Source organism: Puma concolor, chromosome B1 (assembly GCF_028749965.1).
Source record: "Puma concolor isolate L17-30 chromosome B1, mPumCon1.1.hap2, whole genome shotgun sequence".
Taxonomy (NCBI): Eukaryota; Metazoa; Chordata; class Mammalia; order Carnivora; family Felidae; genus Puma; species Puma concolor.
The window spans coordinates 177,128,503-177,255,390 of NC_141670.1; the positions used below are offsets into that span (position 1 = coordinate 177,128,503).

The 126,888-nt window shown below is 37.5% G+C and overlaps 1 protein-coding gene and 1 long non-coding RNA gene across 2 annotated transcripts; both read right to left on the reverse strand.

Moving 5' to 3' along the window:
- Positions 1-12,850: 12,850 nt before the first annotated feature.
- On the reverse strand, positions 12,851-26,232 carry LOC147582052 (uncharacterized). The gene is made up of 3 exons (XR_015249831.1): positions 26,166-26,232; positions 20,288-20,466; positions 12,851-13,061 (listed from the first exon to the last, which is right to left on the reverse strand). It is a non-coding gene; the product is annotated as an uncharacterized LOC147582052 (long non-coding RNA).
- Positions 26,233-56,770: 30,538 nt separating this feature from the next.
- Positions 56,771-120,787, reverse strand: DTHD1 (death domain containing 1). Its single transcript, XM_025922044.2, is given in 11 exon segments — positions 56,771-57,348; positions 57,351-57,623; positions 61,242-61,299; positions 87,118-87,362; positions 94,129-94,418; positions 96,381-96,545; positions 107,408-107,652; positions 110,217-110,396; positions 113,193-113,520; positions 117,307-117,922; positions 120,395-120,787. Coding segments are annotated over 11 exon segments (2,712 nt in total). The 5' UTR covers positions 120,666-120,787; the 3' UTR covers positions 56,771-57,307.
- Between the last annotated feature and the right edge of the window lie 6,101 nt (positions 120,788-126,888).

Consider the following 126,888-nt stretch of genomic DNA (forward strand, 5'->3'; position numbering starts at 1 on the left):
GGTAAGAGGGAAAAATCAGTGGTTCAGTTTGGATATAGAAAAGATAGAACAAAACTCTACTCTGAGGCTGAACAGATAGTAAAAGGTCAGTCAGGTCACACTTTTATAAGATTTAGGTTGAAAATAAAAATAGCTTTAACCAGACTGATTTATAATAACCAAAGTTTTTACAAAATAGCTTGATTGTTACAACTTTAAATAGTGCTACAAATTATGTGAATCTAGAGAGATATCCTACTCAAATCATTACATGAATTCTAATAAGTACTTTATTTTTGAGGGACTTTTTTAATATCAACAGTGACTATTGTTTTTTAAAGAATGACTCTAAAATATTCTCTAAAACTTCCAACTGACTTTTAGTATTTGAAATCATTACTGAACATTTTTCTATTACAAAAAAACAATTCTCATGTTCCCTAAAACAGAACAAATATACAGAGATGTCGTGAAGTTTTTACTTATATTTACATATGTATAATATTTGTGCATATATATATATACATACATTTGTATAAAGATTAAATCAAAACGATAAAATCAATTCTATATATACACTATCTTATATATAAATAAGTTGAATCATGAATTAAGGCAAAAAATTAAAACTTGAAATAATATTGTCACTTAACATTGTGCAATGTAGCTATATACTGTGTGAAAATGTATTATACATATTAAAAAGCAAAAGAAAAAAGTCTTATAATAAGAAGAGAACTGATAGGTTAATGAAAACTGTGACCTTAAAATATACAGTCACCTTTTCAAACTGGGAAGAGAATTATTGTTGAGCATCTAGTCACTTGTCCCAGAAAATCAAAGCTTATTTCTTCCTTACTTATGTTGTCTTTCAATTCTCATGAATCTAATTTTGTGTTTCCATGCTGTCTTTTATTTGCTCCTAGTTTGTTTTAAAATAGAGTAATAAGAATTCTTCACTCTAAGGATAACTAGAATTTTCAATGTATCTTATGTTAAACTTTGCAGATTTATCTTAAATATATGTTGTTATGACTAATGGAGGAGCCAACACATCAAAGATTGTTTATGTTTTTTTTTATTTTTTTATTTTTTAAATTTTTTTTTTCAACGTTTTTTTATTTTATTATTTTTGGGACAGAGAGAGACAGAGCATGAACGGGGGAGGGGCAGAGAGAGAGGGAGACACAGAATCGGAAACAGGCTCCAGGCTCTGAGCCATCAGCCCAGAGCCCGACGCGGGGCTTGAACTCACGGAGCGCCAGATCGTGACCTGGCTGAAGTCGGACGCTTAACCGACTGCGCCACCCAGGCGCCCCGAAGATTGTTTATGTTTTTGACCAAAATGTTCTGGCAATGCTTTTGAACAATGCCTTTCCTAGTTCTGACCCTAGATTCAGAAAAAAATGAAAGTGTTATGAGATCTTTTAAATTGGTGTTTCTCAAGTAATTAGATTAGTTCCTAAGAGGTAGAAAAAAAGGAGTTCCTAAGTGAGACATTCTTCAGATTTTATTGATTACTGATTTGTTAACTCAAAACAGTTTGGAATCTCTGTTGGTTACCAAATACAGGATTTCAAAAAAAAAGTACTTTAATCAAACAAGACATCAGCCTTCCTGACTTAATATAGGGTTGGTTTAAAAACTGGCCCCCATACACACAGGGCAAAGAGAGACTAAAGAAAGGGGCACCTGGGTGGCTTAGTCAGCTGAGCAACCGACTTCGGCTCAGGTCATGATCTCTCAGTCCATGAGTTCAAGCCCCACGTGAGGCTCTGTGTTGACAGCTCAGAGTCTGGAGCCTGCTTCGGATTCTGTGTCTCCCTCTCTCTGCCCCCTTCTTGCTCTCACTCTGTCTCTATCTCTCTCTCAAAAGTAAATAATAAACATTAAAAGAGAGAGAGAGAGAGAGACCAAAGAAAGAGGCAGACCACTCCAGATTGGTAGGTGTCAGGTTTAATTGGCAAGGGAATTTACATAAGAAGATTGTCTTGGGTAGCCATAAGATGAGTAGATCTCTGCCCCACCTGCCAGAATTTTAAAAGTTTATATAGATATCATGGGGCATTTGGGTGGTTCAGTCAGTAAGCATCCCACTCTTGATTTTGGCTCAGGTCATGATCTCACAGTCATGAGATCGAGCCCCACGTCAGGCTCTGCACTGACCTTGAAGCCTGCTTGGGATCCTCATTTCCCTTCTCTCTGCCCCTCCCTCACTCACTCTCTCTCAAAATAAAAACATAAACATTAAAAAAATGTTTATATAGAAGTCTTAATGGGTTCAGTCACGTATTTAGTTCAGATGGTCTCAATGACACATTGCTCTCTTCAGTCTGTGCTCTTTTTTTTCATTTATTATTGAGAGACAAAGTGAGACAGAGCATGAGCAGGGGAGGGGCAGAGAGAGGGGGAGACACAGAATCCCAAGCAGGTTCCAGGCTCTGAGCTGTCAGCATGGATCCCGATGCAGGGATTGAACTCTCAAACCGTGAGATCATGACCTGAGCCGAAGGCAGACGCTTAACCAACTGAGCCACCCAGGTGCCCCTCTTAAGTCTGTGTTCTTGAAATGGTTCCCACTGTGGGAATGGTCATCAGAATGTACATCCCAAGCCAAGGGTTTGGGGAGAGGACCCTCTGATTGCCTGGGTCTAGCTTACAGGTCAACTGCTGGTCACATTTTCTCTGTGACCTCCTCCAATAGATATATGTGTTACCAATGTATACACATTTAATCATAATATGCTTTTAAGACTTGAAAAGAGGCATACTCATGCTCACATGCAAAGACTGATACTCTGTCTGTAATTTGATTATAAAAATGGTTTTGTTTCTGTACTTAATTGACTTATAATAATAATGTAATTTATACAAGGAAAGAAAAGAGAGCGCTAGCACTTAGAATGCTAGGGAATGGTGCCAGATTAGAGACTTAGACAATAAAACACTCTAACATTCCAATATCTTTAAGCCTTTGGATACCTTACTCTAAACTATACAAGACCATCTGGCATTTCAGTCTCCTCGTGTGCAAGCCATTCTTGTGTCCATGTTTCAGTGAACCAGCCAAATTGTCAGAGCCTTTTCCAATCCCTCACACTAAAATTTGTAATCCAGAATCTCTTGTAATTGGCTCTGTGTCAGTAAATTTAGCCTGATTCAACTATATATTCTTCCCTCATGATCTCAGAGCCATGTAGTCAATTCTAACATTCTCAAGATTTCTGTTTGTATAAATTGGGGAAAAAATCCTACAGTTCTTTTGGTGTATACTGAACCTTCTCTTGGGTCAAAATCTCTATCTCAGCCTTTGGGAGGCATCTGTGAATTGAGTTTAATGATAGATTTATAATCAAAGAGGGCAGTAGGTGGTACATACTGAGGAGAATCAGTAGTGCCTTGTCAGGTAACTGCCTCAGGGAGGCCATTATTTTTTATTTTTATTTTTTGGCAAAGATAAAAGAACTGCTCTTCCGGGAAGAGAAGATTTGGCAGATTTTGAGGTTTGATGTACCCAGCGCTATAAGGAACTACTTATATGACCCCATTCCAATTTTTAGGATCTTATCCTTCCTAACCAATGCCCTCACTTTAGCAGAAGATGCCCTGCGTGTTTGGGAATTCAATTTGCATTGTAATTCATTCAGCTACAGGATGAAATTTTGAGCTTGATTTTCAGAAATCTCAGCTGTGCAACTGCAGTAGACAAGAGTTTCTTTCAGGGGAGATGCAAATGCTTTCAAGTGGCTTATGCAGATCTTGTGCTGAGAATTTGAAGCCCTGAGCTCATCCTTTTCTTTTTCTGCTGTTTCCAGCACAGTTAGGGGCAACCAATCAATCCCATGATACTTCTTAGTTTGACTAAAATGTCCTAAGGTAGCAAATACGTCATCACCCAGAAGCTTGTTTTCCACTGACATCTGATTGGAAGTATTCACTGGCAATATTTTACATATCTCTGTTACCACATCAAGTCCTGGACTGTCACTGCTCTCTTTACTACTGGAAATAGAGTCATTAGTGCCTTCAAATCTGTCACCTAGAGAACCATTTTCAGAAAACCCAGACCAATTCAGAAAACTCATCCTTTAGTTTCTTTTCCCCTAAACCCAACAACATTTGTATCAGTCAGGATTCAACCAACGAAAGAGAACCATTAAGAGGTACATAATATTAGATTTATTATAGGGGTTGATTTAGGCAGTTGTCAAGGCTGATAAAGTAAGTCAAAAATCTGTTGGTCACTATGTCTGGAAGGACAACCTGGAAGTCTTTGGCACATGCTGAAGTCACAGTCCATAGGTGGAATTTCTTCTTCTTCAGGGACACCTCAGCTTTGCTTTTACAGCTTTTAAAAGCTTTTGCTTTTTCAACAGATTGAATCCACCCCCGTCATTTTATCTAGAATAACTTCCCTTTCTTAGAGTCAACCAATATCAACTTTAATCATATCTACAAAATACCTTCAGACCAATACCTGCATTAGTGTTTGACAACTGGGGACTATAGCCTAGCCAAGTTGACACATCAAAAGACCATCTTTCGCTTCTTTATTTTTTAAAAAATATACAGCAGGTACTACTTTTCTAACTAAAATAATAAGTATATGACTGAAATATTTTCTATTTAAATGACAGTAGATATATTTAGACTGAAGGCTGTTTTCTTCTTTTTACTTACTTAAGCAGTAACATAATTGGATCCCTTTTCCTTCTCTCATTGACCTATTTGACCCATTGTCCCTACATTTGAACTATCAAACACTGGTGATGAAGCACACATAGCAGTTCTTGGATGGGCTTTTTGAATTAATACAGATTTCAAAGAATTTTCTTTCCCTAGAATGATAGGTTACACCCTGAGGGAATTTTACTTTTATGTCCCAGGAATGCCATGATCTTCTGTTACATCAAAGCCACTAGTCATTCCTTAATGTATTTTGATTCCTAAACTTTAAGTGAAAAGGAAGTTCATAATGTATATTGGTTAATGGACTAAATGACACATTAACTGTAAAAATAAAGGGGAGACACCTTGCCCTAGTTTCTGTAACAGCACAGGGATAGCCCAATTCTACACAGTTTGGTATTCAGTCCCTTCGTTGGCATGGGTCATTCCCATGACAGATTCAATTATGTTAAAGGCATAATGTGAGGTCCTTTTAACACATTTTATATCAGTTTTGCTCAGTAATCTTGTTTTGTCTCTGTCATGTTCTAAATAGTTCAGGAGAAAGACTTTAAACCACTATTCCCATTCACATTGTTTCATTTTCCAGGAAATCTCTAGGCTGTCTCTTTTCATTAGAAAAGAATTGACAAACCAGTCAACTAGCAATTTTAGTGTCCTTGGCAACAAACCAGGGTGGCTTCTTTTTAATAAAGACCCTAGAGAAAGTCATCTGTGTCCTGAAAACATTTATCTCAATTAATTTTTTTGAAAAAAAAAATGCCAGTCTCATAATTGAATCACACTGGACAGAAATCTGATAAAAGCATAATGAGAACCAAATCACATTTAAAAGAATACATAATTTTAAAATATGGGGAAGACATTGCATAGGAATTAACAGAGAGGACCAACTTATTTATTAGTGATTTATTAAATAGATAACAGATCTTTTTTTTTCCTTAACCCGATAACTAGCTTTTTAGGTAGTTCATATGTTTTTTCTTTTATCATCTTCATCGAAAACTAAGAATAAGTTCTGAGGATCTATAGTTAATAACATATTAATTATTATTAAATAATTAGTACTTATTAATCATTATTAACTCATACTTAATAATATGGTGTAATATACTTGAAATCTACTGATAGTAGATCTTAAGAACTCTCACCACAAAAGAAACAAATTAACTATGTGAAGTGTTGGGTATGTTAATTATCTTGATCTTCGTAATCATTCTATAATATGTATGTATATAGAATCAACACGGTATAGACTTTAAATATGTACAATTATATTTGTCAATTACTGCTCAATAAAGTTCAAAAAACTGAATGAGAAAGTTGTTGTTCTGTATAGAATTACTTCCTTAGAATTATTGGATTAAAAACAAAATCTTGCATACACTTGACTTCAAAGTAATTATGGAAGGGAATTGTTTATATGCAGTTGTAGTATTTGTCCTCTCAGTCTGAAGCACTTGGATGGAGCTTCCTGCCTATGAATGGTCTGAAGAGATCTGAGCTAGTGTCTGTAAGGAGATATTATTCTTGTCTCTCTGAAACAGAAGATTCCCAGGCTGGGTGGAGTAAACCAGTATATTTATATAATTTTTTACAGTTTACAAACCATTTCCTTAAATTATTTTATTCATTTAAATCTCACAAAAATCCAATAAATTAGGTTTTATTACCTCTATTTTTAAAAAGAAGAATTTGAAACATTGAGTGAATAATTGAGTCCCTTGCCCAACTTCACACAGCATTTAGCTACATTTCCGACTCTGAGTCTTATATATTTTTCTATTAAAATGGCCTTAAACTCCCTGATGCTGTATCATGTGCAGTGCTTCTATGTTAGGTGACTAGGGTTGCCATAACAAAATACTATACATTGGAAGGTTTAAATATCAGAAATTTACTTCTTACACAGTTCTGGAGGCTGAAAGTCCAAGATCAAGAAGTCATCATGGTTAGTTTCTGGTGATACCTCTCCTCCTGACTTGGAATAGGCCAACTTCTCACTGTGTGTGTTCACACAGCCTTATTCTCTGAGCACTTGCAGAGAGAAAATGAGTTTCTTCTTATAAAAGCACCAGTCCTTTAGGATTAAGGCCATATTCATATTATCTCACTTAACCTGTATTGCCTCCCTCTAGGCCCAGTCTCCAAAAATAGTCACACTGGAGGCAGGGCGGCAGGGAGGGGGTAGGATTTCAACATATGAACTGTGGGAAGGAGCCCGATTCAGTCCCTAACAGAATCCTTCCAGAGAGATAAGAATCTATGTGTTTCATTTTATAGAAATTCATTTTATAGAAAAATAAAGGGAGGTCCAAAGAGATAATTAACCCATTGATGTAAACAATCAAGTGCTGGTAGATTTGGGAATAAAGCTCTGTCTTCTATTTTCAAAACAGTGCTCTTCCCATTAAATAACCCATGTCTTATAATAGTGTCATTCATACACAGTTCTACGGTACACACAAGGCAGAAGACGGTAGATTCACAATCATCACTTTGGAAGGGAATTCCAAGGAAACCAGCAAATTGGTCTAAGTTGTAAATTGATCTAAGCCAGTACGGGCCCTCATAACTTCCAGCTGCATTTTGGTATCATAGCATCGAATTTTTGTAGGTGGGAGCTAAGCGCCTTCTTTCAGACACACGCCAGGTATCAACGCAATCATTAGAATGAATTTTGTACACGTACAAATGTTTATTAGCAAATGGGAACTAAGACAGTTACACAACCTGTTCCCTTAAGCTCAATAAAATCCCAACTGTTTGTCCTTTTAAATGCTTAGCATGAGAGCTCCTCTGGAAGAAAATGTACCAATATGCTAGAAACAGGGGTCTGTTTCTCTGCTTGTAAGCAACAGACAACAAGAATCTTTTAAATTACTGACTGAATACCAGACTCTTTGGAAATAAAAAATCAGGAGCCATTGGAGCCACACAGACTGCTGACTTGCTATCCATGTGACAGCCAGTCCTTCTGTAGTGTTCCTAATTCACAAGCCTCGGCCCGTACTCACTTTATTAGTGAAGTCATTTTTGAAACAACTGTTAAGCTAACTAAATATCCTCTAATGTTGATTAGAGATAAATAAAGTTCAAGTCCCCTGACTATATGCAATCTTGAAAATCTCTTTCTTCATCACTCTGTTTTTAGCCCCACTAGCTTACTTACTCTTCCTTGAATATACCAATGGCATTTGAATGTATATAATTGGTAATGTTTTTCAGGAGAACCCTAACACATCCATATGTGTCCCAAGACTTTAGAAAACTGTAAAATGAAACAAATTTATATTACTCTTATACATCTACGATTGCACTAGGGCTCTTAAGGGAATCACTTTGTGACAACCCCCAGGTATATTATGTTATGAAGGGCTAGACACAAGAGAAACCCAAAAGCCAGTCACTTGGTTTAAGAAAAAGGCTATAATGATGATTTTTGGTCACCAGAGGGCACCACTCGCTCAGCAACTAGTTCTTTGATGCTAAGGCATTTTATTATTTGATACGTTAAGATTCCTTCACTTATTCAAAAAACTTTCACTGAGCACTTATTATGGACAGAGCAAATTTCTAGGCTCTAGGGGATACCATAATGAATAAGAGAAATAAGGTCTCTACCACTGATCTTGTTTAGATGTCACTCAAAAACGATGAGTTGAAACAGCCTAAATCTGGTTAGAATTAAGACACAGATGGAAAGAAATCCCATGTTCATGGATTAGAAAACTTAATATTGTTAAAATGTCCATACTACCCAAAGCCATTGGATTGATTTCATGCGATCCCTATCAAAATTCTGATGACATGTTTTACAGAAATAGAAAAAATATTTCTAAAGTCCATATAGAACCACAAGGGACCAGGACAGGTAGATCAATCTTGAGAAAGAAGAACAAGTCCACAACTGCTCTTCAAAGGTGACGTCAAGAATACACAATGGAAAAAAAAAATAGTATCCTCAAGAAATGCTGCCAGGAAAACTGAATATCCAAAGTCAAAAGAATAAAATTGGACCTGTATTGTACACCACACACACAAAAATAAACTCAAGATGGATTAAAGACTTAAACATAAGACCTGAAAATTTAAAATTTCCAGAAGAAAATATAAGGGGAATCTTCATGGTGTTGGTCTTGACAGTGATTTCACTGATGCGACCCTAAAAACACAGGCAGCGGGGCACCTGGGTGGCTCAGTAGGTCAAGTGTATAACTTTGGCTCAGGTCATGATCTCACGGTTCGTGGGTTCAACCCCCATGTCAGGCTCTGTGCTGACAGCCTGGAACCTGGAGCCTGCTTGGTATTCAGTGTCTCCCTCTCTCTCTCTGCCCCTCTCCTGCTCACTCTCTGTCTCTCAAAAATGAATAAACGTTAAAAACAATTAAAAAAAAAAAAAACCTTAAAAACAGAAGTACCATGTGATTGATCCAGCAATCTCACTTCTGGGTATATATCCAAAGCAACTGAAATCAGAATCTCAAGTAGATATTAGCACTCCTATGTTCATTGCAGCTCTGTTCATAGTCAAGATGTAGAAACAACCTAAATGTCCATCATTAGATTGATTAATGGGTAAAGAAAATGTGGCATATACATATAATGGAATACTGTGCAGCCTTAAAAAGGAAGAAAATTCTGCAGTATGTAACAGCATGGGCATACCTTGAGGACAGTATGCTAAGTGAATTAAGCCAGTCACAGAAACACAAATACTGCATGATTCCACATATATGAAGTATCTAAAGTAGTCAAATTCAAAGAATCAAAAAGTGAAATGTTTGTTGCCAGAGGTTTGAAAGAGGGAGAAATGGGAAATTACTATAAAACAGGCATAAGTTTCGGACAAGCAAGATGAATTAGCTCAGAGATCTGCTATACAACATTGTACCAATAGTCAATAATCACATATTGTCCACTTAAAATTTATTAAATGGGCAAATCTCTTATTAAATGTTCTTACCGCAAGAAAATAAAATTAAACAGAAATAATTAAATCCTGGGGAGTAAGAAGTCTACCGTGTGCCATATATGGGTTGGGGAGTCAGTAGTAGCCAAGACAAGGTGAGAAGGTGGTCTTATGTTTCATTAAATTTGCACTATAGTAGGGAACAAAAAAATATAATTTTTAAATGTCTGATTATGATCAGTGATAAAATGGTAAATAAAATACAAAGTGATGTCACAGTACACAGTAGGGTAAAAATTATTTTTTAGAGTCTAGGAAAAAGTTTTCTGAGGAAGGAGAATGTAAGGATGAATAGACATCACTTGGGGAAAAAAAATCTCTAGAAGACATTCTAGAGAAAAGTAACTGGGAAAAAAACAAAATCAAAACAAAGAAACAAACAAAAACTCACTTGAAGATGGCATGATATAGGAATGAAAAACTGTTTAATCACAAAGATGAACTGGTATAGGAAAGTGACTGCATAAGAAGCTATACTAATTTTCTTTTCTTTGTGGTGTTCTGGAATGTATCTGCTAACCTGATGCCTGATCCAGAGCAACCTCAAACTTACAACAGCCCCAGGACCAGGCTAGAGCCATAAAACTTTGGGATAAGACTTGAAATGTCGCTTGCTAAAACATAGTAAACATCACTGGGTTTAATTAGAGTGAGACTAGCTTAGGACCTGTAATAAGTAAATAACAATACATGTGACTCATAAACTGCCAATAAATTAGAAAATATGCTAAAATTCCAGAACAAAAGATGCATCATAACACTACAAAATCAAAATTACTTCCATTTTAAGTAAGAATGACAATTTGTAACCTCAGAGTACTGGAGATTAGGGGGGAAAGCCAATAGGAAACCAAGGTATTCTCATGAACTTCAGAAAATGAGAGATCAGAGACGTTAGGTATATTTGAGAGTGCTTCATGAACAAAACAATTAAATTTGCTATATTTTTACTTCTTTTTATTGCCCTGAGAAATCACCCCCTCTCAAACATGAAAGTGTTTATTATAAATAAAATATATTATTAAACTTATGTATATATTTTCACCTGGCTTCCTAGAAAAATGATTTGAGAACTAGATGAAATGAAAAGAAAAAATTAAAGAAAATACAACAAAAAAGGACTTATGAGGGCTCACTAAGAAGATAAAAGAATGCCAAAACAGAGACAGGGAAAATAGAATAGTAGTACATGTAATTGTTTACTGTAATTAGTAACCATCTATTGAAGAGCTACGAAGTACCAAACATTGGATTAGACTCCAAAAATGAAATAATGAAAATATATACTTTGTAAAGTAATAATATTGGCATCTTATGTTTAGGATGTCCTGGGCTTGATTGGGGCAAGAAATATAAAAATAACTGCAATGCAACATGGTAAATTCTATAATCTAGGAGAACACAATCTAAAGTCAAGTGTGAGAAAAGACTAAAACAGAATAATAAGCAGTTTGATAGCTGCCATTGTTTTTATTTTTTCAGTATTTCTTCTCCCTCCTTTTTCTGGTGACAAACCCCCCCCCCCCCCAGCTCCTGCCCTTTTTTCTGGGAAAAACTATTACATGTGATTCTGTGGAGCCATAGGGACATTCCTGTGACCTAGTTCTGGCTCTGTGGAGCCTGGACCAGAGTAGTTTGTTCTAAATATCACATGATCCAAGTCAAACAAATATGCCTTTTGTGGACTTTTCTTTAAGGAGTATTTGGAAAGATTATCCCTCCACTGTGGTTAGTAAGTTTGAAAGATATGAATGCAGGCTTTCTGGTAGCCAGTTTACAAACCACCAGAACAGAAGAGATAACAAAAGATATAGAATCTGAAGGAGACCCAGGATCTAGCCACCCCTCCCACTTGCAAGTAAAGATAATTCTGAATTATACAGAGGATGTAAAAAATGTTACAATTGGTATATACATTAGAGATACACATTTTATACATTAGAAAAAGAAAAATCATCTTGAATTACAATCTTGAATATTTATAAAGGAATAATAAGGTCATAATTTCTTCATGCAAAAGCAGACTTGTCTAACAAATGTTGATTATTTTTGCCTTCTTGATTATCTTAGATGTAAAATAGCTCAGAAACATGGAAGAGAAAAGCAAGTTTATGAGATATTAGATTACAGGACTTCGGAGATGATTCAAACAACATAATGGCTTGTGTTGGATTCTGAGCTCATGAATTGGTCAGGAAGACAAAAATACACACAGGAAATGAGGTGGATTAGTGAGTAAGGAAAGAGAATCTAATTTAAAACTGATTGTAAAATTTACTTATTAACAATTTAAGACACTACACATTCACTTATAAGTATCTTAATAGACTACAAAATGAAAGAGAATTTATGAAGTGTTTAGCTCACAGCATAAAGCTGCTGGAGTTGACAAGTTCATTTTTAATATTTGATTTGAAAATCATGGGCACAGCAGTAGCAAGTTAAAATGCAAATTAAATTTTTCAGGAAACAGGAGAGATGCACATTTTAATTGAATTTCCCATGAATAAAAGGTTATAAAGTCCCCACTGGAGGGAAAGCATCATTGTTTCACAGCCTGAATTTTACTTTGGTTTGGGAGGAAGTCAATGTTCTTCTCTCTCTCTCTTTTTTTTTATTTTGTTCTCCAGTTTGCATTAAGAATGCCCCCTGCTGTCTCAGGGTATTGTCAGAAGAACTAGCAGGACATAAGTTTTATTTTAAAAGCAGTCAGTTAGTGACAAAGGAGGCTAAGTAAATGAGTTCCAAGTGATGGGATAGAAAGTGAATACCTTTGTAAAAGCAGTTCGCTCAAGGACACCGGCCCAGGTAACACTGGGCTTGGGTTTGCATAGAAATGCAGTGTGCATATGTTTTTTTTTTTTTTTTTTTTTCCTGAGAGATCTCAGGGAGCCTAAACTAAAATTTAAATCCCTTGTTTCTTGACCAGCCAAAAGTAACTAGCCTTTTCTCCTGACATACATGCAGCTCTTCACAGCTTCATATTCAACCTTAAGATAAATAAAGAAGGTAAAAAAAAAAAAAATGCTATTCCCAGTTCTAGTAATGTTTTAATGAACTACCATAGTCTCTCCATAAGAGACCTAGAGGCTCTTGTGTTACAGGCTCTCATGTGATTTCTGATGCTGTGTCTATTATCACAGTAAACATACAGATGCAGAAGTTTGTTAAGAAAAGAGTAGTAGAAGGGGAAAAAAAAGGCATCAGGGATTAAATTTTGAAAAGGAACAGATTGCCATGCTCTTTTATTGATGACAGTGATGAGATTTCAGAGTTAATGTCCCAAAGCAATGTCAACAGAGCAGCCCACAGGATAGGAGACAGGGGGGTGGTGTGGCTTCGGTCCAGGGTGCAGGGCTGTCATGTTGCATCTGTGTGAAGTCAGTCCAGGTCCTTGCAAAGCTGGTCACTACAGTGGCAGCTGGAACAAGAAATAAGTGAGGCTGAGAGACTCTGAAGCAATGCAGAAGAGATGTCTGATACACAGTGACTGATGGAAAATTCAGATCCAAATTCGTAGGTAACCAGTGCGGAGAAATATGCCACGCATTTTGTATATTAACTCCATCTGTTTTTAATTTATTTTTTTGTACCTTTGCACAAACTTGCTCAATTTTTTGTTTGTCCTTGAGGCAAGCAGTGGTCTGCAACTAAAACTAGACGTATAACACCAAGAAAGGAAAGGAAAGAAAAACACTACTGATAAATACTATACTGTATTATAGTATGTAAAGGGCAGGCAAAATTCAGTGTTGTATATGGTAAACAAAGAGAAAATTTTACATTTTGATATATTTGAGATATTTGGAATTCTCCCCACACAAACTTCTGTCATCAGGAGCTTCCTTCCCCTCTTATAGTCAAGGATATTTAATATACTGAAAATACCTTTCAGCTTTTACCTTTATATTTCTATTTTAGAAACTGAATCATTTTACTACTTGTGAAATATTATTGAAGTTTTTATTATATGTGTATATGAGGATATGAGTATAAAACTTATGGATACAAATAACATATCCACAGGGAAGGAGATTACATAAACTTTATTCCTTACTACTCTGATAAAACATGAAGTTGATGTTTGTATCATTTATTCTAATTGGCCTAATGCATATCTTAATGTATTACATTAAATAGAAAACCAGTTGCACTTAAATAATGGAACTGTCCTCATTAACAATGATCCAGAGAAGAAATTACATTTCATCAATTAGTTCTGCAGTTATTCCTAGGAAATGTAAGCTATTGCTGTGTGGGATTTTTTGCATATTTAAATATTTATGATTGGTTTATAAATATTTATACTACAATAATTTTGTGGATTAAAAGCAAATGAAAACCTACTATAAATGGATACTAGGATTGACAATTAAGTGAACGGATGGTGGGTGGTAGGTGCCAGGTTTCTTGCTGTTGTAATAGAAGGTAACAGATAAGCAAGGAGAAAGGGCTAGAATGATCCATGTAGTACTGTATTAGAGTTGGACACAGTAGAATGAACCTATTTAGCTGAACATAGATTCAAATGGTTACATATGGAAATATGTATAGATATATGTATATACATAGGATAGTATATACACACGTTGTGTCCTTTCTCCCTCAGCTAGAAGCAACTCAATAGCACTGAGCACAACTGGTGACCTATCCTGGTTGCTAAAAGCATTCTCAAGGAAAGGATCCAGGGCTCCTGGAGTTCTTGGAGAAAGGGTTGATAATCACACTGGGGCAGGAATTATACAAGACGAGACTGGAGCATTTTGTGGTGTCAGAGAGTGTAAGGAAATGCTAATTTCTTTAAAGTTTTTTTAATGTTTATTTATTTTTTTTATTTTGAGAGAGGGAAAGAGAGAGAGAGGGAGAGAGCACGAGTGGGGGAGGGGCAGAGAGAGAGAGAAAGAAAATCCCAAGCAGGCTCCATGCTGCCAGTGTGGAGCCCAATGCAGGGCTTGAACCTGGGAACTGTGAGATCATAATCTGAGCTGAAATCAAGAGTCAGATGCTTAACCGACCTAGCCACCCAGGCACCCAAGGAAATGCTAATTTTTTTTAATAAAAAGCAAAACCTTTGATGGGAGTATGTTAAAGGGACATAGGAGTCAAATGAAAAAGCTTCAAATGGCAAAAGCTGAGCAACAAAACACAGTCGTATTCGATTATAACCCTAAGTACAAAGTAGGTATCCATGAGTTCCATACTAATATAAATAAATAAGACTATAGTTCCACACTTTAAGTGTTATGGGTTGAATTGTGTCCCCAAAACTTCGTATGGTAAGGTGCTAGCTCCCAATACCTCAGAATTTGACTTTATTTGGGAGTAGAGTCGTTGTAAATGTAATTAAGATGAGATTCTACTGGAGTAGGGTGGGCTTCTAATCTAACATGACTAGTGTCCTTTCAAAATCAGGAAAATTGGACAAGATACAAACACAGGAGAAAACTGAACATGAAGGAAGACATGTGGACAATAATCATAGAGCAAATTCTCCTTCATCGCCCTCAAAGGAGGACACCTTGCTTAATCTTGGACTTTCTTGCCTCCAGAACTTTGAAACATTATATTTCTGATATTTAAGCCAACCAGTTAGTGGTAGTTTGTTATAACAGCCCTAGCAACCTAATACAGTGACTTCCATTCAAAGTGTAAGAGTATGGAAAGAGAAAAAAGAGTAACTTTACAGTGGAGAACCCTGAGAAACACTGTCTCAGCCAGGTGATGAGGGTTGCCATCAACAGTTTTAAGTCACACTGATCATATTTACCCTTAATATGATGTGATGAAAAGTACACTTAGTCATCCTCACAAAATCCTATAACCCCACTCTACTCCTAAGAAAAATGTCAGACAAGTCCCAATTAGGGACATTCTACAAAATACCTACGGGCGCCTGGATGGCTAAGTCTGTTGGCGACCAATTTCGGCTCAGGTTATGATCTCACAGCTCCTGAATTCGAGCCTTGCATCGGGCTCTGTGCTGACAGCTCAGAGCCTGGAACCTTCTTCAGATTCTGTGTCCCTCTCTCTGCCCTCCCCTGCTCACATTCTGTCTCTCTCTCTCTATCTCAAAAGCAAATAAACATTAAAGAAAAAAAAAAAAAAAAACCTAACCAGTATTTTCCCAGATTATCAAAGTCATCAAAATCAGGGAAAGTTGGAGGGACTGTCAAAGCCAAGAGGAGCCTGAGCAGACATGATGACTAAATATAATGTGGTGTTCTGAATGGAATCCAAGAACAAAAAAAGGGCATCAGGTTGAAAGTAAGGAAGTTTGAATAACTTATGCACTTTAGTTAATAATATATCAATATGAATTATAACAAGTCTATCATATAAGATGTTGATAATAGGGAAAAACTGGGTATGGGTTATATAAGAAATCTCTGTATTCTCAACTTTTATATAAATCCAAAACTGTTCAAAAATAAAATGTTTATTTAAAAAATAAATGAAAGAAATGGATCAGTCTCAGTCTCACATCTGGTAACATCCTTAAAATGCATAAAACAAAGTAATGTGAAATACAGGTATATTTTACATGAAATTCAGTTCGCAATAATTCCCAACATGGTTATAAAAGCTAAAATGCACATTAAATAAAAAATAGTGTGATCATAAATTATTGACATAAATTGTTCAGTTCAGTGATGCAGAATGTATATTTCAAGCACAATCTCCAACAGTTTTTAATCCTTTCAAAACTATACCTAATAAATTGTTTTCCCTGTCAGTTTATGAGGAATCATAATATTCTTTGATGTATTATTCTCAGACAGTCACATAAACAACTTGTGGTTCATTTCAGTTGAACAATTTTTTTTATGTTCTGCAGTAATGACTTAAAGGAGCAGAGTCAAGATTTATCAGTAATCTTTTTATCTTTTGTATTATAAGCAAAATCAAACGTGTCTAGGGATTTGGGGCAGACTTGCTCTGTCATTCCTTTCCTTGTCAATTTCAAGTTATCACTTCTTAAAATGAACAGAAGTCAAGTAGACCATTTGGAAAAACATCTGAGGCAATGAAATACTGAGTCGTGTGTGGCATATTAATTTTCCCAATAGGACAGCACTTCTTTTTTTCTTTCATTTTTAGCTTCTCCTCTATGTGTGGAGACATTAAGATCTACTCTTGGGGCACTTGGATGGCTCAGTCGGTTAAGCATCTCCAACTGTTGATTTCAACTCAGGTCGTGATCTCATGGTTCATGAGATCAAGCCCTGCATCAGGCTGCAGGCTGATGGTGTGGAGTCTGCTTGGGGTTTTCTCCCTCCTTCTCTCTTTGTCCCTCCCCCCGCTTGTGCTTTCTCTCAAAATAAATAAACATTAAAAAAAAAAAAAAAGATCTACTCTCTCTTAGCAACTTTCAAGTATATAATATAATCACTATGTTGTACATTACATCCCCAAACCTTATTTATCTTATAAGTGAAAGTTCATATCCTCTCACCAACATTCTCTCCATTTCCTCCACTGCCAATCCTTGGCAACCACCATTCAACTCTCCATTTCTAAGTTCAGCTTTTATCCCCTGCTTTTTGTAAGTTCATGTTATGTCACTTCAGATTTACAAAAGACCTACATTAGTACCTGTTTTCACTAACTGCAAGAAATATGAAGAGGATTTTTGTTTTTACCAAAAAAAGTGAAAAGCAAAACCTGGGTTCAGTATTTGTTTTGCAAGGAGCCACATTGGGGGCTTGGCTGAGCAGTGAGAGGGATCCACCAAGCTCCTTCCTGGGAACCTCACTCAACATCTCAGCATCAAGCCACCATAGCTTTGAACTGTGTCTGTGAGCATCTGTGCTTTATCTCAGTTTATTTTGTGCATCTATTTGCAGGATTTATCTGAAGGTATCAGGAAAGCCTAAGAGAGATTAGTTTTTAGGTCTGGGAATGCTCAAAATTTTTCCATATGAAATAATGATAATCACTTCTTCACTTTATGCTGCTTTAGTTTATGAATGTATCATAAGAATACATTCAGATTGGGGCGCCTGGGTGGCGCAGTCGGTTAAGCGTCCGACTTCAGCCAGGTCACGATCTCGCGTTCCGTGAGTTCGAGCCCCGCGTCGGGCTATGGGCTGATGGCTCAGAGCCTGGAGCCTGTTTCCGATTCTGTGTCTCCCTCTCTCTCTGCCCCTCGCCCGTTCATGCTCTGTCTCTCTCTGTCCCAAAAATAAATAAACATTGAAAAAAAAAATTAAAAAAAAAAAAAAAAGAATACATTCAGATGGCAGGGGAAACCTATATAAGTTAGATCATGTAATATTTGTCTTTTGCTGTCTGCCTCATTTCACTTAGCATGATGCCCTCAAGACCCATCTGTTTTGTCACAAATGGCAGGATTTCCTTCTTTTTTAATGCTGAATCGTATTCCATTATACACAAATGAACACACATACAAAATACACATACACGCTACATTTTCTTTATCCATTCAGGTTGCTTTCATGTCTTGGCTATTGTGAACAAGGCTGTAGTGAATGGGGACGGTACAGATATCTCTTCAAGATAGGGACAATAATTCTTAAAAAGAGATTATAAATACTTTTACTGAAAATTCTGTGGGAATAAATAATTGCCGTCTTCTTCCCACTTTATTCATAATCAGCGTTCTTTTTTTTAAGTTTATTTATTTTGAGAGAGAGCCCCTCGCCCGTTCATGCTCTGTCTCTCTCTGTCCCAAAAATAAATAAACATTGAAAAAAAAAATTAAAAAAAAAAAAAAAAAGAATACATTCAGATGGCAGGGGAAACCTATATAAGTTAGATCATGTAATATTTGTCTTTTGCTGTCTGCCTCATTTCACTTAGCATGATGCCCTCAAGACCCATCTGTTTTGTCACAAATGGCAGGATTTCCTTCTTTTTTAATGCTGAATCGTATTCCATTATACACAAATGAACACACATACAAAATACACATACACGCTACATTTTCTTTATCCATTCAGGTTGCTTTCATGTCTTGGCTATTGTGAACAAGGCTGTAGTGAATGGGGACGGTACAGATATCTCTTCAAGATAGGGACAATAATTCTTAAAAAGAGATTATAAATACTTTTACTGAAAATTCTGTGGGAATAAATAATTGCCGTCTTCTTCCCACTTTATTCATAATCAGCGTTCTTTTTTTTAAGTTTATTTATTTTGAGAGAGAGAGCGGTGTGAGCAGGGGAGGGGCAGAGAGAGAGAGGAGAGATTGAATCCCAAGTGGGTTCTATGCTGTCAGCACAGAACCCAAAGTGGGGCTGGATCTCACAAACCCTGAGATCATGGCCACCCAGGCGCCCCAGCATTCATTTCTTGTTGATGAATCAACCCAAGTTAAACCAGTGGAAAATGTGTCAATTTGAATGTTTTGGAATAAGAGAGTTATTATAGGAAGTAGACCTTAGACAATTGTTGGAAAATATAGATCCAGAAAAGGTGTTGGATCAGAGGTTGAGTCACCAACCAGTAAATCAGAGAAACTACGTACTACCAGTGATAGATTAGAACCATAAAAGGTGAGCTTGTGGAGAAGCCTATGAGAAGCCATTGCTTCTAAATAGCTATTGAATCAATGAGTCCACAGCCAAGTGCCTGGGGAGAGCCAAGGTCACTGTTGGCCCTGGCCAGGAGTCTGGAGACCTCATTGGATAAAGAGCAAGCACCTAAGTGAATGCCTGTCACCATATATGATTGGGAACAGACCTTCAGAGAATAATAGATGCTGCTTTATTTCTGCATTCCAAGTGCACGTATGTCATTTTGATGAACTCTAATTTGAAAGAATATAAGGAAATATAGCTCCTAGTCTAATGAAGTTCACTACAGTAAATGTCATATGTATACTCTGTCCTTGTAAAAAATTAGATAAAGCTATGAAGTGTGTCTGTGCTTAAAATCTTAGTTTATGTATGTTCAGGATATTAGAACACATCTTTGGCTTTTTTAAAAGGTTTTGGATTCTAGTTAGTTAACATACAGTGTTATATTAGTTTCAGGTGTATCATATAGTAATTCAACAATTCCATACATTACCCTGTGCTCATTATGACAAGTGCAGTCCTTAATCTTCATCATCTATTTAACTCTTCCCCCCACCCCCTTTCCCTGTGGTAACCATCAGTTTGTTCTTTATAATTAAGAGTCTGGTTTTTTTTGTCTCTTTGTCTCTTATTTTTTTCCTTTTGCTTATTTGTTTTGTTTCTTAAATTCCATATATGAGTGGAATCATATGGTATTTGTCTTACTCTGACTGACTTATTTTGCTGAGTATTGTATTCTCTAGCTCCATCCATGTTGTTTCAAATAGCAAGATTTTATTCTTTTTATGGCTTAATAATATTCCATTATGTATATAAATATATAAAACTTCTTATCCATTCATCTATCAATGGATACTTGAGCTTTTCCATATCTTGGACATTGAAAATAATGCTGCTATAAACATAAAGGTGCATGTATCCCTTTTAATTAGTGTTCTTGTATTCTCTGGGTAAACACTCAGTAGTGTGATTGATTGTTGGATCATAAGGTAGTTCTATTTTCAATTTTTTGAGGAATCTCCCTACTGTTTTCCAAAGTGGCTGCACCAATTTGCATTCCCAACAACAGTGTAAGAGGTTTCCCCTTTCTCCACATCTTTGTCAGTACCTCTTGTTTCTTGTGTTGTTGATTTTAGCTATTCTGACAGGTGCGAGGTAATATATCATTGTAGTTTCGATTTGCATTTTCCTGATGATAAGTGATGATGAGCATCTTTTCATGTGTCTGTTGGCCATCCAGATATCTTCTTTGGACAAAGATGGCACAAAGAAATCAGATGTTCCATGCTCATGGATTGGAAGGACAAATATAGTTAAAATGTCTATATTACCTGAAGCAATCTACACATTTAATGCAATCTCTATCAAAACACCAATAGCATTTTTCACAGAAGTAGAACAAACAATCCTAAAATTTGTGTGGAACTACAAAAGACCCCAAATTGCCAAAGAAAACTTGAAAAAGAAATGCAAAGCATCATATTCTGGACTTCAAGTCATATTACAAAGCTATAGTAATCAAAACAATATGGTCCTGGCAAAAAAATAGACACATAGATCAATGAAACAGAATAGAAAATCCAGAAATAAACCCATAATTATATGGTCAATTCGTTTTTGACAAAGCAGGAAAGAATATCCTGTGGAAAAAAGAGAGTTCCTTCAACAAATGGTGTTGGGAAAACCAGACAGCAACATGCAGAAGAATGAAACTAGACCATTTTCTTACACCATACACAAAAATAAGCTCAAAATGGACTAAAGGCCAAAATGTGAGGCAATAAAAATCCTAGAAAAGAACACAGGTAGTAATTTTCCTGACATTGGCTATAGCCAACTTCTTTCTAGGTACATCTCCTGGGGCAAGGAAGAAAATAAAAAATAAATTATTAGGACTACATCAAAATAAAAAGCTTCTTGTTGGAATGAGCACTGGGTTTTATACATAAGTGATGAATCACTAAATTCTATTCCTGAAACCATTACTACAGTATATGTTAACTAACTTGGATTTAAATTTAAATAAATACATAAAGTTAGTAAATAAAAAAAATAAAAATAAATAAAAAGCTTCTGTAAAGTGAAGGAAACAATCAACAAAACTAAAAGGCAAACTATGGAATGGGAGAAGATATTTGAAAATGACATATCTGATTAAATATACATCTAAAATATATGCAAACTATATACACAAAATATGCAGTATATAAATATATAAAAATATCAACACTCAAAAACAAATAATCCAATTTTAAAATGGGCAGAACACATAAACAGACATCTTTGGCCTTTTAAGTACCAGAATACATCCTCTTTTAGACAACTGAATGGACCTAGATAATGTTATGTTTAGTGAGGATCATACACGTTGAGATCTCACAATACTGCCGTTTCATGAATGTTCTCATCAAAAAGGTAAGAAAGAAAATAAGAAACACTACTGGAACTTCTATGACCATGTGAATGAGTGAAATCAGCAGATATACCTGTGGACAAAATACTATTATGTAGTGGAAATGTCTATGGATAGATCAGAGGACACGAAGGCAAATTAGTAGCCTGCAGTTAGCAGTGGAGGGCTGAGGAAGTCCCAGAACACAAACTGGTATCGTCGGAGACAACATCAACAGTGTGTAAATGCTATGACTATGTTGATCATCATAGACTTCAGATAGGCTGTGACTGCAGCTTAGCTCCTTTACTTCCTGGTTACGGGACCCTGATCAGTCCCGCTAATCCTTACTTTTTTCATTCTAGAATTGTATAAAACTTGCCAAAAGAGAAACTATCTCAAAAGTTGTTATTAAGAAGAATAATAAATGTTTGTAAAACCCCAGCACACGATGTCCAGCACAGAGTAAGTCCTCCGTAAACATAAGCTCAGTGCAGGCAGGAATTTTTATCTGCTTTGTTCATTAGTAAATCCTCAGCATCAGGCACTTAGTCAGCCTTTAAGATCCTTAATTAATTAATGGCATCTGCTTGTATTGCTGTTTTGTATTTGTTGTGAATGTGAGGTGATGAGGTGGACAATATTCCTAAGGACAGATATCACATGTTTTTAAATCTTCAACCCACCTAGGTGTTTAAAGGAGTTTAGAGGAAATAGATTTGCTGTTGGATTTTCGATATAATGGGGTCTCTACATTCTGAGTGGAGTCAGTCTTTCTTTTAACATTCTTATTCCTCAAGAGCACTCCCCACCAAAAACCCTTCACATGAATGCTCTCTTAAAGGCTTGTGGTGGTCACTTTAGATTTTTACTTCTGACCTCGGGCACTGTAGCATCTCTTTGCTGAACAAAATGCTGTTATTTCCCAGCTCTCAGAAGCTATTTTATAACACTTGCAGTCATGTGTCATGCTGCCTTCTTTTTTTTTCCTGTTAGCTCCTAGGAATAGCAAATGCCATCGTTGTTTCATGTTACCCTTGCAATATCTTGCATATAAAGTGGGGACAGAGTGTGCCATTCTAAAGGCTACAGCCATTTCTACAGTCTGGGGTGAATGTCAACATCCTCCCTTTGCCCTTATAGGGAGTGGCGAACTGAAAATGCACATGATTCTGATAGAGCTGTTGCTGTGTATGTAATCACGCAAAAGGCTCTGCTTAGTTTGAATTGAGTTAGTCTTTGCAGACATTTTTCTGCTTTTAAGATACATGGATTCTCTCTGGTAAGGACAAGTAGTGAGGGTGAAATTAAAAGCTGAGAGAAAAATGAATTCACCCCAAAGAGAGAGTCAAGCCCCAAGTTGTTCCAAGTAATATGGAAATAAGCCAGCACCTGAGAAAGATGTGACTCATAGAAGAACTTGAATCAAAGAGAACAGCCAATACATTAGAGAAAGAACATTATCAGAAAGCCAATTTTTAACCTTTTCTTTTCTACATTACAGTTTCCTTCCATTTAAGACAAACTCCCTGGTCAAACTGCCTGTTACTAAAGCCTGAATTAATCACTTATTAATTACATGTCTTTGGGGAGTTCATATATCCTCTCAATGCTTCAGTGTTTTATCTAGAAAATGGGGATAATAACGGCTATGTCATAGGATTGGTGGGATAATTAAGTGACTACACACACACACACACACACACACACACACACACACACACACACTAGTGTCTTGTCCTAGCAAGTGCTGGCTATGAGGTTGTTATTATTACCAGCAATGTGATTATCCCCAAGAGCTAATAAATTCTTAAACATGAGAGCATTGCTCTAGCTGTGTTTAGGCACCTTCGTCCATGTTTTGGGGTGAAGCATGCTCAGGAATAAGAAAGTAGTGAGAGACAGCTGGAGGTATTCTGTAAGGGAGAAAAAGCAGTGACAAGCAAGACAGGGTGGCTTTTGAGGACACATAAGGAGTGATCTCAAAAAAACTTGGGAAGAGAATTAGACTTTCTAGAATTAGACTCCTATATTCAGTATGGGAGTTCACATATTGTTGTATGTATATTTAAAGTAACAAATACACTAGAGGCCTAGAGAACTTGGGACACTAAGGTTTTATTATTTTAATTAAGATTTATTTATGTCACAAACATTATTTATTGACCACCTGTGTGAGCCTGACACTTTAGTAAGTGTTGCACATACAGCTAGAACTTAGATTTGTTGGGGAGAAACATAATGAGCAAGTAAACAGATGTATACAAGATATTTACAAATCATGATAAGGTCAGTGAAAGTGCATAATGATAGAGAGTAATTTCTGAGTACATATTAAGGTTATCAGGAAAGGATTTTCCTTTTTTTTTAAACTTTTGTTCATTTTTGAGAGGGGGAGGGGCAGACCGAGGGGGACAGAGGATCCAAAGTAGGCTCCACTTTGACAGCAGAGAGCCCAATGCAGGGCTCAAACTCAGGAACCATGAGATCATGACCTGAGCCAAAGTCAGATCCACCAGGTGCCCCTATCAGGAAAGGATTTTCTGGAAGGAAAAAAAAAAGACTTTAGCTGAAATGTAAAATATGTAAAAGAGAAAGTCAATAAAAAGCCAAGAAAATAGTTAACCAGGCAGAAGGAATAGCAGTGCAAGTTCCTGAAGCACAAGAAAAGCTCGATTTCAGGATGCAGAAAGGAAGCCAGTCTGGTTGGAGTTCGGTGTGGCAGGAAGGGTGGTAGGAGATGATGCAGCCAAGAAAGACAGAATCCAAGTCAGATTCAACCTGGAATATACGGGTAAGGATTGTGGATTGTGTTCTAAAATAAAGAGAAATCATTCATAGGTTTTAAGTGGGGAAATGAAATAATAGGCTTTATGATGTAAAAATACTGTAGATGAATTTTACATATTTCTAAAGCAAATCTCTCCACCTTTGCCTTCGATCAAGATGTCAAGTTTTCCTCTCTAGTGGATTTTTCCAAGCAACACACAGATACACTGATTTTTTCCCCTTCCATCTTTAAAAAACAAACAAAAAAACTATCAACCCTTCTTCCTACTTCAGTTATCATCTTATTTCCCTCATTTACTTTACATTATAAAGAAGGAAAATGACTGAATGGGAGAATATATTTGCAAATAATATATCTGCTAAAGGGTTAGTATCCAAAATATATTTTAAAAAACTTATGTAACTCAACACCAAGAAAAACAAAATCCCACTAAATTATGGGCAGAAGACATGAACAGACGTTTCTCCAAAGAGAGATGGCCAACAGACACATGAAAAGATGTTCAACATCACTTATCATTAGGGAAACACAAATGCAAACTATAATGAGATATATCACCTCACAACAGTCAAATGGCTAAAATAAAAAAAAATACAAGAAATACATGTTGGTGATGATGTGGAGAAAAAGGAACAATCTGTCATTGTTGGTGGGAATGCAAACTGGTGCAGCCACTGTGGAAAATATTAGGGAGGTTCCTCATAAAGTTAAAAATATAAATACCATATGATCTAATAATTCCACTACTGGATATTTAGCCAAAGAATATGAAAACACTAATTTGAGAAGATACATGCACCCCTATGTTTATAGCAGCATTATTTACAATAGCCAAATTATGGAAGCAGCCCAAGGGTCCATTGACAGATCAATGATAAAGAAGATGTGGTATATATACATATATATGTGTGTGTACACACACACACACACAATGGAATATTACTCAGCCAAAAAAGAATGAAATCTTGCCATTTGTAATATCATTGATGGATCTAGAGGATATAATGCTAAATGAAATAAGTCAGAGAAAGAAAAATACCATATGGTTTCACTTATATGTAGAATTTAAGAAACAAAACAAAGAAAGAAGAGACAAACCAAAAAACACTCTTAATTATAGAGAACAAACTGATGGTTACCAGAGGGAAGGTGGGTGGGGATGAAATAGGTGATGGGAATTAAGATTGCCCTTTTCATGATAAGCACTGAGTAATGAATTGCTGAATCAGTATATTGTATGCATGAAACTAATGTAACACTGTATGTTAACATGATAACTATACTACAATTAAAAATAAAAAGAAAATGACTTGAAAGTTGTCTGTACTCTCTGCAGTTTAGCTACTTCCATTCTCTCTCTCTTTTTTAACTGAATCATGCATCACTGACACACAATGTTATATTGGTTTCAGGTATATAACATAATGATCCAACAATTCTAGGAGTGCCTGGGTGGCTCAGTAAGTTAAGCATTTGACCTTTGATTTCAGTTCAGGTCATGATCTCATGGTTCCGGAGATTTTGCCCCATCGGGCCCTGTGCTCTGTCAGTATAGAGCCCGCTTGGATTCTCTCTCTCTTCCTCTCTCTCTGCCCCTACCCTATTCTTTCTCTCTCAAAATAAATAAGCTTAAGAAAATAATGACACAACAATTCTATACGTTACTCAGTGCTCACTATGTTAAGTATAGTCACCATACAACATTATTGCAATATTATTGACTATATTCTTTATGCTGTACTTTCCATTCCTGTGACTTATTTTATAACTGATAGTTTATATCTCTTAGTCCCCTTCACTCACCTTCTCTCAATCTCAATCTGAGTAGATTTTCAACTGCACCACTCTGCTCTTTGTCATGGTCGTCAATGACATCACTGAAGCTACTTTGTCTGTTCTCAGGCTTTGTCTCAGTTGACCTATTAGCATCCTTTGCCATTGTTTATGCCATCTCCTTCTAGAAACCTCTTCATCATTGGCTCCCAGGATACCACACTCTCCTGGTATCCGTCCCACTTTTCTGGATCTTCAGCCACTTTTGATGGTTCCTTCTCATTCTCTAAATGTTGGCATCTCCTGTACCGTTTCTGTATTCTATGTAGAGAATATATTCTCTATTCTGTTCTATATATTCTACCTTTTCTATTCAACACTCGTTTCATTATTTGATCCATTCTCATGGTTTTTAACTATCATCTGTATTCTGAGGTCTCTCACATTTATATCTCCATCTTGGACCTCTAACCCTGAACTTTAGACCCTCATATATAACGTCTACTTCACAACTGTGATGTCTAATAGGCATCTGAAACTTAATATGTTACAAACATTGCTCCTACTGCCCATCCCCCTCAAAAGAAACAGCCTCATTATTTCAGTTGTGTGAGCCAAAAACTCGAGGTCATTTTTGATACCTTTTCTCTTTCTTCATCCAATTTATTGGCAAAATATATTCACGGTTTCACTAGTTATTACCTACACTGCTACTACCCTAAAAAAATCACCATCATCTATTTCTTGCCTGCTTACAACTAGCTCCTAACAGATATCTCTAGTTTTGTTTGTGTCCTCCTAAATATATTCCAAATACAGCAGCCACAGTGGTACTTTTTATACAAAATTCATGTCATATCAATCCTCTCGTGACTTTAGTGGCTTCAGTGGCTTCCCTTAGCACTAAAAAGCCAAAGTTCTTTGTTTTCCTGTAAGTTAGAATGCCATGCGTGATCTGACCTTTTTGGAAATCTCTAAATACTTGTTCCTCATTTACTTTTCTCCAACCATTATGAGTCCCTTGCAGTTTTTCAAATATTCCAGGCAATGTTTATACTTTAAGGGCTTTGTACCCACTCTTTGCACTGAGTGGACAGTTCTTCAAGACATTCACATGGATAGTTCACTAGCTTGATACAGACAGTTATCAGTCAGAAAACATTAAGAATATTAAATGAAATGTCTTGATGAAAGACATTAAGCCTTTTAACAGAGAATATTCAATGTAGAATTGGTGATGCAGGTGTTGAAGGACAGGAACAGCCAAAGGCAACAGTTAGGTTAACACTAGATATAAAGGCAGGAGGCAGCTAATACCTCTACAACTAGAAGAAACAAATGCAAGGGTGCAGAGTTCTCAGAATCTAATAGCTCAGGGGAGTGGACATGGAGTCAAGGCTCAGACATCTGAAGAGGGGACACAGATCAGTTGGCTTGGGGACCTTGGGAGTTCAGAGGAGTCCTATAAGGCTTGGTCTCGTATCTCAGAGGAAGAACTGTTGCCTATCTGCATTGATGCCTCAGAGGATCGATCCAATGAAGTACCTGGAGAACTGAGACCTGGTTCTCTGAGATGGGAACTCTCAGGAATCAGAATGAGACTGATTCTAAAAGTGCCAATAAAAGTTAAGGACTGGAATCAACTATTTCTTCCAGGGTGAAAGGGCCATTTCTAGAGTGATGCTGACAGGAACAGAAAGCAACTAGGAAAAAAAGAAATCCCCCTTTCCTACTGCCACATTTCAGTCTCTTCCTAGTGAACTCTACTGGAAGAAATGGTAAGAAACCAGCTGACAATGGAAAAAAATATAGCTTGCAGAGTCCCAAACATCATATGCAGCATATAGAATCAGAATCACTTATTTCTGGACTCTGTGGAATGTCTGATTCAGTGGACCTCAAATAAACACCAAAAATCTATGTTTTTAAGGCATCCAATTGAAGTTCAGCTAGATTTGGAAAACACCGATCAGGAACAAACATTTCGTTTTGTAATGAGGAAACTGAGCAGGAGAAACGGGTCTTATGGTCTATGATGTTTATTTTATGTGTCAGTCTCACCGGGCTATGGGGTTCCCAGATATTTCTGGATGTTTCTGTGAGGATGTTTTGGGATGAGTTTAATATTGAAATTGGTAGCCTGAGTGAAGCAGATGGCCTCAGCAATGTGGACATGCCACGTCCAATCAGTTGTTCTATTCAGGCCCAGATATAACAGAAAGGCTGACCTCTCCTCAAATAAGAGGAAAATCCTCCTTCCTGAGTGCCTTTGAGTGGGGACATTGGCTTTTTCCTGCCTTTAAACCATAACTGAAACAACAGCTCTTCCTGAGTCTCAAGCCTGAAGGGTTTGGGACTAAGTCTATACCATTGGCTCTCCTAGCTGTCGGTTCTTTATACTTGGACTAGAACTACACAATGAGCTCTCTTGCAGCTCCAGCTAGCTAAATGCAGATATTGGAACATGAATTGGATCTTGAAGAGAAAGGTAATAGTAAACTGCTAAACTATGGGAATGATGTAAAGCTTATAAATAATGTAGCTGACAGCAAAGGGGAAAAATGGATTAAACATAATCTGCAGGGAGGTGGGGTGGGAATTTATTCAGAACGAACAATGTAGGATTCAATATGAAAAAAAGTCCCATATGAATGTAGTATTAAATGAAGAAAAAAAATTCAGTAAGATATGAGCAACCTTAGACCAGGAAGTGACTGTCCTTTTCCATGTGTCTGTGGAAAAGCTTCTCTTTCTGAAGTTTTGTTGGGGAATAATAGCATTTCTTCTGTATAAACCACATGTCATAAATCTATATGATTTATTTTTTTAAATACCCAGACCATTAATCAAAGAAACAAAATCGATGCCAATGAAAGCCATCCTAAATTTATCCTGTCCTCCATACATAGCATACTTACTAAACTATAAAGGCTAGCATACCAATGGAGAATAATTAGAACAACTATATTTTAAGGTTAAGATACAAATCTAGGAATATCTGTTTACTTCTCTTCCTGATTGCTTCTCTTCTCCCAAAGGTATTGTATATCTGATCCCTTCTCTTTCCCTTGAGTATATTAAAATATTAACTATTTTTATTAAACTTGTTATTTCTTAAAAAAAAATGGAGATGCTTCTTAGTGTTATAAGCCTTTGGGAATTTTTCTTTGAGTTTCATACACTATTGTTATTCTACTGACAACAATAAGCAGAAAAACACATGCACAGGACTTTGCATGACATCTGCTGGTTAAGAGTGTACATGATACAAATGTTCATTTTTTTTTTTTTTCCAAATACATCAGTGAATAACTTCCCCAAGGCTACCCATGTAAGGACAATTCTCACAGGACTGGGAGGCTCCCTTTCACCCAAGTGTCCCATAGACACATTCTTTATTTTTTTTAAGTTTCTTTCTTTTTTTTTTTTTTTTTTTAGAGGGAGAGAGCACAAGCAGGGAGGGCAAGAAGGTCTGTACTGGCAGAGCCCAAAGAGGCTCAATCTCAAGAACTGTGAGATCATGACCTGAGCTGAAATCAAGAGTTGAACGCTTAACTGACTAAGCCACCTAGGCACCCCCACGTAGATCCAGTCTTTATACCACAGTTTCATTTTACACAAATAAATATTAATAAGGAAAGAGAGTTTGATTGGGACATCCTAATGGCACTTCTTATCTCATTATTTTCTGAACACTATGGCATTTCTTCTGAAATATTAACCTATCTAACTGGCAAATGAAGCTGGCTTAAAAGTTAGTGAAGGACCTGGGTACCTGGGTGGCTCAGTTGGTCAACTGTCTGATTTTGGCTCAGGTCATGATTTCATGGCTGGTGGATTCGAGCCCCATATCAGGCTCTGTGCTGACAGCTTAGAGCCTGGAGGCTGCTCCAGATTCTGTATCTGCACCCCCCCCCCCCCCCCCGCCACCCCTTCCCCGCTCGCACTCTGTCTCTCTGTATCTTAAAAATAAACATTAAAAAAATTTTAAATAAAAAAAGTTACTGAATGACTGAATGCAGGCAGTGAGTTCTAGTAACACAGGAATGTGGGAGGGTTGACAACTTGTAAGAGATCAACAGTGATCTGTAGCCCTCATCAGCCCAATGTGTTTAACATTACCTTTCATTTTACTACTAGAAGATTATATCTTCCCTCTATTAATATGTAAATAATATAATGGATACATTTGCAACATAATTTGAATTATTTTTATGCTGGTAACTCTCCATTTGCCTCAGATCCAGTCCCTGAACTCTGCAGTCCCAGGTATTGATCACAGCAGTCTGTATCAGTCAGGCTCCCTTGCTGGCTGGCTTCTTAGTCTGGCCAATGGGAGGCACCAGCATGAGAACGTGACAGGAGGAGGTAGATTACCATGGTCTTTTTCCTTACTGCCTCCCTGCTTGGGTTCTGGGTCTTTGGCAGGAGCTGCGTCTCTCCATGAGCATAGTTCCTTATCCAAAGCCTCTTCCTTTAGGATTCAGGAACTTGTCATTGTTAGTTCTGAATTCCCCCACCATCCTTGGTTATGCCCGTAGCTTTAATCATGCCTCTTTAAGTAGTGGCTTCAATAACGGCTGTTTATTTAAACCCTATCTTTATTTGCCTGGACCTTGAATAATCTCTTTTTAAAAGAGACCCACTTTACATAAAGGGGAAGAAGCATAAGAACGATAAGAGGAATATAAGAAGGAAGAAGGGCAATAAAAGGTCAAGAGGCTACAAAGGTGGACACAATACTGATTTTATTTGGCCGTGGGCTTTCCCAAAATGGCGACATTTGGTTATGTGAAAGTCTCTACCCTTCAAATTAATGTTTTGTGCCTGGAATAATTTTTCTGTATTGCTCTATTAGCACTTAAGCTCTAGGAGAGCCTGGTAGTTTTAGGGTTTTTTTGTTGTTGCTTTTTGATTGTTTTGTCCACTAATAACCAACTGTCTAGAGCTGAGCTCATAGTAGCTCATCAGTATGTATTTATTAAATTGAAGAAGTAACTATTATTTTTTGAATGCATAAATTAATAAATGGATGGATGGATGAATAATCACTGACTGACTCTCTATTTTCTTCAAATGGCCTGCATATCCTTGGATACTATCCTACTTCTTGAGGACACAGTGGTATACGCTAAGGTCGTGCTGAAGAAAAACAGGGGACTCTGAAGAAATGAGCTGTAATAAGCAAGGGTTCTACATAAATACATTTAACCTAGTAAATACATTACACAGCAATAAAGCAATAAATTAAACTTCCTGGTTACTGCAAAGATTAAAAACATGCTTATTTATTAATTACAATGGAAAGTTTTATGAAGATAATTGAATCTCCTGTCTTTTGGTTAAGTTACTTCTCTATGTTTCTATTCATGTATTTAACAGGATACAGCAGAATATAATGGTTATGAACAGTGATGTGCTAATAACTGTTTAACACAGTCTCTCCAAGAGCAAAACATGAAAGCCAATTTATTCCATTTACTGATTTCTGTAGTGTGAATACTGCCACTAACCTCTTACTTTTACATTGCTGCCATAGCAATTTCTTTCCCATACTGCATCTCATTGGCCCTACTTTTGTTTTTACTTCTCTTTCTTTGACTAGAGGTGGGAAAGATTCTTCACTTTTAAAGATTCACACAATTAGATAATTTGCCTGGATAAACTAGGATAATCTCCCCAGTGTCCTTAACTTTAATGACATCTACAAATTCTACTTTGCCATGTAAAGTAATGCATTTACAAATTTCAGGGATTAGGATATGGACAACTTTGGGAGACCATTATTCTGTCTAAAACACCCATCATAGCCAGATTCAAGTTACCAATTGGCTCACAAAATTCCTGGTAATCTAACAATGAGCTTGTAAGCCAAAAAGAACTAGTTTTTGCTATCAGAACTTTATTATCAGAGCATGAGTTCTAGAGTCAAATGCCTGGATTTGAATCTTGATCCTGCAGTATACCAACTATGTAACTGAGCAAGTTACTTCTACATATCTCAATCCCTATTTGCATAATTACAATAAAAAGGTAGTATTTCATTGCATATTTGTGAGAATTTATAACAACAAAGATAATACATGTAAAGTATGTAATTAGAAAATTTAAGTACAGTACTTGATATATGTTAACTACTATTGTTGTATTTGTCTAATTTTTTTTCATTTCATCATTGAGATTAAGAGAATAAATATTCCTTATTGCAGTATACTAAAATAGTAAAGCCCCATATATATAGTGATCAAAAAATTGGAGACTCAAAGCACTTGTTTTCTTCCCAAAGAACATGTAATTTATGTCCATAATAATTATTCTAAAATTTATCAAGAGGTTCATGGACCTTCTGAAATTTCAAAGAAAGATGCAATCAATTTGGCAGTGTTGAGTTCCTTCCACTTTATGCTAGACAAGTTCTTGGATACACCGTTATTAAAATTTTCTAGTAACTACACTATCAAGACTCAAGAAGAAAAAAGGACCTTAAAGTAGATAGTAAAATTAGAGTAAAATGGTAGTTTAGCTAGTTTCTTCCTTGGAAGAAAGAACTAGTTCAAAATACTAGAGTTTATTCCTCTCAGTTTAGACATGGTGAAATAGGAGGGAGAGGCTGAAGGAGGCAGGGAAGAATACTCTTCCAGGCTCTACAAAATTCTGACAAAACATTATCTTGAGCAAAAGCTAAATTACAACATTTTGCATATTTGACAAGAGGTGAGGGAAATCACCCTCTGTTTCTTGCAAGACTTCTGACCAAATAAAGTTTCCTTAAGGATTTTCCTCAAATATCCAAAATATTTTGTGTCTTTGGAGCCATCACAAGACTTCCAGATGGGGTAAAATTCATTTATTTAATTGTTTAACAAGTACATATTATGAAGATGCAGAAATTAGTCATTAAAAAAGCCAGAATAGGACAAGGGATGTATGAGGCTCAGATGGAATATGCAAGTGTGCTTATATTCCAGCTGGATCCTAAATCTATTTGACCTAAATGTGGAGAGTAGTTTCTCAGTTACCCAAGGTCATGGAGCGGCATTTATTCTCTGTTCATTCCATGTGACAGATATAGAAATATGTGGAAGAGCTCCCTCTCTCTCTACCCCTCCCCCACCCATGCTCTGTCTCTCTCTCTCTCTCTCTCTCTCTCTCTCTCTCTCTCTCTCTCTCTGTCTGTCAAAAATAAATAAACATTAAAAAAGGGGGGGGGCGCCTGGGTGATTCAGTCAGTTGAGCATCTAACTTTAGCTCAGGTCATGATCTTGCAGTCCATGAGTTTGAGCCCCGCATCGGGCTCTGTGTTGATAGCTCAGAGCCTGGAGCCTGCTTCGGATTCTGTGTCTCACTCTCTCTCTCCCCATCCACTACTTGTGCTCTGTCTCTCTCTCCCAAAAATAAATAAACATAATAAATAAATAAATAAATACGTGGGAGAGGCATCCCTGATGCCTTAAAGTTTATGATTGACGTGGGAAACATATGAAAAATGTACTCTTGGGAGATCTAAGTCATGTTAAAGGAAAAGTCCAACAATCATAAAATTTGAAAGATCTGGTAAACTTCATTCAGTGATTCATGAATTGAGAAGCATCCAGTCTAGAAAATTAAAAAGAGCTTCCGAGGGTTGTATAAAGTGAGAGAATGTTATAGTGCAATGTGAGAAGGAACCAGGAAGTTATAGTGGTCACTTGCTGATTGGTTAAAGGAAGGTCACTTTCCTCATATGGCACTCACATGGAGGTCTTGGAGCAGGTCAGGTAACCTGTGCTGAGCAGGCAAGCCTAGGCCTTCCTTTTTTGGGGAGAGCAGAACATAGAAATTTAACTAATTTTATCTGGTCTGTGATGTAGGGCTTAGCATAAGTGACTCTATCTTGAGTCCAGTCTGGACACCAATAGTGATAACAAATAAGTGGTCCAAAAAGTCACAAAGTGGCATAGGATTAAATGGAGAAACGGGTGATAGAAACAAGTATGAGTTCAGAGGAGATCACTGTGGTTGGAAAAGCCATAAAGGAGGGAAGATTTGAAAAATAGGTCGGAAGGGAAGAGTTTATTTTAGGTAGAGATGATTAGCATGTGCAACAGACCAATGCTGTATGTGACATGTTTGCAGGACAGTGAGGAGAACAATTGGATGACCTCTCCTTTTATTAAGAATTTTCCCCTTTCAACCCAGTTTAATAGATTTTCATTTCAATTGTCTCAACCATACTTTCCAACTTTTCTTCTGGAAAAAAAAATCAGAAATAGTTATAAAAAACAGCCATAGTTTTTATTTTTCTCATGTCACTTTCTTGATATGGCCTCTACTAAAATATGTTATTTTTATTTTTAAATTTCTATCTTCTATGAACAGTGTAAGATAAAGAAACCCTAATTCTAACTTCCTGCTCAGATTTTTAGGAATGCCAAATGTCACAGAACAATCCAGTCTGCTGGCGGGAGGTTTCCATGTAAAAAACCTAGCTGTATCACTGTTCTACTTCCTTTTAGTCCCTTTGTCCTGTTTAATGTCATTTCAGTGTAAAAAACAAGTATCTTAAAAACAATATTTATTAAAGAGACTGTTTTCCATTGGATATTCTTTCCTGCTTTGTCAAAGATTAGTTGGCCATACTTTTGTGGGTCTAATTCTGGGGTTTCTATTCTATTCCATTGGTCTGTGTGTCTGTTTTTGTGCTAATACCATGCTGTCTTGATGATTACAGCTTTGTAGTAGAGGCTAAAGTCTGGGATTGTGATGCCTCCCGCTTTGGTCTTCTTCAAAATTACTTTAGCTATTCAGGGTCTTTTGTAGTTCCAAAATCTGTCCCTGGGCAGACACGAATTGCCCTCCCCTATCTGCAAAAAGCTAAAGTAGAGGTATTATAATTCTCCCATACTAGAATGTGATCTTCTTGAAGACGAAAACTGATGTATTCATCTCTTTGTGCCTGAAAATAATAGATGCTCAATAAATGATTGATTAGTGTGATGGATAGGGAGATGGACAGATGGACAGATGAGAGGGAACCTGCAAAGACCAGAGCTAAGGAGCCCTCCGTATGGAGACAGTGTGAGAATAAATCTCATTTATTTGCCTTAGGTCCCAGAGATGTAGAGATAAATAAAACATCTCTCCAATTCTCAAAGAACTCACAATCTAGCCGATAAGTGACACAATGGAGAGTTTGCTCACTCATTCACCTTCTGCAAATACTTCCTATAAATGGAAATTCTAAAAGTCTTTTGGAGAGTTGCACCTGGTTGGTGATCACAGCAAAATCCTTCTCAGTCAGGAATAAGCAGGGTGGTAGGTGAAGTGAGATAGGGAAGTAATTGACTGCTGTTGGCCTCGGTTAAGATGAACCATACTTAAATTGTGATGCATGCTAAGTCATAGGTGATTCAGAGCTTTCCCAGAAATCAGGCCTGGGATCATTGCCAGGCTAACCAGAAAATGTTGTTTTTGTTTGTTTGTTTGTTTGTTTGTTTTAATTTGGATGATTCACATTTGATCTCTTTTTTCCAATAAAAAACGTCCTATACTATATAATAGAAATTTTTTCTCTTTGTTCATCTAAATTTTTTGTCTTTTTCCATCAGTAATGATAATGGCAATATGTTTTCACTCATAATTTTTATCTAATTGAGTTTTATATATGTATCATAAAAGATTTTGGTGAAAATATATGAAAAACCACCAAAACGGGTAGCCCTACCATCTGCCACCTGCCAAAGTGTCTGAATTTGCCCATAGAAATCTATATATTTTAATATTATTAAGTTTTTCAAGCTTTCAGAGGCTCCTTTTGAGAGTGGTAACATTTGTTAGTGTCAGTCTTCAAAATGAATTTGCTAAGTATGTGACACATGAGCCATCATGGCATTATCATTCTTTCTCCTTCACCCTTAAGCCCATCACAGCTCACATGGCCTCAGACTCCTCAGGACAGATTCCTGGGCAGCCATCACGAAAGGACTGGGATTGGTCTGCAAAATGATACCAGCTCTAAGCAGATTTAGTAAGAGCTGACAGAGATCAAGAGATTGACCTGCCTTAGTCTTGAAATAAGACAATGACAATTTTGTGATTGTTAATGTTCAAAATCTTAAAGTCACTCTAAAAAAATAAGCTGTAATATGAGTTTCTTAACACTTGAGAGAAATCAGTAGTGTAAAATTAAAGAAAAGCACAAAGAAGCATTTATCTTCATATGAATCGATTTTGTGAATAAATGTTTCGTTTCCATTTTGAACATTGTCATACAAAATCCCAAGGGAATTGAAGACAGGCATAGGCTCTGCCCTAATGAAGCTTCGAATCATAGAGAAAGTTCTGCTATTGAGCTACAGGACCATAAAGCACCACTAAGGAACTCTGTACTAATATAGACTCAGAGAAATTCAATTTTTTTCTCATATAAATTGGCAAATAGCATGGCATGGTATGAACACTTAATTGTTTTAATGAAGTGTTTCCCAAACCTGAGTTATTCTCATACTCCCTTCACAATGTTTTTATCATTTATGCATATATTACATATTATTTGAGGTTTAAAACAAAATTGTTTAAGGTACTTCATTTTAGAATAGTTTTAGATTTAGAAGAAAATTGTGAAGATAGTACAGAGTTCCCATATACCTCATACTCAATGTCCCTCTTATTAACATCTTTCATTAGTATGATACAATTCATGAACTGTTACTCATATATTATTAACTAAAGATCATAGTTTATTTTAAAATTATTAGTTTTTATTTAACATTGTTTTTATGCTGCAGTGCCCCATCCACAACCCCACCTTATGTTTAATCATATATCCCCCCAGGCTGCTCCTCTTGGCTACTACAATTTCTCAGAATACCTTATTTTTGAGGACATTGACATTTTGGGAAAGTATGATCCAGGTATTTTGTAGAGTGTCAATTTGTCTGATGTTTTTCTTATGATTATAGGCTTTTGTGAGGAAATAGGATTATTATAGGCTTTTGTGAGGAAAACCACCGAGGCAAAGTGCCCATTCTCATCACTTAATATAATCATATTAAGATTATGTAATTTCAATATGACGTCTCTGTTAATATTAACTTACTTACTTTTCACTGCAACCTTATCTAACTAGTAGACTTAAGATAACACATTTAGCTAGCTGTTTATGTTTTTCTAATCCATTTTGCACTCTACTTTTGGTGTTTCAATTTGGGCGATTTCTGTTGACGTATTCTCAAGTTTATGGATTTTTTTTTCCTCAGCTGTGTCAGCTCTATCGATGAGCCCATGGAAGGCATTCTTGTCCCTGCTACTGTAATTTTATTTCTAGCATTTCCATTTGACTTTTTCCTCTACTTTTCATCTCTCTGCTGAAATTCTCCATTTATTCATCCATATTGCCTGACCTTTCCACTAGAGCCTTTGATATATTATTTAACATTATTTTTTGATATATTATTTAAAATTGCTGTCTGATAGTTCCAAGTTCAGGGTTATATGTGAATATGATTTTATTTATTGCCTTGTCCATTAACAATGTGTTATTTGTTGTTTACATCTTTGTGTGTCTTGTAATTTTGGTTGAAAATTTAACATTGTTATAGGACAGTAGAAACTGAAGTAGATAGTATTTATTCCCGGAATAATACTATAATAAGAAGGGCACACCTCTTCTTCTGCTAGTCTTTTAGTGAGTAGAACCAGGAAAAGGATTTTATTATTGCAGTGGTACACTTTCAGTACATTGCTGGCTTCAATTTCCTCTCCTGTCACCTTGTGCTTATAGTGTGGGTTAGCTTGCTGGAGGACTTCACACAATTCTCCTGTTCCACCTTCAACTTTAGGTCTTCCCTATGCACCTATATTTCAGAGAGGCTCTTTCTCCAAACTTTTGTACTTCCTCCAACAGAATATTGCAATAGCATGTTACTAAGTGCTTGCTAGTCTAATGGGCAAGGGAAGCAGAGTCCACTCTTCACTTGATTCAGCCTCAGTCTGAGACAGACTATGTATCACTGCACCTCAGGTCTTTCTCAATGATCCTTTCCCTCCCTCGGGGGGGAAGAGATTTCTTATGGTCTCGGCCTATGAGATTTCCTGCCCCTGCCAAGATATAGAGAGTGTTTTTCTTTTCTGCTTTCTAAGCCGTGAAGAGCCTTGGCCTGTGTGATAGGATTTACTGCCCTCCCTCAATAACATAGGGATTCCCCCCACACACACACACACACAGGGAATAGCATCTAGGTGGAGTTTCTGCCTTTCTTATGGTTGTCACTCCTCCACTTTTCCATACTGGACCATGAGGAATGATTTTTCTCTTTTCCCAATTGCCCTTAATCTTTTCATCTTTCTTGTGAGTGCCCAGTGGAGAGCTGTGGAGAAGAACATCTGAGCGGGTGCCAATTCCCCTTGCATCTTTGTTTCTAGGGGTTCTATACTCTCACACTTGCCCACACTCCATCTTTAGCAACTTTTCATTAAAATTTATTTTATTTGTGGCTGAATTCTTCCTGAAAACTTGCATTGAAGTCCCATCTTCCACCCATGATATTTGACTTGGGTCAGTGCATATGGCATATATCTCTTTGAAGCTACCTGTTGTTCCTCAACTTCAGACTAGTTGATGTACCTGTAAACTCATCTCTGTTATGGATGTAAGAATATTTATGAGTTTGTAGATTATTGTGCATTTTCTGATTTTGGGGTTATAAGCAGTGCCTTTCCCAGATTTTTATATCCTAAGCAGAATCCAGAAGTCCCTAATCATTTGAAAGTGAATGCATAGTAATTTTTTAATGTTTATCCATATCCACCTGGAATCATCTACTTTGCCACCAGCATTATAAGAATCAGACTTTGAAAAAGGCTACTATACTGTCAGATAAATGAACTGGATATCAAGAAACCTGGGTTCTACCCCCTGCCTGGTCAATAATTAGGTTGTACAGGTTGTGAAAAGTTATTTAAATACTTGGAACTGTAGTAATCTCATATGCAAAATAAAGATATCATATTACATTGATCTCTAAGATTCTTTCCAGTTCCAACTTCTGTTGTATTTCATATTTTTGGTAGCAAAACATGTATTTTTATTTGCTTATAATTGAACGTACATTGTTTACTGAATAGGGAGTTAAAGTTAGACCTCAGAAAGACAAATCTTTCCTATAAGCAAACTACTCCTGGAAGCAAGTTAGGTACTTGATAAATTGCACTGAATCCTAAGTGTTACTTTAAGAACTAAAGATATTAAGCAGACCATAAAAAGTGCCTGTGCTTTACTGGCTGAGGAGTCCATTGATTTCAACAATTGACTATATTTTTGGCAAAATGTAGGCAACAGTAATTCCACAAATGAAAAATTTAGTAAAAAGTAAGTTTTCCCTGGACATTATCCATAGAATTGTACCTCAGATTTCCAAGAAGAAGGTGAGTTTATATTTCACATGAAAGATCAAATTATCCAGAATCTGAATACTTTCATGAAATATACGTATTTATGTGTTCCCTTTATTACCATTTTTCATACTAAAGGGAGTATTCAAATAAATACTACATTTAGTTAAGTGTTAATATTAATCTTCAAGATTTCAATTTAAGTCTTGATTTCAAGCATAAGTAAAAATGATTTGTTGAAGCTCTCCTAAAATAGGAAAACAGAAGATTTAATATAATTTATCATAGTAGAAAGTATGTGCTAGCATATTTTTTCCTTAGCTTGCTGTTTCACTGGTTATCTCCAGAAGCAATATCACATTTTAAATCTACATCGAGTCTCTTCTGATTCTCTAACTTTATTTGATAAATGCTAACATAGAATTTATGTGAATGCCATATAATATATGTGAGAAAATATTTTCATTTATGCAGGTAAAATACAGGTTTTTAACTGACCATATCGCTGTCTTGTCGTAGTGAGCATTCCTTAATTATCTGAAAGAGCAGTGATCCTGATTAATCTACAGAGTGGGTTCTAGGTAAAATGTGAAGCAAGATCGCTTTATTGCTGAAAGCAGATGAATCTTCCAGATGTGCTGGTCTTAACCCCCTTTGTGGTGTTACGTCAAACTCAATCAAATTTGTTGAGTGCACACTATTCACAAAATGTCAAGCATGATGATACGTGAGGCACACACAAACAGAAGTGAAACAGCTTTTGCTTTTGACACGCTAACAATTTTAGGAAAAGCAAAGAGAAACATGTACCCAGTATTGTAAGGATGACTATCTGACCCAATACAAACATGCTCTGTGGTTTCAAATATTTTACCATACTTTTTTTTTTTTTGCTGTGCTTTTTAAGCAATGATTCTGAAACCTACCTGATTGTCAGAATTAACTGAGGAACCACCTAGATCATAATCGCCAGCTCTGGGCCTAGGAATCTGGATTTTTAGAAAACTCAGCAATGATTCTGACGATTGGCTGGGTTTGGCAGCCAGAATTTAACCAACTGGAAAGGACTGTGTTTAACCTATTCTTTTCTTCTGGTAACATAACTATAACAGTGTGGAGGGAAATTCCATTCATAATGCTTAAGTGGAGGAGAAAGGTGAATCTCTTACCCAAGGCTGGGCTGGATGTTACCAGAACTCTAAGGGAGAAGAGGTGATGGTCAGCATTAGAGTGGGTGATGTGTTGATTGCTTTGTTCCTTGTCACAAAGTGCCGCAGAACCTGGCACTCTCCTGGTCATGAGAATATGTTCAGGATGGTTCAAATACTGTGAGATGAAGGTTTTTTTATCATTGCTTTGGAGTGAGATTCCTTCCCTTCAGATACATGTGAAAGAAGCTAGTATGCTACAACCATGGGTAAAGACAGCCTGTGGACAAAGATAACTCATTAGTAAAAGTAGGTTTGAGAGAATCACCGAGAATCAGTATAAGAACTCTAAAGCTCTCCTTTATAGGAGAGGATGCTCTAAATCTCTCCCAATCTATGCACTTATCAGTATGAGAACTAATAAATTCACTCTACTGTCTAATCTCGCTTGAGTTAAATTTTGTGTTATTTGCAATCTAAACTGACTTAATCAATTATTCATTCATTAAATATTGAACAGTTATCAGTTATGTACTGCTTTCAGCACTTAGGAAATATGAATGAACAAAAAGAAAGAACTCTCTGGGTTTTGGTAAACAGTTGTCCACAGCTATACCACAAGTTATTAATAACAGGAAATAATTATCTAGTTGCTTCTCTGAGGGTGAAGCTGCTATAGTGTTTGTACCTGGCTAATAAGTTTAGTCATTGGATTAATAGGATAATTCATTCAATAATGATTTATGGGAGTCTAATGAACCAATCGTATTAATTAATCCATTTTAATGTACTTTTTAGGTAATGTGCTCCTTTTCCCAAATTAATAGATTATTGTAACACAGTTCAAATACCTCTGCTTCCAGGAGGAACTTTGAGAATAAAGAGTTTTACGTATTTCAACTTCCTACAGAAGATTTCCTCGTATATTATAAAAGGACAGACATTATTTTAACTCTTCGTCATGATTTTAGATATGCCAGTGTTTGCAGAAAACATTTTGAAGCAGATACAGGTTGTGTTGGACTCTGCTCTTTCCCACTGGCTGGCTTTCCCCTAATGGGAATTACATCATCTTCTACTCAATTCTATCAGAACTTCCTCAAGAGGAAGGATCCTTAAGATGCATTGCTCCCTGGGAAGACTATAGCCAGGACCCTTTGTGCTTGGGCAGCATCTGAACGAGGTCCAATCTGCTCACACTCCTGTATGGTCCATCACCACGAGGACTTGCCCTTCCATATTCCCTGCTGGCTCCTCAGGTGTGTGGCTTTCCACTGCCCAAAGATAATGACTTAATGACAATTATTCATACGTTAGTGAGAAATTTTTTCAATGTATTTCATGTCTGGAATGTTTATACTCTGTCTTATTTCATCTCCAATAATAATAGCAAGCAGGTAAAAGAGACTCGCAGGGCAGGAAAGCATCCTGGCATGCTGGTTCACACCCCAGGTGTGGCCACCAACTCACCCTGTATGTTCCAACCCTGCTTCCATTTAACCCTCATATCTCCTACAGGTTTTCTAAAACTTCTTTCAATCATTAATGTTCACTGTTTGATCTTTTTCTTTGTTTTTCATATTAGTTCTTGTCAGTGTAGATGGTCTTAGTACATTCCAAAGGACCTGGAAACACAGTCACTAAAAGGCTCTTTGATATTTTAATAATTATATTCTTTGGGCTCCAAATTGTCTAAGGAAAAATGTTTTGGTTCAAGACCTCTTTCCAGTCTTTTTTTAAATTTTTTTTTAAAGTTTATTTATTTATTTTGAGAGAGCAAGTGAGCACAAGCAGGAGAGGAACAGAGAGAGAGGGAGAGACAGAGAATCCCAAGCAGGCTCTTCAGAACCTGATGCAGGGCTCAAACTCACAACCGTGAGATCACGAGCTGAGCTGAAATCAAGAGCCAGATGCTTAACCGAGTGGGTCACCCAGGTGCTCCGACCCCTTCCACTCTTAAGCATGAATGACCTCAAAGTGCTTTTTTCAATGTCAGTTTTATCTAGCTGTATTGACCATATTATAAATTAAAACAAATTTTTGATACATTTACTGATTAATTCATCTCAAAAAAGGCAATTATAAATCCATTCTATGTTAACCTAAATAACATTTTCATTAAAAATAACTATACCCCCCTCCCCAAATATAGAAAGCTGGCATTGTTTAAATTATAGCAAATCTTTTAAATATCTGGCATGATTTGAAAAAATATAGCTGGAGTCTCCTATGTACTTTTGCATTCAATCATCACACATCATGTACCCTCTGGAAAACTGCACTGCATACTAATTAGAGAAAGGACAAATAAAATATTAGTTACATTGTAATGAATTTTCACTTCTTCTTCTCAGATCCCCTGAGAGAGTTTCAGGGACCCCACCCCCACTACCACATTTTGAGAACCATTATTCTAAGTGATAATTAAACAGAAAGAAATATCAGTGGCATTTCACTGTAGAGCCATCTACAATAGCAAGAATGGCACGGAAAAGGTAAAATTTAAGGTGTGGTGTCATTTGCTCAGTGATGTAGCTTGACATTTTTCTGCTCAGGTGCAAAGATGATTAGAGACAGACTTCACCCAGCACCTCCAGTTCTGTTGCTACCAGATCCTTCAATGGTGTTTGCACCACCAGAAGGTTCTGGTAGGTGGACTATGACTTGATCCTCTTAAAGTCTTTATTATATCCATCCTTTAGGAAGGGAGTTCATGTCTTCTGCCAAGGACGCTTCAGGCAGATAAAGTCTATAAATTCCATTCAAGGTGATATTTTCCACATTTAAAATAAAATACATAAAATTACAAAGGAGAAAATATATTGAAATATAGGCATCAATATATTTTACGTTGGGATATAATAGTCCTTTAGTAGCCCATAAAGTAACAAAATCTAAGGAGAGGAAAATAACAATATCACATCAAAGTCATCATGTGCACAAACCATATTTCAAGAGATCTGAAACAATGGTAAGGTGGTATGAAAATATCTCTGATTTCTACTGGGACAAAGTCTGGTGCTACTACTGTTTTCGTGGTGTGCTGGCTTCATTCAGAGTGGCTTAGTAAAAATGTGAATGCTGTTCTTTAATCCATATTTTATAAATTTTTAATTAATTTTTTTAAGTTTATTTATTTTGAGAAAGAGAGTACGTGTGCTAGTAGGGTAGGGGCAGAGAGAGGGAAAGAGAGAGAATCCCAAGCAGGCCCCGCTCTGTCAGCACAGAGCCAGGGCTAGGGTTCCATCTCCTGAACCACAAGATCATGACTTGAGCTGAAACCAAGAGTCTGAGACTTAACCGACTGAGCCACTAAGGTGCCCTTTTTAACCCATCTTTAATAAACTCTCTGAATTCTATCTATAGATGCCATTGTGTCTATGAGCACTAGGTTAAGGAATGTTCTTCTAGAGAACAATGTTTCTCAAAACGTGATGCTAAGACCAGAAGCATCACGGTCACCTGGAACCTTGTTAGAAATGCAAAATTCTTGGGTCCTACCTCAGACCTACTGAATCAGAACTGGGGGTCAGGTCCAGTAATCTGTGTTTCAACAGATACTGATGCACACTAATGTCCTAGCAGTTCGTTTTCCTCAGGAGCAAAGTATATCAAGGAAAGTGGAGGCAAGCAAGGTACATAGTCAAGACCTGGAGAAAAATGGAACCTTTGTTAAGGTCAAGTAAAATCCCTTGCACAGAAAGATGCATGCAAGACTCATGGAACACTAGAAAAATACAAGAGGACTGAGAGCATCCATTCCAGGAGTGGTATATTGTCTCATGCTAAATGGTAATTTCGCTGGGTTAATAAGTACTTTGAAAACTGCTGAGTTTGAACATGAGGATTTTGGTTGAATTTTGAACAAATGAATGAATGAACCATGTTGCCATCAACTATCTGTTATGGCTATACATAGGGATGGGAGAAAAATAACAACCCTCAAGTAATATATATGTTATCCCTAATATATCCAATCTTTTCATCTTTAAAGTGAAAAAAAAATACGACACAGATATTAAGGGACTTGCCAAAAGTCCACGGCGAATTCATCTCAGAGCCTGAATAGGGACTCAGGACATCTGATCTGTTGTCTAATATGGATGCTCTCATATGTCAGAAGTTAGTAGCTTCACAGCCTGTACTAGGCAACTTTTATATACTCTAATCCAGAGTAATTAGCAAATGTCAGTTTGCAATCTCTGGAGCTTGCCAGGTAAAATCTGAAACCAGAATTCCCCCCTGTGGACCTAGGGCAAGGAGAGACTGCAGAGAGAGGCAGGCCACTCCATATTGGTAGGTGGCAGGTTTAAAAAGCAAGGGAACTTACATAGGAGGCTTGTCTTGGGAGGTGCAATGGGAGTAGATCTCTGCACATGCCCACCAAGTCTGAAAAGTTTACACAGAGGCCTTAACTGGGTGCAGTCATGTATACCATCCAGACGGCCTCAACCACACATTTCAATCTCAAGGCTGCATCCTTGGGCAGCTTCAAGCAGGGAGAAGGTAAACAGAACATAAGTTCTAAAAACCAGGGAAGGGATGAGGAACCTCCAGATGTTGGGTCCAGATCACAGATCTACTTGCTGTCACATCCTCTCAATGACCTCCTCCAGCAGCAAGATTTTATACACTCGGTGAATAACTTTAGAGCTGCTTGCGCTATTCTATTCACTGACTTAGGACTGGCAATTGAAATTCTTCATATGCTAGTCTAAAGAGAGAAAACCCCAAACAGACAAGACATGAACAATTCTCTTCTAGAAAGACATCATGGGACATTAATTGAAACAATGTTACTGAATCCAAAGATAATTACATTCTCAAACATAGAAGAAGAAGCAAGAAGGAGATTGTTTTCTTGAACTGAGACACATAACTCAATGGGACAAGTTAAAATGGAAGAAAGGAAAGTGAACCTGGAGGGAGGGCAGTAAATACTAATGAATAATGGAGTGCTCTTCAGGGAAGACACTAGAAGATCCATTACTTAGGAAACAGAATATTTTCTGATGGCAAGATTTTATTTCATAAAATTGTAGGTCAGATGACCCATTTGCAGGTTTTGTATCTTATTTGTGAACTTGGTAAACTTTTTTTTTTAATTTTTAAATGTTTATTTATTTTTAAGACAGAGAGAGACAGAGTACAAGTGGGGGAGGGGCAGAGACACAGCATCTGAAACAGGCTCCAGGGTCTGAGCTGTCAGCACAGAGCCCCATGCAGAGCTCTAATGCATGAACCACGACGAGATCATGACCTGAGCCGAAGTTGGATGCTCAACCGACTGAGCCACCCAGGTGCCCCAAACTTGGTAAACTTGTAAGATCATGTTATTTAAACCCTTTAAGATGGCATATTGTTCAAACCCCTCTAGTAATACCAAGTAACATTTAACATAGGTCTTCAAATAGGGAAAGAATTGTTTTAAAGGTCATTGATTTCCATAGATTTTATTTAAATGATATTTTCTTACAGATACATATTATGAGTAGGGAAAATTAAAATTATTCATGAAGACTTTGCCACAGAAGAATACTAAGGTTAAATTAAAAAGGATCCTGTACGAGAATTAAGGGGACTTGTCAAAAATATCTCAAATGGTCAAAGAATATTTAACCTTTGCTACATAAATAAGAACAGAGGAAAAGCACAGTGGGGAGAGGTAAGGTTAGTGTAGGAAATATGTGCATTGAAATAAAAGACTATAACAATGAAAGTGCCCTTATATTTGTTCATATTATTCTCATGAGAAAGGCTTTTGAATAGATTTTTGAATCTCATATAAAAGAAAGAATGAAGAAGTTTCATCCAACTGCAGTCATAACAATTTTTTTAAATGGAAAAGTCTAAATTAAATGAATCATGACCCTGAAAAATATCTCAAGTTCATAGTCATTATATTTTGAATGGACCACAACTGCCACAAACCTTCCCCTAGAGTCAACAAATAACTCAATTAGAATCTCTGGCAAAATTAGTCAAACCCATAACATAACTTTGAAAAGAAAGGACTTGAGTCGTCATGAAATCATAGAAAATATAATCATAATCTCTGGATTTAGAAGGGAGCTTAGTGATCCTGTATTATAATAATTTCTTATCACTTTTTTCTTTTTTTGCCTTGCTTTCTATTGTCTAAGGGTATTTCTAAACTCTACCATCATACCTGCCTACCTTCTAAACTAGATAAATCTGAACATAAATTGTATTTTTATTAATGACTCAAACTTGTCAACCTAAAGATGAGTACATTGGTTGTCTATTGCTGTGTAACAAATTATCACATACTTAGTGACCTGTAAAGCACTGATTTATATGCTTATAGTTTCCATGGGTCAGGAGTTATCACATTTTAGTTAGTCCTTGGTGCAAACTTGGTTTCAGAAGGCTGAATTCAAAGTGTTGGCTGACTGTATTCTCATCTGGAGCTATGATTAGGAATATTCTGTCAACTAACTAGCTGCTGGTAGAATTCACTTTCTTGTGATTATAGGACTGATGTCCCCAATGTCTTGCTGGCTGTCTTCACAGACTGCTTTCTTCTCCAGAGACTACACTTGGGTCGTTGGCATGTGGTCCCCTCTATTTCAGGATTGAGAACGGTTTGCATCTCAAATCTCTTTCATGCTTTAATTCTTTCTAACTTCCCTCCAAAACCAGCTCAGGAGATTAGGTCAACCCACTTGAATAATCTTATTTTAAAGCCAACTGTGTTTTATAGCATAGCCTATTCCTGAGAATTAAATCCACTATATTCATCACATTCATAGAGTGTTTATGACAGGAGCGTGGGAAATCTTTATTTATTTATTTATTTATTTATTTATTTATTTATTTATTTACATTTTTATTTATTTTTGAGAGACAGAGACAGAGTGTGAGTCAGGGAGGGCCAGAAAGAGAGGGAGACACAGAACCCGAAGCAAGCCCCAGGCTCTGAGCTGTCAGCACAGAGCCCGACGCGGGGCTTGAACCCACGAACTGTGAGATCATGACCTGAGCCGAAGTTGGCCGCTTAACCGACTGAGCCACTCAGACGCCCCAGGAGAGTGGGAAATCTTGAGGGTCATCTTAGAATTCTGCCTACCACAGAGTTGTAGGGAACAGTAAGAACATAGACTTTGAAGTCAGATAGGAAAGGGTTTGAAAAACCTAACTTCATGATCTGGTACGTAATAGGTGTTTAATAAATGCTTGTTGATTGAATTATGACTATGTGAATAAATGCACAAATAAACAAGGAAATGTGCAAATAAATGAACTTAACTTTTCAAAACCTGTTTCGCCCTCTAGGAAAGGAAAATAATGGCATCTAATTGAAGAACACTTACAAAAATGAAATGAAATTATACATAAAAAGCTCTTGGTACATAGTTGGCACTCAATAAATCAGTATCTATTCTTAATCTTTCTACAGCGGCATAATATCTGGGCTTACCATTTCTGTAATGACTTCTAATTTCCCCTATTTGCTGTGGCAGTCTGCTGTTAAGATCAATAGGGATGCCAAGTTTTGAATTTTTGCTGACCTTCTAATCACTTTTTCTTCTTTTGCTTTGATTATAGACCCTATGGTTCAATGACTTTTATTAAAGTCTCATAGCATTAACAGCCAATCATACTGTTTTCTTCTTTATGCTTGGGAAATTAATTATATCAATCAGATGATGGGAAGTTACAGCAAAAATATATATTTTTCATATCTAGTTTTCATGCAATGTGTTGCAAGTAGGCTGTGGGTCTCATCCATGAATCAGGATCCAGGCTGATGGAAGAGATTTCACTGGGACAATGCTGATCTCAAGGTAGAGAAAGGAGGAACATGGTACAACAACTCAATGGCTCTTAAGCTTCTGCTCAAACATGGCACTCAGATTTCCTTGGGGACTCTAAATCACACCATCAAGGGTAACGTCAATGGGATAGGAATATGTAGTCCTTCCACAATGAGGAGAAGCAAACGTTTAATATACTCATCACATTTCAGTGTCATTTTTGTGTATTTGACTATTTTCAGTTGTGCTGTTCATTTTTGCTATATATTCAGGGGCTCTTCTGTTGCCATCACAATATCATTGGTGCATGTGTGTTTGTGATGCTTTGTGGAAGTAGTAATATTGAGCTTATTTTAGAATTTACCTCAGGAAATATATTTTTTAATAAAATCACAGCTAACACAAATATTCTGAAAAATATCACTTGATTATTTTTAAATAATAATCAATTTAGAGATTTATTTTTAAAGCATGCTAGCCACTTTTGTTTTGCTGACAAACCAAAGCAACACTCTATTCAAAACCTTTCAAAAATGAGAAGACAATTCTTCAGAAATCACATTCGTCAATAACATATATTGGAAAGTAAAGTGAGTCAAAAGTACATTTGTTCCATGGTACTATCAATAGTTTATACTCTCAATTTCTATTTCCTGATAATTTCAACAATATTACACACATCAGTTCCAATGATCAATAATAGATTGCATTGTTATTTCTATTGCATTGATTGAAGAAACAGAAGGTATGATAAAACAAAGAGACCTGGATAAATGCAGAAATTTCTATATACTTCCTTTCTTCATATCAAAAGGGAATCAGATGGGGGTGCCTGGGTGGCTCAGTCAGTTAAGCGTCAGATTTCAGCTCAGGTCTTGATCTCATGGTCAGTGAGTTTGAGCCACACGTAGGTCTCTATGCTGATGATGTGGAGCCTGCTTGGGATTCTTCCTCTCCCTCTCTCTCTGCCCCTCCCCTACTCTCTCTCTCTCTCTCTCTTTCTCTCTCTCTCTCTCTCTCTCTCAAAATAAATAAACTTAAAAAAAAAAAGAATCAGATGTTTCTGAATATTAGAGAAATTAGCCACAAAATGATGTATTATTACGTTAACAATATATTGACCATAGATCAAATTACACCCTCTACCCTAAAATAACTTTAGTTTTTTAAATCATGCAAAACACTTGTTTGGCAACATAAAGGATTTTTCTCCATAAAGTTTTAAATGATTCCTTAATTTTATCTGAAACACAGAGGCCCTCTTGTGGCCATCTCTAGGCATTTGCACTAACAATTTCTAAAGAACAGTTTGACTTTGCAGGAAGCACAGGGCCATTCAGGTGGAGCATAGCCTGGGGCACGTTGAATTTCTGAGGTCCTCAGTGTCTGTAAAAAATTACCAAAAAAGAAATCTAAAAATAGATATATATGATATGATATAATACAATACAGTGCATTTTAAATTCTTTAGCACACACAAACAAAAATACAATGGAATATAGTTTCACTCTTTAAAATGAGAGAAGAGATTAAAAAGAACTATTAATTCACAGTGTATGATTGGTGTGCAGTCTGTTAATAGGATCAAATTTAAAGGTGTATGAGAATCAGCTTCCAGAGAAGTCAGTCCATCTTTGTGATTGCGGCACAGCTCTTTTCATTGAGACTTTTAAAACTTCTATATTTGGGGGCGTCTGGGTGGTTCAGTTGGTTAAGTGTCCAACTTGTGGTTTTAGCTCAGGTCATGGTCTCATGGTTCGTGGGTTTGAGCCCGGTTTGAACCCTGTGTCAGATTCCATACTGCAGAGCCTGCTTGGGTTTCTCTCTCTCTCCCTCTCTCTTTGCCTCTCTCTCTCTCTTCTTTTCTTTCTCTCACTGTAAAAATAAATAAATAAACTTAAAATAAATAAAGCTCCCATATTTATGTTCCTCTGTTCTTATGAAGCCTGGGTCAAGTGCTCCTCCCTCCTAACTATCCCAATTCCTTGCCTCAGCTCCCAACCCCACCCTGCTTAGTCTTGTGAACAGATAAATTGTCTCAAAATGCAACCATAAACGGAGAGAAAAAGTCTTGTATATTCAACACAGAACAGAGCCTTCTCTGTTCCTTTCCCTTTCCCTCTCCCCCCCTATGTTACTCTTGATTCTGTGCTAATCCTGAAAAATAAAAATAGAAATGGATAGTGCTCTGGACAGGAAATAAATAGTAGGCGTTGTCCTTAAACTTCCATGTCCACTAAGAATACGGATTCCTCCGTTCTGCAGCCAAAGACACTGATTTACGGGGCTGACTTGTGGTTCTGTGAAACTGGATTTTAACATCCCTTCCAAGTTCTTCTGGGGCCAGTTAGCTAGACAAAATGATTCTTTGCCCCGGCTGCAGAATCCACTGGAGAGCTTTGAAATTCTCATGCCCAGGACCCACCCCAGACCACTTCAATCAGAATTTCTCAGGATGGGTCCAGGCACCCCCCCACACTGACTCTAATGTGCAGCCAATTTGAGAACTACTGGGCCACAGCACAGAAGGATGGATGTCAGACTTCAATCTGCCTCAAACTACCAGAGACGCACCTGAAGTTCCACACAGTCAGGTTTACGGACTCATTGCAGTGAGGGGGATGGCATGCCAAAGGAACAGTGGTGTCCCACAGAACAAACGCAAATTGAGTTATTTTAAGACACAGAAGTAGGGCTGGGTTGAGTGTCTGAATGGGCTCGAAGCAAAGCAGAGCGTGTGTAAAGGAACCAACATGGGCCTGCACTGCAAAGTGGACCCCAAGTCCTGCTCCCTTGAAGACAATAATGTCAAGATAGATGTGCAGTGCTGTATCCAGACACCCTTCCTCTGAAGCTCTGCACCCTGACTGTCAGTGAGGACTGCTTTTCTGTGTCAAAGTGTGTTAGATCCTCCAGGCAAAAGAGGAATATCTCTTTCTCACTGATAGGATTCCAAACGGCAAAGTTTGTGATAGACCATGATTTTGAAGAACAAAGTTTTTTCAGTGTGTAAAAAAGCAGCTGTCACTCAAAGAGAGGGAAGAGACACTTTATAGATGCAGTATGTCCTTGGGAGAAATATTGAATCCTGTTAATTTTGTAGCCGGCTTCCTCTCTATTATTCTAGCCTCATAAATGGCAGGGCAGTGTTTACATTCCAAGCTAATTTTTAGTTTTTTAGAAATGGCATCTGCCCCACGGGGTTGCTTCCAGAAGGAAAATGGAACAGGAAAAGAGGGTCATAGCATGTCAGCATGTAGATGTCACCCATGCATTAATTCAGCAAGACTTATTGAGTGCCTACTTTGTGTTGGGACCTTGGCAGCATCGGGAAACTTAACAATGAACAATACTCAGTACTTGCCCTTGAGATACTTACATGCTGGTTGGAGAAAAACACATATAAGCAATTGCAACAGAGTATGGAAGAGCTGTAACTAGACTTTAGAATATCCATGAACAATTAACCCAGTCTTGGGTATTTAGGGAACTGGAAAAAAAATGTTACCTGAGATTATAGAAGATGGACGATTATGGGGGTGGGGCTGGGGGGTGGAACCAGGACCAGAAAGTGGTAGTAGATGGAACAAGACTTTGAAAACAGAATTATCTGGCCTCTAATCCACTGACTGGGTATCACTCTAGCTCTGAGTTGCAGCTTCTCATCTGGGAAGTAAGGGTAACAAAACAGAGGAACGTTCACTGAGTGCCAGACAGAGTTCTAAGTAATAGGATTCCATCAACGAACAAGAGACAAGCTCTCTGCCCCTTACAGAGCATGCACTAAGGTGCAGGGTTACCAAAAATAAATAATAACCATCATTGAGATGTAAATTATTTGGTATGTTAGGTCATAAATGCAGAGTGAAGGAAGTTGGACATACCAGTAGAGAAAACCTAGGAGAAGAGGCAGGTTGAGGATTCAATGATATGACGTCCGTCCAAATGCCTAGACATTACACAGGGACATTCTCATGATATTAAATCACACAAGTTATGTTTGCCTCAGTGAAAGGGGAAACCCTACACCTGCACATCACTTAGCCACGACTTTGACCTCACCCCAGTATTTCCCTTTTCTTGTGAACTACCACTATTCTAACTTTAGGGAGCCTGAATTTGTACCTTAGCAAAACTCTCATTTTATAGCATAACCCTGGGGTACAACTCAGAGGAGATTCCTCTCTGAGAATATTTCTGGGCAAGCTACCAGACAACAGTTGACAATTCTCGTAAACACTGGTACCAGTTGGAGGATTTCAAGTTGGGCCTTTTTTTTTTTTTTTTTTTTTTTTTTTTTTTTTTTTTTTTTTTTTGCTTATAATGCTCTAAATTGTCCTTGGCTTATTCTGCCCCCTTTCTTTGATTCTCTGCTTCAAGCCAAAATTTGACTGAAACAGTGGTTCTCAACATGCTCCCTTAAGGTCTATAGCACTCTATTCTTGAGTTCAGTAATGGCATTTCTGTACCCTCCCAATACCCGCCCCATGACTCAAACTGTGTGGAAGGAATTTTACTTCTCACATTTACTAAGGTGAGGGAGTGCTCTGTGCATTTGGTGGACAGAGGTCAGGGATGCCAAATGGACATGAGCCAGTTCAAGTCACTTAAAAAAATATATATTCCATTCAAAATGTCAATAACACCTCCTTAACAAATACTGGGTTAGGAAAATAGAACTTTCTCCACAAAATTTAGATATTTCGAAAATTGGATTATGATACCCTCAAAGTCTACTTAACTTAGTTGTTATGATGTTTCTATTTTACCTTCAAAATAGGGGCACCTGGGTGGCTGAGTTGGTTGAGCAACCAACTCTTGATTTCAGATCGGGTCATGATGCCAGGGTCATGGGATTGAGCCCTGTGACAGGCTCTGCACTGAGCGTGGGACCTTCTTAGGATTCTCTCTTTCTCTCCCTCTGCCCCTCTACACCATTCTCACTCTCCCTCTCTCTAAAAAATAAAAATAAAAATAAATAAATTTAAATAAAATACTTTAGAATATACAATGTGATATTGCCTATGTGTTCATTTAAGCTACATTTTTTTAGAAATAATCAATTGCTATAATCATGAATGAATAAGCATTTGATTAAGATAACTATGGTTAACATTGTACATTTTGTTAAATAGAATAATAAATGTTAGAATTTTTTATTTGAAATATTTAGTGCTTAATAGTTAGCAAATTGATGGATATAATGGGCTTTCCTTAATGAAATTGATGTTATTCAAGATAAGGTAAGATTGGTCTGAATTATATAATTTTATAATTTCATAAAATTATGAAAATAATTTTATATCACAGAGGGGTAAGAATGTTAATAATAATTAATAATTATTATTGACATTAATATTATTTATTATTAATTGCTAAATAAATGGTCATGTTTTGCAGCCACTACTCTGAAGGGTTCTTGATGTTCCTGGGTAGCTAAATTGTGGCACAGTAGCTCTAATTATAACTCAATATTTATGCATCACCAATTTGTGTTTGATCAATTTGCAGTATTATCCTAAACTGTCAGTCTCTTAAACAAGAATAAGAGAACATTTAACTAATTGAGCTGGGACAAATATCAATGAAGTCAACATCACACTTCCCTCCCACCTCCTGCTCTTTTCCCCATCCCTGTTCTTAAAACTCATGTCTATTTGTATTAGATATGAATTAGAAATTTTGTTTCGCAAAAAAAGAAATAAGATAATGGAGAAATAGATACGTCCATTCCCTTCCTTTCTTCTCCGTAGGTTGGTAGCAACATGGTATGGTGGGAGCCAAGCCAACATTCTACATTTGAATCCTGGCTATGTCACTCACTTGTGACATTAAGCAAGGTACTCACTCTTTCAAGACTCCGGTTTCCTCTCATAAATTGGGGGCAATGTGCCTACCCCACAGAGCAGTGAGAGGATTCAATAATTCAGAGCTTATAAAGGGCTAAGCATAAAAAGCCTGGTTCATTCTAGGCGATAAACTAGATGTTGATCTCATTCATTTACTCTTTTTGTATGCAGAAAACATAACCCTAGAGAACTGGCTCCTACTCTCTTTTGTGCTTGTACCATTTAACAGACTGCTAGACTCAGAGTTCATGTTCAATGTATACCTATTGAATTTAACATTATTTTCATTGGAATTTGGCTATAGTTTGACACTAGAAACTGACATTTTGGAATCTGTCCAGATGTCTGCTGTATTATTTCTCTTTCTGATGCTTTTTAAAAGAGCAATGTCAATGGAATATACTCTCTTAATTAGTAAAGGAATTACTGTAAAGATTTAAGCCAATGTCTTTTTTTTTTTTTTCAATAGAGCAATTGAAGACAGTCCAGGCTTACCCAGGATGTAGAGTTTCATGTTATGTGCCTCAAGTTAATTCATTTTTATGTATTCTTAAAAGTTCCATTTTCCTAAGAATCTTCATGACCTAGTGATTATAAGATGGCAATTTGGCAATGTGTATCAAGAGCCTTAAAAATGTTTTCAGTAAGTAATCTCTTTTTTTTATTTAAATTTTTAAAGTTTATGTGTTTATTTTGCGAGAGAGAGAGAGAGAGAGAGAGAGAGAGCGCACACGAGGCACGTGCTACACCCAGACTGATTCCTTTGATAACCTAGGTGAGAGGCCACACCCAAGACGTGACCCATTTTTTCTGTATATACTTTTATATTGTTTGACTATTGCAATAATGTATGCTATTTTTTTTTTTTTTTTTAATTCTGGAAAGGTCAGAGAGTGTGTGGGGGTGAAGGGATGGGTGCCTGTGAGGGTAGGCACATGAAGCATGTGAATGAATTCATGCGTGAGAAGAAAGTGTGTGCGTGATGGTGTATGCATGCATGTGAGGATGTACACGCGGAGGTAAGACTGTGTGGGGATTTGCGAGATGTGCGTGGGAGGGTGTGCGTATGCGTGGGGGTGCCTGGGGGGCAGGGTACGAGGACACGGTGGGGTGAGAAGATGTGTGTAAGTAAGGAGATGGGTGAGTGTGCAGCATGTGTGGGGATTTATAGTGTGTGGGTGCCTGTGAGCACATAGGTGAGTGTGTTTATAGATATCTATACACGGAGAAATAGAAATATTTCCTTCCAGGAGCAAAAGAAAAACTGGGAGAAAATACTCCAAAATGTTCAGAATAGTATTCTCTAGTGTTGGAACAAGAATCCTGGCTATGTCACTCACTTACGACATGAGGCAAGGAACTCAATCTTCTGAATCTCCTTTCCTTTCTTGTAAATTGCGGGGAGGTACCTACCTCACAGAGCAGTTGGGAGGACTAAACAAGTCAGTGCTTGTAAAGGACTAAGCATAAAGCATTACAGGCGAATAAACTTCACTTTTCTGTTACTTTGTAGTTCGAAAAACTGGATATTCCAATCTGTTTTCTTCATTCCAAGGACACCTGGAAAATATTGTACCTTTCCGGAAACATGTAAAAATAGTAGAACATTGACTAAATGTTTCTTAACAGGAATGTATTTGAAAATTGGAATCCTCTTTTTCAATGTGTAACCAAATGGGAATCTAACTCCTTGGTTAATTTGTAGAAGGAAATCTGGTCTTTGAAATTCAGAGCCCTATAAGTGTTTAACTTTTCGTGTGATTTCATTAATTCTTCTGGTTTTTAATAATCAAAGCTAATCACTACTGATGCTGACAAGCCCAGGCCGTGATGCTTTTGTATGAATGAAATGGTAATACTCATGTCATACCCCATTCATATCACGTTGTTTTTGCTAAAGCTAAAGCCTCAGGTTTCCCAAAGTCTCAAAGCTTATGCACTAGACATCAACAGGGTTCATCAATGATGGAGGGGCTTTGGTAATTGTTATTTTTTTTTTCTTTTAGTTTTGTGGTTTTTTACAGCCTTTTTTTAAACGATGAGTCTTACTTAAGGGCTTACTTAATAAGATTTCCATGAAAACTGGGGCGCCTGGGTGGCTCAGTCAGTTGAGTGTCCAGCTTCGGCTCAGGTCATGATCTCACAGTTTGTGAGTTCAAGCCCCGTGACGGGCTCTGTGCCGACAGTTCAGAACCTGGAGCTTGTTTCGGAGTCTGTGTCTCCCTCTCTCTCTGCTCCTTCCCCCGCTCGTGCTCTCTCTGTCTCTCTCTCACAAAAAAAAAATAAACATTAAAAAAAATTAAAAAAAAAAAGATTTCCGTGAAAACTGATATAAGAGTAGGTTGTTTTCCAAAGGTAAAAAGGCCCTGAATTCTTCCAGTGATACTTCATGTTCTCTGCACTGCCTCATTTCACTACTAATAAAACACGAGATTTTCCCTATTTCAAGATACCTTTTTAAGAAAAGAAAAGTTGGTGGCAGCGGATGGTGGATGTTATTCTATTTTTAATTTATTCCAAGCTTCTCTGTTTTCTTACTGATTTGCTATCATCAGCATCAGGTCGCTGCAACCCAGTTTATTTTGTACTGTTAGCTGCAGGCTCTGCAGCATGTGCATAATGTGAATTTGTTGCTTGGAGTCTGGCACAACTAGTTTACTTTTATGTAGATAATGATAAAAAGGGGGGTTCTGTATAGCCTATCTTTCCTTTCCACTTAGAAAACGACCTCAACTGTTAACATGTAAACAGAGCAAACTCTACCACAAATGCTATTAAATTTGGCTGAACTCAAGACAATAATTCTTGCAGAATGTATATCTCTGAACCACAGAGGAGTCCTCAAACCCAAGAACGCCCTTTATGATCTGCTTCATGCTTTTCCACCTGTCTCAAATAGCACATCTATCAAAAAGACGCCCTTCAAACAACTTTACTTGGAAACCGCCAGCAAAATGTTGGCAGAAAAAGCCTTAAAACCTACCATGACCCCTCTCTAGGGCAAAAGAAAGAGTGACCCGGCTTTACTAGGTTGTATCAAACCAGTGCTGTGGCTCAGGGAACACCTATTATCCCACTTGAATCTGAGCTCTTCGGAAAGATCATTCCTGCCGATCTTGCGGAGATGACGAGCCAGCAGGCGAAGTTTATCGGTGGAATTTGGGAGTGATTTTTTCCAGAAGCAAAGGAGTTCATGGATCTGTTCTGTGAGGTCACCAGGGGTCTTCAGTTTGATGAGCTGGACGGTGCTGTGGCGAAGAGGGAGGGAGGAGGAGAGGCGGGTGGCATTTTCTTCGGAGAGTTCCTCTGCCAGCCAGTACAGCAAGTTATCCCATAGGGCTTCTGTCAGGCACACAGGGACACGCAGGGTTAGGACACTTTCTCGGGCCATGCGCTTATCTAACCGTCCACACCTGCGCACGGGAAGTCTAAGGGCTCTCTGCTTTGGCCTCTGAACAGTGGAAAGATTTGGAAACTCCCCGGCCCACTGTTGAAAGCCTTTGGATCCCTGCCATTTCGGGGGTCTTCTCCCCGAGGGAATCACCTATTGCAGGGGGACTAGAAATGCTCCTCAGGTTTTAGAAATCTCCTCCTGAGATCCAGGAGGGCTTGTTGAAATGGATTTTAGGCACTGCCCCAGAGACTCTTATGAAGTAAAACTAGGGTAGGGGTAAAATTTGGCATTTTTAGCAAGTTCCCGGGTGATGCTGGCACTGGGGTCCCCAACCATACTTTGAGTAAGTAGCACCATGGTAAAGGATACTTCTAGGTTAAACTATTTTTCTTAATTAGTACCGATCTGATACATAACTTATACCAGCAGAGGAGCGCTTGGGAGGTTCAGACAGTTAAGTGTCTGACTCTTGATTTGGGCTCAGGTCATGATCTCACAGTTTGGGAGATCGAGCCCGGTATTGGGCACTGCTCTGACAAAGTCTGCTTGGGATTCTCTCTCCCCCTCTCTTTCTCTGCCCCTCCTCTACTCACACTCTAAATAAATAAGCAAACAAACTTAAAAAAAAAATTATACCCGCTACACAGTCCCCTCATCACCACCCAACTATACACACACACAAACTCCCCAAGATTCAACCCAAAAAGCAGTTCTGTGGAAGGTCCTTTATGCCAACATTTCCCCTGACCTTTGAACTATTTGGAACCACAAACATCTCCTCTGAAGACATCCTGGAAGATGGTTAGGTCTACCACCTAAACTCATGATTCCATTTTTCTATTGTTTGGTTGTGATCTTTTTTTTTCCCATTGTGTTACTCCCAGTTATCGCTCCCAGTGAAACCCCTAAGTCCTCCTATCCTCCTGCCTCTGTGCCCCAGCCCAAGCCCGTACCACTATCCCAACTCTTGTCTGGTCTGATGTCAGTAAGCATCCTGTATGTGTACCTTTCACTCAACGATTCCTTTGTGAGTAGATACCTACTCACATACACTGCACTTAACACACTGTGAATCATGCCACTTTGGTGTGAAAACTACTCAGGAAACAGAGCCAACACATCCTCGCTCTCCATTGTCACTTTCGAGCCAACATTCTGCTTCCCTCATGCAATATACTCAGGCTACATGGGTAGGCCTTCCTCTCCCTGTCTGCTAAAACTCTGCGGAATCCTTTCTTTCTGGTCTTCCTAGTGCTCTCCTAATTACATCTCACAGCAAATGATTCTCAGTCTGCACCTTCTCTGATTTCCAGAAAGCATTTCACTCCTTCCCCCGGGTTCCGTGGCCTGCCCTCGTTCTCCGCACCTCTCTTTCCCTTTCGTTGACTCTCTTCCTCCTGATTCTGCTGAATTACTACTTCCTCTATCTGGCCTTTTCTTTTTCTGTCCTCTCCCCTGAATGAATACATCAACATTCACTTTCATAACCACTTCCTCTAATGTGAAATATCCCAGCCCTGGTATATCTTCATCCTTGGCTTTGTTTCCCTAAACCCTGGGACGATTCATCTCCTAATTATCTTTACCAGTATACATCACAGCCAACCCGAGCTCCGTATTTCTAAAGTCACAATCAGCTTTGGGCTTTTTCTGTCTGCACCTGATCCTTCTTCACTCTGTGCACTTGTTAGTGAATATGACCCCTCAGCTGAGTAAGCTGAAACATGTAACATTATTCACATTTCTCAATGCCTATTTCTTAACCCCCACACCCATGTCCTAACTCTAAATATAGCTCAGATATTTCCCCTCCTGACCAGCCTTACTGACAATCTCAGTCATGTCCCACCTCTCTTTTTTTGGAGTATCGCAGGCACCAGGAGTCTAAATCCCTGCTACCAGTGCTGACCCACCTTACTCCTCCATCAACTCCTAGACGGTTGCAAAGTCTAATCTGATTTTACCCATTTCTTGTTAATACGTGTCACGTAGCTTCCTCCTATCGCTTGAACTTCTTAACTTGGCATTTAAAACTTCTAGTTTTAGCCTGCTATAACCTCATCTACCACCATCCTTCCCGCAGCAGCTTGGTTTTGAGAGATGGCGCACTGTCACAACCTAGGACTTCCTAGTACACATAGGAAAGATAATAGCCTTGTGGTCTCTGGCGGTTGTTGACAGTAGAGGGAACGCTTTTCTGTGGGCATCAAACTCTTCAAACATTAACAACACTACTAAACTTGCCAGGCTTTCATCTACCACTGTTGCTTTTTTAGATTTGTTGCTGGGTTTTCTTGGTTTTGGCTTTGGTACGTTTACTTTTGTTTTTGCCACATCATCTGCTCTTTCTTTGAAAATGGTTTTTATTGCCTCTGAGATGGTGCATAACACTAAGGTGTATGCCCATCCTCGCTTTTAAAGTAATTCAGCAAAGCCTGCACATTTTCTGTACAAATTCACAAAGGTGATCCCTGAATGGAATGCTATGCCATCAGCCATGGGCCTGACACACAGTAGTTGAAAGATACTCAAGTTTTGAAGGCCAATAAAGTATTGCCTTAGTGACCATTAACATTATAAAATGAATTGTTTCGGGGCGCCTGGGTGGCGCAGTTGGTTAAGCGTCCGACTTCAGCCAGGTCACGATCTCGCGGTCCGGGAGTTTGAGCCCCGCGTCAGGCTCTGGGCTGATGGCTCAGAGCCTGGAGCCTGTTTCCGATTCTGTGTCTCCCTCTCTCTCTGCCCCTCCCCCGTTCATGCTCTGTCTCTCTCTGTCCCAAAAATAAATAAACGTTGAAAAAAAAAATTAAAAAAAAAAATGAATTGTTTCAAAGCCTAAAGCAGAATAAAAATGTTAAATTCTACCCTGAAGCCTTTATCACTGTTATGTAACTGAATGATGCATAACCATGATCAACTCCTAGATGTTTCTTTCCTTTTTGTGGTTTCATACCAATATACCTCTCTTTAAAATCTACTGGCCTTGGGGCTCCTGGGTGGCTCAGTTGGTTAAGTGTCCAACTTCGGCTCAGGTCATGATCTCACGGTTGGTGAGTTCGAGCCCCATGTCGGGCTCTGTGCTGACAGCTCGGGGCCTGGAGCCTGCTTCGGATTGTGTCTCCTCTCTATGCCCCTCCCCAACTTGTGCTCTGTCTCTCTATGTCTCTCAAAAATAAATAAATGTAAAAAAAAAAAATTAAAATCTACTGGCCTCAAATGTAGAATTGAAGTGACCACATCTTAACTCACAATTTAATAGAAAACATTTCAGAACTGTAGTTATTTACCGAACTAAGCAATTACTAGGTATCTTTGTAAAATAATACTTAGCAGGTTCATATTTCTTGTAGATTTTAACCATTTTAATTACATTCACATTTGAGAATGTTTTGTGCACATGGTTTATGTGCACATGACTTCCAAAGGAAAACTCATTTATTTGTTGTTTATGATTGTTTGTGCAAAGTCACCCCTTCTATCCTTTTGTATGCAATGATTCATATACATATAAAATATAAGAGGAAAAATAGCACCACTGTAATGAGGACAAAGCAAATATTTCTTACCTACAGGATCTGTAGAAATTCTTTTGGTACTCTGTGGACGGCTGATTAATTTTTTATGCTATTGGAGGAAAGGAACACAGAATAAGCAGAAGAAATCATTAATTTGTGAACAAGCTACAAGTAAAAATCCATCTGACCCTCACCTCTATTTGAAAGGAGTACTGAACTGCACACTTTGCAAAAATAGATTCTGTATTTAGGCATGCATGCTCAGAATTGCTTTCCAATGATAAAGCAAAATATATTAACCCAGATCTTTCAGCAAATTTAAAACTACATATTTAAATATTATTATAGCAGTCACATTAACTCTGAATAAATATTTTCCAGTTTCAAATTTGAAGCTGTTAAAAAATAAAATTATAATATAATATAATATAATATAATATAATATAATATAATATGATATAATGAAATAAAATTTGAAACTCTTAAAAGCAGCAAACATAAAGCAAGCTACCTCTGTGCAACAAATGCAGTATTTTGTAAAAGCCCTCATGGGGAAGGCACCTTGCCCTAGCACTCAGCACAGGGCCTGAGTACTCAAACAGTAATTTTTGTAAATGAATGAGTGAATCAATGTGCATACACGATGCTAAAAATAATCATGTTTTTGAGCAGATATTATTCTAAAACCAATATTTTTTTCAAGAATATTCAAATATATAATCATTACTTTTCTCCACTGTCTGCAGAACGGTTTGTTCTCTGTTAACAGGAGATCACGGAAATAGCACAGGAGATAAAGTAACAACGCCTGGGTTTGGAAAATTTCTCAGTGCTCTGGACAATTTATTTGCCTCTCCTATCGCAGCTCTGAAAGGTGATTTATTTAAAAAAAAAAATCTCAAATACCTGTCTACAAATGTTCAGAGCAGCTTTATTTGTGTCAGTCCCGAACTGGAAACACCTAAAAGTTTCTGCAGTAGTGAACGGTCAAACGGACTAAGGCACATCCACACTACGGGATGCTATTCCATAATAAAAGGGACAGAGCATTGACACAGGCAACAGCTTGCATGGACCACAGGGAATTATGCTGAGTGAAAAACTCCAGTCTTAAAAGGTCACATATTCTATGATTCCATCTGTATGAAATTTTTGAAATTACAGAATTACAGAAATGTAGGATAGATTAGCAATTGCCAGGAGTTACAGATGGTGGAAGACAACCATAAAGGGGGTTGCACAAAGGAGATCTTTGTGGTGAGAAAATAGTTCCGTGTCTTGAATGCAGTGGTTACACAACCTATACATGTGATAAAATGTGTCTAGAACAGTGTCTAGAACTGTACACACACACTGGATCAATGTGAACTTCTGGGTTTTGACATTGTGCTATAGTTATGTAAAATGTAACCACCGAGGAAAACCAGACTTCTGTGTACTGTATTCTCCAACTTCCTATGGATCCATAATTTTTGCAATAAAAACCTTTTTTCCAAGGAGCACGTTTAACTACCTTTTAATTATTTGGAACATACAGATAATACTGAAGGAAAAAATACCTTCTACAAATAATTTTCCAAGTTTCATGTAGGTTTTTAGAAGGCGGTCTGTAAAACCTGACATAGATTTACATACATGCACAAGCATTCGTGACAGAAACTGCTACCGTGGTGATTTACAATGGAAACAAGTTTTGCATGCGTTCACTGTAAAGAATATTTCAGGGGCGCCTGGGTGGCTTAGTTGGTTAAGTGTCCGACTTCAGCTCAGGTCATGATCTCACTATCTGTGAGTACGAGCCCCATGTCAGGCTCTGTGCTGACAGCTTGGAGCCTGGAGCCTGCCTCAGATTCTGTGTCTCCCTCTCTCTCTGCCCCTCCCCTGCTCATGCTCTCTGTCTGTTTCTCAAAAATAAATAAATGTAAAAAAAAAAAAAATTAAAAAAAAAAGAATATTTCAGTGATCCTACCTAAGGTACTGGTATGAACAATGAAGTTGTTGATAAGCTAGTATTTCTCATTGATACCGTCCAAATGGTCAAAATAACACACGTATAAAAGCATACACACTAATAGGTTAAAGAATTTCAGAAAATTAAGACCTGTAATCAAAGTTAATTTTTAATGACGATGTATTCATACAATATTTAATGCCACCAATTTTTATTGTGAAAATGTCATTAGCTATAAATGCCTCACTCCTGTAAGAACGCGCTCAAGGCAAATGGCCTCTACCATTTAATGTAAGAGTTGAAATTTTTCTTACATTTGAATATTTTCCTCTCTAAACTACTGAATTGCCAAGTGCCTGGTCAAAGGCAATCCTCACATATGTTCAAAATAAAAACTTTTTTTAAAGCACTTACTTCACAGCAATGATACAAGGGTAATCTAAGTGTTTTATGCTAACACATAGCACACTGGTTCACAGGAAGATTTCAATACAAGTGGATTAAATGTGAATGTCACATTTTGTGAGTATTCTTGTCACATACATCATATAAACATGTATATAAATTTTCCTTTAAGAAGTTTTAATGGGAGGGGTGCCTGAGTGGTTCAGTCAGTTAAGCGTCCAACTTTGGCTCAGGTCATGATCTCACGGTTTGTGTGTTGGAGCCCCATGTCGGACTCTGTGCTGACAGCTCAGGGCCTGGAGCCTGTTTCATGTTTGGTGTCTCTGTCTCTCTCTGACCTCCCTGCTTTCACCCCCCCCCCAAAAAAAAATAAATAAACATTAAAAAAAATTTAAATTTTAATGGGAGGAAATTAGGAAATAACATAAGAACAGCAAAAGTTCAAGTATATTAATACTACAGAATTGCAAAATAAGCAGACATAACTTGTGAAACATCAACTATATGCTTAAACCTCTCAAAAAAATTGAGAAATAGCAACTTAAATAGTGAAACAGATTCTATCTTTCCCATCAAAGGGCATATGGCCTGCATTGAGCCTGGGATAAGAGATACTGTTTTTTCTTTGTATAAATAATGACCTCCTACCCCTGTCCTTCTTTCTTCAGAAATGTCTCATAGCATCTTGATGCACTGAGAGTGATTCTAGTGTTTAAATATATGTATTTTCCCATACGTGAAAATTCAAGCCAAGTCCTTCTTTTGGGGCTCAACCTTAGAAAGAGTGGATTGTAGCAGCATGGAAATCTCGGACTCTTGGACACTTGAAGGCACTATGCTGGGTCTCCCACTTGGCCCCTTCATCAGGGATTTTTAGTGTTCCCTTCTCTTTCCCTCCATTTCCCTTCCTTTTTTTTTTTTCTTTTGTTTGCATGATTTTTGTCTCTGCACTATTTTTGCCTTGCTCACCATCTTTCAAATCTCACTGGTGCTCAAGGTCAGGTCCCGGCTGAAAGGGGAGTCTCTGCTTGTCCCACGTAGTGTTCCCTCCCACAGATCCCCAGTATCTACGTGTGGATCCCTGGATGCCTTCCTTTGTGGCAGTGACTCTAATTTTTCCTACTTTTCTCTCTTCCCTGTTCCAATCCACAGGTGTCATTCTGTTGCATTTCTCAGGTTTTACTATTTGCTAAAGGAAGGGTTGCTATATATGTTAATATTGTGTATTTTATTTTGCTGAATGCAATTTCTTAAATGCCATCTTCAACTTGTCACTGCTCAGGAAGATGGTTGGCAAAATCTAAACCTGTCTCCCAAGCTCTCCCTAGTACACATCTACCTTGTAAAAGGGTGTAGTCGGGTGTGGGTAGCAGTTTTCCCTTCCCTATGAACCTCTCAAAGCCATCAATGTAAAATTATTAGTAACTCAAATATATACAGATGTGTCTTACTTATACTGCTAGGTGAAACACAGGCCTCATGAAATTAAAAGTGGTTAAAAATTTTTTGGAACCAAAGAAAAGTATTCACACCTGAAATGGGTGTTAGGTCTAGTTTTATAGGCCACTGTTGTTAAGACTCAGTTGCTGACTATTCTTTCCATGTTGCCTAAATACAACCCTGGTACTAACTCTTGAAACTAAGCATACCATTTATTTATTTGTTTGTTTATTATTTTACCCCACATTATTTCCCATAGCACCTTCAAAAGTTTCCCTTCATTGTGCTTTCCACCACTCCAAGAACTTGCCATGATCAGTCTGGGCTCTATTTGTTAGATTGTAATGTCTTTGGGGAACCAATAAGGTATCTTGTTCCTATATTAATTCTTCACAGTGCTGTAAAGGGTATTGCATGCATGGGGTAGTATAAACTGTTTATGTGATGATATCTTCTCTTGACTTGAATGATCTCCTCCTACAAATCCTACCATATTTTTAAGGCACCAAATGCCACCTATTTTATCAGCTACTCTAGTGCCTGGTTTCTTATTGGAGAATTTATACACTATTACTCAATTTATCTTTTAACTTAATATTGTCCTGTGGTGTTGTTAATGCCATTCATAAATGCCTGTTTTCCCTCCCCCAATGAGGCTTTACTTTATTGTATCCTTTTTCTTTTTCAAGCAAATGAATAGTTTTATTAACAGGGCAACAGTTTTTTCCCCTCATGGTAGGGTTTCGACCCCAAAAAGCTGTCATCTGCTCCATAAATTAACTTATGGCTGGACTACTTATGGAACCTTGAAGATACCTATTCCCTCTCCATTGTAGGGTCCAATGTAGACAGTCCTCATTTTTTCCCCCAACCCTTCAAGGGCCTTTATAAATACTTCTTTCATTTGATGCCCAGAATCCCCAAAAATGCACCAGGGTATTCCATCAACTTGTAGAGAATACCAAGACCTTATGTTCTATTCCAGTCTCTATCTCAAAGAAAGCTGAGTCAGGCTATCCAAACAAACTGACCAAACAGTTACCTCAGTTAGTGAGTCACATGAAACTAAAATTTTGGACAAAACACGTCTCTCCTTCTTTGGCCTCACACAGAATTTTAAGTTTCAATATATCGATAATACTATCTTCTGCTCCTTCGTCTGAGCCATCCATCCTAGCCATATCAGCCTCATTCACACCCCCCAGCTGAAGTCTGGTCCCTTGTTCAGCTTTTTTAGCAGTCATTTCATGGAGTTGGCTTCTAGAAATAATGTAGCTCCTTCAGCACCTCCAGAGCTGGAGAAATCCAATTCTAAGTTTCATGTGTTACACACAGACCCAAAATTCCAGGAAGCTATTCAGTCACACGAGAAAGAGCAAAGCACCTCAACACAGACTAGGTTGATCAATACCTCACTGCCATCTTTAGAATCTCCTCGGCCTTATTTTTGGCCTTTGCATCGTTTAGTCACTCAATCCTCAACTCCATCATTTGGATTCTAAAGATGACTCAGAGTGCTTTCCTCTGAGGCCTTCAGTTGGGTTTTTATTCGGATGAGTAGACTGCCCATTTTCAACAACTAACTCTGCACATAAGCTCTCCACTGCACTCTAGTGCAAGATGTAATACGCTCTTGCATCTTGCTGATGACTGGAAGCAGAAATTGCTTGACATCTTCCTTAGACTCCAGCACATCCACTCTCTCTGGTTCTGACAGTTTGATGATGACCAACGGTTGCATTTTTCTTGCTACTCAAGAACTATAGTATCAATGTGAGTAGAGAAGCATCAACAAAATGGAGACTTCGCTGTCAATCCAAGCTCTGCATGTTGGGGCCTCTTTCAATACATGACTTGTGCCTCTGTTTAAATACATTTTTAGACCCTTGATGGAGGTGCTTCTTCCCAGGGTCAGAAACTACTATGTCAGAAAACCAAAACTGAGATAATTTTTGTGTCCCTATAAATGTTCTGCTTGACTGGAAATGCACTATATCCAGCTAGCTAATCCCCAAAGATCAAGCCAACTCTGGGCCTCTTACCTTAAACAAGATTGACCCCATGGCTCCAGCCAATCAGATATTTTCCATTTGTTTCTCCTTGTTTTTTATTCATCCTATAAAAGCTTCTTGCCTTCCACCCCATTTTGTAGTTCTCTGAGACTGTCTACTTCATGAAGTATTAAATAAGGTTTATATCACCTCAATTGTCTTCTTCAATCATTTTTAACACCTCTTCATGGACATGCTGCTCATAGAAACTATTATATACTTTTCTGTATCCTCTTTTATATCAATTCTCATATTTACCAAATGGTTGCCACACTATGCCCTCAATAAATACATGATAACCATGAAGACGCTTTGCGGACAATCCATGAGGATTATTATCATCCTAAATGTAAGGTCTGCAGTTTCAGCTGGGACCAGGGCTGCTCCGCCACGTTTTTATGTATCCCTGAAGATTTATCCAGTGTTCCCTACAGAGGATACTTCAAACTTTGACCAGTCTTTGCAAGACCTCTACTTCTCCCCTAATTTCCACTCTCTCAGCTAGGATATTTATCTTCTCACTGAGAAAATAAAGCAATAGTTCTCAAACCTTAGTGTTCATGAAAATTACTCTGAAGAAAAAGGCAAAAAGAAGTAAGTATACAGCTTGATTCAGTTTGTCTCAGATAAGGCCATATTTGTAACAAGTGAACTGGGGGTTTCTGACACTAAAGTATGGTGGCTGCACTTAGAAAAACACTATCAAGCAGGACCTACATCACTTATCAACTTGGCCCCCAAATATATCCTAATGGATTCCCAGAAGAATGAAAGAACTACCTTTATCCAAAAAGTGATGAAGATTTCTCATATCGTATCAGGACCAAAGTGAAATTCTGATTGTTTCTTACCTACAGAACACTATAAGAAGACAGCAATAATAATAATTTCTAATTCATAAATTACCTTGCAGGTGTCACACAGATGACTTAGCTCTGGTGCCCATCTCCTCATCCAGAAACTCTAGCTTCTGACACAGGCCACTCTAAGTATTTCTGACAGTTTCATAGGCTTTATTCTCTTGGTAGCTACAGTGTTGTCCTAGTAACCCCACAATGTCAGGCAATGTAGCCCATCCATGTTCCTCTTATAGGCATAACTGTTTCCCTTCCTGGGCCTACCATGTAGTGTGCCATAATGGCTTCTACCCATATTGCACTTGTGCTCCAGGGCACATTGTTGGACATCAGTGGTGACCACGGGTTTTTTCTACTGCTATCCTGCCATTGTTCTGCCGTATCCCAACTTGCTCCATATGCAGCTCATGGTTTTCCCTAGTTTTCTCCTAAGCAAAGCAATTCTCCACTAGTGGCCACCCTGACCCCTCCTGGTACGTACGTTGTATGGTAAAATGTGACAGGATGAAGAAAGTGGTTCCCTACCCATCGTGTTACATGACAGTAGAGTGATGTTGATTGTGCCCTGATGTGTCACAGAGGTCAGTGAAATAGGTCTTCTGTTTTTAAATTAAAACCTTTCCCTTTAGGACACAATCTTGAATCCAAGGGGCTGAACTGAGAAAGAGATTTCACTAATAGCTACAGCACTCTATTCTGATAACATCTGATGCTTTAAATATATATCAATATGCTATGTATTTAACATAGAGTATCTAACATATATTTATATGTATTTAATAAAATATATTTGTATAATTAATATACAGTTGACCCTTGAACAATGCAGGTTTGAATTGCATGGGTCCATTTGTACATGGACTTTTTCGATAAATACAGCACAGCATAGTAAATGTATTTTCTCTTCAGAAAATGTATTTTCTTAATAACATTTGCCTTTCCCTAGCTCTCTTTATTGTAAGAATACAGTATGTAATATATATTGCATACAAAATATGTGTTAATCTACTGTTTATATTATCAGTAAGGCTTCTGATCAACAGTGGGCTATTAGTAGTTAAGTTTGGGGCACCTAGGTGGCACAGTTGGTTAAGCATCTGATTCTTGATTTTGGCTCAAGTCATGATCTCAAAGTTCTGTGGGATCAAGCTCCATGTTGGGATCTGTGCTGATAGCATAGAACCTGCTTGGCTCTCTCTCTCTCTCTCCCTCTCTCTCTGCCCCTCCCCTGCTTGCATGGGCCCTCTCTCTCTCTCATCTCTCACTCAAAATAAATACACAAACATTTAAAAAAAAAAGTTTCACGTGGATTCTCAACTGTGCAGGGGGAAGCACCCCTAATTCCCATATTGTTCAAGGGCCAACCTTATATGAAGATGTATGTGTGTTTTTAGGCAAATTTACCCTGACCCCTGCAAATAGAATTCTATCAAGTCATATCTCATTTACTTCGTTACTTCAGACCCAATGAACAAGGTCAATTTCTTACCCAGAAATTACCTCAACACTCACATAAACAATCTTCTGGGCTGGTAAGCCCTCAGTACCCATTTATCAGGCAAGGCTGAAACTCTCAGAATTGAGTCTGCTTCAAAGTTATTTACAAATTCTTTTTTTCTTGATTATCTGATCTATCCTTCCCAAAAGCACTGTGAGGAAAATGAAGGAGCTCTTACTGGTTTCCTCTGTGATCTGTGAGGATAGCAAAGACTCCAGAGTGGTTGAGGCCTCACGGCTGAGACCTCAGAGAGAGTGAGTGGAGGGCTGAACCCAGCTGTGATTAACTCTAAAGCTGGTGCTTTCTTTCCCTAATACGAGGCTGCTCCAGCATATGAGCTCTCAGGTAAGACTGGACAACCTCTGTAATTGTTGGCTCCTGAGAGTTAATCCATGCCTTAGTTTCCTAAACTTTAAATTTATTGTCATTATCTTATCTATTTCTTAGGTTTATAATGAATTTTAAGTGAAATAAAATAATAAACTTTAGTTGAAATAAAATGGAATAGCTTGGCTGGGTTCCTTGAACATAGTGGGACACAAAAGTTATTTGTTTTTGTCAGACCTCTCTTGGCAGAACTAGAGACCCATTTTGGATGCAGAGAGGCTTTATATACCTCCAAAATTCCAATACAGAGATGACTGCCCAAAAATCCATTTGTAACTAAAACTAATCCTGTAAGTATAGCTTTTTTGTATATACTTGATCTGAGTGTTATAGCTTTTTGTATAGCAAGACTTGATCTGAGTGTTACCATGACATGAAAACACTGGAGACCATCCCTTTCCCTGTGGTCTCACAGCCAATCTGGGCTCAGCCACTGCTGACCATCTAGTCTTTGACAGGACTTAGAAAGAAGCATAATGTTTCAATCTTGGCCAGGATTCACCCTCATTATATTGTGCTTTCAGGATGCTTAGGATGGTGGTCGGGTTCACTAAGTTAACCTCACTCTAGAAATGTGTGCATGAAAAGCAGAGTGACAGACAATGCAGAGCAAACAACTGCCATGTTGGATTGGCTTTAGGACTGATTTGTTTGATAACTTAAGTCACCACTGTGCACCCACTTCCCAGCCTAGGACCAACTTGCATCAAATTAGGAAGTTCATTCAGTAAGGACACTGGGGGGAAATTCCTACAGGGATCACCACAATAATCCACAAAACCTAATGTGAAACTTTAAAAAGGGGGGTAGTCAGAACAACTATGGATCCTTCCCACTATTTCACACATATTTTAAAGTGCTAGGTGGAAACTGTGACATAATATGACGGTATCTTTGAATCCTATAGCAATATCCTATTTTAAATTGTATCCTATTTAAATTGGGGTGCCAATGGTAGGGCACCCACAATAATACCATTGCTATTGGGAAGATATAGAAATAATAAGAGGTAGAGATTTTCTCTTTAATTTCTACCTGTCTGCTAGTTTGGAGGGTGGGGGGAGGGTCCCTATGGTACAACGAGTTCTTATGTAAAATAATGTGAAAACTTTCTGACATTTGAAGCTCCATCTCATGTGGATGCCACCGAGCACCGCAGATCAATGTGAGTCAGTGAAATATGACAAACAAACAAAAATGCCATGCTGATATTATTTTTTTATTTACTCTAAGACACTTTTGCATAAAGAGACTTTCACTGGTTAATTATCATGACATCTTGTGGCAACAACTCCTCCATCCAGCCTTAACCTCCACACCCTTCCCCCCCCCCCCCCCATACACATATTGCAGACGTTTCTGGTAAATTGGTCATTTATTTTGTAGTTAGAAGATACGCAAGTGAAAGTATGTGAATACTAATAGATCAAGGAAGTATATATAATTAGAATGTTTGTGTGTATCTTTAGCACAGATTTTATCAGAAGCCTTTAGGATAATATAACTAAGTACTGGTTTTCACTGCCTACTCTTACTCTGCATTTATCTTGCATAGAGGTCTCGGCAACTAAGTAATTACTGCCATTTGCTTAACTTGAGTTCCTTTATTGCATCATAATAGTAAACTATATATTCTCAACCTTTATAATGTACAACTTCTATAAAGTTCTTAATGGCTTTGCTTTGTAAATAACTTAGAATATCGATCAAAGAAGTAATCTGGTACAAAAGATTAACGTTAGCAAAAAACTTTGTGCCGCAGTTATGGGTCCAACATTATTACAAATCAAATCGGAGCTAATACCAGGGTTGAGCAAGGATGTACTCGTGTAAAGAACTGGGCTAAACTTCCAGTTTCCAATCAGTCATGTAAGAAGCTGGAAGTTGCCACTCTGTCCTAACACATAAAAACCGCTGAACAAACTAAAAAGTCAACAACTCTTTTTAGATCCATCAGACAAGTGAGGTCACAGGACGAACCTCTGTCCCCATACATGAGGAGACTGACAGCTGAGTACAGAATGTTACAACCTACCAGAGGAAAACCCATCAGTAGAAACTGCCACTAGATCAGTGCCAGGTAAGGACCTGAACTATACTTGACAAATTGCTGGAGGCTTAATGTGAACAAATTTAAGAGTTAAAAACTTCACAGGGACCCAGTCAAGGGAGACTGACACACTTTTGTGAATTTTACCTCCAGGAGCTCAGCCAGGTTCTCATAGTGAAAGCTAAGAAAAATCCCCCTTACTTCCAGCAGGGATAGGGGGAAATGAACTGCTTTGAAACATACCAGAGAGTTCTGTTCTTCTTAACAATGTCTATCCTTAGTAGAAACTGTATAACCAGAGCCTGATCTGCTGGGGTTTTATTAGAGCCTAACTGACCCTAGAGAAGGGAAATACCCAAATCTAGGTCCCTCTAACTTTCTTTCTTTTTTTTTTTTTTAACTGTTTATTGTTTTAATTTTAATTTTAATTTCTTTATTTAGTTTCATTTCAGGAGTAGAATTTAGTGATTCATCATTACATATAACATCCAGCGCCCATCCCAACAAGACCCTCCTTAATGCCCATCATGCATTTAGCCCATCCCTCCACCCACCTCCCCTCCAGCACCCCTCAGTTTGTTCTCTGTGTTTTGGAGTCTCTTATGGTTTGCCTCCCTGGTCCCTCTAACACTTTCCATGGGGGAAAGGAACTACTCAACTCCAACGCCCTGTAGCCATCCTGTTCCACAGGCTGGGGAAGTTAGGAAGTGGGCTAAGAGGCACATGTGAAGTTCATAGACAGAGGTACAGGCTCATTGAACACTGAGACCTCATCATAAGACTATTGAACAGCTCCCCTACCCCACACTTACTATCACATTACTCAAGGCCTATTTAAAGTAGTTCCTTTTACCCAGTACATCAGGATCACTTATCAAGTAAAAATGATAAGATCTACTAAAAGGCAAAACCACAAATTGAGGAAACAAAAGTGTCAGAGCCAGACCCAGATACGTCAAGGATGTTAGAATTATCAAGCCAAAAAGTTTAGAAAACCTGGAGTAATGTGCTAAGGGCTCTAATGGAAAAAGTGAACAGCATGTAAGAACAGATGGGGAATATAAGCAGAGAGATGGAATTTCTGAGAAAGAACCGAAAAGGAATGCTAGAGATCCAAAGCAATGTAAGAGGATTTGGGCTAAACAGGAAACTATTATCATTTCATTCCAAACGCAAGACAAGAGTTTGAATAACTGTCATCCCCATTTCACAGATGTCACTTCTCTGAGGTAACATGGTCTTAAAACCTGGGTCTGTCTAAAGCCCTAACCCAAACAGTAAATAATATTGCCTCCAGATAATGATATCAGCTACTATTTTGTGCTATTTATCATGTACCGGTAATTACCGCAGCCATTTAAAGTATATCATATGACCTTGGTATAGTCTACTATATCCATAACCTTGTGAGGTAGTTGTTAGGTACAACTACAATGAGGTACTTTACAATGAGAAAACTGAGGTGTAGAGAGGTAAAATAGTTTGACCAAAAATGTACACACTAAGAGTTGGATATCATACGTAAAATAACATTTGTAAGAATACAGGTCATTTATTTTTAACCTGTAAGTTAAAACATGTATGGAACGTGAAGGTTGTAAGGCAAGATGTTCTCTGAACGATTCTAGTACTTCTTGTGTTACACTCACCATTTACATATATCCACTTTACTGCTCCGGACTGGGAGCCAGTATTAGGTGAAGGGAAAGAGCTCTGCTCAGCTCCTAACCCTACTGCTTATTAAACTTGTGATCTGAAAGTATTCCTTTGTGCCTCGCTTTCCTCACTTACCACATGATAATAGGACCTGCTTCGTAGTGTCATCGACAGAAACATTGAATTCTTTTTTTTCTTTATTTTAAGTAATCTCTACAGTCATCATGGGGCTGAAACTCACAACCCCAAGATGAAGAATCATACACTCTACTGACTGAGCCAGGCAGGCACCCTGAAAACACTGGGTTCTATCAGGTAACTTAAAGCAGGACATTGTATATAATATGTGCTCAAAATAATAGCTGTCATTACTTAATTTTTTTCTTTAGAAGTACTGCTTTTAACCTATAAAATACAGTTTTTTTTTAAATGTTTATTTACTTATTTTTGAGAGAGAGAGAGCAAGTATAAGCAGAGAAGGGGCAGAGAGAGAGGGAGACACAGAATCCAAAGCAGGCTCCAGGCTCTGAGCTGTCATCACAGAGCCCATTGTGGGGCTTGAACCCACAAACTGCGAGATCATGACCTGAGCTGAAGTTGGACACTTAACTAACTGAGCCACTGAAGCACCCAACCTACAAAATACAGTTTTAAAAGGAACCCATATTTGAATCATAAGTGGAAAAAACATTTCACTTAAATGACCACATGAAAATCTTAAAAATAAATACAATTAAACAATATTGTTGAATTCTGTTGCCAGCCAAGATTTCTGAGCCTAAGAATTATTCTCTGCTTGTTAACAGGGGAGATTTTGTGTTAGAGAGATGTGAAAATATGCTAACACTAACCTGAGATCTACTCAGAAGAACAGGGAAAGGATTAGAAGAGAATAACTCCCTCACCATGTGAATCCATTTTATTTAAAGCTGGTATGTTACCGTCCTTCAAAAAGAAAAGTTCTTGCATCCAAAATGTAGAAAAAAGCAGTATAACTGAACACTCCCTTTTATTTGCTAGGAACCATCTTTTGCTATAAACATATATGTAACGTATTTTTGTTCTTTTAAAACTGTAGAGGATATTTGGAGGGTATTTGAGTTATAAATCATCAACAAAAAGCAAGGAATGTGAACTCATGACCTAAGCCAGAGAAAGCTGGAGCCTTCATCATATTAAAAGGACAGTGATGATCTCTGCTCTGGAAAGGAGGTTCTGTGAACTGATGTCACCACGTGAGTTAAACAGAAGACCTTTTTGAGCTGTTCAGAAGTGACTGCGTATTTAACACCAAGTTGACAGAGAAAATCTGCTTCTGAAAAATTCCAAATAGCAAAGGAAACCACCATCGTAGTCTATGGCTGCTCTATTCCAAAACTTAGTTTCAACAAAAGGTACAGCCAGTCTGGCTCTTTGAAAAGTCTGGAATTGCCAAACACCCTGAAGGGGCAGAGGGTATGAGAGGCAGCATGACATCGTAATAAAAGTGGAGGATATAATGTAAGCAAGGATCTGGCTTGCTCAGGGGAAAAGGGACATGGGACTACATGAAACAGGAATGACTTTGAAGTGGGTCCTGACACAGCCTCTGGCCCTGTGAGGTCGTGCAAGTTGAGGCAAGTCATTGAAATTCGCTTACTACACTCTCTGAGACAGAGACGATGGTTCCTACCCGCAAAGTATGCTGGGAGGGTAGCTTGAAATCAAGCACACGAGCTACGCTGAAAATTCAACCAATTGTGGCAGAGACACAGACAAATGCAATGTGTGGACATTTCTTGAACCTTGTTTTTGAACAAATTAACTATAAAAAGAGAAAATTATAAAAAGAGAAAATCAAGTAAGAATTGCTAATATTGTTGGGGGTAGCAATGGTATTTTTTTAAGTCCTTACCTCTTAGGAAACAGAGAGTTATTTACAAGTAAAGTGACATAGTATCTGTGATTTGCTTTAAAATATCCAAACAAAAAAACAAAAAACAAAAAACAAAAAAAACCCAGGGATATTAGAGGAAACAAGAATGGCAGAAGATGATGGGTCGATGTAAATTCATTATTATTTTCTCTATTTTTGTGTGCTTTTGAAAATCCCTGCCCCTTGCTTTTTGATGATGACTTATAACTCAGATACCCTCAAAATATTCTCTACACAGGCTTTTAAAATAAATAAATTAAAAGACACCAATATCAGCCAATACATATCCTCTTGCTGTTTTCATCGTGATATTGTTGTAACAGCACAGTCAGTGTAGAACTTCCTGAAAGCTTAGGCAGAGTGCTTGGCCCACACAATAAAAGGAAGTGCCTTTATGTAGAGAAATCTGAAGACCAGCATAAACCCACAGAGAAGTAAGATTAAAGTGAAAGAGAGAAAGAGAAAGAACCGAAATCAGAACAAGAAGAGCTGACCAAGAGTGGTCTAACTTAGAGATAAATCTAGAAATTAAGTTTCTTCAAAATGAAATCAGACCACTACCAATCCCAGAAGAAACCTGAATCCGTACCTTTGTTTAAGCTCAGGTCTTTCTTAGTCTTAAAACCGTGCATATTTTGCTTGATGCCAAGCTTATGTTTTATTTTCATTATTTTTTTTTCAATTGCTCCTTGGAAAATGGCTCTTTTTAAGGCTTTAATTTGATTGTGGCTTTGTCAAGAGGAAGAGATTAAATATCTCTCAGCCTTTGAAGGAGTCAGTCACAAAAGGAGACAGCTTCAGGACCCTGATCACCAGAAAGACCAATTCAGGAAACCCCAACTGATTTAAGGATCTTGGACAGATAGAAGGAAGAGGCTTTTAGAGATGGCTACAGATAGGCTGAGAAAGGTTCTGGATAATTCAGAAGATATATTTAGTATATACATTGAGTCAATAAAGAAAAGTTGTCACAATCAGTCTGGAATGGATAAATATAATTTAGAAATTAATGTTTCCATGTTCATTTTTTGTATCTACCAATAGGCAAAGCGGTACCTGTACCCTAACTACAGTGAGGTTTCAGTGACACAAAATATACAGAGCACTTCAAATATGCCTGGAACATAGCAAACACTGGGTAAATGGTAACTACTCTTAATATGCTTAAAACTTTGCCCACTATTCCAAGCAATTCTGGCAAAAGCGGATGCCTTTGATCTATAAATGCAGCTACGTGGGAGACACTATTCATTTTAAAAGCAGCCGAACAAGTCAAAGATACATAGCACTGTTAACACTTTTATCAAGTTCTACCTCCTCTCTCTATTATTCCACTTTTAAATTACAATCCCAGAGAGTTTTGGTCAATCCTCAAGACCTGTCAAAGTGCCTGTTCAACTCTGAGCATTATTTTTCTCTAGTGTGTTCTGATTTCAAGATTCTAGAATCCAATTTCGAATTTGTTTTCTAACTTCCTGATGATTTTTTGTTTTGCTTTTTCTCTTTTTCTTTTCTTTTCTGTTCTTTCTTTCTTTCTTTCTTTTTCTTTTTCTTTTTCTTTTTTTTTTTTTTTTTTTTGGCTTATAGATAGGAGTAGACTTTCTACCAGAAAGAGTGATACGAATGTTACCGGGAAAGGCCTGGATAGCCACAAACATCTTCCAGGTCTGACCACAGCTGTAAAATCCCCATATTAGTCATTCCTTTGAGGGCATGACAGGCTTTTGCTAAATGTTAACTGTTAGCTGGGAAAGGAAACAGGTAAAGTTTTTGTCAGCTGTTAAGGCTCCTTCATTTTTCTTATCAATTTCCCCAGCATTCATTTATTTAATAAATGCGTTCACTTATTCGTTAAATAGTTCGACAAAAACATTATTGAATGCATACCAGATGGGTTTACAAAATTAAGCGAGTTATGCCTCCAGCCCCGAGGAGGCCCACTACCTAATTGTGCTCTTCTAAAGAGATGATCGTAGAGCTAAGTGTGGAGTCAGTGCTGTCCCAAGGGCAGCTGTGGGAAGAGCCTCTGAGGTAGTTAAGACCATAATGTGTAAAAGAAATGAGACTTTAAGTGGCATTGGAGCAAAAAATGTCACTTGAGTAAATGTAATATGAAGGGGTTGAAGGGTAAGTTGTGGTGGTTTGTGAAGGGCTTTATATGCTATGTATAAGACTGATAAAACCACATTTGTCTTTGAGAAAACCACCCTGCCAGGGTGTGATGTAGGGCAGTAAAGGGAGCTGGTGGTAAGCCTTCAAAAAGGAAGTAACAACCATCTATTGTTTAGGGCAATATTAGGGGGAACGGAAATGAAATGCAAGTTTGAACGCAATTCCAAACTAAAGTCAGTGAAACTCTATGTTGTATCACAGGACCATCACTCAAACTGGTGTCCTAGGAGGCACCCTAGGAAGCACCCCTCCACACAACTTTCTCTGGCTCCTAATGTCCTGCTACCTCCCAATCCCCACACAAATTCACTCTACCACCAAGTCCAGTTGGTCCCAAATCCTAAATTGCTCTCTGACTCTGTTCTCTGCCTGCCACCCTTACCACCAAGGTCTTAATATCAGGCCATCTCTTCCATGGACTATTTCGTTAGCCCTTTATTTTACTGTTGCTAAACTCATCTCTTTCATAGTTGTTCCTATACCCTGGCACAATGATACGCTAATGAAATTTGATCATGTCACCCTCCTGGTTAACATTTTCCAATTATTTATAGGATAAAAGATTAGCTTAGTTATCAATTAATAAGATACCTACTTCTCCATCCTCAGTGGCCAAGGGATATTTTTGTTTGCTTATACGCTAAGGATTTCTGGTTTGAATCTCTACTTCACACATGTCCTTTGTATCATGAAACCAAACATATTCTTTCGACAAATTTTGACAAATTGTGTAAAAATTTCACGGAGACATTTGATTGACTTATCAAGGCATTCAAAGCCCTCCATAATCTTTCCCCAATTTATTTCCAATGTGATTTTTCCAAATCTTCTACTCAAACCACACAGATCTACACATTGTCCTTTCATAAAACACATCATCTGCTTTGCCACTTCAAAGTTCCAGCTCAAGCTATCCTTCTTGTGTGGAACTTGCTGCTTTTTTCTCTGTCCTTTCCAGGACCTAAACATTCTCTACATCTGTCTTGCTCTGTGAAGTGTCTCAGGTTACCTCAGCCACAGAAATCACTCCCTTCTCTGAAATGTCCTGGCACTTAACATCTCCACCATTCATTTGCAGTTAATCACCAGATTCTGTCCTGTGATATTACTAGATTGTTGTATTCTATTATTATCTATCTCTTGCATTGTTTTATAATGTTTAAAGTGTTTGTGTTTTATTTCCTGAACTGGACTGTAATTTCCTAACGCTAGGACTTTGACCGATATTACTATTATCTTTTAGGCCCTATATAGTATCTCATATATAGTTGGTATTTAATTAGTATTTGACATGTTGACTGACATTTCTACACAAAAACATTATGGTTGGAGTTCATGAGCTAGAAATTGTTTGAATTAATGAACATCATCTTTTACTTAGTAAACATTATTTTAGGAGAATAAGTGCAAACACGTCAATTACTTTTTTTGTTAAATTTTCCCAGAGAGACAAGAATATATGAGTTTGCTTTATAAAACAATTCTTGGGCACAAGAATTGTAGGGCACAATTCCTGGTTTAATTATACTGCCTGCTGAGCACAGAAAACCTTCCCTTGTATGAACAGACCATGAAGGAGGAAGAATGAGGAGGAAGGGTCAAGATGGACAGATAAAGAGAAAGGGGAAGATAGAGACGAGTAAGGGAGAAGAGGAGGAGAGGGAAGAGGACAAAGAAAAGGGAAGGGGTAGATGAATAGGAAGGAGAAGGGCAAGAGAAGGGAAAGGTGCTCTTCTGATTAAGTTGGTGGGCAAAGCTGCTTCCAGAAAAGGATCCTGTTTCTAACTAAACCAGTTTTGATCATTTTCACCCTCAAACATCTCATGTACAATATAAACTAGATTTTTCAGTGGCATAGTCAAGACTGTCTTTGAAGGCCATTCTGATGGCTCAGAGGAAGGTAAGACTGCAGTCACAGAGGGCATGTCAGCAAAGAGCCAAGGAGAGCCAGAATTACAACACCGGAAAGAGAGACAGGGCTTTGTAAACGTTTCACAGGTTAAAAAAGAAAATTGACGTGATATCTCTCCTTACCAAGATTTTAATGACTTCTTTCCATAATTGACAGGGGTGGTGCATAAAACAACGTAAATGTTATTATAATTAACTATAATATAGAAAGCATGAAACTAAGTTACAGAAAATTCCAAAGTCACCATTAGGTTTACAATGTCTCCGCTCCACTACACCCCCCCCCCCAAACACTCACATGCAAAAGCCAACAAACTCTGATTCCTCTTGCACAGTTTTATTTTAAAAGCAGACACCTTTTAAAATCTGCTTTCTTCAGGGCTCCTGGGTGGCTCAGTCAGTTAAGTGTCTGACTCTTGATTTCTGCTCATGTTACGATTTCATGGTTCATGAATTTGAGTCCCACATCGGGCTCTGTGCTGACAGTGCAGAGCCTGCTTGGAATTCTCTCTCTCCCTCTCTCTCTTCTTTTCCCCACTCATACCGCTCTCTCTCTCTCAAAATAAACAAACTTTAAAAAAAATCTGCTTTATTCATAGCTGGCAATGGACTATTAAGTCCCATTCCATTCTTGAGCCTTAATCCAACTTTGTAAATTATTACAACTAAAAGCCTAAGTAGAAATGAAGAGGCTGTGAGTGTAAAGATGTTCAATAGCTTGGGGTCTTCACAGTTTTGTAGTTGAGATCGTCTCTTAGTGTCTCATATGCCTAGAAAAAAAATCACTGAAAAACATGTCATTCCTGAAAGGACAGGGAGATGGCAATCCGAAGTGGTGAGAAGGTGAAGTATATCACTTCTAATGAGGTAAATGGTGCACCTACCTCTGCCTGCTTCCTCTCTTTGACAACGCAAGTTACTTCATGTGGTGAGAAAGCAAGTGTTGAAGCAGTATCATTATTTACTAGAAATCACATGTCATGAGTTCAGTTTTTTTTTTTTTTTAAAAAGAGGAAGTTCAGACTAGGCAAAACTTGGGTCAACAGATGGCTTACGTAAATATGTAGGGTAGATATGACTAGAAAACTACGGCCCTGACAGCCTCCCACAGAAAACAGCCACCAGACCCAGAGCCCCCCTCTCCTTCAAAGCAAAGCCTCCCAGAAGACAAACAAGAATGAAAGGCAGTCACAACTCAACCTAGCACAAATAACCAAATGGCACAGTTACCTTTGTGACGTGATTTCAGAAGTACATACGCACACACCACTTCCTTCCACCTAAAAAAGAATCTTTGACAGTTTTTTGAAATTGCCCTGTTTCTGCCAAAGCACACATAGACGTGGTGTGAACTGAGTTTCCTTGAATATTTTGTAAAAGAAGAAAGTTTGAAGCACAACTTAGGAAAGACGTAGAGACTTTACTTTTTTCCTTACTCTTTTCCTTCATACATTTTCACATGTATTGATTATGTGACCATTTTCAGAAGATTAGATTGAAATGGAATTATCATGAAGATCCTCTTTATATCTCAAACCTAATCACCTCTCTCTGCTCCTCCCATGAGCATTTGCCACAGAGTCCTTGGTTAAAGTCTCATGCCCATGGCAGTCTGGGAACATGTTGTTTCCCTCACCATGGTGCTCTCTTGGCCACGCAGGCAGATGAGCTTCCTGTCACTGTTACTCTTCGGCCCAGAAGGGGTCCACAGTGAAGCCTGTGCTGGCTATCACATCTGTAAGCATACATTACAAATTCTGCCAACCCTCTGATGCTAATTCATTTTCCTTCTCGGCACTTCTCACTTTGCTCTTCACACTTTGCGTATTGAAAATACAAGCTCTAGGGGCGCCTGGGTGGCGCAGTCGGTTAAGCGTCCGACTTCAGCCAGGTCACGATCTCGCGGTCTGGGAGTTCGAGCCCCGCGTCGGGCTCTGGGCTGATGGCTCAGAGCCTGGAGCCTGTTTCCCATTCTGTGTCTCCCTCTCTCTCTGCCCCTCCCCCGTTCATGCTCTGTCTCTCTCTATCCCAAAAATAAATAAACGTTGAAAAAAAAAATTAAAAAAAAAAAGATCACAGATTATAATTATGTGTATGTGAATGTGTATGTTTATATACATACATCTAAATAGTTACTGCTTATCTTCTGTGTGAAAAGCACTTTTAATTTTGACAAATGCCTTCATGTAATTTATGCTACATGTACAAATGTGTGCATAATGTAGTGTTCATTAATGCCAAGCTCCATATAATAGGGATATTTTCATTTCCTGAAAAAGAGGATATTCTACTACTGTGAAGCTGAGGTCAATTTTTTTTTTTTTTAATTATGAACTTTTTGGAAGAAATCTGTCCTCACAGACTAAAGGTCTGGTTTCAATTCCCATTTGGGTATATTACTTTGAAAAGAGAGAAAAGCTTGTATAGCCACAGATTTTTTTCTGAACCCAAGAAACTTCTAGTAAAGATTTAAGCATGTAAAATGACCAAAAGGGTGAATCTGGATAGCCCTATACAAACTCATCTGGAAGAAAAAGGAAGGACCAAAGGCTATGAGCAGTAGATTCATATATGAAGATCAGTGGAGTAAAATGTACTATGTTTAAGCAAGCCAGGGACGCCTGGGTGGCTCAGTCTGTTGAGGGCCAGACTCTTGATTTCGACTCAGGTCGTGATCTTGAGGTTGTGCAATCAAGCCCAGCAACAGGCTCTCACTGAGCATGGAGCCTACTTGGGATTCTCTCTCTCTACCTCTCCCTCTGCCCCTCTCCTGCTCTCTTTCCCTCTCTCAAAATAAATAAATAAACATCTTTTTTAAATGTCCATATAGTTTCAAGATTCACAGTGTCAAAACTGGGCAGTCTTAAGATTTGAAGAAATCGTCTCATCCCTCTAGTTATTCACAAATATTTATCAAGCATGTACTGTATGCCTGACACTGGCAATGCAAATTGAAAGAAAATTAGCTCTTGGGCAAGATGAAAATGTTTTACACTTTTAGTTTATAAAATGCAAATATGCATACTCTGTATCTGTGATATTAAAATTTAGTGGGGAGGGTTGATTAGAGGAAAAGATGTCTAGAGAGACTCTTTAGGAGGGCAAAAACAAACAAAAAGACCGAGAAATATATATCTACTGAGAAACAAGTGATGATAATACAATACGGTAACTGCAGCAGTAGGGGAAGTACAGGTGTTGTGGAAACCAAGCACATCAAAGTCGATATGAAAGGGGAAATCAAGGAAGGCTTCCTGGGAGAAGTCACACCTCAACAGAGCTGTAAAGGATGACCTCTAGGATTTGTTCAGGCAAGCAGAATCAAGGCAGAGGAAGAACTTGTGCAAAAGACTTGGACAATCACTCACACAGACTTTTACTGAGCAAAATCCATATAAAACCCTAAATTGTATGGCTTGGCTAATTTGGCCAGTTGATTCATGAAATCAGAGAAAATACCAAAAACTGAGAGCTGAATTTGTATCACATTTTGGACTTCAAGTCTGTCCTCTCTTACATAAGGGGCTTTCTTTCCATTGTTTGCTACTATCACAGTGAGGCCTTCACCACCTCCTGCCAGAAAATTCTAAGCCTCCTTATTTGTCTCCCACTGATCTCCCTATAGCAGCTGAACAACATAGTGACCTTAGGAGGTAATGTGTTAAGTGCAGCTACCTGGAGAAGGCCCCCAGTGTCCCCTTCGTCTCTTCCTCTGCTCCCAAATCTTCGTGTTGATCCAAATCAACTCCTTGGCCCACCAGCTAAGTGTTTATAAATGAGGCTGTGAAACACTGGACAAGAGAATTGGAGTATTAAGTCCGTAGTTCTTAAAATCTAATTTTAATTCTAATTTTTAGAACCTAACAAATGGTACAGACCTTTCCTCTTTGATCCAGTCACAAATATTTAAAGTTCCTATGATGTGCCAGGCACTGTTCTAGTCACCGACGGTATAGCCAGAACAAGGAGACAAGGTCTTTCACTCGCGGAGCTTGCTTTCTCAAGGAGCAAAGGCAAATGGAAAGTTCACGAACAAATACATGACTCTATTACTTTCAATTAATAGTAAGTGTTATGAAGTAAATTTTAAAGGGCTAATGGGTTAAAGAGTGGCTTTAGATAAGGAGATGGGGGGGGGATAATTATAGGAGGTGATTTATGAGCTGAACCTGAATGATAAAGAACCAGCTACTCGACTGAGGGAAGAGAGCCCTAAGCATAGTGAACAAGTACAAAGGCCCTAAGATGGAAGTGAAAATGCACAGAGGAAAAACTGATGGTGGGTACACACCTATATAGATACACTGTTCTTAAATATAATTTTAAGTATAAATGGTCTAGTAGACTCTGCTACCCTGCAAATGCCTCCCAGGAACCCCAGAATCTCCCCCAAACCAGCAAGTAAAGAGTTAATGTCTCTATAACCCAGCACCTCTGTTGACATGGCTACTTTCAATGTGACTGACCAGAATTCATGCCATATCAGTTTTTAAATAATTTTAATAACACCTTTACACTCAGGCATAATACACATAAAATTATTGTACAACTTCAGGGGTGAACATGGAAGTCCTAAAATCCATCTTATATCCTGGAAGTTATCTAAATCCTAGTTTTATCTGCTCAAGAGACAAGAGCAGACAGTGGTTGCACATGTGGGAAGCAGATGTGGGTTTGAATACTAGCTCAGACACTTCCTTAGCTACGGGACCAGGGGCAAGTTGACTAAAATTTCTGTGCCTCACTTTCCTATATAATGAGAACAGTGGTAAAGCCTCATTTGTGAATTTAGTAATATAGGGCATGTAAAGCACTTGAAAGACTTTTGGGACATTATGAATTATTATAATGGTTATTACATGAATTATGAATTCATGCTAAGCTACACCTACCACCCGAAGTCCAACTCGTTCCATTCCATCATCATAACATATTTTTTCTTCGTTTCCATCGGCTAAATTTCTACCAACTTACAAAGCTCAGATAACATGCTATAACCACCATGAATTTCCTATTAGTACCAGCTTCCGGAAAAGCTATTTTCCCCCTCTGAACAACAATTAGTACGCTGTTTTTCCCATTAGTCTAATCATTTACTATCTTACAAGGTGATTTTATATACAGTTGACCCTTGAAGAACACAGGTTTGAAATGCTTGGGTCAACTTATACACTGATCTTTATTTATAAATACATCACATTACTGCAAATGCATTTTCCTTATGATTTTCTTTTTTTGCCAAAGGGAAAAAAATAAGATATAATAAAATAAAGCTACAAAGGTCTAAACCACAAATACTAGTTGACTTGTCCTTTACAGCAATTTTACTTTTCTTCCAAACATGAATATTAGTGAAATTAAGTTAAAATCGAGTTATATCTACAGAAAGATAATTTTCTATCAAGGAGCAGATTTCTGAAAAATGCTGAGAAAATAACATCTAGAAAGAGTGAAAATTACTATGAAATGGAAAACAGATTCTTACAGCAGCTTTAGGATTAACACAACTGGAAATACACAACAGAATGAAGTTGTCAGGTTTGAAATAGCACCTTGGCTATTTAATCCCACACCCCCACGTCGTGCCCCACCCACTTCCCAGACTTTGGTCTCAATCACTGATATGACTCTAAACAGAAAAGTAAATTATTTGAATAGTCTGGGACATGGCCCACAACTACGCTTTACAACTCTCATTAGAGGGTCGAACTCCTGTTTTCTAGTATATTCAAGTCACAAAATTCGTTCCAATCTGGATAATCTTAAGCAGGCTCCCTTCTGTCTCAGTTTTATTTTAAAAGTTGATAATAGGGTAAAAATATTAAACTGCACCTACTTCTGCTGATTTGTATATAAGAGGGAGCTATGATTTCCCACCTACTAAAATATAGTATTTGGATATATCCGTTATGATTTTCTTAATAATGTTCTTTTCTCATTTATTGTAAGAATACAGTATATTAAACATGTAATATGCAATATGGGTCAATCAACTGTTTATGTCATCAGTAAGGCTTTTAATCAACTATTGGCGAATAATAGTTAAGTTTTGGGAGAGTCAGTTATACTCAGATTTTTGATTATGCAGGGGTTGGTGCCCTTAACCTCGAAGTTGTTCAAGGGTCAACTGTACAGATTTTACATACTTTGCTGGATTGTAAATCATTTAGAGCAATACTGTGCCATAAAAATATGGTTTCACACAGACAAGTAATTTGAAATGTTCTAGTTAGCCACATAAAAAAAATGTTTTTTAAATGGGTGAAATTAACTTTATGGAGTAAGTAATAATATGTTTTATTGTATTATTTATATCTATATTTTATTATTATATATTTTGTTTCACTCCATAACCAAATATTATAATTTCTATAAAATCAACATAAACAAATGATTAATGAGTTATTTTATATTTTTTGTACCGAGTCTTTGAAATCTGGTCTGTATTTTATACTTACAGTACTTCTCAATTTGGACTAGCCATATTTCAAGTGCCCCACACATGACACATATGGTTAGTGGCTATCGTTTAGGACAACACAGTTTTAGGGCATATATTATCCTCTATATCTCTGTATTTTTCATAATGCCTAGCAGAATACATTCCCTATTTCAGAAGTTCAATTAATATCTGTCAAATTCATTAATTACTGATTAACTTAAAATTAGTACCATATCTAATGGCATGACAAACATTTCTACTATTCATAATGTAAAAAGTAAAAACACGAAAACATAATTTTAGCATCTTTAAAGAATACGTTTACTCTTTGAAGTGATAAAATGAATTTTTCAATTTTATTTCTCATTAAGAATATAGTTTGGAAGGACTAAGTCCTGGATCATAGAAGAAAATAGTATATACAGCAATAAGATTATTTGTTTGACCTATTAGGAGAAACAATTCAATCCTACTTTCCTGAAAAGAATAAGAATTTTAGGTAAGAGTAATTCACTCTTAAAACAAGTGTACAGGATTTTATAAGCCTGGATGAAAATATTTTGATGTTGTTTTCCCATTCCCCACATGACATTTCCTAAAAGTGTTGTGTTGTTAAATGTAGTCTGTGTTTTCATAAGTTCTTTCCCAGTTATTCTTATGCAGTTACAGAAAATGAATGACATTATTTCTATAATCATTAGGAACATGTTGTCAAGACCAGATCAACTTGAATTGTTGCTATTAGAAAGTTGAGGTGCACCTGGGTAGATCCTGGAGCGCTGTGGGGGGCTCAGTCAGTTAAGCATCTAACTTTGGCTCAGGTCATGATCTCACAGTTCATGGGTCCAGTCCCACATCAGGCTCTGTACTGACAGCTCAGAGCCTGGAGCCTGCTTCGAATTCTGGGTCTCCCTCTCTCTCTGCCCTTCCCCTGCTGGTACTCTGTCTCTCTCTGTCTCTCAAAAAATAAATAAACATTAAAAAATTTTTTTAAAGAAAGTTGATATGAAAGGAAGTGAAAATCCTGATCTGTATTCCACCACTCTAAAATTATATGCCCACTCCTTCCTTATCAACTTTATTCCTGCCTTTCCTTTTCACCTTGCATATCCATGTGCCTGAAGTATAGATTGTGGTGGAGAATCACGAAGAGTTAACAAAATATGGTAATTAGAGAAGTAAAATAACTTACCTTTGGCAACTTCAATGGCAATTTGCAAATTGGCAACTGACAAAGGTTTTCATCCAGTAGAGGAGATTGATCCAAGTTGTGGACTATCTTTTCTTTAGGTACTTTATAAACTACAATGGTGCCCTTATAATGAGGGCAGCTATAGTTTCCAAATTCATCCACCTCTTTGATTTGGAGTTCCAGCCTGGGTTTTCTTTGTAAATGAAAAATAAGCTTGTAATCTTTTCCATAATCCTTTCCATTGCCTAAAAAGAAGTGAAATGCATTTGTTACTACTAAGATATACCACTTTGCCTTATTTAAAATTTTAAAATCCTAACTATTATTCCATTTTTAATACAATTTAAGCTTTTTTGGTATCACTGACTCTTGCCAAAATATTAGCAGCAATAGACTGAAACTGTAGATTACTAAAAAGACTTCTTTTTTTTATGTGTTTATTTATTTTTGAGAGAGAGCCTGAGTGCGGAAGGGGCAGAGAGAGAGAGGGAGACAGAGAATCCCAAGCAGGCTCTGTGCTGTCAGCAGAGCTCGACACGGGGCTGAAACTCAAGAACCTATGAGATATGACCTGAGCCAAAATCAAGAGTCGGATGTTTAACTGACTGAGCCACCCAGGTACCCCAAAGATTTCTTATCTGTAATTGGACCAGGTGTTTCCGGCTGCTTCTAGACCTAATAATCTTTAATTTTCTCTTTCCATTCCATTTTACTCTAACAAAAAAGTATTGAAAATATTCCGTTCTTTCTATGGTTAGAAAATTACATTTATCTTTCAATAATTGTCTTTTGTCTCTCCTCTATTCATAGCATATTGTACCCTATCATGACCTCACAATAGGCATTCTAGATATGTGGTAGCCACTAGCAGCATGTGGCTTTTAAAATTAATGGTGAAATTAATTAAAATTAAATAAATTGGAAATTTACTCCTCCGTCACTCTAGCCACATTTCAAATATTTCATAGCAACAGATGTCTATTTCATAGCAACATATGCACCTTATGGACGGTGCAGATACAAAACATGTCCAGGATCACAGAAATAGAGATGTTCTAGGGGCACCTGAGTGGTTCAGTGGCTTAAGAGTTCAAGTCTTGATTTCAGCTCAGGTCATGATTTCACGGTTTAAGTTCATGAGATCGAGCCCTGCGTTGGGTCCACACTGACAGTGAGGATCCTGCTTGGGGTTCTCTCTCTTCCTCTCTCTCTCTCTCTCTGCCCCTCCACCACTTGCGCTCACTCCCTCTCTCTAAAAATAAATACATGGAAAGAAAAATAGAGGTGTTCTAACTAAACTTCAAAATGAAATAGCTACTAGATTCATGTTACTGAAATTTTTATTGAAACCTGATTAATTCCCCAAAATAAGGGTATATCTTCTCAACTGCTCACTGAAAATACAAGAGCTCTAGTGAAGATAACCTTTCACTCATGCGGTTTTACCATGACAGTTTTACCTTGCCATTCCAATAGCGATGCCATTTTCCCTAAGACATGTCGCATTACCCTTAGCAAAATTTAAATGTAAGCTACATTGTAGCAGTCAAGATAAGAGTGTTTCAAATGTTGAGATCCAGATCCAGCTGGGGCCAGCCCCAGCTACTTATCTACACTGTAATATTTATCTGGTTCTTTCCCATCTCTGAACTTATTGGAAGCTTAACTTTCTTATCTTTAAACCAAGAGAAATAAAACTTACCTTCTGGGATTGTTCTGAGAACAAAAAGAAATAACATGGATAAAATGACTGGCACAAGGCGTAGCACATACTAAGTGCTCAGCAAATGATAGTAATAATAGCAAATGATAAGAAAGAAGCAGGACCCTTCAACTGTTTTTGAATTTGTATGGTAAAGACAAAAAAACAAAAAACACATTTTTTTCAAATATATCAATGTGAAGCTTTTATATCTAAGTTGCAGCTTCCTCCTACACCTAGAAGCCTGAACATTGACGACCCAGAGCTCTTTCTCATGAAAAGCTTTCCCACTTTGAGAAAACCTTCCCAATGAAATCAGAGTTCAATAAGGGATGTAGATGACACCAATATTTTTCTCCATGTTGGACTGCTAGAGGTCATTTTGGTGAATCTCTAAAGCACACAGTTAAATCTAGAATTTGAATAACTCCAGGTTAGGAAAGGTGCTAGAGTATGTCTCTGCAAAAGTTTGTATTTAAGAGACAACCTGGCTACTTGAACAGAATGATCCCTAGGACATCCTAGGAAAGGAATGACAAGCCATGGCTTGCCTTCTTGAATGTTTCCTGCTGGTAAAAAAAAAAAAAAAAAAAAAAAAAAAAGATAAATTTTTGAAGTCACCAAAATGTCATCTAGTAAATTAGATAAATTAGAATTTTTAGATCACTAGAGTAACACCTGGCAAACTTCTCCGTGCTACTGGAGTTGCTACTTTGGTCCCAATAGAATACAACTTAATAAATCTCTCCTTCTGTCCTTTGAAAGATAGTCCCTGCCGTGTACACAATTATTCATGAAGAATATTTATATGCAGGATATAAAGACTGAAGGTGAAGCAGAGCTACATTGATTCAATTTAGATCTTAAATTTATCTGCCTCTCACTGCCAGTTAATTTTTTAAACTAAAGATCTGTAATGTAAATATGAAATGAAGATGAAAGTTGAGGATTTACAGTAATAAATAGCATGATTTTAGTGTTATAAATAGAAACCTTCCATTTTTTTAAGTTGGAATTTCATTGTTGCCAAGACATAGCACTATATTTTGAATACCCCTGTCACAGCGGGCAGGGGGCAGGGGGGGGACAAGCAGCACAAAGAAATTGCACTATTCTTTTTTTTTTTTAACTTTATTTATTTTGAGAGAGACAGAGACAGAGACAGAGAGCGCATAGCAGGTGAGGGGCAGAGAGAAATAGACAGAAACCCAAGCAGGATCCATGCTGTCAGTGGAGAAGCCCAACACGGGGCTCAAATTCACAAAACATGAGATCATGACGTGAGCAGAGATCAAGGGTTGGACACTTAACTGACTAAGCCACCCAGGCACCCCGAAATTGCACTATTGCACTATTCTACTTTTTTTTTCCTCCCACATTGGCATATTTAGAGGAGAAGTAAAAACAAAATCTATTTACTGCATTCCAAAATTATGAAATCAACCATTAGCTGACCTTTTGAGAACCTCTTTCTCCTCAGCATATTATGTATACAGTTCCTAGAAGAACTTGGAACAGTAGCTGTTCAATAAATATTTGTCATATGAAGAAATACAAAACTTATTTACATTTTACGAGCTACTAGGCATACCTCATAGAGATATCTTTTCTTCTCAATGAGGGGAATTGGAATATTTTTCAAAGATGACATAGAAAGTAAAAATGTAGAGATATATGCTTTTGCTTAGAAACATCAGATGAGTAAGTGATAAGTGAAAGGTAGCAAAATGGGGAACCAAATGAATCTAAAAGAACCATTGGTTCAGGGCATTTCGGTATTCTAACACGTCTCTACCACCTCTACCCCCAAGCCACCATCATTCCTTGCTTAATTAACTTGCTCATTAACTCGTCTCCCCAATCCTTCCTTTGCCTCTGAGATTATAACTGTTTGAAAATCTATTCTATGATCTAACTCAGATCATGTGACTCTTCTGTTAACAAGATGGCTGCCCATTTCACTTAGAATAAAAGGCAAACTCGTTGCCTTCAAGGAATGATCAGTACTCATCTCCTCTCCTATAACTGTTCTCTTACACCCTGTCTCCCACCCATTTCAGCCTTCTTGCTGTTCCTCACACATGTCAGGTACACGTCTGCCGCTGCTAAGTAGCACTTGTACTCCCTCTGCCTGGGACAGACTCCCCTGCTATAGGATTATGGCTTCCTTTCTCACCTTCTTCAAGTCTCTGTCCACATGTCACTTTCTCAAAGATGGCTTCCTTCGTGAGTGTATTGAAAATTGCAATTCTGCCACTCTCTGTGAGACTCTTGATATCCTTCCCTTCCTTTATTCTTCTATAAGGCACTTTTCCTCCCACCACACTGCACATTTTATTTACTTATTTGCTTCTCTGTCTCTCCCTAGTAGAATATAATGCACACAAGGGTAAGGAGTTTTCATTGAATGAATAAAACGGTGGTTATCCCAACATCCTACACATTTCTGGGAAAGTCACTTCTCTGGGCTAAAGGGCATTCAGGGCCTCTTTGACACACACAAACCTTTGTAGGGCATTAGTAGATGTTACAGGTCATGCTAGAGTGTCATTATATAAAATTTTCTGTTTATTTCCCGGCATTCTCTGGATTCTGTGAGCACTGGGGGGTTCAGGTGACGTGTAGTGGAAAGTTTAAGTCTGAATCAACAGCTCTAACCTGGAGAATGAAGGCATACTCTAGCTTATGTTCAGAAGAATGCCAAAGGCTGATGTAAAAAGCAAGGGGATCACCTATCTTAGTTTTTTGTAGAATTAAAGTAAATGGTGCATGACCTCACTCAAAAGAATTATATGTATTCTATATAAATAAATATAAAATTTTTAACATTTCTCAAAGGGCAGATGTCTGGATCCATTAATTAAAATTTTAAATATTTTTAATACTTTTAAAATTTTAAATAATTTTAATCTTTCCCAATTTTTTGTCTTCATTCTTCCAACAAATACTTCTAGCTGTCAGGTACCACACTAGGTGCTGGGAATTGAATGGTGCCCACTAACAGGACAAGACCTGTTCTCATGGGACAGTAGTCAGAGAAACTGACATCCATCAAACAATTCAATGAATAAAGACTCTATCTATGGTCATGTCCACAAAAGAGTAAGATAAGAACTGACATAATCAGAAAAGATGGGGAACACTTTTCTAAACGTGATCATCAAGGTGAGATATGAAAGTACAGTAGGAGGTAACTAGAGGTGGGCCGGGTAGATGGGTGGGGTGGAGAACCCTCCAGGCAGGCATTATCTGATTGTATGCCTTTTTGAGATTCACACCAGACTCTAATGAAAGGATGAGGTGTCAATTTTTTCCTGAGAATCTTGCTCCCCTTAGATGGAGAAAAATCCAGTGAGGACACAGATCCGAGCATAGGTCTCTAGGAAAGGCAAAGCAGAAACAAACCTGGATCGTGCCTGATTCATTTCCCTTGAGTGAAGATGAGTTCTTCCCCATTCCTTACATGGAGGAATTTGCACACAGACTGGCTAACCTCAAGAACTCTTACCCTCAGTACCACTGCCTGTGAGAAGCATAGCAACTCACTCCTGTTTATGGCACTAGGTAAACACAGCTGCTGTCCTAAATATTACAGGAAAATCATTGGCATCTTTAGTTTGGGTGGGACACTTCCAGTTTTTTACTGTCTCCTAGAGAGATTGTTCCAGGGTGGACACTGTGGTTTCTGCTTCAGAAGCCCAGTACTTTCCTTCCTTCATCTCGTCACCCTTCTCTTTCCCTTTTTCTGATACCCTCGTTACTCACTCACTAAGTCCTGCCAGCTGACTCAGACGGCTGGGGCTCCGCATGCGCAAGTGGAAGAGACAGTTCACGTTGGGACATTTTGGGTCTCGTTTCTGAGATACAGAAAAAGGGCAGCCTCAGCTTCAAGCTGCATCATTTTTGTGACAACAAAGAGCCAACAGAGCTTGGATTAATTTCCAGAATCAGAGAGAAAATAGGCACCATTAAAAATCAATGAGATCTGTGTCGATTTATAAGTGAACAGAGAATATTACTTCAAGTCAACTCTACTGCAAGATTCCTGGGCCAGAAATCCCCATAAACCCCAAGCCTGAATTCTCCCCTACACTTCACCTTTATATACATACCTGTTAGATTCTATTCCATCCCAAGGAAATAAGTTACAGAGAAGCAGTTGAATTAAAAAAAAAAAATGGGGGGGGGGAGGATGGCAACTTCTCCAAAAATCTTTTTCTTTCTTCTCTCACACAGCTGTTTTCTCTCTGTGTTCTCCTTTTTTTCTTCCTCTTCTCTTTCTTTTATCTCCTTTTCTGATCTCTTCCCTCATTTCTCCTACCTTATCCTGCAACCTCCCATATTCATTCACCCTGTTTGTTGGTCTTAGTATTTCCATAGGTTCACTCATTCACTACATTCCTATTGAAAGCTTTTCCTGGGCCAGGCATTCTTCTAAGTTCAGGGATCCACAGCAGGAAAGACGTAGCCAGTACCTTCCTGAATTTGCATTCCGGGGAAGAACATAAGTGTATGAGCAAAGAGTAAGTAAACAAATAAATAAAATAATTTCACATTGTGGTATGATTTATAATGGAAGCAAAAAAAAAAAAAAGCCCTAGAAAAATATGAGGATGAGAGGTAAGCAAGGCACGTCATCTAGCTCAGAGGTTCTTAGCTACTGTTGTGCCATGAACCCTTTTGGAGTTTGGTGAAACCTATTAATTGTTTCTCAGAGTGGACTTTTAAATACATAAAATGTGTGGAAGTATAAATAAGACAATCATACTGGAATATAGTTCTAGATACACATCTCTTGGGAGTCGTGATCAGCCCGCTGATTCCAGATTAGATTCTTTGTAGGACATAAGAGTTTGGATATTATGTTAAGTAGAATAAGAGATAATTGTCAAGTGCTTAATGTGGGGGGAGGGCAATAAGGCATGATTTATATTTTTAAAGGATCACTATTGTTCCTGTGTAGAAATAGACTTCACATGGCTCTTAGTGGAGACAGAGGAGCATTTAGGAGGCAATTGCAAGGGTGTATGAAAGAGATGATCCTCGCTTGGATTCAGGAGTATTCACGGAGAAGACTGTTTCTAGAAGAGCGTCACCTTCTAGAGCCAGCCTGTAAGGGAAGATGCATCCCTAATAAGGGAAGAAAGAGATTGAAGCAAAAAGCAAATAAGTCTTTTTCTTTCCCTACTTTTCATAAGCCTCCCCTCAGTTCTCTGAAGTTTTCCTTGGTGATACAAGTTTAACGAAGGCCTCCAGAAGCTTGTGGCTGCTAGCTCATAGAGCATACAAAAAGGTGTCTTTGTACTTACTTGAAGCAAATATATTTCCAGTAAATCTTAAAAGAATTTGTTCTCCTTCTTTGACTTGGAAGCAGCGTGAAGACTCTGGAGGGCCACTGAACGATTCCAAGCGTAAGTTCCGAAGCACCTGGTTTAAATCTTTAGAAGGAACCACTAGAATGACTACTTTATGTGGATTGTCTTTCTGGTGACAGAGCACAACACAGGCAGTGGTGCTGAGCATAGCTTCTTCTAGAGCTTTCACAAAAGAAACCAAAAGGCTATTTTCCACAACGGAAGAAAGGTGTAGCACAATAAACCTGCACGGGAGCAAAGAGGCATGACGTGAGGGAAACATACAGTCTCAGAAATATCACTGATAACAAATAACACCCACTATCATCCAAGCTTTCGTTAAAAAACAAAAAACATCATGGGGCCCCTCGGTAACTCAATCGGTTAAGTGTCTGACTTCGGCTCAGGTCACGATCTCGCAGTTTGTGGGTTCGAGTCCTGCATCAGGCTCTGTGCTGACAGCTCAGAGCCTGGAGCCCGCTTCAGAATCTGTCTCTATCTCTCTCTGCCCCTCCCCTGCTTGCGCTCTGTCTCACTCTCTCTCTTTCTCAAAAATAAGTAAACATTAGAAGAATTAAAAATTAAAAAAAAAATAAAATCAAGTGTTCTAATAACCAACTAGTTAGATTCCTGAATGACTTTAATGAACCTCCTGGCAGTCAGGAAACGATTCAAACCAAACCAAGTTCTAAACAGATGTTCACAAAGAAATCCCCCAGGGTCAGATCAGCTCTAAATATGGCAGCATATTTTAAATTGTGTTTTAACTAGCATCACCAAGGGTTATAATTTCCAACTATAGAAGAGAAAGATAATCAAGATAATTCATTTACTACCAACAGGATAAAGAATAGATATCATAATTAAGTAGAGATTAAAATATTTTCTCTGTCACTGTGGTGTCAGAATCGTTATGAATAGACCTGTTGTGAGATGAGTCTTGTCCACTCTACCCAAATTTAAATGTTGGAGGCCTAATCCCCAGTACCTCAGAATGTGACCTTATTTCAACATGGGGTCTTGACAGGTGTAATCCAGTTAATGCGAGGGCATTAGATATACACTAATCCAATATGACTGGTGTCATAAAAAGGGGAACTTGGGTACAGGAATGTGCATACATGGAGAATGTCACTCGAACACAGAAAAGGACACTTTCAAGCCAAGAAGAGAAGCCTGGAACAGATCCTTCCCTCACAGTCCTCAGAAGGAACGAATCTTGCTGACCTCTTGACCTTGGACTTTGAGCCTCCAGAGCTATGAGACAATACATTTCTGTTGTTTAAGCCACCTAGTTTGTGGCACTTTATTATGGCAGCCTGGCAGACGAATATAGACATCCCTCTCTGGGCTGGATCCTTACCCCCTCACACACATCCCCCAACTCTTCTCCACAAAATTGCGTTCCATGATCGCCCTCAGCCAGAGAATCCCTGCACCCACAGACAAGGATTGACTGATGCAGGGGTGTATACCAGCCTCCTTGGTACTCAGACTCCTGAGCTTCCCGGAGGTACCAGGCTGAGGTAAAACTTCTGCTGAAACCATAGGTTTTCTCAGCTTATTCCCTTGCCTTCCTCATTTCTTTCATTCCCTTACAGGATTCACCTAAGAGTTCTCCCTCAATAAATCAATAAATTCTCATATTAAACTCTGCTTCTGACCCGAGACAACTGTAGATGTAAGATCTTCCATTTTGAAATAAAAGCTATCTTTAGACATATGACTGCCTTCTCTTTATGAGTGTCTGCTCCTCATGAGCCTTAAAACTGTCTAAAACTCTTCTCATAATTAGCTGTCTAGAAAACATGGAAATGAGGAAGGCAAAATAAGGGCACGGAAATAACAAATTCAGTTTACATATACATGCTTATGAGATTAGCATAGTATGAACAGTTAATTACTGTCTTCATGGAATTTCATAAATGTGCTGTTTTCAAACTATTTTGGAGTTAAAGGAAATCTCTAAAAATAAATCTAAGTTATGAGTGATTTCCAAAAGCACTTATTAAACTATCATGAATGAAATTATAGATAGCATATTCATATCAATTCTGGTTTGTGTTTTCAGCACACCCTGAAGAACTATTTATATTCCTATATGAGGCATAAAAACCTAATCCTATAATTTCATTTCAGTAAGCATCACTTATAATTCATCAGGATATAATACCGTCAACTTGTATTGTTTGCAGGTATTGTATTACCTCTCTAAATGTTCGCGCAATTCAAATGATATCAAGCCACTCTGCATGGTTCTCACTACAACATTATCAAGCCCAAACCAACCACTGTCTCCACTTCTGAATCCCAGTAATCTCAAAGATTCACAGGCATTGTTCCCAGGTTTCCTTATGGAAGTGCTTTTTGTCCTGTACAATGGTAGGAGAGGAGAAACTGGTAAAATTTGTGTAGCATGAATCTTATTTAATGCATTAATTCTTTCAGTAAGCAAATAATCCAATAACAGTACATTAAATGTATTCTATGTGCCAGTAATTCCTCTATGCACCGGGAACACAAAGATAAGAAACATATAGCCCTTGCTCTACTGAAGAGTACAGTATTATAGTATTACCCAAATATGGGGCAAGGTGATCAGTGTGATAATTAAGGGAATGCACAAGGTGGTTTAGAAAACAGAAGGAAGGTGCTCAGGGAAGCTTGCAAAGTGAAAATGTTAATATTTGACGTGAACTTTGGAAAATGAGAAACATTTTATTACTGGCAAGAGAGTTAAGGGAACACCCCCAAAACATTAATAAAGTCACTGGTGAAAACCCAGATGCTTCAGGGGAGCCAAGAGTAGTGGGGGCACCTAACAGGTAAGACCACAGATTCTGGAGCAAGACTTTCTACTTTCAAATCCTGGGTGGATCTGAATCTTACTAACTATATGACCAATGGGCAAGTTATTTGATCTCTCTGTTTCAGTTTCCTTATTTATAGTATGAGAGTAACAATAGTATCTACATCATAGAGTTAAATAGTACCTACATCAATTGAATTAATATTTTTATCCTAATTCCTACAGCAGACATAGCGAATTAGCTTTCTTGCACAATCCCCCTTCCTTTTCAACCTGCATTTGAATGTACCATGTGATACCTTCCACCAACCAGAGCTGAATTTACTCACAGTAGACCAAGTGTCAACACTCAGCAAATTTTATCTTTTTTCTTCGGAACTTGACTAAGAGGACCAGAGATTATAACTTGTCACTGCTGTCATTTAGCTACGGCACCCTGGGCTATAAAAATAATTAGCACAGAGAGTATTAATAAAGGAAAAAAATAGAGGAGATGCTAAGAGAGAAAAGGAGAGAAATCAAAATGAAAGAATCCATGTAGTCCTAGAGACGGAATAGCCTTACAATAAACTCTTTTCTTGAATTCATTTAAATGGATACCTGTTCCTCAGAAAGGAAGAAAAGTCCTTGATACTGAACATAGTGGGGGGTGGGGGGTGGGAAAGGTCTAATGATAGTACAAGTCACAAGGGGTAAAAACCATGTTAGCTAGTTACTAAGAATGAAGACCCAAGTGTGAATCCCACATCCTTATTTGTGAATACGATTAGTTATGGCTTTAAAACCACCTTAGTTTTTACAGGTTGAACTGTCCAATAAGCCATAAATTAGGAACTAAACTTGATTTAAAAATGTCTACTCTGAAATTTTTAGATTCTATTGATTCCTTCAGGGAATCAGCCAGTTTAAAATATGGAGAATAGGGGAAGAAATAACATTTAGTTTTTGGCTTTTGGTTTAAAACCACAAATAGAGTAAATTTTGTAACACTTGGAAGTTAATTATTTTTTATGGAGTTTTTAAAAATTTATTTATTTTATTTTGAGAGAGACAGAGACAGCACAAGTGGGTTAGGGTCAGAGAGAAGGAGAGAGACAGAATCCCAAGCAGGCTCTGCTCTATCAGCGCAGAGCCTGATGGGGGGAGGGGAGAGCTGATCTCAGGAACCATGAGAAAGCAACAATAGGAAGCCTAACCAACCAACTGAGCCACCCAGGCACGCCGGAAGTTGATAATTTATTAGCACAGGAAAATACACTGAAACTGAATCTAAAACTCTGGTCATTTACTAGAAAATTACTTAATTAAATGCATGATTGATTTTTTTTTTTTTTCTGATGACAACTCCTAACTTTTTTCTCCCAATAGTCTAAACATTTCTGGGGACCTACAGGTTCTCAGCAGTAGCGGAACTGAACCCTACTCTCAGGTCCAGGCGGGTCTAAAGCCTGAGGCATATAGTGCATTTGGCATTCATTAACAAAGTTTGCTTTAAAAAAAAATCCCATTTTTTCTGATTTCTGAGCATGTGATAGGATCGCACTTCCTTTCCCCAGCGATTGAGTGGGGGCCATATGACTAGTTCTAGTTAATAAACAATGAATGTCACTTGGAGACCAAGCATTTAATTGCTCATGTGCATCTACTCAAAGCTTTTTCTTCTGCTACCCATGACAGCAGCCAGAAAGTGGTTGCCTTTCAGCCTGGGTACTGGAGTGAGGATAACCAAGAGACAGCCTGCCTTTGAGGACAACACAGCATGTGTGAGATATTGATTGTTGTCATCAGCCCTGGGTGAATTCAAGTTTTTGTTAGCCTAGCCTACCCTGTAGAGTGCATCTTCCTCCCAGTCCTAGTGATCTGTTCAGTGATGGGTTTGTAACTGATTTAGGGTGAGGATAACTCTCAGGGCCTTTATGCATATCCATGGGGAGCTTCACCTTCTACTGAACTTGGAATAGCAAGATGGAACTGTCTTGCCAGCATGAGGGACAAGCATGTCAAAGAATGGAATTGGCACAGAGGAGGGCAGAAAGAGAAGAGAGAGACTAGGTTCTTTCTGGTTGAAGAAGAATATAAAGATAAATATATCCCCAGACTTTTTGTTTACATGAACCAAAGAATTCCTTTTTCCTTAAAACTTTGGGCTTGCTTTTCTGACACTCAAAATCAAAAGAGTCCTCAATGATATAAAGATCAAATTTAGATTTCATGACATATAACATTGTGTAAGTTTAAGGTGTAAAATGTAATGGTTTAATACATGGATATGTTACAAAATGATTATTACCGTACAGTTAACGCATCCATAATCTCACATTTAGATTTTAATATGATAATAGATTATACCTCCTCTTGAAATTAAATGATTTGCAAGCATCCTTATCTATCCCAGCTGTTCTTGACAACTCTGCAAATAAACTCTTCCTTTTATATATGCTATTAGCAAACTTTCACATCTCCTATTGTCTAGCAATGGCTAGCATTTGATCACAGTCCCCAGAGAATTCTGATGTACTAAGAGTTCCATAAAATATAATCATTAAATAAATTTGTTTATTCAAGAATTACTGATTTTGCTTTTTTCTTGAGGTGAAACTTTTTCCGTACCCAAAATTCCAGGCATTGGGGCAATTATAACTGGCCCATTTTGGGTCAAGTGCTCAATTATAATTAACAAGGACATTAAAAAACATGGAAATTCCCATTAGATCCACATGGATGGAAAGAACACTTTCCAGAATTTGTGGTACCATTTCCAAAAATTAAAGTGGCTGGGTAGACAAAGCAACAGGTGTCCACTCCAAGCTGCCTTTCTCAGGTCTAACAGTGCCCTGGTATGTTGTTCTGAGATAAATGCCTTAATGCCACACCACTGAAAGACACTCAGAAGATTTTTTCCAAGATAAAAAAGATCTATCTGTCTAGGGGGCACCCAGGTGGCTCAGTCAGTTCAGCGTTGGACTCTTGATTTCGGCTCAGGTCATGATCTCAAGGTTCGTGAGTTTAAGCCCTGTGTGGGGCTCTGCACTGTCAGCTTAGGATTCTCTATCTTTCTTCTCTCTCTCTGCCCCTCCCCTGCTTGTGCTCCCTCTCTCTTTCAAAATAAATAAATAAACTTTAAAGAAAAGAAGTTATATCCCAAGGTTCTACAAGTAGAAATAGGCATTACTGGAAACTTTTCAAGGATAGTTTCTTTCTTTCTTTCTTTTTCTTTCCTTTTTCTTTCTTTCTTTCTTTCTCTCTTTCTTTCTTTCTTTCTTTCTTTCTTTCTTTCTTTCTTTCTTTCTTTCTTTCTTTCTCTTTCTTCTTTCTTTCTCTTTCTTTCTTCTTTCTTTCTATAGCAGTTTTAGGTTCACAGCAAAATTGAGAGGAAGATGCACAGGTTTCCCATTTACCTCCTGTTTCCACATATGCATAGCCTCCTCCATTATCAATATCCCCCATCAAAGTGGTATCTTTGTTACAATTGGTGGACCTACATTGATACATCATGATCACCCAAAGACCATAGTTTATATTAGAGTTAACTTTGTGTTGTACATTATGTAGGTTTGAACAAATGTAGAATGACATGTAGCCATCATAATAGTATCATACAAAGTATTTTCACCACTATAAAAACCCTCTATATTCTGCCTATTTGTCCCTCCTTCACTCCAATGTCTGGCAACCACTGACGTTTTTACTGTCTTCATAGTTTTGCCTTTTCCAGAATGTTATACAGTATATATCATACAGTAGGTAGCCTTTTCAGATTGTTTTCTTTCACTTAGCAATATGCATTTAAGATTCCTCCATGTATTTTTGGTTTGATAGCTCATTTCTTTTTGGCACTGAGTAATTTTCTATTGTATGGATGTTATTTATTCATTCTTGACATCTTGATTGCTTCCAAGTTTTGACAGTTGAGAATAAATCTTATATAACATCCATATGCAGGTGTTTGTGTGGACATGTTTTCAACTCCTTTCAATAAATATCAAGAAGTGCTATTACTGGATAGTATGATAACAGTATGTTTAGTTTTGTAAGAAACCACAAGTTTCCCAAAATAGCTGTACCATTTTGCATTCCCACAAACAATGAATAAGAATTCCTGCTTCTTCACATCCTCACCAGCATTTAAGGTTGTAAGTGTTCTGGATTTTGGCCATCCTAATAGATGTGTATTTGTATGATTTTTGTTTTAATTTGCATCTCAGTGATGACATATGCTGTGGAACATCTTTTCAGATTCTTATTTGCCAATCATACATCTTCTTTGCTAAGGTGTCTGTTAAGGTCTTTGGCCCATTTTTTAATCAAGTTTTTGTTTCTTATTGTTAAGTTTTAAGAGTTCTTCGGTATTTTGGATAACATCTCTTTATCAGATGTACCTTTTGTAAATATTTTCTCCTACTCTGGGGCTCATCTTCTTATTCTCTTAATATTCTCTTTCCCAGAGCAGAAGCTTTTAATTTTATGAAGTCCAGCATATCAATTATTTCTAACGTGGATTGTGCCTTTAGTGTTGTATCTAAAAGTCATTGCCATACACGAGGTCATCTAGATTTTCACCTATTAGGTGCAATTAGGTGAAAACACCTTCTAGGAGTTTTGTAGCTTTTCATTTTACATTTATGCCTATAATCCAATTTGGGTTAATTTGTGAAAGGCATAAGTGTTGTCTACATTTTTTTTTTTTTTAATGTGGACCTCTACTTGTTCCAGCACTATTTGTTGAAAAGACTATCTTTATTGCGTTGCATTGCCTTTTCTTCTTTGTCGAAAATCCGTTGACTATATTTATGTAGATCTATTTCTGGGCTCTCTATTCTGTTCCACTGGTCTATTTGCCTATTCTTTCACCAATACTACACTGTTGATACTGTGGTTCTGTAGTAAGTCTTGAAGTCACATAGTGTCAGTCTTCCAATTCTGTTCTTCTGTGATGGTTTCTTTTTGATTTCTTAAGTTATGTGATAGTTTTACCAACGTGTTAATTTTATTATCATGCCATATGATGCATATATTTTACAGATATTGTCATATAAGACTCACATATTACATTTGCACATAATAATCTTAAAACCAATGACAATATGTAGAAATAGTATTTTTCATGAGCAAAATTATTTACCCATCTGACTCTCTAAAGTATTTCTTATATAATATGGAATAAGTTTTTATTTAACAAATTAATTTCACCTTTCACTACTGTGAGGAAATCTTTTCTGGTTCATAATTAAATGACTCTCATCTTTTCCCCAGAAACCATTCAGACATAGAGGAATGTATGTAATGTAATAAAGGCCGCTAATTCTTCAGATTTAGACCATGTTTTGGCCTCACCTAGTTTTTACCATTTTTTTATTTTATGAAGCATGGAGTGCTTCACTGTGTTCCTATTTCCATAGAAAATGTTCAACTGTTTTCACCCTTTGATGTAAGAATGTTAGTATATGTGCTGCCAAAGCAAGCACATGAAAGAATGTTAAGTAAATAGTTGACACAGGTTCTCATTTTATTGTTTAATGCTCCACTGGATAGAGAAATGCATCCACCGTATCTAGCACTAATAGCAACAGCATAGTATAAAATACTAATTCAGTGTTTTTACAAAGCATAGGATTACTAATACTATTTACATTTCCATAAATTTATTCATTAATTTATTTAACTCACACAACTTTTTTTTTTAGCACCTACAATGTTATACTTATGCTGAGTGATGATAAATGGAAAGGAGAATGATACTATAGTATGATATAGGATGTGTTCAAAGAATGTGGCTGACGCAAAGAGAGGAAAAATCAATCCCTCCTAGAGATCTTAGAATGTCTTGACAGATACGGACACAGTTAAGCTACTACTTACAGAATAAACCAGAGTTCTTCACCTAAACATGACGGAAAAAGAATTTTCTAGCAGAAAGACCATACACTAGAGCAAAGTGATGGAGAAAAAAAAAGAAATTAGTACTTTGTCCAACTGAATTGATTACAAATGGCCATCTTCCCACTACACAGGAATGCTGGACAAAATCTCTGTCTCTCTCTCTGTCTCTGTCTCTGTCTTTCTCTCTCTCTCCCTCTCTCTCTCAAACACACACACACACACACACACACACACACACACACACACACAGGAAAGTAGAGGAACTCAAAAGCTGGGAAAAAAATCCCTTAGATCTGGAAACAAACAAACAAACAAACACACTTCAAAAAGTTGGAATTCTCTTCTCTCCCCACAGAACATGACCAACTGGTTCTATGGAAGCTCCCACCCTCATCAGTCTCCTCCACACACACACCCTGCCCCACTAACTGTGCATACACACCAGGTGTGTGGGGGCTGGAGCTTAATATATTATCGGGTACATCAGATACAGCCTCTAGCTATTAGCTGGAACTAATTCAGTCATAAAACTGGAATCCCAAAAGGGCAGCACTGGCCATAAAATGAGAAACAATAAAAACAACCCAAATCTCTTTGAATATTGGCTCAAGAAAGCAACAAACACACAAAGCTGCTCTGGCAGGAGGGAAGGGGAAAAGAAAAGTTGATCTAAAAATCATAATCAATACTTGGAAATGAATTTCTAAGGACGGAATTAGCATATAGACAAGGTACTAGATTACACCAGGCTAATAGATAATCTTAAACATCATGCTAATAGGTAGGTGATAGAATAATCTCAATAAAACTGTAAAATGGGTATGTTTACAATGATTAAGGGGGTAACGAAAGAAATAGAAAGCATAGTGAAAAAACAGAGCATCTTAGAACAAAAGATTTTTAAAATATATCGATATCTTTTTTTTTCTTTTTTTTATAAATAAGAGTTACAATGATTGAAATGAACAGTTGAAACTACTGATTAAAAAAAAAAACAAAAAACAGTAAAAATGTAAGGGTGCCTGGTTGGCTCAGTCAGTTGAGTGTCTGACTCTTGAGTTTGGCTCAGGTCATGATCCCAGGATCTCTCTTTCTCTCTTAAGATTCTCTCTCTCTCTATCTCTCTCTCTCTCCCATTGCCCCTCTCTCCCACCCTTTCTCTCTCTACTCCTCTCTCCCACTTGCTCTCTCTCTCTCTCTCTGAAAAAAATAAAAAAGAAAACCTAATTTACTTTAATAAATAAATAAATAAATAAATAAAAGCAAAATATAAAAAAGGTAAAATATATGAGGCAATCATCTCAAATACAGCATAGAAGCTTTTAAAAATATTAAAGGTTTGTGTAAGATGAACAACAGTATTAATTATGTTTACTCCATTTATATTTGTTTAATATAACTGATGATTTTATTTATATCATCTTTTCTCTTTAATATCACCATGCTGTCTTCTTGTTTTCCTTCCGTTATCCTTTTGCCATATAAACTTTTCCTTTTTACTTTTTGCTTTGTACTTTTATGAATGAGATTGAGGCAAGACTGATTTTATTCCTTTTTACTTAGTCTGCTTCTGCTAAACAGATTGTTAAAGAATTATGTTTTATTTAAATGTGCATTTCAAATCTTCCATGTTATAACTAAGTATGGGTTTTGGTTTTTGTTTGTTTTTTTTTTTCATAAATTGTGTCTAGTAATCAATCAGCACTTTCTAAGTCAAGGCTTTAATCAACGTCAGAAAATCAAATTCAACTATGCCTTTGATTATTGCTTCTTTTATGGTTGTTTTGGTTGCTCCTTTGATGATACCTGTAATTATTAGGTGACATCACTTCAAATGACTCCTTATCAAACACTGGTCCCTTTTCATCTCTGCTTGTTATCTTTGTATCTTATCCTGTTGTCCTCTTGTCTTTTTCTAGTCTATCCTGATGGCTTTCTGTTTCTCAGAAATTTTGCTTACTGGATCATACTACACTTACAAAACAGATTTCTAAAATACTCTGCAGGTAACTGTGATTCTCATTATTCAAGTTACTGTGAAATGTCAGAATGATGCTCTCTTTCTTTATTTCCATAGTATGTTCTTTGGTGTTTTTATTCCGCTTTTCAAATCTTTTTGATTAATATTACAATTTTTTCCTTAGGAAATCATGTAGGATTTTGTATTTTTTCCCTTAATCTTGAATGAGTATTTGTCCACTCGCTTTGGTAGCCACTTGAATCTCTTTCTCAGATCTGGAAAGCAGATCCATGTGTATAATTTATAAATCAATTTTCAGTGTCTAATCGTTTTTCCTGAGTATAATTTATCTGGAGTACCACTGTGTAATCTTCTACCTGAAAAAAACTGGATTTCAAATGTTTCGAATCAATTAAGTGTATGAAAATGTGCCACCCTCAGCATGATTTCTACTGGGGCTCCTCTCGCCTCTGCTCTTATCTCTATACCTGTGGGAATTTCATTTTTGACAATGCAGTATGCTGCTTCCAATTTCTCTTTGCATTCTGCTCTGTCATTTCTGAGGCATGTGCAAATATAGCAAAAGAGGGGCAAAGGAACACTGATCTAATCAGATCCAAAAATGGTATCTGTGTGTTACAGGGATAAATTTCTATTTCTCAGACTAGGGGATTAGACCATCAGGGACAAGCTAATTATTTTTCTATCATATTTATTGCAAATGGAGCTGCTTTGTTTTATGATGGAAAATACATATCAGTCACAAATTATTTTTATTAATCCTTTGCCATCCACCCTCTATATATAGTAGAAATACTAGGTTCCAGCAACAGGTTACTGGTAAGAATCCATTCTTAGGATTAAGTTCTTATCTTTAAAACTATATATGGGGGCACCTGGGTGGCTCAGTCGGATAAGCATCCAACTTCAGCTCACTTCATAACCTCATGGTAAGTGAGTTCGAGCCCCACATTGGACTCTGTGCCGACAGCTTAGAGTCTGGAGCCTGCTTTGGATTCTGTGTCTCCCTCCCTCTCTGCCCCCTCCCCCACTCATGCTCTGTCTCTCTCTGTCTCTCAAAAATGAATAAATGTTTAAAAAATTAATAAAAACAAATAAAAAATATATATGTATCTCAGGGGATATTTAAAATAGCATGTCTTTAATCTATTAGACTGGTACATTTTAAATTTGAAGCTTCAGGATATTTCTGGTTTTAAATCTTACTTTACATTGGTACACAGGAACATGGATTAACTAAACTGCCATTTGGAAGATTATATATCTATATCTATATAGATATAAATGAATGGATGGATGCATGGATAGATAGACAGACAGACAGACAGATAGATAGATAAATAGATCTCCATCCCAAGTAGCAAAAGTATATATAACTGGATCATGTCTATATTTTTATGTTCTCTCACTTAATTTAGCACAAGGGAAAGTTTAATTTCCTCTCCCAGCCTCAACCTAATATTCTACTATTGCCATAAATTGCAAACATTGTGGGAAAGGACAAATAATCCACATCTCAATTTCTAGCCTTGCAGTTTCAAACTTAATAAAGGACAGCTACATAGAGTCATAAGTAAATCTAGAGATATGCAAGGGTGTCCAAGATTGCGTCACTTGGTAGGTATAGTGACTTATACACGTTATTAATATCACTGAGTCTCAGTCTTCTCACTAATAAAATGGAGATAAAGTGGGGTGGGGGAAACTGGATAAGACCATATACACAGGAAACACAGTAGATTCTCACTAATAAATTCTCACTAATAAAATGGAGATAAAGTGGGGTGGGGGAAACTGGATAAGACCATATACACAGGAAACACAGTAGATTCTCAATTAGTAGTAGATAGTATTTCAATTAAGTCTCTGAAGTTGTTTCTCCCTCTTCGTTCTTCAAAGAAAAAAATATTTCCTTCAGAAGTGAAGAACAGAAACATTCCCTTCTACATTTTTCATTAGAAAAGAAAAAAATAAGCATTAAATGAAAGAACAGGAATTAAGATCGGGATTATTCTGTGTAACCTATTTGTTGTTAGCATTTCATCTCCAATGTCGTTTCTGAAATAGGTTAGCATTTCATTTCCAATGTCATTTCTGACAAGTAACTCAATATGTACATTTGTCTCATTGGTGGGGATTTTGCGTAATCATAAAAATTAAGGGATTATCCACCTGTATTCCACCGATACGGCGAATACAAACTCAAATTTAATTTTGTTTTAGAAAAGTTCAGGTTAATCTTTTTCCTACATTAAGAGCACACTCTTAAATATAGAAGTTAAAATCACTGTACCACTTCTTTATAATTAACTATATCATAATTTCTTTGAAAGCAAAGATTAATTTTACCTCTTCTGTGTCTACCCTACCACATAGCATACATTTGGGCCTTTTGTGGGTCTAAAATCATTACCTTTCATGGGTCTACAATACTTTATATCTATATTGAAATGTTGCATGACATTTCAATAATGATTTTTAAATATATGACATCAAATTACGTTTTTAAATTATTTACATTTCTTTGTTTATCATCAACTCAGAGATACAAAGATTTAGCTCACCGGTTGAGGTACAGTGGTATGATCCTTTTTGTAGTGGCACTAGCCATTCTTTTATGATCTATCTCAGATGCAAGATTTTTTTTATCAGGGTGTGGAGAACAAGGTAGGAATACAGTGACTGGCTTCTGGAAAGGATGTACCAAAGGGTGCTTCATGTGGATCAGCGGGCTTGTCGATATCACCGGGTAGGAAGTATCTTGCTGTGTTTTTAAATATGCCACCAAAGATGGGTCAACTGGTTGGACCTAAATAAGGAAAAAAATGCATATATTCCTATATTTTGATAGCAAAAGATGCAAAGTATCAGCACATTTCTAAGTCAATTTTCTGAAAATTTGACAGAATCTAGTTTTATATATTTCTCTATGTGTTGTTGACTGGAAGCAACACTGAATTAATTTATTAAAAAACACAGCATTTGGCCCGCCTTTTACACAGTCTTTCTGAATTTAGATTCCTTGTCCAATGTTATAAATAACTGAGAAATACTCATTGTAGGCAACAAAATGACCTAGAAAACAAAATAGACATTTTACGTAATTTCTAATTAGAACTGTTGTTAGATCAACAAGAAACTAGAAACTAGAAAAAGAAGACTATATTTGTTTCCTCTCACACAAGAGTGGCTAATAAAAATAGCTAGCATAATTCTAAAATTTCAAAGTTTATGGAAAATACTTATGAATACATAGTTCATAATATGGGTTTTTCCCCTATTTTTTCTTCTCCGTTAACCACTTACAATAACTGAGAGAAACAAGAGAACATGAGGGGAGAGTCTAGACTGGAAGAACAGAAAATATTGAGAAAGTGTATCTTCTAAAATGTGCACTGATGCTCTATCATATCTTGTGTATACTTTGCAAACTGTGTTTGTATATATTAAATCCTCATTCCCGAAAAGGGATGTTTTATAATTAAATATAACCAAATATTCATAATCATAAATATTTAAATTGGTTAGCCTCTTTTTTTGCCATCCTCTCAGATGCAAATTTTGAATCATATGAATGTCCCAAATTCTGGCATCAATTCTATCATAGATACTCAACATATGTTTTTGTTAATAAATATCAAGACACACACACACACACACAGAGCTAAGAAAGCTTTCAAATAAAGCAGGGGTGTACTTTGGAATGAGATTCATTATGCTCCAAATCCTCACTTTATCACTGATAAAACTGTATGTTAGGTCATTAAAAATATAAGAAGAGCACCTGGGTGGCTCAGTCGGTTAAGCGACCAGCTCTTCCTTTTGGCTCAGGTCATGATCTCACAGTTCGTGAGTTGAAGCCCTACATTGGGCTCTGTGCTGAACATGAAGCCTGCATGAGATTCCATATTTCCCTCTCTCTCTGCCCTATCCCTTTCATGCTTTTTCTCTCTCAATAAACAAACAAACAAACAAACAAACAAACAAACATTAAAAAAAAAAAAACACCTGGACCACTTTCTTACACCATACACAAAAATAAACTCAAAATGGATGAAAGAGCTAAATGTAACACAGGAAGCCATCAAAATCCTACAGGAGAAAACAGGCAACAACCTCAGCCACAGCAACTTCTTAGTAGACATGTCTCCAGAGGCAAGGGAAACTAGAAACAAAAATAAACTATTGGGACCTCATCAAAATAAAAAGCTTCTGCACAGCAAAGGAAACAATCTACAAAACTAAAAGGCAACTGACAGAATGGGAGAAGATATTTGCAAATGACATATGAGATAAAGGGTTACTATCCAAAATCTATAGAGAATTTATCAAACTCAACATCCAAAAAAATAAATAATCCAGTGAAGAAATGGGCAAAAACATGAACAGACAATTTTTGAAAGAAGACATCCAGATGACTAATAAACACATGAAAAGATGCTCAACATCACTCAATATCAGGGAAATACAAACCAAAACCACAATGAGATGCCACCTCAGACCTGTCAGAATGGCTAAAATTAACAACTCAGGCAACAACAGATGTTGATTAGGATGTGGAGAAAGGGAAAAACTTTTGCACTGATGGTGGGAATGCAAACTGGTGCAGCCACTCTGGAAAACAGTATGGAGTTTCCCCCCAAAATTAAAAATAGAACTACCCTATAACCCTTAACTAGTAGGTATTTATCCAAAGGATACACTTAAACTAGTAGGTATTTATCCAAAGGATACAAAAATGCTGATTTGAAGGGGCACATTCATATATATATATATATATATATATATATATATATATATATATATATGTATATGTGTATATATGTATATATATGTGAATATTACTTGGCAAACAAAAAGAATGAAATATTGCCGTTTGCAACAGCATGAATGGAACCAGAGTGTATTATGCTAAGCAACATAAGTCAGTCAGAGAAAGATAAATATCATATGATTTCACCATGTGGAATTTTATAAACAAAACAGATGAGCATAGGGGAAGGGAAGAAAAAATAAGATAAAAAGAGAGGGAGGAAAACCATAAGAGACTCTTAAATATATGAGAACAAATTGAAGGTTGCTGGAGGGGTATTGAGTAGGACAATGGGATAAATGGGTAATGGGCATTAAGGAGGGCATTTGTTAGGATGAGCCCTGGGTGTTATATTTAAGTGATGAATCACTAAATTCTATTGTTGAAATAAATTAATAAATAAAATTTAAATAAAAGACAAAAAGGATAAAAAAGAAAAGTATAAGAGAAGAATTCATTTACTGTTATATTAAATAGTGGCATCTTCTTTATCCTTTTGGGACTATGTTTGATGACCCACAAAATCTATGAGAAGAAACTTACCAGCTTTTAGCATTTACCTTTAATTGTACCAGTACTGATGAGCCAAAAACTCCTGGAGGGTAATTTAAGGACACTCGGGAATCCATGCTTGGCTTAAGAGTATGGCCTTTCTTTGTTACTGTGAAGGACTCTTTCTTTAGACAAGACACAACAGAAAAGATACCCAGCTTGTACACTTTGACTTCAGCACAGGTCCCCTGTATGGATTGATGACATGAAAGGACATTAATGCGGCACTGTTCAGGGAGTATCTGCTGTACATACTCTGCTGTGAAAAAAAAAAAAGAAAGAAAGAAAGAAAAAAGAAAAAAAGTCTATCTGCTGTCCCTGTAATCTCTCACAATTGAGAAAGATTTCATTAACACCAAAGGGTTGGTCATTTCATGAGATGAGGTGGAAGTCGATATTAGTTTCTCAAATTTGGACTACGTGATAGAAAAGAGAGAAATAAATATATTTTTAAATTTAAATCCCCCCCCCCAAGATGTATACTGAATGAACAGTCCCATTTAGTGTTTTCATAAATATTAACTATTTTTGGAATCCTATGTTCCTTTACCAGAATAAACTTTAAATATTGGCCTTTAGGGGCACCTGGTTGGCTCATTTGGTTAAGCATCCAACTCTTGGTTTCAGCTCACGTTATTTCATGGCTGGTGAGCTTGAGCCCCCCACTAGGCTCTGCGCTGGCAGCCCAGAGCCTGCTTGGTATTCTCTCTCTCTCTCTCTCTGCCCCTCCCCTGTGCTCTCTCTCTCTCTCTCTCTCAAAATAAAGAAATAGACTTAAAAAAATTAATAGATATTGGCCTTTATCCAGAAAATTCAACACTGTTTTAGGAAATTCCAAATTTCATTATTTGGGTAGTTTATGCAAACACTAAAGCACCTGTACCATCAGGAAATTCTTCCTTCTGACAGCTCACAATCTCTTAGCAAAGTCATTTTTTCTATTCTTCCCCTTCATGCAGTGGGAACAAAAAAAAAAACTGGAAAGAGACATTTGTGTTTATTTTTTATATACTGACATTTACATTTGTAATGCATATATGCGGTCACATATTGAAGCTTTTTTTATCATACAAAAGGGAACTGAGCACATGAAGGAAAGCAAAATGATCTATTCGTGTAACCACCAAAACTTAAAATGAGGAGGAAGGCTCTATTGGTCTATTGGTAATTTGGTCTATTCATGTGTCCCCCCAGTCCGGCTCCACCCCAGCATGAGTGGATAATATGCAGACACACACACATAAGCAAACATTTCAGGGACACTCACAACAGAAAATAATCTATCGTTTAAAAACTGAGGAAGACATTTCACAATATCACGTCACAAAACTGTCATCGGGAAACTTCAGGGCAAGATGAGTGGTCTTCATTGGCTGAAGGGAAAATGGTGAGAAGTAAGAAAGAAAAGTCTTCCCAGAGCTGGTGGTGGTGGCTGTGCATTTTCTGCACATTTGGCAGATGCTGGGAACCAGAAGTGTTTTTAAGCATGGGAGTTGCCATGAACAGAAGTCTGATGATGGTTTGTTTATCTGACTCTAGAATTAGCATTCTTAAATGTTGGATGAACCACATAAAATTTTGGAAGGACTCCAGAGTTTAAAATTTTTGAGCTAAGAATGGGGATAACTACCCTTGGAAAATTATAAAAAGCATATGCTTTTGTATTTTTAGTAGAGGACGGACCTCTTATTTTGTTTTCCTTTTTGCTTTGATTATCCATTTACTAAACATCTTGCCTGCCCATTTTGTGAAAGTCACATGTACTATCAACAGTTTTTGCTTTTATAATGTCAGTCACGTAGACTGGTCAAGATGAAAAAGCCACAATCAAGGGCAATGCTGATCAGACTATTATACATGCAGTCTTCCTAGACTAAATATAAAATGTATCAGGGACATGAATTGGAATAAATAATTAGAACAAGCTTAGCTTTCATATTCTACTGTATAACCTTGTTTGTAACTCAGAAAAGTCCCAAATCAGAAAAAGAAGAGACGTATTATAAAGAATTTCTTGTTTTGTGGAATTTTTAAACGTTGATTCCTTGCCCTCGTCTTCAAATAATGATGACTTACTTAAAGCTAAGAAGAAAAATATTTTGTTTAATGGTAAATTCGGTGGCCCACAGAAAAATCTTTAACCTTAGTTCCCGTCAACTTTACGCTAATTTAACAACTGTTATATTCTGTCTTCAAAACAAGAATTTGTGACAGTAGAGAAGTTCAGAGTTATTACAATAAAGTCTAATTTATTAACTCCTAACACATGTTTATAGGCTACTTTTATCTTAAGTGCATTTACTCATTTGATCCCTATGACCCTATCAGGTAGACACTATTATTGTGTTCATTTTCAGATAAAGAAATAGAGTCTTGGCAAGGTTACATAATTTACCCACTCTAACACAACAAGAAAGTATGGGACCCCTTCTGCAAACCCAGCCAGTCTTCCTCCACAACCCACATCCTAACTACCACATATACTGTCTTCTGCGTATAAACAAAACACAATTTATAGACTTAATAACTATCACCAGGCACGCGTGCACACACACACACAATTGTTCATTTTTTTAAACATATTTTCCCAACTCATGAATGATGAAAATAAAACTAGTATTATCTGGGGATACCAATCTTCTTAAATTTAGACAGAGTCCATCACATTAGAAATGTTAGTCTAATGCTAGTCTAGGGCATGAAGCTGAGTAAGCCATGATTTTGGTATTGTTTTCCAGGTGAAAATACATTTGCTGGGTCCTAGACATAAGTTCTTCATTCCTAAGTTTGGTCAATAACTTCTGCTCTTTGATCTTTATAGATAGCAAAAAATAAATAAAAATTGTGAATTCACTGGTGTTAACCTAATCAGCCTTTCCACTTATTACACAATCTATCTATATCTATACACAATCTGGTAGCCTGACTAATATTAAGTAGAGGAGTCAAACAGCAAATGTAGATATAGCCAATGGTTTACCAACCTTGTAACTTCTTCTCATTCCTTCCAGTGAATTTGGAGTTAGGTAACTTGATCCAAGGTTTACGTCAGACACTTTCACCATGATGTCTCTGTAATTTCCCCTGTAACGTGCAGTAAATGGAATTGCAATGCATATTGGAAATGGAATTTCCTTTTCCATATCTGAGCACTCAACAGTGATGACATTACTGACCAACTCTTCATTATCACTCACTACTAAAGAACTCATGCTATTAATAATCCGGCATTTTAGATGCTGGAGAACATTTGATGGTGCTGTAATATAACAAGACACTTGGGGGCTGGTATCACTCAGTATATCAAAATACCTGCAGGGAAAAAAAAGACATAATTTTTGCAATTATTTAGTTTGTGTACTGTATAGCTAAATGCATAAGAGCACAAGCTCGAGAGTCATGTTGTTTTGGTGTGGATCCCAATTCTTCCACTTAGTAACTCTGTAACCTTTGGCAAGATACTCCACCTCTCTGTGCCTCAGTTTATTCAACTGTAAGACAATTCAACTCAGTTTATTCTCAGACTGTCTCATAAGAAGGCTGTGAGAATTAAATAAACTAGCGTATGTTAAGTAACTAGAAAGCTATGCCTGACATAGTTGGTATTGTATATTATATATATTAGCTATTGTTACTATTGACATTACCACTATTATTTAGGTGGTTGATTTTTCAGTTTTGTTCACTTTACAAAATGAATCTGAAGACTGCTAATGCTTTTTGATAAACCAAGAATTTATACCTGAATCATTTACTAAATTTAAGGGAAGGAGACAAATATATATATATAATACATATCTGGTATTGGAATTATCCAAACACATTACATCAAATGATGATGCTTATTATGTTTTTGCAAAACACTGAGAAAGGTACAAAAATACTGTGAATTTATGATTAATCAAGGTAATTAGAAGCAGAATATTTACAATCCTCAAAGAATCAATACAAACACTTATTCTGACCATTTGTTATACTCTTGCTTATTATAACTATCACTTTTGCCAAAGATTTTAGAGTCTTAAACATTTAAATTCAGATTTGAGATCGGTCAGTCCCTTACTGTTTGCTTGACCTTAAATATCAATAATTATTTTTTTAAATGTTTATTTATTTTGAGGGCCAGAGGGAGAGACAGAGAAAGAATCCCAAGTGGGTTCTGCATTGACAGCACAGATATGGCTATGGTGCTTGAACCCAGAAACTGAGATGTGGGCTGAGCCAAAACCAAGAGTCTGATGCTTAACCAACTGAGCCACTCAGGTGCCCCAAATACCAATAATAATTACTAAAATAGCTAATATGTCAGCTCTCTCTATGGACCAGATTTTAGGCTACACATTGTTTCTTTTTTTATTTCAAGATTTTATTATTTTTCAATAATATTTACACTCAACATGGGGCTTGAACTCACAACCCGAGATCAAGAGTTGCATGTTCTACCTGCTGAGCCAGCCAGGGGTCCCCACGTTGTTTCATTTAATCCTTACACTAGGGTGTCAGGCAGGTACTACTGTCATCACCTTTCACAGGTAAGGAAACTGAGGCTTAGAAAATTTCATGTGTTGAAAATCACACCAATGGTAAGCTACAGAACCAATACAAGAATCCATCTATCTTTAGTACAAATGCCCACATGTTCTAACATGATATTCTCAAATCACTCCAAAGCACTGGCTTCTTTGTCCATTACAAACTGAAACTAATGCCTAATTCACAATGGTGTGAACATGGAATGAGATAAAATATTTAAACTTCTCATAATAAGGGGTTAGCATAAAATATGTGCTCGGTAAATGTTAGATCTCTACATTAAAATTACCAGCTGTAGTTTCTCCTCTTCTGGTTACTTCACATTTCTCATCAGTGAAATGACTGAAATGTTGGCAATGTGAAAATATATAAGACGATCAGTATAAAATGCAGCATTCATACCCAGCTCTAGAATAATAAGGTTTTAACCATTTTTCAATTATTAGTAGATTGGATTTAATAGTGTCCTTTAACAAAGATATCAAAAAACAAAACAAAACAAAACAAAACATGTTGAAATTGTAGGGAGGGTCATTTATATTGATACTTTCGAACCTGTAAATTTAGAAAGAAAATTACCCAGTACATTGGTCTGTTTTTATATTCTCTGATGACAGTAATAATGGTACTTCAGAAAATGAGAGAAAATTTTGGAATTGTTTAATAGAGAATACAGTGACTCAGCCTTGTATAACTTCAAAAATGGTTCTCTTCTGTGCCCTGGAAATGATCTGCATACACTCTTCTAAAAGACAGACAGAGGAAATGAGTGAAGAGACCTATAAATGCTTCCATTTCCTCTAGGCTTAATCAAATAGATCTAGTCCAGCAGCTAAAATAATCAGATTGGTTTATTTTAGTCTTGTTTCCCTTTGAGTCTATACATACTAGGACAACAGTAGAAGAGATAGGTTTCTTACAGAAAACTATCCAGCAAGGAATCACAACAGATTCCCAGCAAGATTTTGTTCATGACATACATATTTTAAGCGATCTGATGGCGTTCTAGCCTGAGGGATTTAAAGGAGTCATCATTTTTATAAATATGCAAGCCAACCACAATTGGTTTGGATGCTATGAAGAGGAAATCACTAACCAGGGAACACCTAGGGAGGTGTTAGAGGGAGTGGTTCAGCAGTGACTCATTAGTTGATGCTTTGAGTCATTTCTGAATATAAGAATATGAAGTGTTAATATTTTTCTCCAGTAAAGTGGGTAACTGCATATTAACTAACTTAATAGTTGTTTTGCAGGGGCAGTAGTTCTTTGAAACTATGGGGGTCTTTCATGCATTGAATGCACTGCTATGTAGTGAATGCACTACAAAATTCATTAGATTCTCAGCCATGTAGAGACCTCACTGCTAACCTAACTCAACCTGTTCATTTTACTGATGAGATAGGTAAGGTCAAAGTAGGAGAATGAGTTGCTTGAGGTCGTTGACTCAGTTGTGGTGCTGTCCTGGAAACGGTATCGTACACCTGAAAACAACACCACACGTCATGGCAGAGAGGGGTTAAATGAAGTTTGGAAGCGTGTGGGAGGTAGAGAAAGTGAGGGTTGTTGAGAGTGAGATTGATTATATACTAACATGAAGGCCAGGGTGAGCAGCTACAAAGCGACGCGGTGCTAGGCCCTTTACGTGATTTTCCCATTTGACCTTACCAAATAATCCCAGCAAGTATATATAATTTCTACAAAGCAGAAAATAGGGCTAAGAGATGAAGCAAGCTGCCCAGGGTTACAGAACTATTATGTAATAAAACAGGATATAAAATGTTAAGTCTTTCTGATTCCCAAAGTAATGATTGTTTTCATTCTTCTCCATTGCCTTGCAAGGATGTGATATTTACTAGAAAACTATGGCTTGTGAATATTTTATTTTATTTGGACAGATAGGGATTATTATTCCCTTGTATAGGGGAGATAATTCCTGAAGTACATCAGTCAATTTCCACTTTTATTCTTTCACATGTCATGGGCTCTTTGGGAATCTGGTAAAAGTTTTGAACCATCTTCAAAGAGATAAAATAGGTATGAAAATACACACTTAGTTTTAAAAACTGCTTAAAGCTTACCCATGCCCCCTGGAGACTACAGATACAGGTTAAGAATTTATGATAATTCATAAATAAAATAAATGTGAGGATTTATTTGAGGATATAACTAAAACAAATCTGAGGCTAGAAAATGCGTTTCTGGTATATGAACTCTCTGTAATCTCCTAGTTTCTTTTTATTATAATTGAAAGAGTAGTGATTTAGAATACCATTCAGGTTGTGGACAATTGTTCATTTAAACTGTTTCCATATATAGTCAATTCCTCTCCCTCTAGAGAAACATTGAGTGTTTGTTTCCTAAAACTATAAAAAAAAATTAGTAATAGCTGCCATATAAATTTTGCTAAGAGTCATTTAAGCTGAATTATTGATTTGTAATATTTTGGGGGGATGATATGAAAGGGAAATGTAAAATTCTAGTCATGTATAAATACTACGTATAATCACTATAGAAACACATATCACTAGGCATTGTATAAGCACCACTCACATTACATTTACTTACTCCTTTTCCATTATGTTATTCTTTTGCTTTAGACTCTCTGAATCATTGGAAAGGAGACTATTCAGATATCTGCTGGAGATATCACATGTTATTGAGGATGTGGTAATCTCTTCTCTTTGGTTCTCGGAGGTCTCTTGTATTTCTCTTTCTGTTGCCTGGATTATGTCATGCGTCTCTTCCCTGTTGCCATTTACGTTCTCAACAGTCATGTGTTCTGTTTGTTTATCATCTTCATTTTCTACATTATCTGGGAACATTTTGTTCTCTGTTTCCTCTTGCTCTGTTATATCTTCATTCAATGATGTATTGTTTTCTTTTTCCACTAAGTCTGAATTCATATGTGCTTTATTTTTTTTTAACTGGACCTGGTTCGTATAATGACTTTGCTCTCCATTTGTGGAAGAAACAGTAGCTGTTTCTATGACATTCTGTTCCCCTCTTGCAGCAATGTCTGCTTCTTTGATATCGTGAATGGTGGACATTGTCTGCAGTGGGGTACATTCATCACGCATGCCGCATAAATTACACATCTCCTTTTCTTCTTTCTTTAGAAGTGTAGCAGTGCTCCCCAAATATTCATTTATTTTCATGAGGCAGTCGATGAAAGTAGTTATTTCTACACACACACACACACACACACACACACACACACAGATACATAAAAAGAATAAAATACAAAGCTGAAACAAATTATATTTCTCCACTGAGGTATGGCAAGATAACCTTACAAGCCTACCAAGACCCTTACCAGTCATTTAAGCCGATCTCCCTCCTGAAGGAGAAGTCATTTGTACAACTGTCATTCTTTTAACATGTCTAGGAATTGGGGACAAATTGTTTTTTACTGTAGTGGCAAAGAGTAAGTCTAATACCTTCTGTGCATGAAAATACTTTGAATATTTGCAGGCGGATACCATGATCTCCCCTACACAGCCACAAAACTATTCAACTGAACTCAACATTTCCCTCAATCACTCCTTGATGATTTAGTATGACTTTGAGACTTGTTCTTCTCCTTTTAAGGTACTATATTGTTTATCAGTGATCCACTTAAAGTATTTCCCTGAAATTCAGCAAAACACTTCAGAGGAGACTTGAGTAGCAGGCATACCATAGCTACATTATTTTTACTGGTGTAGAAACTATACTTTTTTAGGTACTTTTCTGGCTGCTATGAGAATTAAATTAAGTTTATACTATTCTTCCTGCTGAGCTTGTGATCATTTACAGTTTTCTAATCAGCCTTCCAAAGAATAGCTTTAATTGTACAGCTTCTGATTCTCTGATTAGAACCTGCATTAGCTACTCAAGGACTACTAAACCAAGTCAAACCTCTTCACGCTAATGAAGATCCTCGCGATCTTATTTGAAATAATATTTTACTCCATCCCCATGTCCTACCATTCTCTTCTTTGTTCATCCCTCCTCTGAGGTCATAGCTCATAGCTCAGGTCATTTGATCACTTCTTGCAGGCTTAGCAATTCTCCAATCTTTAGAATTCAATTCTGAACTAAGGAATGTGTAATTTAGGGTCCCATACATAGGTCAGTATTTTAAGAATCATCATTAAATCATCCTTTTACAAGTCTAGGTTTATCTTTGGGCTCCAATTCTCACAACTTGTGTTTTTGTCTTGTACCCAAGACCACCTTTATTTTGATCTCCTATTCTGGTAGCTGTGACCTTATCATTTTCCATGAATAAGGTTTTGTCTTGATATGTTGCCTAAGACCATATTCAACTCGCTCCAGAGACTAGAGTCCTAGGTATGAGCTCCAGCTGCCATTGTCTGGATCATGCTGCCTCTGGGCAGATTTCCCCAATGCCTACCATCTGCCTTCTAGATAATTTCTTAACATTATCTGCCCTGGATGCCTGATTGATGAGACCTGCCCACTTACCTTAACACTATATTATTTAGAGTTCGATTTCATGATACCACCCATCTTCTTATCTAGAGTAACTGTTGTCTGAGATCATATTCATCAGATACAATATTCTTCCTGTCATACTTCTCAGCACCCATAATTGGGACTATTCCCAAGAACCTGCTCCCCTCTCAGTGTGTGTGTAAGGGAGTGTCCAATTCTATAGCCCAGCCCACCCCAGTCTTTCTACTGTTTTTATAATTAATGGATTCAAGCTCAAATAATTCTACAAATAGAACTTCATCATATTCCAATATAGAAAAACTGCTTGTTCTGTCTCAAAACAGGAATATTTTTCTGCTTAAAAATTTTTTTCTTACTGTTTATTTTTGAGAGAGAGAGAGAGAGAGAGAGAGAGCGCATGAGTGGGGGAGGGACAGAGAGAGAGGGAGACACAGAATCCAAAATAGGCTCCACACTCTGAGCTGTCAGCACAGAGCCCGACATGGGGCTCAACCTTCAGACCATGAGATCATGACCTGAGACGAAGTTGGTTGCTTAACCAACTGAGCTACCCAGGTACGCCAATTTTCCTACTCTTAATTGTGGATCCTGCTAATAATACCCTTGCCTGGAATGCTTTTTCAAGATTCCTAATTTCCAGCTGCATGAATCCAATTCATTCCTTAAGATTCAGCTTATTTATTTTTTAAGAAAGATTTTTCAATTTTTATTTATTTCTGAGACAGAGAGAGACAGAGCATGAGTGGGGGAGGGACAGAGAGAGAAGGAGACACAGAATCTGAAGCAGGCTTCAGGCTCTGAGCTGCCAGCACACAGCCCGACGCGGGGCTCGAACTCACAAACTGTGATATCATGACCTGAGCGGAAGTCAGTCGCTCAACCGACTGAGCCACCCAGGCACCCCGCTTAAGCTTCACCTTAAAATACAACATTTGATCTAGCAAAATTCCCAATTTCCCATTCTAAAAATGGAATCGTTCTTGCTTCTAAACTCTTAATGTACTTTCTTTCTATTTCTCGAATGGAACTAGTTTTGATATCTCTTGCACTATTGTGCATTTGTCTTACCTTATTTCCCCGAATAGTCCCTTATGGACAAGACTCCATCTTAGCCTTCTTCGCATGCTCCTTAGTACCTCTTAAAGTGACTACTCAATCAACATTTCTTAGAGAAAGAATAAAAAGAAATACTTGCCTTGTTTCCAGATACACTGATTCTCCTTGTCAAGCAATACATACAGCTGCTGGCAGGTAGAGCGCAGAGTCCCTGCAGTGTGCTCCAAGAGTTGGTGAAGGGCCCCACTGAGTTCTTGCCCCAGAAAGACCACTGTGGCTATCCAAGTGGCCCCGCCAGCCCCTTCACAATGGCTATCTCCCAGGAGGGCCTGTTTTAGCATCAGATTTTGTCTCCAAATCTGCTTCAATATTTGGCCTAGTTTACCTGAGCCCATGTCTTCTGAATCCATTTATGCTCCAAGAGTGGAACGCTTCTTTTCTGCCAGCAAAGCCTTGAAGGTTTAGCGAATTCAAACTTGGCAATGGAACTTCTCATAAAATCTAGGAGATGATCCAAGTCAGCTAGCCAAGCACTTTCTCGCAACATAATAGTTTATTCAGCTTCTTGTTGACCAGTGAAAAGTTACTAGGTGACCAAAGGAGGGGCGTTCCCACACCCTGGGTGCCATTGTGTACAGAGTAGATTAATCACAGCGATAGAGCTAGCTCTCACAATCCCACTCTCCATGCAAGTTTTACACATTCAATATGTATATGAGAAGCCCTATGCGCCTTTCAAGTTTTGAGGCAACAAAATATAGATTCTATGGTGGGATGAGAACTTTATTAATCAAAGGTAAACTGTTTAACAGTATTGTCAATAAGATTCCTATGTGATAATTAAAAATATTTATGAATGAAATAATATGATGTTTGAATTGTTGCAAAACAATCAGGAAGTGTTGGAGTGGTGTTGAGATGAGTTAAGATGGGCTGCTACTTAATTGTTGAAGCTGGATGTGGTTACAGGGAGGGTCTTTACGATTTTCTCTAATTAGCATATATTTATAATTCTTTTATAATAAAGAGCTTTAAAAACAGAATCCTCTGCTAGAGTACATCTATTACCATTGGTTAGGTAAGTCAAATTAGTACCTTTTTATACAGCAAGCCTGCAGTAGGATTGAGACAGGTGCCTGGCCACTTTCCTCTGTGATAATTTCTCTCTAATTAGATAAAATGCCCCTTCACTAAAATAAAGCAAACGTGAAGAGTGGCTCTCTCCGAACTAGCAAGGACTCTTCACCATGTATAATTAAAATTCACATACAACAGTTTCTCACCACTACTGATGTTTCAGGTAGCACATTATATATGAGGCCATTGCAATACAGGACTTGATACAAGAGAACCTGGGGGGGGTGCCAAGGAATTCCCCCTCCCCCCGCTTCCTCCTCTCCAATCCCCCTCCCCTGATTAGAGAGAACATAGCACCTGGAGAGGGCAGTGAATTCCAGATTCATATTCTTTCAGAGATACTGGGATGAAGTGAAAGCTTTCCAAAGGGAGGACCAGACTGCTTCTCCCCAAGCCATCACATTTTCTCATTTGACACTGCGATTCTTAGAGCCACACTCATGATGCCTGGATGACAAGATAGGGAAAGAAAACCCAGTGAATAAAGAATAAAGAATGAACCACAGGCCTCATTACTGCCCACGCTGCCTGTGGTTTGAAGAGTCTTCAGGAAAAGAAAGGGAACGGCATGAAGCATGGTGGCAGGGTGGCCGTGAGAGGAGGGCCTCTGTGAACCTCGGTTCACTGAAAAGGTGATTTCTTTTTGAGATATTAGTTCATACATCATGGGCCACTTTGTTTTAATATTTTTCACCATCTTCTCAATACTAAACGCTTTCTGCTTCAATTTTCTTTTCTTTTCTTTACTTTTTTCCCTTTAACTCCTGAAATATGTTTGTAATCCTCAGTAATAGTGTATATAATGGCTTTCAGTCAATGCCAATTCTGAAAACTTTCTATAGCATTTTATGTGGGCTGGGCTTAAGGGCTAGGCAAGAGGGCCTTTTTGGACTTGGGAGAGAGGTTGACACCTAGCAGATTATGAAAATGCAACTCAGACTTTGTGAGAGATAGAGCAGACATATACATAAAAAGGTCATGCAAGCTTTGAGGAGTAAAAAAGTAAGTCCATCTAGAGGCCTGGGAGGTTTTGGATTAAGAGCTATGGGATGGTCTGGATTTGAGCAGGCTAGAAGATAGAGAAAAGGAACATTCTAGGGTAGGAAATAATCACATGATCAAAGGCATGGGGGCACGAAATGACCCAGTGCAATCAAACATGGGAAAGCCTGGCTTTACAGGAAGATTCAAAAACAAGTCGGAGGAAGTGATGTAAGAAGTATCTAATAACTGAGGAGAGTCGGGAGAAGAAGTTGGAATTTTGTTTGGCAGGCAAAAGAGAGAAATTAAGTATTTTTAAACTAAGTTAAAAATATGACCAAAGTTGTGCTGCAGACAGTTTAGATGGTAGAGACCCAGGAGGCAGAAGGCTTGAGGGCCCATATTAGAGCAGCAACAGTACAGGCAAGGAAGGAGATGTCTTGAGAAGGGGGTTGATATCAAGTGACTAGAACTCACTAAGTCATTAGAGGAAGAGGAATCAAAAGCATTGAAAATCCATTCATTGATTTAAGAAATATTTATTGGCCATTGGTGGAATCACTGTGCTTGGAGAGAGCATGAGACTAAAACGTTTTAGTTGAGATGAGCAAATAAATGACAGAACAATTCAATGAACTAAGGAATTTAGGAAAAACGTTAGAATAGGTGAGTAGATAATTTGATTAATTTTGGATTTGCTGAGTTTGAGATAGCTTAGGACAGTTCTTTGAAATGTACTATAAATTAAAAACAAAGAATAATATTGGCATATTTGAATGTCATCAGCAAATAGGTGATGGATGAGTCCCTGGAAGTAGAAGAGATCAATGGAGATTTATACTATGCACGTTTTAATTGTTGAATAAAACTGATAGTGAAATGCTGAATATTGGACCAATACACCAATACATTTTTTTTCCTTCTAGATAGGTGGTAAATTTCTTTCTCGGGGCAGGGGGGATTAAAAAAATCACCCAAAAACATTTCAGCCTCATTGACATTTGCTATCCTCAAGTCCAAACTTGTTCTCTGTCTGACTTCCCAAGTACATGTAATATTTGCAAAGTCAGACCTACCACTGGCCATTGCTACATTTACTTGTTAAAACAAGCATCTGCATGTTCCTGCATCTTGTTTCCAGTTAATTGAAGTCACTAACCATGGAAAGAACTGACATTTGCAATCAAGATTTGTGACATCCACAGACACTAGCTCCTAACATTTATCTTGGTGGGTTGAACATTTGATTGGCATCTTCACTGTGGCTACTAGCTCTTATCACTACTAAGACTATCTTTTACTTTCTTTACTGAGAATCTTTGCTTCCACTGACATTAAAGCAACTAGCAGGCAGCCTTCAATTCCTATGCAACATTGTATGGTTGAAAAACAACAGTTCTCCTTAACATGAAAAGCATCACGGTGAGTAGAGATGAAATTCAAGTGAAGTTGATGGTCACTTGTGTACTACAGGAGAGAGAAACTTCTGCAATGGACTGAACAACCTGTTGATACTAGTCAGGAGGTGAGGACAACATAGTTTGAAGTGTGATAAAGTATGCTACTTTCCATGGAAATTAGAGTGAGCCAGGGTTGATAAGTCAGATGTAAGCAAAGGGGTTACATAGGCATAAGGTCCTATGAGTCACTGTTACAAGTCCTGTTATCTGATTTTGTTATTTTCTTTGAGTGCCTGTAGCTGGCTCCATCAGAGATTTGGGTACAGTGAGCACAGACTAAATTTGCCCCATTCGAAAACTCTTGTTGAATTTCTGTTCATCTTTTATCTGATTAGGACAAGCTCATACAACTGAATGATGTGTGGAAGGAAAAAGGAAAATTAGTTGTTTTGTTTTTGTTTCCCCCAATTCTTTGTTACAGAATTCCCAGTGTGCTTATCAATTTTTAAAAGTATTTAGAGAATAAGTAGTAAAATTCGAAGCTTAGGCTCCTGGTTAAACAATGTAGGTTAGATATATATTCTATCTCTGCTTCTCCCAAAATGCCACTGAAGAGGGTAAGAGAACGTATAATCCCTAAAGGACAGAGAGAATGGGTGATACTGTGACAGGCAAGAGATGTCAACAAACTTTGGGAACATCAAAAGCAGCTGGACTAAGTAAAGGACTTAACAGGCAAAGAGAGCACGTATAGGGGCGAAAATAGGCCAGTTCATGCCACGCAATCTCAGAAGGTACCAGGAATTAGAGACATCTAGTACCTCTAACAGTGAGAGTGAAGGGGGGAGCATAAGCCAGTTTTTACTGGAACTCAGTTTGGGGAGCAGTTAGATTCCTAAATCCCTTCCTCTGTTCCAAATAGCCAGATAAGTCTCTCTCCCACACAGCAGAAGCTAGAGACTTTCTCTATGAAGAAACTGCAGCAGGAAGGTAGGAGGCCTGGACTTCGCCAAGAACTGGAAGGAAGTGCTATGATGGCATGTGTTAAGAGAAATCTGACAATGTTAAATAGTGAGGTCCCACGCGACCGTGACCGTTGTGCTCAGTTCCAAGAACAGGGGCCTGCAGGCATAACCTCTCAGGCAGAAGATTAGAAGTTTCCTCTCTAGAGTAATTGAACATCCAAAGAGAAAAATCTATTAATAGTGAAACTTTTGGTGCTCCTCCCCACCCCCCATCCCTGACCCCATGCCCCATCAACAGTGAAGGACCCAGTCTGTCATAAACCCCATCTAAAGCATAAGAAGTTACTGAAAGTTTCTCCTAATGCCTCACTTTTCAACGTTTTTATTTTTTTATTTTTGGGACAGAGAGAGACAGAGCATGAACGGGGGAGGGGCAGAGAGAGAGGGAGACACAGAATCGGAAATAGGCTCCAGGCTCTGAGCCATCAGCCCAGAGCCTGACGCGGGGCTCGAACTCATGGACCGCGAGATCGTGACCTGGCTGAAGTCGGACGCTTAACCGACTGCGCCACCCAGGCGCCCCACTAATGCCTCACTTTTAAGAATGGAGTAAGAATGCTGTTTCGAAGGGACACAGGCACCCCAATGTTTATAGCAGCACTATCAACAATAGCCAAAGATGGAAAGAGCCCAAGTGTCCATTGATGGATGAATGGATAAAGAAGATGTGGTATACACACACACACACACACACACACACACACACACACACACACACAATGGAGTATTACTCTGCAATCAAAAAGAATGAAATCATGCCATTTGCAACTACGTGGATGGAACTGGAGGGTATTATGCTAAGTGAAATTAGTCAGAGAAAGACAAAAATCATATGACTTCACTCATATGAGGACTTTAAGAGACAAAACAGATGAACACAAGGGAAGGGAAACAAAAATAATATAAAAACAGGGAGAGGGACAAAACAGAAGAGACTCATAAATATGTAAAACAAACTGAGGGTTACTGGAGGGGTTGTGGGAAGGGGGATGGGCTAAATGGGTAAGGGGTACTAAGGAATCTACTCCTGAAATCATTATCGCACTATATGCTAATTTGGATGCAAATTAAAAAAAAAAGAATGGAGTAATAGACAAGTGAGTCAGGCATTTGAAAAAGCCTCTGTTATGACATTAGACACTGAAGCAAACATGAATAAAAAATTTGAGAAAATAGAGCTAACATAGGGAAGAGGAGAAAATATCAAATAAATCTATAATTAGCATCCTTAGAGTCTAGGATTAGAGAACATAATGCATCTACAAAACAAAACAAAAAGATTTTCTAAAAAAAGGAACATTTGGACAAGGGGAAAGAACTCACAGAAATTAAAATAGGACAACAAACAGAAATTTTTCAAACTGGTATACGGGTAGAAATAAATAGTTGAGGAAATTGCCCAGAAGATTAAACAAAAAGACAAAGAGACAAGAGGGAAAAAAGGAGGTTAAGGTCATTCATCCAGGTGGTCCAAATAATAAGTCTTTTCCCTGGAGAGAGAAGACTGAAGGAAATAAATTATCAAAGAAATAATATAAGACAGTTTCCCAGAACTGGAGAACTTCATATTCTGGATTGAAAGGGCAATACATGCAAACAATACATGCAAAAAAAAAAACCAATACATGCAAAATACATGCAAAAAAAAAAAGGGGGTATAGCTAGTCATGTCATAATGAATATTCAAAACACCAAGGACAAAGATCCTAATAGCCTCCGAAGAAGGAAAAAGGCTCACGTTTAAATCAAAAGGCACTGAATTTCTCAACAGCAACATGAAGACCTAGAAAATAACAGATTTGTGACTTTAATATTCAGAGGAAAACTTCTTTGTAATTTAGAATTCTGTTTCCCCCAAACTATCATGCAAGTGTGCAGTGACACGAAAAAGAAATGGTAATTAATGTGATGGGATGGAAGGATTGGCTAACGCTATGGTGAAAATCATGTAGCCATATTGTGATATTGAGATTTATAATAAGAAATGTATGTTAGGATTTAGACCCCATTTCTTGACAGGAGCTACTAAAACTTTTGGAATTTCCTGAGCAGTGAGAGCAATAGGGTGGCCATTGTTATATTAATGAAGT